The 130,771-nt window shown below is 33.4% G+C and overlaps 3 protein-coding genes across 3 annotated transcripts; 1 reads left to right on the forward strand and 2 right to left on the reverse strand.

Moving 5' to 3' along the window:
* Positions 1–42,657: 42,657 nt before the first annotated feature.
* On the reverse strand, positions 42,658–51,319 carry LOC136987941 (alpha-tocopherol transfer protein-like). Its single transcript, XM_067285709.1, has 5 exons — positions 51,180–51,319; positions 46,202–46,435; positions 45,905–46,098; positions 43,220–43,330; positions 42,658–43,026 (listed from the first exon to the last, which is right to left on the reverse strand). Exons 1-5 carry the CDS (start codon positions 51,268–51,270, stop codon positions 42,844–42,846), a joined length of 813 nt encoding a protein of 270 aa, XP_067141810.1. The 5' UTR covers positions 51,271–51,319; the 3' UTR covers positions 42,658–42,843.
* A 2,944-nt stretch (positions 51,320–54,263) lies between these two features.
* LOC136987963 (clavesin-1-like) lies at positions 54,264–104,895 on the reverse strand. The gene is made up of 5 exons (XM_067285730.1): positions 104,740–104,895; positions 98,688–98,921; positions 98,390–98,583; positions 65,779–65,889; positions 54,264–54,446 (listed from the first exon to the last, which is right to left on the reverse strand). Exons 1-5 carry the CDS (start codon positions 104,828–104,830, stop codon positions 54,264–54,266), a joined length of 813 nt encoding a protein of 270 aa, XP_067141831.1. The 5' UTR covers positions 104,831–104,895.
* A 2,790-nt stretch (positions 104,896–107,685) lies between these two features.
* On the forward strand, positions 107,686–119,206 carry LOC136987964 (clavesin-1-like). Its single transcript, XM_067285731.1, has 5 exons — positions 107,686–107,797; positions 116,268–116,501; positions 116,599–116,792; positions 118,237–118,347; positions 119,036–119,206. Exons 1-5 carry the CDS (start codon positions 107,686–107,688, stop codon positions 119,204–119,206), a joined length of 822 nt encoding a protein of 273 aa, XP_067141832.1.
* Positions 119,207–130,771: the final 11,565 nt, after the last annotated feature.

Consider the following 130,771-nt stretch of genomic DNA (forward strand, 5'->3'; position numbering starts at 1 on the left):
AGTATTCTGTAGTATTTGTTATTAACCCGTAGGTGTTATTTATTCATTCACTGGTTTTGAAATGAGTGATTATCATCTTGTATGTGAACGGTTTTTATTTCATGTTAACAAGAAAATATTCAGAGGACAATGTTGAAAATTTGCAATATTCCAGTTGTATATTTATGTAAAACTATTCATTTATCTTTTATCAGTAAACGTTGTAAAAAATGTGTTGTCAGCTTTTACGTCAATTTATGAAATTTTTTGTAAATAAAATGATGCAGAATACAATAAGAAATCATATCACAATGCATAAATTTATGTGAGAACCCGGAGATAATGGAAATTTTTTCAAGACCAAACATTTGTATATTTTAAGAGAATAACACTTAAATTTTTTATATAACACGAAAAAAATTATATTTTTTCCGAAATACTGAAGGATGTTATTGTATCTTTTCCTAGATTCACTTCCTTTCAAAGGTGACACTTCGAACGTGTCACCAGGAACCTAATGAAAAAGTCGTTTCTGGTCGTAAAACTTAACACACTTCAAAGATGAACATGAGAAAAAAGAGGGAGATTCCTGAAATAAAAAGAAAAATTGATGTCGACAAGGCAGATCGCCATCTCCAGAGTTCGTCTGTCATCGGGAACCGATCCGTCATTGAGAATTGGCTGAGCATCACGAGTTCGTTACTGTATCGTCTTGGGCCAAGGATTCCCCCGTGCTCCGACATTATCCAGTTCTGCGCCACCAATAACCACTACAGAGAACCGATTACCCGGGCTATTGTTTAATCTACCTAGTATCTACCTATTCTCCACTTGCTAGTGTCAAAGTCTATTCCAGTCGACGGTTACTCATCGAACAACAACAATATTTTACTTTTTGGGTCAAGAATCCGCTCATCGAACAACAACTCAATGAATCAAGGTATTTATCAGCACACCACCGAATGTAAACCCTCTCTCTCACGTCTAGAGACCAGTTAAGATAGTCCTAATAACTCTATATTGAAGTCCTAAATAACCTCTTATAGCCATAAATATATGTATAATCTTATGTAAATAAACGGGTATATGTTTACGATAAATCTATAATTGAGTGCATTTCTTTCGGACGCCCGTCTCTGGGATTTCCCACATCTGACTGCGTAATGGAGCGACCGCTTCACGTGAAACGAAACACAACCTCCACTGCGATTTATGTGTTTCTTAAGGTACAATGGTGTCAGACCTGACGTGGAATATTGATGTCGTGTGGACCCTGCGGCCACATTTATTACTGTTGATTGAATTCATTTCGTGAGTTAAATTAGTTTCATCTTTCATTAACAATACCGAATTTCGCATATATTGCTTTTTCAATACAATTTATTCAATTTTGTGCCTGTCGCGGAATGAAGATATATCGTCTCTTAAACTAAATGTCTCTAAATTTGCTTCACGTGTGAAGAAGTTGCATATTTAATCCGTCGCTTATTTTTCAAATAATTTTCGAAATTACTTTGGATTCAGACTACCATAGTCCGTGAATACCACTACCCTGATAAACCGGGAGTTGATGGTAGTAGTAAAAGATAAATCTAATATTCGGTAAAAATTGATAATAATTTCAAAGTTATCCATATTTAAAAAATAATAAAATTAATATTTTTGTACGTACTTCGGAAGATAAATCATGCAGAATAATGCTTTGTAGTAAGCTGAAAGGTTCTCCGTATGCTCTGCTGCATTCTTCGTGTTTCAGTGATTCACCTGAACGAGTTTTGTTACGTGGTTGCTTAGGTTGACTATTAATATGATTATCTAACTCTGCCCTAGTATTAAAATTCCTGCCGCAGTATCTGCATCGAAATGGCGGGTTCCTCAAACTTCGACACCAGTTCCCAATATTGTGCATATTGTTTTTCAAATTGGATCCACAAAGAATTAGTTTTCTTTGATAAAAATTAGAATTTTGTTTATCGATTTCGTTCAGGTTCTTCTGTCACACCAAATCGGACCTTTTCTGAATAAAGAACTACACGGTTGTTCTTAACAATTGCACAATTATTTTATTGTTTCTCTATAAAACTGAGAATTTATGAATTATTACTCAAGTATTATAATCACTGTATTGTTTTTACCAGCTATAAAATATTTGTTATTAAATACACGAATACAAAGATTTTTGTATTTAGGTGAAAACAGGACAAAATGAAATAATTAAGATATTGAGAGTTGTATGATAGTAAAGGATACGCAGACATTTGAAAATAAACAATTTATATTTTATTTTCTCGACATCATAACTTTTCCTTTACTACTACTAAAAATTAACAACAGTAATCGTTTATGATATAAGAACATTCTCTTTGGTATGTTCTTTTCCAGAGAGAACTATATACTATTATTTTTACTACTTAAAAAATACATTGTTTTTTTAGTTATTTTGCGTTATGTAAAGATTATTTATCAAAATTAGTGGTATTGCATCTGGAAGACTTGCATAAAAATAATTTAAAACAATAAATAAAATTTGGTTTACAATTAATGGAAAAATTTACAATCAGAATAGCAACTTCATCATCACTATCCATTGTAGCACGTGAATAATGAGTCTTTTTGAGGCAGTTCGCGCAATCGATAAACAGTTTACTGCATTCTTCGTAAAAGTTGTTTAAAAAGTTGTTATAAAGTAAATAATGACAACATAAATATATGAATCTACACTTAAAAGTGCAATATTAATGAAACAACAGTGCATACAAAACTTAACTTGAACTCGTTTACTTTATTAATAAGAATTACTGAAGTTACAATATCTTCCTACGAACACGAAATAGATTCTACTTCAATACGAAGTTTTAAACGCATGTTACACTTGATACGGGGCAAAGTATAATATGAAGTTTTTGATAATCTTACTAGGTTTTGCATGGAGTTCCATCTAGTCCTGGTTTACACCCATGGATAAATTGTAGATTAAACATTCGAATATTTATAAGTGTAGATAATCATAATTATTTTAATTGTGTCAGATTGTATGGAACACATACAAGACAATGGTTTCTTACGTTAAGATTGGAAACATTAATATGTTTTTATTTTTTCTTTCACAGACTCTGTTACATAGTGTAGAGTAAAACTGTATAGTAATAACTTCCGAATAGCTGATGGCAAAAAGGTAGAAAGTGGCGTTATGGGTTGTTCTTTTTCAGAAATGGTACGAAATTACAACAGGTATAAGAAGAAGGCAAAAAAAAACACTTATAACACTAAGAAACAGCAGCTAAGTTACTTCCTCAGCCGCATTTTATTTATTATGTTTTATCATTCTATAATTTAGGAACATGTAGTTTACCAATAGCACAGGAATTCTTCAATGTCAATAGAATGTGTCTTTTTAAATATACAGCAAAAACAAAATCGAAGAAATGACTAGGAAAGAGTGATAGAAAAAGACAAATATGATGATAAACTTTTAAGATGAAGAATTATGAAATTATGAAGTGAGAGTTTGAAAGATATTTTAAGGAATTTGCACTCCTAAGCTAAATCTTTCGCATTTGAGTTTGCATCAGCTAATAGTATCAAATTTAATGAGAGCTGGCAAGAGAAAATATCTGCAACCAAAGATTGATACATTAGTTTTGGAAAACATAAAAAAAGGTATAAACGAAAGTATTTGACTTTAAGCAGAAACACGTATCAACAGTCAAAATAACAACTGTTCGAAAATTTAAAAAATTGTTAGAAAAGTACAAATTCAAAGTCAGAGAAGAGCTTCAGACAGAAGAATAGACTAAGGATAAAAAATAGTAAAGACAGAGAAATATACGACTGTTAATAAATAAACAACTAACAGCAAAAAGACAAATACGAAAACTTCGCGCCAAATGACCAAGAAAATTTTACAGATATAAACCGTTTCGGTTTATATCTGTAAAATTTTCTTGGTCATTTGGCGCGAAGTTTTCGTATGCATTTCGAAGTTCGAAGTTCTGCATGGTGTATGTTAAACTGTAAAAAATTAAGTATATGAAGATTCAGTAATTAATCATGGCCGAACTATTGGAAAGTGACATGTTATCTGTTTGATACAATTTTCAAATGTATATATCACACGGAATGTATCTACTGTAAATCTCATATGTCTTTACGTGTAATTAGTTGCCTCTGTACACTACATCATGCTTTTCTTTTAAGAATATAGTCGTGCCGGTCATCTATCTAACGCAGGGGTGTCCAATCATTTTGTTTTTCTGGGCCACATTAAAAGGAGTCGTGGCGTTTTGGGCCACAAGTATCTTGTATATACTTGCGGCCCAATCCTTAAATATACAAGTATATTTAAGTATTAACATGTCTAGTTTATAGTAATAAGTGTTAAAACTTTATAAGGAAAAAGGATATTTTTAAAAATTACTTCTACAAACACTTTCAATTTTTATATAGAAATAGAAAAATTCACTTATTATAAAGGAGACAGACAAAAATTTATTTGAAAAACACAAATATTTGTTTTATTTGCGTCTCCAATTAATAAAAAAAAAACGAAATACCATTTCATTTTACTAACATATTTATAAATAATATGTACCCGAAAAAGTAGGCAACGTGCCAAATGATATTTTTCACGCGAAACGAAAAAAATGGGTAGAGAAATTTGGCTCAAATTAGCCAAATCTTGCAATGCTGGAAGGAATACAAAATAAAGCTGGCGTTGGAACTCAAATGATTATAGACCGAAATGCAAGGACATAAGATAAAGAAGTTAGGAAGGTTGAAAAATTAAGAGTCAATATTTTCATAACAGAAATTCTATTTAACCTTCCTCACTACTTTTTATCTTTTGGCCTTTCTCTTTATTCCCCCGAATTCGGGTCTATAATCCTTTTGAGCCACAACTCCAGCTTTATTTAGTATTCCTTCCTCATTCACACGTTTTCAAGTATTTGAAAACATTTTCTTTTCCACTCGAAAATAAAATATGTATAAATGTTTACGGCTCTGTGAAACTTCTTTTTGAGTTTATGCCGTTGAAATAAATAAATAAAAATAAAATGAAAAAATTTCGTCGGTTTTGTTTACACGTTCATTGGGCCTCATTAGAACTTGAGTTGGGCCGCGGGATCGACACCCCTGATCTAACTTCTTTCAGGAAAAAATTTTGAATTTATATAACGAAACCTTTAATTTGGTGAAAAAGTAAATTTTCGTTTATACTTTCGACGTTTAATTTTCTGTTTATGTAGTTAATCGGGGCCTTATATACCTGGGAATTAGAACACTCGTCTCGGCATTGATCTTCCTCATACCTTTCTCCAGATTTAGAAAGGACAGCACAGCAGACATTCAAACAGACAGCAGTGGGAATTAATAAGAGTACAATTTTTTTAAACAGAAGCCCAATATTATTTTGTAATTTGATTAAATGAGTAATATTAAAAATATTTTGTAAACTACTTCCTGGCATTTACTGCTTCGACCATTTTTTTACTGTTAATCTACACGTCAGAAACGCTATTACTCATTTTCCCAGATAAAAAAAAATGTTATTTTAAATTTAGAAAACCTGACTTTTAGCACGCAAACCTGTTTACCTGTATGGCCAATGGTGGTGTATTTACTAGAATATTTCACTTATCATAACCAATGTTCTTTTTAGTTTTGCGATACACAACGTAATTTTTTCATAATTTTCTTATGTTATTAAATTTGAAAAAGAGTGAACAAACTTGTGCTACACATACACACATATACAAGTACTATCTTCCATACGTACAGAAATTCCCCCAAATAGTTTTTTTTTCTTTGCATTTTTCAACGTTTTAGGATGTTTTAAGTTAAACTTTCTTCGTAACAACATCAGTCTATCATTTAACGTCATCAGTCTCATTTATTTTCTATAATTTATGTCGCAAAAGATAGAATTAAAAATTTTGTTCTGCATTATAAAAAATAAGGTTAATTAAAATTATTGATTTAGATTTAATTAAAATTTTTGTATAATTTTTAATTAAACAAATCAATTCTCGATAAAATAAAGTAAAAGTTCGTTGAAAACGAAGTGGCACTAGCAGCTTTATTGGGCTACAATTCGAAAACATTATATACCCATACATTCCTTCTGTCTGACTACTGTCCTTCCGTAAATTTCCAAAAGAGAGTTAGAGCGATTCAAGCCGGATCAGATAAGCAAATATTTGCGGCAAAATGCCAATATTAATTTTACATAAACTTTAGCTATATATCGGAAGTTACCTTATTTCAATTTAAAGTTTAACTCCTGAAAGAAGATAGATACATGATCGACACTACTCTTTCGCTAACAGATGAAGTATGATTTTCAAGGACGAGACATTACTAACTTCAGGTGAAAAGCATACGATTTAACTGAAATAAATTAAAAATATGATTAAAAATTGCCGCCTGGTATTGTGATAGCGTTAATATAGAATTGCTCGTTAACATAACATGTTTTGAGAAAAGCAATATCAGACAAAACTCTGTATTGTCCAACTTAATTAAATCAGCTTCTGTCAGGACAAGTAATTATATACAGTATATATTTGCGTCCAATATACACCAGCACAAGAATGAAGGCAGAAATATTTTGTACGTTAATGATAATTTACATTTTTGCAGTGTCAAAAGGTTGTATAGAAGAAGGTGAGTAAAATAGATTTATTTTCCGAAATATTTTTACTTGAAAATTATCGCATATAATGATGTTTATCTCTGAAATAAAGGTTTAACGCATATTTAACTGTAGTTCAGTGGTATTATATATATAAAATTTTTAAATAATTTTTAATATTATTCAAAATAAAAATGTTTATATAGTAAATCGCACCATTTAGGGTTTATTACTGTTAATTAAATAGACAATATTTTTATAAATGATAATATGAAAAGATTACTTACCTGTACCTCATACTTTTCCTGTTGGTAGTAGAGTTGTGCGGTCATCAATCTCTCTTTTTTCAAAGGAAAAATTTGAACTGAAATAACGTAACTTCTGCGATATAGCGAAAGTTCGTATATAGTTAAAAAGGGCTTTTTGCCGCGAATATTTCTATACTGTATATGGCTGTTATCTATCTAACTTCTTCTAGTGACCAAGAAAAAACAGATAGACAGACAACCAGACAGACAACAGAGGAAATTTATATGTATTTATTTTTCTCAAATAGCAATTCAATAAAGCTGCCAGTGCCATTTCGTTTTCAATGTATCTATATTTTGTATTTTAAGAACTGTGTTTTTTTTTTTTTTTAAATTAGAAAATTATTCCGGAACTTTAATTAATCGCGAATCAATAAATATAATTAAATTTAATTTATTATGATGCACAGCAATAATTTTTAATTCTATCTCGTGCGATATAAGGTATAAAAATAGATGTATTCAGTGTATACGGTAAAGTAATTTTTTGACCGATGGCCAATCTTTCCTCGTAACAAACAGCCGTAATACATTTATTTTTCATAACTTATGTCGCACGAAATACAACTAAAAATTTATGGTTGTACCTAACAATAAATTAAGTTTAATTAAAATTATCGATTTTAATTAAATCCTGGAAACTACGAAAAATACAGAAATGGCTTTTTGAATAAGGCGTAATTGTAATACGAGCAATTATGAAAATGTGACATTGTTACAATGCTAGGCTATAATTTATTATTATATTTTTAAATTTATTTAGTTTAAAATACATGCCGATCACCTAAAATTAGTGGTGACTTGTCCCTGTACATTATAATTTGTGCTGTTAGCAATACAGTTATGCTGGTCATGTATCTAACTCACTTCAGGGCCAATTTTGAATTGAAATAACGTGACTTCCGGTTTGTATGAAAAGTTCGTATATAGTTAATTGGGGTCTTTTGCCCTAATAATTTCATATCTTGTTTCCGATTTTATCACTCCCCTACAGATTAAGGAAAGACAGACAGTCAAATGGATGACAGGGGAATTTGTAATTCTACACGTTTAATAATTCATAATTTATAATACTAATTTATAAGTCTAACGTTCATTGAACTGCAATTTGAAAAATTGCAACCCAATGAACGTTACACAAAAGTAAAAGTTTATACACAACGAGATAGCATACAAATTTCTCGATATTAATTACACTAATCCATAAACTTTGTTTAATTTATATTTAAAATTGGATAAAATAAATTCAAGACAGAAACGATCAACAAAAAAAGAATAAAAACAAAATTCGGTACTAAAGTTTGTATGAAGGTACAAGATACAGCAACACGATATTAATTAATTTTGCAAGAATATATCAATTTATAAAATTTTTATTACTAAAGTAACGATACTTGACTTTTGTCGACATGGTACGATTTCAAAAGTAAAAACCCAGATACATGTGAATAACCCAAGAGTTGTATAACTCTAAAAAAGTGTATTTTTTATTAAAAATAAAATAAATGCTTTCATATTATTTTATATAGTAAAGTATACTATTTTCTTCTGTAGTTTCTTATATAGCTACTGGTATACAACTTATTACAGCATGATTTTTACAACAAGTGAAGAAAAGAAAAATTTGAAATGTACATATTGGACTTCAAGTTTATTATAAAGCAAATAGGAAAATGGCCATGTCACGGTTTTTAAAAACCTTTACGTTATAATTCGCATACTTAAAGGCAAATAAGTAGCTATTGAATATACTAGTATAAGAAAATAAAAAGAAAATAATACGAAAACAAAGACAAGAAGCTATTAAATAAGAAAGACTACTAATTCATTACGTCGTATTTAAAAACTCGTTAAATGTATTAAAAATTATTTTAAAATGTTACATGTGTGTTATTCAACTGAACAAGTGTTAAAAGTTAAAGTAATACGATCGTTAAATTCGTTATGAAAATATTCTCACGTACCAAAATTTATACCATCGTTTGCAATAGAAAATGAACCAGAAAAGAGTTGCTTAACATTCCCCGGCAACATTAAAAATTTTGGTGGAGCCATCTGTTGTCATATTTTATGAGAACACATCATATTTTTCACTATTATAAAATGGCAAAAAGCTTAATTTTGAGAGAAACAATGAGTTTTATAAAAATAAAAAATAAATAAAACTTGTAAATGCTAATAACGCAGTTTGCTTTGTTCTCCTTAATCGCCACTCATTACGTCAAACACTATATACTTGTTGTCATGTAAACACAAACGTCATAGTAGTCGATAGGAATATAGAAACATTTGAGTTCATTTCATACCAGAACAAGAATGAAGGCAGAAATATTCTGTACGTTAATGATAATTTACTATTTTTCAGTTATAAAAGGTAGAATTGAAGAAGGTAAGTAAAAAAGAATTTTTTCCGAAGTATTTTTAGGTGCAAATTATAGTATATAACGATGTTTATCTCTGAAATCAAGATTTAAACAAAAGTTACGCATATTTAACTGTTGTTCAGTAATATTATATATACGTAATTTTTTAAATAATTTCTAATATTATTCAAAATAAACATTTTTATATAGTAAATAGCACCATTTATGGTTTATTACTGTTAATTAAATAGACATGATTTTTATAAATGACGATATAAAAAGATTATTTACATTGTAATGTAAAATGCACAACGACGTTATTCTTTTAAATACATGTCTTGAAAGGGATTAGATCAGTTTTTCTCATTTTTTTTTTACCCATAGACCCCTTTTCTTCTTAAATATAATGCTATCACTTTTGTATCATATATTTATAATAAATTTAATATTTCTAAAGTTATTTATGATAAATTTACTACTTATCAAGTTTAAATTTACGTTATTTTGATTTCTTTTTTGGTTCTCTGCTTAAGAAAAATTACGATGATATGTAATAATTTATTCGCTGTTCGAGTAAAAGTTATTTAGTATATTTTAAAAAATCTGTAAATTTCATGGAACAGAAATAGAAAAATACATTTATTTTCTTTTAAAATATATTGTGTAAATTGTATATTATATTTAAAAATATAAATCTAATTGATGTGTAACTGTTAGTCATTATTGTTTTTCATTTTTATAGGTATTTTTATTTTTCTGTTCACATCACTGTACTGAAATTACTGTTAATATTTTATGATTTTTATTATAATTTCTTACATTTAACATCACGGGAATAAAATTAACTATTCTTTACTTTATAAAATTCAGAAGAATCTACCTATAATGAAAACAATTGCACTCAATATTAGTGTACTGGCGATATCAATATACTATTAAGTTCATGCTTAGTAATCCGATTTAGTTAATGTTGAAACTGAAAAATAACGTTTTAAAAATAATCTTGTAATGAATATCTCGAGATTTTTTCTGTGGTGAAACAGTAGTAGAATAACCAGAAAGTCGAAGAATGGAATGTGACATCCAAGACATCTCTGGGGTAGGGAGAGAAATCGGTAAAGTATTTAGAATTCTTTCAAATATGTATTAAATTTCAGACTAAGTGTAAGAAAGTCAATAAAGGCATTGCTACAACCTAATATAAACGAGAAAATATTTATTATGACATAGTCACAATGCCGGACTAAATTTTTATTAATATTTTAAATTAATTTAATTTAAAATACAAGGTGCGTCTGAAAACTTTAGAGAATGGTCCCATAGTTAAATAACCGTGCTGGTTAGGATGTTGCGCTCATGCAGACGTAGTGAGAGACTTGTCAACTAGTGCCCCCTAGCGTCGAAATCACAACATTTAAACAAAAGTGCACGCAGAAAACAATGCAACGCAATCAGTACGAGAAGGAGTGTGACTGCAAAATGGAGCAATGCGTAAACATTACAGCACTTCTTCGCTACACGCCAGACGACAGTAGTAGTAGTAGTCAATTGAGTAGCATGAATCACAAAATTCTAACAGGATAACATGTATGAGTAGCACGAATCACAATTCCCATTCGATATAATGTATGAGTAGCACTAATCACAAAAATTCTCATAGGATAACATGTATGAGTACCACGAATCACAAAATTGTCGAGTAAATAATTTTTAGACTTACCTTTTTTAATTTTTCAGATTATTTCGAATGTGAAGTAAATAATTATTTCGGTCACAACATTGTCGAGTAAATAATTTTTAGACTTACCTTTTATAATATTTCAGATTATGAGGATATTTTCGATTGTGAGTGGGACATAAATTATATATATCGCAGTTTTTTGAAGCATGGCAGCGATGTGGGTAAATTTTCGTATGATTGGGACATGGAACTTGGATTTTCAAAGATTTAAACACTCTCCAATTTTCCAAATTATAGTAGGGAATAATAACATTATACATTTTCGATGTTAAATTTAAATAATTCTTTTCAATATCTTTATTCTTATAATAAATAATTTTATATTTAGAAAACAAATCGTACAAAATTCGACATGAATTATTACTATTTTCCCAGTTTTTTAAATTTTGTTTCTTGTAAGCTAGATATAACTCGTGTAATTTATTCCCAAATGTTACGTGCCTTATATTATCAAAACTTAAATCATAAAAAATAATATCTTTATTATAAAAATTAATTTTCCCATATTCGTTCGTGTTACAAACCACAAACCCAAGCTGCCTGCATAAAGTATTAAACGGTATCCCCATATTGCAGATCCTGAACGCTTCAAAATTTATCAAAACTCTTTGTTCATTGTAGGAGTTGAAATCTATTTTATATTAATACGAATTAATTAAATAAATAAAGGTTAATGTTACCTTAGGATCCAAAAAGGCGGCCAAAGAAATTTTTCCCTACTTCAGAGACTACGACAGGGAAAAAATTTTTCCCTAGAGTCGCGACGTCAACGACGTGGGGAATTTTTCCCCGTTCGGTTTCTACCCTGCGTTTGACGTTGCCGAGTATCCTGTAACCTCGAAACGGAGACGGTAGTGTGTAAATTTGCGACGGTAGAGGGAGCCTCTTCGTGACGTCGTGCAAGAGTAACATCGGCAGAAAATTCGTAGGTGTGTTACGAACGAATATGCAAATGCATGATCTGCGACGTGATTTCTGGTCATTTCTAGGCAATTTTATGCAAATCGACTAGTTTCCAGTTCGAATCGTTTACTGCTGTGTTGCGACGAATTGCGTATTGGATTAATTGCTGTGTTTTTCTTTCGTAACGATATTTCATTCGCACACAAATTGCTATTGTTGAATATTTATTATTATTATTTCCTCTAGTATTAGTAAGTACTGTTATTTCTTTTATGACAATTTAATCCTAAAAGTTAGAAAACCAAGTAATCAGAAATTAAGGAAAAAGCGTGTTTTTTCCCTATCCTTACCTCCCCTCGTTTAGTTTATTGCCAATTGTTCGATAATGACTAGTTTTGCCGATTTGAGTTGCAACGACGAATTTTGGTCGAGATGCACTTCCCGTGATTTTCACAAGTTGATGGAAGACGACTTTTCGGAGCTAGGTTTGCCTCCCCGTATCGATAACGCATCGAATTTTGCTGTAAAATTAGGCATACAGCCGACCGAGTTCGTTTGCATTCATTGCGATGAAGATAAGAATTGCTTCATATGTCAGGTGAACGACAGATCAGAAAACACTGTGAATCGGATCGTTTATAAATACGTGAATTCCGGCAGTACGATAATAACGGACGAATGGAAAGGATATATGCATATTGACGACATAGAAGGAGTAGTGGTCGAACATAGAACTGTCAACGATTCGAAAAATTTCGTCAACCCCCAAACAGGAGATCATACTCAGAATATCGAACAATCGAAAAGTGAGTAAAAAACTCCTCTTTTTGTTGTTTTTTATTGTTTATTTCAGTGAAAAAATCCGCGGAGTCTGCAGAGAAATTCAAGATGGCGGCCGGAACCGCAGCCATCTTGAATGGAGGAAAAATTTTTTTTCTGTCGCAGTCTCCGAAGTAGGGAAAAATTTCCCTGGCCGTCATTTTGGATCTTAAGGTAACCTAATTAACCTAAATAAATATATACATTATGAAGAAGACTATGTTTGTTACTCACAATTTCAGTACGAAGTACCAGCATCTAAAAATATTTTCTATTTTAAATATATTATTAATTAAATAAAGATATACTAGGAAAAATATACTTAAAACTTTTTTTAAGAGAGTAATTAAATCTCTGCGGTAACGAAAGAGTTTATATACCGAGTAACTCAAGGTTGCAATATTAATTTTTCTCACACATGTAGGTCAAATTTAATTTAAACCGCTAAGTAATTTAAACAGGAGAATAAAAATTAAAAGTTATTTTATACAAATTTTATACAAACTTACGATGGTATGTTCATTGAGAAACTTTCACTAGAGGGGATGTTTATCTCCAGCCCTATCACTCTCATGCATCAGTCTCATCTCTTCTATTATAACAATGTCATCAAATGAGGACAAGAGGTGAGCATTTCTACTAGCAAAAGTTCCGGCCTGCCTTTGTCTTGCATTAGAAATCCCCCAATGCTGAAATAATCTTCAAATTCGCGTTGCATCGCAAGATGAAAACATTCATCTTGATGCATATGACAATTTTCTTCGGCCCATTATATTTCTATTTTTTTTGTTTTTCGCTTTCGAGGCTGCGTCCTAATTTTAAAGCTTCCTCCTAATTATGTATATAAATTATATTATTATTATTCAAATAATTCAGTATATAAGTTTTTAAAAAAAAAATAAATGTGTAACTATTTCTCCTTTACTGGCCGTCGAATTAACGAAGACAGCAGTATGCACCTCAAGTTGCAGTTTTCTAGGAACTGCAGCACTTTGGGGGATAACTAATAATTCCCGATAATTTGAATTGCTTATTCTTCTAGGGCATGTTGAAGAGCTTGCTTGTTAACATATCGAGTAGAACTCTGCATTATTTACAATAAGAATTAATTAAATTATAAAAATAAAATATATTATATAAAATGTCTACCATTACGAAGGTGAAAATCGAAGTTGTAAAACTTGCCAGCTTGCTCATTTATTTATACTCATTTTATTTTCCATTGGGCCAATTTTTATTGCGGTGTATATTAAACATTCTTCCTTGTACAATTTATCATTTTCAGACAAAGTTATTGAATTTTGTAAACTTACTTCCGTAAACAAGGTCTATTTAAATTTATGTCTCTTGCGGCTAAAAAAAACATTTCTAATTCCATTGTGTAAGACACATCAATGAAACTGCTAACTTACTAAATATAATTTTTTGTAACCTTGAGGTATTTATCGACCTGTTTATTTTAACTATATAAGAAAGTCATATTTATTTCTCGCAACATAGGTATTTAAATTGTGTGTGCTGTAATTAACCTTGACTACTTTCTTATTGAATACAATTTATTGCTATTTGTAATATTCATCAACCTGCTTATTTTTACTACAATACAAAGTCGGATATCTATTAAAATTTATGCCCCCTGAGTAAAATACAATAATTTCATTGCGTGTGCAACAATTTCCTGGTTTAATCCAGTCAAAAATAATTATTTTTCAAGCTAAATTGGGTAAATTCTGACATGTCAGACCTTGCATGTGTAGTATAAAAGACTGTGAGAATGGAGTGGAGGACACAACTTGTATTCTTCAAATAAGAATTTACCGACCAAGAAAAGTTATGTCTGCTAATGGTGAGTTTTTATTACTATTATTTTAAAATAACTTACTGCGCCAGGAGAGTGTACAATACAACAATCATGTTTTCCAAAAATGGCATGTATTATTTTATAATGTAATTATGTGCAAATATTTTAACAATAACCCAAAGTTTAATATCTAACTAATATTATTGCAAGTTAATATCTTTTAAATAATATTCATTTTAAAAGTATAAAAACTAAATGTTTTCTAAGTAAGTTTTCTGAATAAATAAGAGTATTTAAGTATAAAAACTGAATTAAATAAATGATTCTGGAACCTCCACTGTAACAAAAAATAATGTTTCCCTATCTCGAAAAAATGGTTTTGATGACTCCACATATTATTTTGTAATAGTAATGTTCTCAATTATTTTGTACTCAATTACTATATGTACTCAAATAATATTTTAATGAACTCAAATGTTATTAGATATATATTCAAATAAAAGAGCAAATAATATTTATTTGTAGATAAAGAACCACCCCCAATCGACTGGAAAATTTTCACATCTTCGTCTGTAAACGAAAACACAATAAAAAATTTTCAAGACCTTGTTTACTGGCACACAATTGGTCAACGACGCGATTTATCTCTCCAATTTATTTCAAATTATGCAAAAAAGTTAAATTGGATACACATATGGAAAAACGATAAATTTTCAACAACATTTATTTCAACCCATCTTGATTATGCAAAATGCGATTTAATTTGCCAATATCAACAATTAGATGACCTTTTCCTAACAAATTTTTCGAACCATCTTGATTGGAATAAAGTTGCTGAATTTCAAACTCTCTCGGATAATTTTATTATCCTCTTCATACATAAATTTAATATAAAAAAAACTATTAAAACACCAACAATTATAAACATCAACTACACGTAAAATAGAAGAGCACCTAAACTGGAATTTTGTTTGTCGTTATCAAAAACGTGGCCAGGACTTTATCGACACATTTCAAACTAAATGGTCTTGGTGCCACATTATAAAATATTAAAATTTAACCAGGGAATACATCGTTAGCAATCGCAAAAATTTATACCTGTACTTAATGTCAAAATATGTCTTAGTTTAAACAAACTGAGAGAAAAATACAATTATTAAATGTTTAATTATATACAATTTCTCTGTAATACAAAATAAAAATCTTTTAAAATAATTTCAGTATTATGTTATTTCAAATCACTTCATGATAATAAAACTTACTAGAAAAATTAATATAATTTACTTGACAATTTGTAAAATGATTTACTTAGTATACAAATGATTTTAAAAATTATTTAAGTTAAAATAAATTCTAACACAGTGAAAATTTAATTTATATCGACCAACTTATATATGTATTTATTTCACAAAATAATCTGAAAAATTAATTTACTTGACAATTAAAATAAATATAATTTACTTGGCAAACTATAAATTTTAAAACAACTTATATCATGTGAGAACGCCGAAGGTAGGACGAAGTCGTACCTCCTTTTTCTTCGGTGAACAGGTCGTCACGACCCACCCCACTGTCTAAGATAACTAAATTTATCGTACTATCCTGACTTGTCGAGATCGGTTAGTTAATTGTCAGGTCGAGTGGAGGAAGTGTGGGGTCGTCGATAAGAAAAAGGCAATATCCGTGGTAGCAGGACAACACAGATAGGATTTATTAGAATATAAAATCTATTACAATGAAGCGACACATTCTGTCCCTAATCGCAGAAGAGAGAAAGCTCACAATTGTTAGGGGATCCATACCTCTTGGTTATCAACTACAATTGAGAATGTTCTTCGGCTCGGGCGGCGGCTCTTCGGGTGTCTTTCCTGACGGTGTGGCAGGTGGGCGGCAGGATCGGCTTGTAGGCGGAGGCTCCGGCGTCTTGGAATGGCCTACGTACAAAACTCGGGTCAACAGGTCATTTCCTTTTCTCAAACTTCAGCCCTCTTCTTACATATCATCCCCCTTTATATACCCCCGGTCCCTTCCGTAACGATCACCAATCGCGATGGAGGGTGGTGACTTGAGTTCCATGACTCAGGTGGAATCCGGAGAGGAAGGGAAGCAGGTTTGAACGCGAAAGACTGTACAACCTTCGAAGCTGAATCGTTATCGCAAATCTCGATCGTTATCTCCCGAGGAGATTTGAAATAATAAAAATTTAAAATCGGACCGGCTCAATTCAGTCCTCACAATTAACTAACTTATAGAGTTACAGATAAGTTATAATAAATTTATATCAACCAACTTATAATTTATTTGACAATCGAAATAATCTGAAAAATTATAAAAGGTGAGTCTAAAAATTATTTACTTGACAATTTTGTGATAAAAATAATTATTTTCTTGACAATCGAAATAATCTGAAAAAATTATAAAAGGTGAGTCTAAAAATTATTTACTCGACAATTTTGTGATCGAAATATTTATTTACCTGACATTCGAAATAATCTGAAAAATTCAAATAGGTAAGTCTAAAAATTATTTACTCGACAATTTTGTGATCGAAATATTTATTTACCTGACATTCGAAATAATCTGAAAAATTCAAATAGGTAAGTCTAAAAATTATTTACTCGACAATTTTGTGATCGAAATATTTATTTACCTGACATTCGAAATAATCTGAAAAATTCAAATAGGTAAGTTTAAAAATTATTTACTCGACAATTTTGTGATTGAAATAATTATTTTCTTGACAATCGAAATGATCTGAAAAATTATGAAAGGTAAGTCTAAAAATTATTTACTCGACAATTTTGTGATTAGAAATAATTATTTTCTTGACAATCGAAATGATCTGAAAAATTATGAAAGGTAAATCTAAAAATTGTTTACTCGACAATTACGTTATCGAAACATTTATTTACTTGACATTCGAAATGATCTGAAAAATTTTTAGACTTACCTTTCATGGTAAGTCTAAAAATTATTTACTCGACAATTTTGTGATTAAAATAATTATTGATTGATTAAAATAATTTTCTTCTTGACAATCGAAATAATCTGAAAAAATTATAGAAGGTAAGTCTAAAAATTATTTACTCGACAATTTTGTGATCGAAATAATTATTTACTTGACATTCGAAATGATCTAAAAAATTATGAAAGGTAAGTCTAAAATTTATTTACTCGACAATTTTGTGATCGAAATATTTATTTACTTGACATTCGAAATGATCTAAAAAATTATGAAAGGTAAGTCTAAAAATTATTTACTCGACAATTTTGTGATGAAAATATTTATTTACTTCACATTCGAAATGATCTGAAAAATTATGAAAGGTAAGTCTAAAAATTATATACTTGATAATTTTGTGATCGAAATATTTATTTACTTGACATTCGAAATGATCTGAAAAATTCAAATAGGTAACTCTAAAAATTATTTACTTCACAATTTTGTGATTGGTGCTACTTATACATGTTATCCTATGAGAATTTCGTGATTTGTGCTACTCATTTGACTACTACTGACAGTTCTTCAACACACTCCATATTCTCCAGATCTGGAAACTGCAGATTTCTTCTTGTTCCCGCCTGAAAGGCTTACGCCTTCCTGACATTGCGCAGATTTAACGTGTGACAACGGTGCTTTGTGCATTATCGAAAGAAGTGTTTGCTCACAGCTTCCAGCAGCTGTACAACCGATGTCAAATTTGTGTTGTCACCAATGGCAATTATTTTGAATGCCAGTGAAAGTATTTTGTTTGTATCTCTTGTTCCCTTCATTTTATATGACCATTTACTGAACTTTTGAGACACACGTTGTATATGCTCTTTATTTTAAATTACTAATTTTTTATCTCAGTGTATTTATCTCTTTATCTTTGCAATGGAGACGTGCTGGTCATGTATATAATTCCTTTCAAAAACTAATTACAATTGAAATAACGTAACTTTCAGTGCAAACTGCAAGTTCATATACAGTCTGCCAGTTGCTAATGTCATCATCTTTATTAGTGAAAGAGAAAAAATTCCTGTTACAGGGGTAATATATATTAATAATTATAGTTTACAAGTTTAGTTTACAGAGATTTTGTAACAGATGCAAACCGATTACAGTCAACAGATCTGTACATTCATTTTATAGTAAATCTTATGTTGTAGCGATAAAGAAACAACATACAAGTTTAATAGGAATAGCTATATTGAACTACTCTATTTTGTAAAAGATTTTTTTTTTATATTTAGTTGGTAACATTGATTTAAGTTACTTGTATTTTTCCACAATTTTAAAGAGCGTTGATCTTTCTTTATGGATTGAGATATAGCTGAGTCCAATAAAAGCGTGTATGTATTTCCAAATTCTAAACAGCAGTCTAGTAATAAGTCTGATCAGATTGTGAGGTTAATAGTAGATTTACCAACATGTGTTAGACAAGTATACTGTGCAGGAATATCAGGTTTGATGCGTCTATTTAATATAAGCATTTTGTAATCCGTTATTATTTCTATCAATTTTTTTCTAACTTATTGACTTGTTTATCTTTAGACTAACGAGTGTTTTGGATGAGTGTTAGACTAATTTCAATTGAAATAACGTAACTTTCGGTGCAAACGACACATTTTCATACAGTTATCCAGACCTAGCGAGCTTATGGTTCCTACATATCGTCTCGACTTTTATCTATGTACGACCGTTCACGAAATTAAGAAAAGAGAGTTGGATGACAATAGGAATTTACAAGTTTACAATTTTTTATAATGCACTCCAATTAATAATGTCCTGTTATTAAGATAAGCAGAACGACTAAATTCCTGTTTAATGTTGCTAATATTAGGAAAGTAATACATAAATTGTGTAAATAATATTATATATAATTTTACACGGATATTAATAACCATATTTGCTACCATAATCGTTTAAAAACAATGTTTTGAAGTTCGAACAAATACATTTTTCTTTTATCGTTGTGTGTGTCAATGTTGGATCCAGAATTTTATATATTAAATGTTGTTCGATTGGCCTAATAAATAACAGTATATTTTCTAAATACATTATTTTAACATTTTTCTAGGAATAAAACAAGGTAATTTAGCTAAAAAATGTGAGCATCTGTGCTTTACAATTTTTTGATATTGTTTAATGAAACGTACAGCATAAAAATATAAGTACTACACTCTTATGAAAAAATCCTGTCTTCTTTGTCTTCTTTGAAGTCTGAACACTTATTGCTACGCAAACTATGTGAAAACGTTTAAGTGACTTGCGCTGTATGTTTATATATTTTTTATCTATATAGTACGTAATTTTCCTGTGTCTAACGAAAAAACTTTGAAATCATTTCTTACAAAATCGTATTGATGTGTTTGTATATTAGAAAATTGTCCAATGTAAGGTTTTATCAAATATTCACATAACTTGTCATAGCACATAGAGTTCTATAGCAATGTAACGAGGGTGGTAACGTACTAAAAGGTTACACATAGACCATATAAATTATCTTTAAAATACTTATCCCTTATGCTGTAGGCTGTTTTCAAAATGCTATCAACACTCAGATAGTTTGAACGGACAGCTCTATTAATAGGTACTATTTTAATAAGATCCCCGCAAGTCACAAACATTAAAGAGAAAAATTCCGAATACAGAAGAGCGCTCTCTTTATCAATTAAGCGCACAGGTCTATTTTAAGAGTTCTCTTTAAAAAAAATTTTTTCAAAAAACTTTATTATATTTATATTATTAAAATGAAATTCATTTTGTTTCTCGAAATAATAATAAAATAATAAAAATAAAATTTATTTTAGATGATGACAATAAAAAATCTTACGTGGTGAAGATAGCAGTGGTATGAAAAATCATGTTTTATAGATTTATTAATTTTACTTAATAGTTTTATACTAATTTATAAAGTTTTTTAGCAAGCAATGTTTAAAAATACTTCGCACGACAAAATTATTAAACAGTACAAACTTTTCCATATTATTCAGAAGAAATTAAAGTTTAGGTGAGTGAAAATTTATTCTTGAATTTTTTTCTACCAAAGAAATTTTGTTTCTATTATTTATCAATCTTTTATTTTTAATAAGTTTACGCTCCACTTTTGTTTTCTCTTCTACCTTTCATCTGCTCACTGATGAACTTTATGTAAAACAAGCTTCATTTTCAACAAACGAGTCTTTAGTTTTACTTCAGACATATTTATCTCATTTATGTAATAAAACACTTTATGTGTTATTCTGCTTAAGAATTCTTTCAATATTTTTATTTATTTGTTACTAAATCCTGCCATCTATTAGCATAAATAAGTATAATTGATTGCCTTTGCTGTTTGCTGTAGTAAAATAACGTTAATGTTTCGCCGTATTACCTTCAAACATAGGTTTTCAAAGATTCTTGAAACTCTGACTTTCTGACGTAATTGCGTTCTTAGACTTTACTCTAACTATTATGAGTCCGATAGAATATCACGACAGATCTGTCGAAACACATCTATTATGTTGTCGTTAAACAAGATAATAGAAATGATTCGACACAGAGCTGTTTATGATAATATAAAATGGCTGAGCTTCGAATTTTCCTTCATATTAGAAGTACAGTACACAGATCAAATTAAAACAATATTATTGTTTACAAACTAATTTAAAATATTACCAGTAGAGGGCGGTTATGAACGCAAGAAAGAATGGTGTGATTACTCGTTACTTGTGCTGTATCGATAGATGAAGGTATAGGCAACAACTTAATTCGTTCATCGAATAATTACTCCACGTAATTTTCGTATTTTTTTATTCTCGATGAAATTGGATGCATGATTTGTATCGTGGCTGACTAATTGAAGTCTTCAATCAGCATGAAGCTTGAAATGAGTAACGTTTTGGTTACAGTCATTTGAATATATAAAAATCGTAGACCCGAACTGGAAAACTTTTTGAGCCTTTATCTGTAAAGATAAGGACTCAAAAAGTTTTCTTGTGTAAATAACGATATTTTAAAAAAATTAACGAATATGCTTTAATTGGATTAATTGGATACCGTACAGAAGTTGATTGAGAAAAGAATAATTAGGAGAAAAACCGAAATATTTGATTAAAAAACCTAGTATTACCTTATCGTATGATCGTTACGCGCCAGATGATTTCTCCTAACCTACAATTTTTGGAACACGATTCATAGGTTCGCCACCCGTGCCGTACGCTTAATAATATAACAGATTTATATACAGAAGCCTGCATATAATATTGTAACTAAATGAACGATACATAAATACATGGACTATATTTCAGATGAGAGGTAGTTTGTACGTAATATACATGTTTGCATCCAACGATGGGTTTCAATGAATAGTTTAATACGTTGATATATTGTAATATAGATGTTTTAAATACATATAACTTTCGGAGAAACATGACAATATGTCTATTAATTATTGTTACTAAAACAGTTTTAAGCGTTTTCTTCGAAAATTTCTGATTTGCGAAGCAGGGAAACAGGCAAACACACATTTATGCTAAAAAAAAGTTGGTTAATGTTACTTTAGGTTCCGAGATGGGGTCGGTGGGAATTTTTCCCTATCTTGGCGACTGCGGCGGGGAAAAATTTTTCCCTAGAGTCGTGACGTCGACGCCGTTAAGAATTTTTCCCCGTTCGGTTTCAACCCTGAGATAGACGTTGCCGAGTATCCTGTAACCTCGAAACGGCGACGGTCGTGTGTAAATTTGCGACGGTAGAGGGAGCCTTTTCGTGACGTCGTGCAAGAGCAATATCGGCGAGAAATTCGTAGTTGTGTTACGAACGAATATGCAAATGCTCGATCTGTGACGTGATTTCTGTTCATTTCAATGCAATTTTATGCAAATCGACTAGTTTCTAGTTGGAATCGTTTACTGCAGTGTTGCGACGAATTGCGTATTGGAATATTTGCTGTTTATTTTTCTGGTTACGATATTTCATTTTTTTTCTTCACCACCTCCCCGCATTTAGTTTATTGCCAATTATTCGATAATGAGTAGTTTTGCCGATTTGAGTTTCAAAGACGAATTTCGGTCGAGTTGCACCACACGTGATTTCTACAAGTTAATAGAAGACGACTTCTTGGAGCTACGTTTGCCTCCCCGTATCGATAACGCATTGAGATATCCGAAATTTGCTGTAAAATTAGGCATACAGCCGACCGAGTTCGTTTGCATTCCGTGCGATTCTAAATGCAAATTATATCATTGGAGTAATAGAGAAAGCTGTTTCTTGCGAAGTAGTAAGTGCGGAACGAAGACTTCTGCCTTTGAAGGAACATTTAAAAGTAATTTTGGCCACACTTCTTGGGGTTGCATTCTGTCGTTTATATGGCCAAGTAGTAATGAATCGAACAGAGGGAAACGCCAATCGACCAATAAAAGAGCAGCCGAATCGAAAAGAACAGGAAAGAAAAAAGCCGTACCAAGAGAAAAGGAAAGTATCCAAGCTGGCAAAACCGAAGAAAGAATGGATCAGAAAGGAAAAAAAAGTAGAAAGAAGTAAGCAACCACCATCGAACAGTGAGTAAAAATATTTTTTTTTTTTGGTTATTTCGGTTAACGTCCGCGGAGTCTGCAGAGAAATTCAAGATGGCGGCCGGAAAGGCGGCCATCTTGAATCGAGGAAAAAACTTTTTCCCCGCCGCAGTCGCCAAGATAGAAAAAAATTTCCCCCTGTCGCCATCTCGGAACCTAGGGTAACATTAACCAAAAAGTTTTATACGAAGAATTGAAAAAATAAGTGTTATTAAAAATTACTGAACTCTAGAAGAAAAAAATTGGGTTAATGTTACCCTTGGTGGCAAGATGGCGACCAGAGGGATTTTTCCCTACATTCGAGACTGCTACGGGGATAATTTTTTCCCTGCGTTCGACGTGGCTAACGCGTTTTCGGTCGCCATCTTCCTCTTCTATGGAGACTGCGCGTTGCGCACTGTTTCGTAATAACGCAACCTAGTAACTCCTATACTATAATAAGCTACTGTAAACCCTATTTTAATAGAAAAAAAAACATTTTTTACTCACGTTGATTGCCTGTCATTTCCCTTTTTTACATTTCTTCCCGACTTTCGAACTTTGATCTTCGTTTATTATAGATCTTTTTCCCCCTCTTGTTTTGCGTCGGCTCTACTGTCGATGACTTCTTATTTCTTCTTTTTTTACTCGCGGTGGTTGACGTTTCCTTATCCCGACCCTTCTTTGATTTCTTCTTCTTATTATCGCCGTTTTGAACGGGTGCAGACAGAACTGTCTCGGGTTCTACTGTAGCTTTTCGAGATATCCCGGATACTAAAGCCGAAATCGTCGCACCACATTCTAGACATAGGTAGTGCCATATGAATGACAAGATACATCCCCAGGACAGACGACCACTTTTGCTTTTAAAAGTTCTTTTGTACACTGAATATTTAACTGCACATGAACTGCATTTAAGAAGACATTCATTTCTTTCGCTTCTTTAATATAATTTGCATGTCTTATCTCACGTAGAACACGTCGACTCTATCTGCTGTATACCTAATTTGACTGCAAATTTGAATGCATTATCAATCGCCGGGTTCACTGCCAATTCGAATAATCTGTTTCTATCATTTTATAAAACTTCCTGGTAGTACATTTGGCCCAGAATTTCTTCGAACTCAAATCAACGTCGCCCATGACGTGCACGAAATTTCAACAAAAAGAACGCAATTTCTTTTTGTTTTTACTCGTAAAAAATATAAATTACCTTTTTAGCAATTCGGAAAAAACAGATATTGTAAAAAAAAACTCGCTGCCAACAACGAACATGCAACACACCACTGTCTTCTACACTCCCTCCAAACGAAATTTGCATAATTTGACGATCTCGGCACCAACACATTACGTCACAACATTTCGAAAGAGCTCCCTCTCTCTCACATCACAAACGCGAAACCGCGCGTCTCCGGAAACACGGTCGCCACGTCGAACGCAGGGAAAAAAATTTTCCCCGTCGCCGTCTAGAATGAAGGGAAAAATTTCCCCGGCCGCCATCTTGTCACCACGGGTAACATTAACCAAAAATTGAATTGAATAGCTTTCAAAATAATAACACAGCTATAGCGAAAACCAGTGGAGTGTATAATATTAACAATAAACGAAAGTGCTTAGGATTCACTAACACGGGGCCTTAAACGAATCTTTTATAAAAAAGTTTTTCCTCTGAAGAAAAATGTCTAAAGTTAAAACATTGCATTTGGACCTGTAGTTAAAATTTTCTGGCACCCATGAAGCTATAGCAAGCCACAGGAAACATCTAACATCTAGCTGTTTCTAAGATTTCTACCAACTGCTACTTTGGATTATTAAGTCAAGAACTAGAACGTACTTAGATTTCAGATTATTCGTTCGTGGCAAAAACCCATAAAGTCTGTTAGGAGTATTTTTTAATACTAATGATAAAAATATGAATGGTTAATGACTTAACTTGTTGATTTATCTAAAATTGATACTTTTAAGCATCATTCTATACTTAACATGTAGGTGCATAGATAGGCACTGGGCATCTTTGACATCAATCTTTATTCAGGAATATGTTACACTGCGATTTAAACATATTATTATAGTTATTTAGATTTTACACATCTTGTAATCAATAGAATATAGTCATAATTTCGAGTATTAAATATTTGTCCAAATCAATATAATGACTTTTGACGTATAAAATTATGAATAGCATTATGGATTGTAAAACGTTATCAACCAGCGCTTTACTATGAAATGCTTAAAACGAGAATCTACTGCAAATTAAATGGCGAAAACGTTAGAAATCTATTTTCAAACTTTAAAAATATATACAAAAACCAGTAACGAGTTCAATAATTTATTTGAAAAAATTATGTAAAACATCGTTTAACGCCTATGTAATGTTATTTTATTTTAAAACTTTTTATACACTTAATTTATTATTTTATATTTAATTATAATTTTTAGTAAAATAATTTGTCAGTAGATATAAAATAGTAACACCAATGTTGGATTGGGCTGCAGTTTCCTATATAAATGGTTCATATATTGGAATTGTTGGACAATTGGCAAACAAGGTGAGAAATGATAAAATAATATATTTATATATAAAGTAACATATATTATAATTAATTTTTTGTTATACGTTATCGAAAAACTTAAGTTAATAACTGATTTAGACTGTTATAAGTAATTGAAATCTTATTTAACAGTTTATTTGTTTTTTATAGACAGCAGATATATGTCCTTATTATGTTTCAATACCACAGAACGACTATGAAGTTTTAGACTTCTCTTCTGTAATTGGAGTGTCTTCTATAAAGTTTCTTATTAAACGAATAGAAATAAAGCCAGGATGGAATGCAATTTTCGAATCTTTTTCAATTGAAGTTAGTGTTTTACTTATGTCAACTTTTTTGTAACATTATGTTCTATGTACATGAATGAGAAGGTTTGTTTTTGTGTGTTTATTTGCTTGTTTGTTTTCTATGCATTCCTATGCCGTTTGACAAATTGCTACGAAACATGGCAGTTACGTACTTATAACTTAGATCGGCGGTTCCCAACCTTTTTTCATTAGCTTACACCATGGCATTTCCAACTTCCCAACGAGTAACGCATGTGCAAATCTCGCACTGTTTTTCTGTGGAAAATGTCGCCATTTTAAATTTTATTTTGACTTGGTTCTCTGTCCCATGAATACCTACGCGTCTGGTTTTTATGTGCGCATGATTTGGGCACCTAATACTTTGTGCCAAATTGCAACTTCTGACATGTACTTCTTCATACCTATAAGCTGGTAACACAGCAGGCAGTACGATTTTATAAACAAGACATAGTCTTGTCAATAAAAAATTAATAAAAATACTGAATAAATAATGAAAAGAATACTGCTTGTAAAGAAAATCTGGAGAAATTAGCTATGTCCTTTTCCTTGCTATCAATAAAAAAAAAACTTTTTATAAACAAAAAAAACACTTTTCTCAAACAACAGGTGGGGATATTGTTCAGATCTAATAATAATAACTGTAACACACCACACCATCAAAAGTCTGTAGCATAATCATTAATCACGCATAATAGTATCTCCACTACCATTGACCGACTGCGCAACATTTATTGATCTGTTACATTGTACAATCGGCAGCATAAGTTTTTATTTCTAATTTTGCATTTTGAAATGTATAATAATTTTTGTAATTGTTGCAAGGAACAATTTTTACCAAATAATTGTTTAATACTATTAATTTGTGATACGTAATATATTATTTTTTCTGCCATAATAACTAACTTTTTTCTGTACCCCTAAACAACCTATCACGTACCGCTGGGGTACGCAATAGGTTGATCGCTGACTTAGATTATGTCTTACATCCCATCCCAACTTATCAATTGATTTTCTGTCTACTTTTGATTCCTAGCTTTACATGTCGTGCTGTCTATTAGAAAAAATTTAAGAAAATAGTTAAGTAGATATTATTCTTATATAAACAAATATAATTTTAAAAGATATATATTGTATTATGTTCATTGAATTATTCTGATAACGATATAGCGCGAAATAGATGCAGTATTACGCCATTACTTCAACAGATTGCACATAGCACTTGCCTGCCTGGAGTGTAGTAGTGTTTTGCTCCTGTACATTATACTTTTCCTGAGAGCAATAGAGTTGTGACAGTTATGTATTGTGCCAAGGTAATGTTTGAATTGAAATAACCTACCTACCGCTAAAATAATCTAACGTAAAGTTTTATCACATCGAGTGACCAATCTCACATATTTTTAAAATTTTCTTTCTCTAGAGTACACAATTTACAGAATTTTTAAAATGTGTTAGATTATCTTACGTGAGGCTTTAGCACACTTGGTGTGATAAAGCCTCACGTAAGATAACTAACTTTCGTGGTGATATATATTAAATAATCTAATATAATATAATAGAAGTGTTAGAATATAAAATAATATTAATAATATTAATGTTTGTAGTTATTTTTCCCAGGAAACACCAGGCTTATCTGCTAGTATTTCTTTATAAAACAAATTGTAGAAATACAATATAATTTGTTTTGTATTATTATAAAATATATTTTGTTCTGGATGTTTTAGTATATTTTTTCTATAATGCAAAATTTTATGGAACATATTTAAAATCATCGAAATTTAACCATATTTACATAAATATAAGCGAGGAAAGTAGCCTATAAATAAAGGTCATCTCCGCTAACGTGGATTATGTTCCTGCGATTGTGAAAGGAGGACAACATGTATACATTTATTCATACAAGTGTTTAGTATTTTGTATTGTTACAGATTTTTTTTATTAAAATATAATTTTTCCTGCACGTTTTAGAATTATTAGTTTTTAGTCTTTTTCCAATTACAAGATGTTAGTAACTGTGTTACATTATACATATTGACTTTTAACATTTTACCAGTTTTTGAACAGGTAAATAGAGAAATAGAAACAAACACTCAGAACTTTTTTAAATTCCTAAATAATTTTTTATTTGGTCACATTAAATGAAAAACAGATAATAATGCTCTTTCTGGATGATGTGAATAAATCATAAATGAAAACAAAACATTACTATAAATATTATAATAATCATTAAACGTATTTACACTATATTTCATTTAAGGTCTGGTTGGCAATAGCAACGACCATTATTTTGGTTACATTAATTCTTCCTTCCATAATGAATTACGAATTAAACGAAAGTGAAAATGAACGTCGCTGGACAATAAAAACAAGTTTTTGGTTTCTATTTTCTTCTTTGACTAATCAAGGTATAAATACTTTATAAAACTTTCACGCATAAATTTCAAACACCACATTCATGTGTTTATTTTCAGGTTCTGACATGAGCTACATAAATCGTCTATTTGCGAGAATTGCTGTTGGAACTTGTTTAGTGTCAATTCTAATATTAACATTCAGTTATAGCGGAACATTGACATCTCACTTGACTGCTCCAAGTGAAGAGCCCGTGCCCAAAACATTCACGGAATTAGTTGATTTTGTAAAGAAAGGAAAGTTCGATTGTGGTACTGATGATACCAGTGCTCTTTACTCACTAATAATGGTAAAGAAGTCTTTTTATTCTATTTGTCACTATAATCTTTTAGATAAAATGTAAAATTAGGAATATCGTTCAGTAATGTGAAATTTTAACATTATAATTTTATAGAATTCTGATAAAGGATTTGTTAAAGACATAAAAGATCACATTGTAGCAAACAAGAACTTTTTCAGTTTAAAGGATATGATATCTCGTGCAGAGAAAGGCCGATTTGCACTTATTTCATATGATTTTTTAATAAAAGTACTTACAAGTAGAAACGAAGAAAAATGGTTAACTTCTGACGATTCAATGACATTTATGCCATATGCATTTGGTATGAGAAAAGGATTTCCGTTAAAAAAACAAATTGATTACACGTAAGTGTGAATTTCTACTTATCTAAATTTTGTTATTTAGATAATTCATATGAATTTGTAATATAAAAATTGCTGCAACGACTTTCCTGGCGTCGTTTAATTAAAACTGCACTATCTTAAGATACTGCGAAATTAAACCTTTTTATATTATTAATTATAATGAATGGCAAAAATTTTAATTTGGAGAGTTGAGATGGGTTTCCTAAAAAATTTTAAATAAATATAACGTGTAAAATCGTTATTAAGTCCGACCATACAAGAAGTATGGCATAAGATTGCTTTTTACTCTTTTTTTCGACGTTTCATCGCCTTATACCTTTACGACTTTTAATCGCCAAAATTTAAGAGCATTAATACTTCTTATTAATTTCCCTAAGAAACAGTACTCCTTTCAAAATTTTCGACAAAAATCGCAACAGATATGAAGCCACAAAAAGAGTTTAAAAAGTCGTACCACACATGGTATCCACACGTAAAGAATTTCCCTCAAACATTTTTTTTTTCTTTTCACGACGTTTCAATGTCCCGTGAAACCAAAAATTTACCATCTTGGGGCATCATTTTTTGACTGATCGCCACACCTTTTCTCTGTTATGCATAAGAGTGCCGTGAAAGTAATAAAAAAAAAGAAAAAAAATGCAGTGTCTGAATTTTATGCATGAATAATTAAAATCAGCCATGTGTACACCGAAAATATGTGTTTATATTGTTATATGTGATTCATATGCTTAATTCTGTAGTTCCTGTTTATTATTTACATACAATTATTACTTTTAAGTTCATAAATGTAAATTGTTTCTATTCTATTTCTAGGGTTACTCGATTGTTTGAGTCCGGAATAACAAGTCGAGAGGATTCGAAAATAAGGGATATAAATGACAAAGTGAAAAGAAAATTTGAAGAAATAAATTTAAGAAACTTCTTTGGCGCCTTCTTTCTTCTTGTGTCAGGATATTTGTTAGCAATAATCATCTTTATTTTAGAATTACTTGTAGGAAAAATGGCTAGAGCTGTGCCTGATCAAGATGACAATGACAAATTATCAAAAGTTTGTTGCATTCGTATACTTAAATAAAAAAGTATAATCGCACACAATTGCGTTAAATGGAAGTATTAGGCTCAAAGACCAAAATCTCTCATTGAGCGAAAAACGAGCATAACGCGTTGTGGCTAATTCAAAACGACCACAAAGCGAAATTCGCGTCGTGGCTTTCATGATATGTGACCACCACGCGTTGTGGTGATTAAGAAAAGCCATAACGCTTTCTGAACGTTAGCTGATGCAATCACGATAGAGGGTGATACGACGAACAGTGGTTTTTAACTTTATGGGTTCTAGCCTCGAAACTTTTAATTACAAATTTTCAATGATGAACATTAGTTCTGCAAGTTTTTCTAGAAATTTAATTTTCATAGTTAAAACATTTCAAAGAAATGAAACGTACGGAGAAAATACATATTTCGTTTTTTTTTTTTTTTTTTTTTTGCTTAAAAGTGATAAAAGTCAATCTACATGTACAGGTACTAGTAGGTGCTTAATGTACACTACACGATGAATAAAAATCGGCTGCTAAAGTTAATAACCAATGTGCGACGGATTTATTATGCTTAAAAGCCACTACAATTTCTGGATGTTAACTAATAACGAGGTGATAATAAGAAAATAAAATTTTCTTTTTCATTATGATTTATTTATCTTCAATTATCTTATATAAGTAAGTGACAAAATTATCCATCACATACAGAAATGTAACTTGGTTACTTTTCAACAATATTTAATCATTCGTGAAAATCTGTTGCGGTTCTCGGGAGGTCAACATTTTCTAACGACTAATTTACTAAAAATAATTGCTTTGTCAGCAACTGTTATATTTTAATAAGTCAGTCTTCTTTATGAGCATCAAGAACGTTGCAAAGTTATTTATTTTTACAAGAACTATTACCTTGACATTTCGAGTTGCATGTTATGTACTTTGAGCGACGTTTGTGTTTTTTGTCAATACAGAATGTTTTACAGTGACACATTATAAACCCTTGCTTACTTCCATATATTAACATAGATGCTGAGCGAAGTGTTAATGAAGTTAAGGATATGTCCTGAATGTTAATAAATTTACTCTCGGAAATCGTAAATTCATTTCGAGCATAGAGTCGATCAAAGAGTCCTTCCTTGTTATGCTCATAACAACAGCTGAAACATTTCAGAAAGCTGCACGTTCCTTATGAACATCAGGCACCCTAAACAAAACATTCGAACCAATTTCAACTGCATGAAATTTGAGTTGGATAGTGAAATCATTTTATGTGTCTGTTTCACTAGGCCGGATTCGGCACATTCTTTCTTAGCATTAATGCTGTTCTTTCTTAAACAGAGCTTGCAAGTAACATCGGCACCAAATCCTTCATTCTCATTGCTTTCTCCGCAAATAACGTAAACATATTCATGACACACTGAAAACTTGTGAGCTCCTGAGATTTCATTTTCACACTCACTTAATATATCATAAAAATCTTTTTACTAGCCATAATTACAATCTGTCTGTCGTAGAATGGTTGCATCAGCTAACGTTCGGATCGCGTTATCACTTTTTATAATCACCGCAACGCCTTGTGGTCGTTTTTTTTCGCTCAATGAGAGATTTCGGTCTTTGAGCCTAACAGAAACACGAGCAATTTTTTGGAATAAATTTTTTTTTGTATATTTCTATAAACACATGTCAATCAGATTTATATACATTATTTCAACAGTTAAATAAGATTAGTATTAATCTAAAAAATGATAAAAGAAAATCAATCCACTTAAATAATTTTTATGTGTATATATTCGTAATATGAAATAATTGTAAGCAGATACAACAATTTTCTTTGAATTGAAAAATTACTATTTCCACTTTTCGACATTCATTTTAGTCATTGTCTGTCATAATCTACTAGTGCAAAATTCTATTGTTTATTACATAAACTGAGTGGTAAAATTAACGTAGGCGTTGCAAAAATTTGCGCAAAAGTTTGCCATCTTTGCAGTCACACTTTAGCAGTGTTTAGCTGTTGTGTTTTGACGCAGTGTTGGCTCAGTTCATTTCGAAATCTGAGATGTAGGTCGTATATGTCGTTTTTCTCATTTCCATTTTTATTAACTCTTTCAGTGTTTTCAGCACACCGCATCGATACGTCAATAAGTGATGTTCCTGTGTAATGAGAACAACAAACCCGTTGATATAATTATCTCATCATTAGTCGTAACTGTATCATAATATCTTAATTGACAATGTCACTCACTTGTCAGTCTGAACTCTGTTTTCAAAGAGAATCGTCTGTTGTTACTCCTTGCGAGTTCTATGAGAGTTTGATAATCTGGTGTATGAGTAATTATCAATACACTTCTTTAGTGCAACAAGAAATTAGCATTCAATTGTAATCATATTTAAAATTTTAAACAATATACGCCGACATTTATATGATATCTGTAAATATTTACAGTTGGTTTGTATGAATGTTATATTATAAAATTATTAACAGAAATCTTCACAAGTTTAATAATATCATCTATAAAAAAAATAAGATAAAATGTCGAACGTTGGTGTGTTGTATTAGTTTCTGGTCTAAAAAAATCGAAAATTATATACACCAAAATGGATATTACTTTATTGAATGAACTTTAGTGTTGTACTGTACATTTTTAAATGTGGAAAAAAGTTTTAACGTATTATTATACTCACTTTCCTTGCTATCAATGCCATAGTCATTACGAATAACACTCAAAATTCTTCACTTGACGTATGATTGTATCTTATGATAATAAACATTCCACATATTTGAATCAAACATCTCGTGCACGTATTGTGTTTTTTCATTGTTTACATTATATTTTATAATTTACCAACTAATTGGTAATTTACCAGTTAATCAAATTTCCCGAAATATTTGAACTCGGCCCTATCGAATACCAATTTGAAACATATATTGTGCTCGTCTGTAATCTTCTAGAATGCAATTTTTCTATTCGAATGCCACCTTACCGTTGGGTCCGATGGAAACAAGGAACTGTTGCAGATAGAGGCAGAAGTTAGGATAATTCGACCAAAAGAAGTAGTCGTCCTACACCCGGAAGAGAAGATGATCAACGACTACCACTTAATAGAGGTTTACTTTTAATTTTTTTAAAATTATCCATCTTGGATGAATTGTGATGGCTCCGCACGTGATCGATGTTGCTAACCTTAACATTTGAAAGACTATAAGACTTCTTTAATTTAAATTTAAAAAATCTTGTAAAAATACCAGAATAATTGCTACTGTGATTTCGTAGAACATATGGTGAAAGCAAATTAAAAAAATAAAGCTCAATAAAAACATCTAGGTAAAGGAAAATTTTCAAGTTGTGACATAAGCATAGTGGAAGTAGATTTGACAATAAGACTCAACATGTGAAAAAATTGCACATTACGCAGACTACAGGAAATTTTCAATGAAGCAACGTCACCATGATAATAAAGAGAAGAAATAAACATCGATACAAAAAAAAAAGTTTCAGCTCTGTTTTGTGGCTAAAAGACGTTGCAGGACATTAATTTGGCTTAACGTTAAGACATCTTTATACAGTATAAGTGAATGAAGTTTGGGGCAATGGGTTAGTAAGTTAATAATAGGAGATAAAATCGGACGAGAGGCAGAATGTTCAGATTTCCTGGTAGTTAGGCATGTCCTCGTAAATATTGCGTTTATAAGAAAATTATTAAAATTGATTGAATTTATTTGATTATGACAACGCGACATACGACCGATCTGTAAAATAGAATGCATCCCGGAAAAATTTTTCTGTAAAGCTGGCCCCAAAAATTGAAATCAATGTTACAAATTTAAAATTTTGATCAGGAAACTTTGGCAAGTTTTTGTCCTATACTGTGTTAGCACTGTATGGAACAAATAGAGGTGCTTGAGCCTGTTTAATCTGGAGCCAACCATCTCCTGCCAAGTCTGTATGTATATTTGAATGAATCTTAAAACATAATCAACCAGAGAGATTCAGACAACTTAGCAAGACCTTGAAAATGGCTAACACTACAGGCACAGAATATATCTGATTGCGCAAACAAGGTTTAAGGGAAATTAAAGCATCCTAAATTTGCTGTAATTGCACATAAGTGGTTATGCACTTGCGATAAGAACAAGTTGGTCTTCCTTACCAAGCCGCTGAAATGCAGGGTAATGGTTCAGATGTATATCTGTAGCATATCTTGCGTAAGTGTTTCTAACGCGAAGAAAACCCAAAAATCTTTACCTTGCCAGTCTGTTAGCCGTGCGCAAACCCACGACCGTCTACATGTGTTCGGTGGTGCAGTAGAGCGTCGAAAATTGGAGTCAATTGGGGACTGGGGTTGTTCCAATTAGTCATTTGTTCCGATTTCCGACTTTGTACGAAAAAATATATTAACCTGTCCGATTTCAAATTTTTCTCCGTTGCGTGTCGCTTCGTGTTGAATTTTTCTCCGTTGCGTGTCGCTTTGTGTTGAATTTTCGTCGATTTTAAGCCTAACGAAAATTTTTATAATAATAATCGAGGCTATCGTATCGTTAAAAATTATTTCTGCATTTTGTACAAACAAAATAAATATATCGAAGAATATAAAAAACATGAAAATTATACTTTAGAAGTAAATCTAGTATCAAAAACGTTCGATTCAGCACGACACAGTCCGATTGACAATCGTTCCGATTTCCGGCCATTTCGATTACCGACGTTCCGATTAACGACGCTCTACTGTATTATCAACTCGGTTACTGAAGCATACTTATTGGGCTGTAATTTAAAAAAAAATCGTAGACCTATACATTCTCACTGTGATCTGTCAGTCGCTGTCTTTTCTTAATCTTAAGAACGGAGTTAGGTAGATGAAACTCGGGACCAAGGATGGAAATCGTAAGACTAAGAGAATCAGATTAACAATTCTACAAATTTTTTTTTTTGGCTGCTGGGATTCGCTTTTATTTAGCAAATTTTTCTACCCAATCTAATTGGCCATCCTCAGGCTGCAATTTCTCTTGGAATATCTTAACTGTTAATTATTGTTGCGAAATGGAATACAATAAAAGAATAACGATTTTGAGAATCGGTTTGTTCCAGTTTCAAAAATCAATTTTGTAAAAATTATAGTTTTTTTTCGTGGTTTTGTGATGTTAGGTGTTTGTGAAAATGTGTTTTTGAAGTCTTAATCAACAAAACTACTCAAAATATATCGTTTTCATTTATTTATAAAATTGGTCCTGAATCTTTTTCGATTCCCTTTGTTCCATAAAGTTATACCCAACGCCCCCTAATTCATCAGTGGCTCCAACTTTTGCCTTTGGTCAAAAGTACCCTGCCACCAGCGCCCCCCCCTAGATTTACTCATCGCTCACAGGGTGGCGGTATAACCCACTTTGAGAACCCCTGATTTATAACGAAAACAAAAAAGGAGTACGTTTTAGGAATTTTCAAGAAAAAATCGTCACCTTTAGAAGTGTTTTTTACGAACTGTAAACATGCCTGTTGGTATCTAAGCTCTGTTTCGCTTTCTTCTATATCTTTTAACTGTTTCAACCAATAAATGTTTAGTCAGCACTCCTGAGCCATAAAAATTTCAGTATTTCCAAAATTACACCCCCGAAAATTCTACTGTAACTAGAGAAAAAAGGCAGATTATTGGCAGATAACATTGATAGTAAACTTCTTTTACACTGTAGCCTGTAGTAGGTTATTTCTTTGTCTGTTATTCGATCCATCTGTAAAACAATTGCGGGAAAAATTTCCGCGAAATGCCACGCCCCTACAGTCTACCACTTCGAATTATGTAAATAATCGCTATAAAATCGCGTGTTTGCATCGTTTTTTCAATTCTAATTTGCTAATGAAAAAATGTTTGACAGTATTTATTATAGACAAATAAACATGTTTTCAAAACCGTTTAGCAATAAATATTCCCAGAAAACTTTACCTTTCAAATCTTCAATGCTAAGTTTATGGGAGACCTTTTTACTGTTAATTGGCTTTGAAAATCCTGTTTATGTGCCTTCTATGCTCCAGTTGGTCAGTTCTATTATGACTGACCCGATATCAAGCAACAAGCGCTCTTTCAGAACCCTAATACCCTATTCGCACTGAGCATCTCAATCTAGATTGTGACCAAGGTCGGTGACTATGCCTTAATGCGACCTCCGTGGACTGTTTAAGTCGAAGTTGAAACGGTCGAGGGAGGTCGCACCAATCTAGATTGAAATGCTCGGTGCGTACGGGGTATTAGGCGCGTGATGTACCATGGTTACCCCTGAATTTCGGTGTGGCTTCCTGTAAAAATTTTTTTTCGTAGAAATTTGAAATTTTTTCAGTGCGATCTTCAATACTTTGAAGGAAGGTACTCAAAACATTATTTTTCAGCCTTTAATAGATTAACCTGACTTTAGGAGCGCGGGGGGATTTAACATGGTGAAGCGCACGGGGTGCGCCTGCACCTTATGCGACTAAAGTTGTTACTGAAAAAATCAAAATTTTTTCGTGGTTTGTTCGTTTTTTCCATTAGTGGGATTGTGTTTCTGATGTATTAATCAACAATACTACTTAAAATATATCATTTTTGTTCATTTATGACGAAAATAAAAAAGTATTAAGTTTTGGGAATTTTTCAGGAAAAAAATCGTCAACTTCAAAAGTCTATTTTTTAAACTGTAAACAAGTCTGTTGCTATCTAATCGTTGAATCGTCTTCCCGTATGTTTTTTTTAACTGTTCCAATTATTAAATGCTTTGTTACAAACCCCGGGCCAAAAATGTTTTAGTATTTTCAAAAATACACCCCCCCCGAAACTCTACAGCAACTAGAGATAAAAAGGCAGATTATTGGCAGATAACATCGATAGTTAGCTTCTTTTACACTGTAATTGGTTACTTTGTTTGTTTGTTATTAGATCCACCAGTAAAAACAATTGTCGGTAAAATTCCCGCGAAAAAATGCCACACCCCCACAGTCTACCACTTCGAATTATGTAAATAATCGCTATAAAATCGCGTGTTTTCATCGTTTTTTTCAATTCTAATTTGCTAATGAAAAAATGTTTGACAGTATTTATTATAGACGAATAAATATGTTTTCAAGACAATTTGAAAATAAATATTTCCAGAAAACTCCACCTTTCAAACTTTCAATGCTAAGTCTACAGGACTCTTTCTTTCTGTTAATTGGCCTTAAAAATCTTGTCTATACGCCTTCTATGCTCTCATTCGTCATTTCTATTATGACTGATTCGATATCAGGCAATGGTTGTCTTTTTAGTACACTAACTCAGCTCCACCCCTCCAGTGGTCGCGCTAATAAAACTTCCTCCGTTAGGCGCGGAGGGTGCAGGTGCACCCCATGCATTTTGCTGTCTTTTTTTTTATGAAAACTTTTTCTTTGCGGAATTTTTAACTTTTTCAGTGCGATCTTCAGTACTTTGAAGAAAGGTACTGAGGGCATCATTTTTAAGCATTCATTACATGAAAAAATACACGCATTTAAAAATGGTCACGATGCTCCTGCACCACGTGTGCCTAACGCATTTTCTTCTAGAAAACTTTGGTATTTTATTTTTATAATTTTCTAAACAACAGAACACAAAAACCAAGATATGTCTATCAGACGTTTTCTGAGGTAATACAAGTTTGTAAATTTGCATTTATTAAAACTTGTACGAAACGTATTTTTTCGTGTGTAATGCACACGTTTGTATTATACGTAAGTCGTACTAAATAACGATTCACCTGAAACAACAGCATCATTCACAGATTTGCACTATGTTTCGCATAAAGGGACCCATTTCTGTTACATTAACGAGTCTTTTTCCATGTTACGTTCAAAGCTTTCTGATCACGTATACTGTCTCTTAAGTAAATTCACACTTTAGATGAAAACATTCGTGTTTTATTATAATTAAAATACAGTAATACTTCGACTTACGCTACCCCGACTTACGCAAACCCGGAGTTACGTGATTTTCAAATCTCGTTGATTCGTCTTTTGTTTGAGCGCCACGCAATTCTTGATTACTCACTCACTCCCCCTCGCAATATTGTTCAGTTTACACGTTCGGACATGTCGCGCGGAATCGACGCATACCTACAATTTATTTTGTGTCATTTATTTCTGTGTTTGTTATATCTACGGAGACTTGAGAGACTCTACTATGTCATCCAAAGGAAGTAGAACCGATTCTTCTGCATCAAACAAGAAAAAAAAACTATCTTTGGATGTAAAGTTAACATTATTAAAGACTTCGATACAAAAATGAAAATTTGTGAATTGGCAAACAAGTTTGATCTACCGGAATCGACAGTCAGAACGATTATAAAAGGCAAAGAAAAAATACTCGAAGCTGTAAAAACTTGACAGAAGGCCTCAGTTCAATTGAAAAAAGGTTACAGATTTTAAAAAAATAGACTCCAATAAAGTGCGCATTTCTTCTACAAAAGAAAAAATAAAAAAATTATTAGCGTGCTACAGGGAAATTTTGCGGGAAAAGATAATCTTTGAGTCGTCAGACGAATTTATTAGATTTTATGAAGCCTTCTACATCAAAATAACTTCGGTTTACGATTTTAATAATACATATGTATTGAATTTTCCAAGGTATACAAACAAAAAGTTCGAGTCCTTTTTCCATTTTCTTCCTTTATTCCGGTCAGGAACCACTGTGCAGCTGGCGACTTGAAGTCAAAAAAACTTCTAAAATAACGAACAAAATACTCATTAGACGATTCACAACACAATTAAAAATGTTTTTGGCGCCGACCTGTTTCTGTAGGCTACGGCGCTTTTTAATTGTGTTGTGAATCGTCTAATGGTATTTTGTTCATTATTTTAGAAGTGTTTTTGACTTCAAGTCGCCAGCTGCACAGTGGTTCCTGACCGGAATAAAGGAAGAAAATGGAAAAAGGACTCGAACTTTTTGTTTGTATACCTTGGAAAATTCATTATTGAATTTAAACTTTAATTCCCGAGTTCTGTACAAATACATATGTATTATTAAAATGCATATGTAATACATACATTGTTATACATATGTATTATCTGGGATTTTATTAAACATTTTTTTCTAAATTATTATTTTCTTTAGTCTCAGGCCCCAATTAAAAATAATTTGTATGTATTTGTATGAGAAATTAAACCCCGACTTACGCAAATTCGATTTACGCGGTTATCGGTCGGTCCCACCTATCGGCGTAAGTTCGGGGTATTACTGTACAGACATTACTAATGCAATTTTGTTTTCAAGAAGAAACAGAAACTTTATTAGAAAATGTTCAGAGCGTGCAAAAGACAACAGTGTGACAGGAACACGTATCTACAAGCTAGTCTTGTCGACGACTCAACTAAAAGAGCCCTAAGGGGTGTGCAGGTTGGTTCGTGAAAGAGTTGAACTTATCGTAAAAGAGGAGAAACCGGATTTGGAAAAATTCACGAAAAAGTACATATTTTTAAATTGGAACATTTACAATACAAATGTTTTAAAATAATAATTAGACGGTACTTCAAGAAATTTAGGGGACGAGCCTAATCTTCCTAGTCTATTCTCAGTCTATTCTCTTAAAGGGCCACATTTTCCGTTACTTAAAAATAAAATTCATTTTTATTACTATGATTTGATTATGATGTAATATTGAAATTTAAATAATTAATTTTCTACAAACTAATATTTCTTTGTGGATATAAACATTTTCAAAGATTTATCTCACAATTATTCTTGAATCGCTTCGAAGTTCTCCGTATTAAAGTAAAATTAAACTGTCTAAGATATTTTTAAAGGAGTTAATTTCGTATTCTTTTCTGGATGGTCTTTTCTTCCAAAAATAAAGGAGGCGATTTTAAGGCAAAATCTGCTTTGAAACTCTGTACAATTAATTTAAAATGTATACTAATTTTAATGCCTTGTGAAATAAGATAGAAGAAACATGTACTAATGCCTTATAAACATGAACTCATATCTAAACTTTTACCCATTAAACAACAATATTATTGAAGTATTTTAATGCGTTAATTAAATACTAAGCAAACACTTTTTCTTCCATTTTTGGCTGATTTTATGAGCAGTTTACGGAGTTGAAATTAATGTGTAACCAGAAAATCTGCATATTTTAACACTCAATATGCAATCATTGCCATAAAAATTAACGCACCAAGAAGTAGTTGTCGGAATCGAACGAAACTATACATGTATGAGAGGAACGTTAATATAAGTAAGTAATTACAAAATGTAAGCAATCAGATCATTTATTGAAGAAGAAACTATAAATGAAAAAAGGTCGTATACTTTATTGAGCCACCTGTACCGTAAATGCATGATGTGATACATGGAGGCATTCAGGTGGTGTATGGTGTCTTGCGGCATCTCTATTTACATTTGCGGAAAACGGTCATCTAGTTCGGCCAAAATCCTAGACTGTCCAGCTTCGCATCTCAGACAATCCCAGACATGTTCGATCGATGAAAATTAGGAGACCGGGCAGCCAAGAATTTTGGCAATGTGGTATAGGCAGTTCTGTGACACCCATGCTGTTTGTGGTCGAGCATTGTCCTGAAAATTGCTCGTGGGAGTCATGTCACGTGAAGCAACACGTGGCTGCAGGATGTCACTAACATACCGCTGGGCTGTTATTGTCCCTTGGATCACTTTTATAAATGACCGGATGTCGTATGTGATTGCATCCGAGATCATCACACCAGCTGTGGGGACGGAATGTCAATCTAAAATATTGGCAAAAATAAGGTGTTTACCACGGGGTACAGACACGAACACGGTCATCGTCAACACTTAATCTGAATCTAGATTCTTCAACGTAGACGACTCAGTTCCATTTGTTTTTGGTCTAATACTGAAAGGAGCGACATCAGTCTATACGAAAGCGACATTGAATGATGATCTGCCTAGGGCATCCTGAGTGTGTGCAAGCGTTTCTCTCTTCTCCACTGGTTCCAACACTTCATTACAATGTTTTCAGAATGGCCTGGGTAGCGGCGAGATGATCATCCGAATTTTTTCAACCCGATGAACTTTTCCTCTGAAATTCTAATAGTTCTTCTTGTGGACAGAGATTTCTATATAAAGGTATCTTTAGTGATACAGCGTTTTTCTGAAACAGATAAACTGCAGACAAAATATCTTTGCACGCTTTTAACAGACCAAGGGTAGACGCAATTTAACACTCTCTGTTGACATTACGCCATGAGCCATCACTATAACTGTAATCATTTTCATCTTTGCTTAAGACCTATGACCATGTTAAGTTTCGCAGCGACACGACAATCTGGTCCGATAATTTTTATGACAGAATATTAACTTTTTCAATGATTTCTGGCAAAAATGATACAAAAATTAACAAACATTTCATTAATGCAATTTATTAAATTTACATTAATATTGTCTTAGAAATAAAAAAATCAAATTTCAAAGGCTTCAGTATAAATACTTGTAAAATACAGAAATATTAAGTTGTTATTTTATCATTTAATTAAAACATTAATTAGTTAATTACATAATAAAACATATACAAAACTTATACATAAATCCTCATAAATATGTAAAACTTGTTATTGTCAATGTAATACTGTACTGTACATAACATTATACTTACACAGTTTTAGTTAAAACTATCCAGATTGTAATTTTATATTGTAATATTGAAAGTTGACATTTTATATAACTATTGTAAATAAATTAATCAGCAACAACTATATGATTTTACGAAATAAATTGAGCATTACAATATCAGACTATGTATCTATAACGAGATCCATCTATTATACAAATAAATATGTTGCATTATGAATAAATTTTTTTTTTGTTTTTGTTTTCTCTCTATTGTATAGGCTATACCATAAAATTAATAAAAAATATATATTAATTAGAATAATTTATACCTTATAATATAGTTTATAATATTGTCCTATCATAACTGAAATACTTCATATATAAATTGAATAAATGCTCGTAGTTCTAGAAAGAATATAAAAATACAATAAATAAAATTATTCCAAATATATTTCGTGTATTAAATCTTTAGAAGTGTATAAAATGTCTTAATTAGTAATAAATAACTATGAGCTCGCTGGCCTTATTGTTATGATTACAGATTCATCATACACCTTTCAGAATTTTATTTATCAATGCATGATGTCCCGAATGCATTTCGTCTAATTCAACAACCAGGTTACATATATAAACTTTGACAACATAGTATTATAATTAAAAACATATAAAATAATCTAGTAAATACAAATACAATATATATATAAACCTACATCTATGTTACTATGTAACTATATGCGTACAATATTATAAGAAAACATTCATAAAAGTAATATTAAATTACTGAACATTAACCACACTCAAAGTTATTCTATACCTCCTATACACTACTGTGTGATATTCACTTCTTGACAGTTTATTTGTTTTGGAATATTTTTTATTTGGTATGTATTTTCATTTATTAGATTCTTTTATTTGTTTTTATTATAATATCATGTAGAAATGTATATATATAACCAACTGTACATGGCTATTGAATAAGCCGAAATGCATTCCGATAAATCATGAATTAATGAATAAAATCGGAAAGACGTATTATGAATCTGTTATCGTAACAATAAGGCCAGCGGGCTCATAGATATTTATTACTAATTAATAGGGAATAACAGATTATAAGCTTATATTGAATAAGTAAAGAACGCCTTAATTCATTTAAGTGTTATAAAATATATTTTATCATAATTGCATCTTTAAGAGATAATTTTATCCTGTTGATATGTAATGAAAAAAGTTCTTTCCTGGTCATAACTTTCCTAAAAACTTTCTTGCAAAATTTAATATTTTTTGTCATTATTCCAGTACTTCTCATTCTCTACAAAGAATTCTTCGTTATCTCTTATCAGCTGATTAGATTCAGACCAATCGAATGAGGTTAATTTTCCTCCGAATTCCGCTGGAAGATACTTCGGATCAATTACTTTGTGAAGCGCTTCCAAATTAGAACCATGGAAATGTATCTAAAAATGTCTTGGTTTAGTTTAATATTCTAAATTTTTGAATATTTTAAATACAAATCAAGAATAAATATTAAAATCAAACATTTTCCATTATTATATATATTGAAAATGGGATTTTATAAATCATGATGACATTTCAAAAAAACAGTATCTTACAATATAATCCTGAACAGATTTTTGAAGCAATACTTACTCTCTGTTTTATTTTTCTTGGAGCAAATGGAAATATAAGTGCTATAATAGTGAAGAGGTAGCTATTGACATTAGTAAAATGCAGACTATTATACGATACAGGCATGGATTTCTAGAAAAAGAAACATACTTAATTTACAAGTTAACTAAAATACATAATTTATTGAAAGAAAGTTTACTCTTATTGTTATTCTATTGTTATTTAATTTAATATACTGATCAATACTGTACCTTTCAGATGTTACATCTATAATAAATTGATATTAGAAACTATTATAATTTATAAAGACATTCTGTCTAAAGTTATGTGTAAATAACAAGTTATACCTGAGTTTAACGGAAGAAAATTTCGGTTTGTATGTCATAAGTAAATGCTTTTTTATATATAATTTAATGGCAGGTTATTAATTAACATTAGATTTGTGTCGGTCATCTACGTAACTCTCTTCAGGAAATATCTTTCAATTGAAATAACATGACTTTCGGTTTGTATCTGAAGTTCGTATATAGTTAATTGGGGTGTGGTGCTCTTATGGTTTCTACGTCTTGTTTCTTATTTATTCTGTATAGATTCATTTTCGAGATTAAGGAATGACGGACACAAGACGGAAAGACAAAAGAAAGATAGTGGGAATTAATAGGTTTACAGTTTTTTTTTAATTGCAGCCCCATGAATAGCAATATACATCAGTGGAAACGTTATAACTGGCAATAACTGATGCGTGGCACGAAATCACAGGTGAGAAGAAAAAAGTTCTTTTTTAAAACAATACCAGATCGATGTACCAAAAATCTTCTTGTCTGTATTATTTAATTACAGAAACTACTTAATAACCCATGACTAATGAACAGCTTTATGACACACCCAGCCTATTTAATTAATGCATTTTAGGATAAGTTAAGTATGCTTCGTGTGTAGTAAACCTGTTTACTAGTCATGTGTAACTTAGCCGGCCGGATGGCCGAGCGGTCAAGGTGGCAGCCTACCGCTCTGGGGGACCCGGGATCGAATCCGAACGGGTCGAGAAATCCCCAGGAATTTTTCGGGGGGTGGTCCGTTCGGATATGTCGGGCCCCGTCCCTCACCACTCGGTCGCCCCATTGTGGGCCTGGCCGAACCCATAATGGGCCTACTAAAAGAGGCCTACTAAAAGACGCCTTCTTAGTGCCCACAGGGCGGAAAGAGTTTTAAAAAAAAAGTCATGTGTAACTAAGTAGTTTTTGTAATACTAGAAAGCGTTTATGAAGTAGTTAATTAATAAAGTGGACAAATTGCTTATTTTTAAAAAATAAAACCACTTACGAGTTATATTTTCAAGTGGATCAAGTATATCCTAGGCAACATTGTCAAAATTAATTTATATTTTTATTTTATTACTGTTCATTGAATGTTATTATGTGATATCAGAATAAACAAATATTCAATATCCTTCTACTCTTTCGTAATGTGGGTTTTATTTCTTTACTAATGTCATCATATCACAGTTGCTCTATCATTTCGGAACGGACAAACTGGTACGCGTAACTTGTCATGGCCAATATCAAGACGGAATTTTGAAATTCCATCTATAGGCCGAGATATTTGAGGCAAAAATTTTCCATGTGAAATCCATGGTTCGAGTTCTAGTATGGACGTACTGTACGGTTTAAAAAAATTTAATAATAGGCCTATTTACCTAAAAATGTTTAAATAAAGTATACTAAATACGAAGATTAGTCTCTAGAAACAAAACACAGTGACAGTGTTAAAAGCTAAATAAAAGACAACGACACCTGATTGATAGGAAAGATAAAACACAAAAGAGGAAATTGCGTTTTATTATGTTGAACCTGAGGAAAAGCGCAATACAAATTTACAAGTTTAATATTCTAAAATCCGTGAGAAAATGACACGTATGTTTACTTGAAGAAAAATAAGAAATAACGGAACTTCCAATCAAAAATACAGTAGCGAAATGTTGTACGGAGGATTTCCTAAGTCCTTGAACAATGTTAGTTCAAAACTGTGTTGTAAAATACCGTATTCTACGAGAGATACCTGTATTATGTTAAAGTGGTACTCATCTTTCTCGATTTGCTGACGAGTTGCGATTCACCCCAAGGACTCATCACTATCATTTCAGCGGTGGTTGATCCACTGTGTTTTTTAAAACAAATTCCAAGCCAACTTTAATTATATAATAAGAAATGTACAGACTACATTATGGATATGTATAAGATTCGGTGTAGTGTACAATATTTTAGAAAATGTTTGGTTGTCTTTGATTATTCGAATTAGAGAGAGTCCGGATGAGAATCTTTTGTATTTTGATATAAAATGACGAGATATATGACATAAAATCGTTTGAACAAACAAACCAGTTGGGTGTTTAAATCTAAACTTTTTATTTCATAATTTCATTCCAAAAGCTTTAATTCATTTAAAGAAAAGTGGAATAATTTAAGTTGTTTAATTAAATTATTGAATATAAATAAACAGAACCATTATAAAAAAGAATACAAACTAAAGGATTAAACACAATATTTAAATATTTGTATATTATATGAATTATATTCTAAGAAATCGTTTTTAAAAAATTCTGCTAGCTTAAAAAGCGTTTATATAAACCTCTGCATCAAGTTTCAAGCAATAATGTTTATTTAATAATTAGCTTAAACGTGAATGAAATTGTTATAATGTACTCACATAAAAACATGTTATAAGAAGTTTCACTACTCTCGGAGTGAAGCAGATTACATGCTTCCATGATAACGTTTTAATATCCACAATTATGTGTACTCCATTTACTTGTACGCGATGATCATTTAAATTGAAATCGATATGCATTAATATGCCTTTTCCTAAATCTATCGCAGATATTTTTGATGGATCCCAGTGGCCTGTACATAAAAACACACATTTAATATGATTTATTGAATTATAAAATTATTAACATTCTTTTATCAAAGTAACGTATATCCGGTAGTACAGTGTTATACATACTTGCTCTACCGAATCCTAATCCCATACCACCTTCAACATACAAATGAGCCATGACGTTCGATTGTAAAACATGTTCCAGTGCTGACGGTCGAAGATTTTTAATTTCATTTACGCTTCTTCTAACTGAATAATAATTCTTGAGTAATTTCAAAGCGTTATCTTTATCGTATTTCCTCGACCTCAGAAAACTTAACAGAAACATATCGTCTGTCCTTGAGTTTAGTTTCTTTTCCTCTGTGAATACCAAAACTATTATGTAAAAATGTAAACTAGAAGTAGGTTAATGTTACCTATGGTTCCAAAATGGCGGCTCGTCTCTGATTCAAGGGGACAGAAGAAAGAAAACAGTGGGGACGCACGTTCTAATCTAACCTAACCTATTCTAATAATTTGGTTAATAAAAATTATGGTAATTTATTAGAATAGGTTAGGTTAGGTTAGAACGTGCGTCCCCACTGTTTTCTTCCTTCTGTTCCCTTGAATCAGAGACGAGCCGCCATTTTAAAACCGTAGGTAACATTAACCTAGAAGGAATAGTAAATATTCTAGAAACGATAGGTAAAATAAATTAATCTTAAAACCGAATATAAAGCTAATAAATCAAATATTATTTAGTAGGAATTTCTTTCCTTGTATTTATGGCAATTAATTATAAAATTGGAAATACCGTAAGCGACAAAATCCTCCCAATTAACGCAGGAGACTATTAAAGAACTGGAAACTGTATACTTATATCTTTACGTGTATATTTATAATACAATTTTCTGAACAACGTAATTATTTTATTAATAATAGTAACATACATGAACATGTGCATTCGGAGGATTTTGACGAGGACAAAAATCTATATAGTTCTTGTAGAAAAAGTACACTTCAATAATCAGTATAGTCTCTTTTGGCTTTAAAAGGTTCTTAATGGGATCAGGCATAGAATTAATAATACTACTGCAATCGTGCAATGTTATTTTGTTCCATTCATCTTGGTTACGTAGCCGTAATTGGTGAATGATTTTATGCGTGGCTGCATGATCAGACGAGCGATGTTTAACAAGGTGAGTCGAAATGAGGTGATTAAGACGGCCACTCCATATTTGCAATATTTTGATCCTGAAACTAATACATTGCTCTCATGGATGTATTTGTCGGATCGTTATCTCGCTGATAAATGAAAGAGCTCCTATCAATGTGATAATAATAAACAGATTGTAACAAACAATTGTCAAGTATGTCATTATAAATAACGATATCAATTCTGTTAGATACACAACATAGCATTCCAGGCCAGAAATAGGTAATACAACCCCAACCATTACACTGAAACCACCAAATTTCATTGTTGTTTGTACTTTCCGTTCAGTTATAGACTTCATCGATGTAGTCCATACTCGTTTTCGCCCATCTGAACCAACTCTATTAATTTCGGATTCATCTGACCATACAATTCTCCTTCTAATCTTCTAAGATTTTGTTTTTGTAGTGTTTGGCAGAGTTTAGGCGTTTCTGTTTATGTAATTTGGTAAGTTTAGGCCACTTGGGCTAACTCTTTCAAATTGTTACGTTTTAGGCATCTGAGAATATTCACTTTTATCCCTAAGTCATGTTTTAATTTCCTGTATACTCGTGTTAATGCATCGCAACGTCCACTCGTTATCAAACGTTTTTGTTTTGGCACTCAACGTTTCCTTCCTGTCAGGTCTTACATTTTCGTGATATGGTAGCTCACTATTTTTTATTCTGAAAACACTCTAACGCCCAACATCAACTTTTAACGCTGTTTTCTCAACAGAAATACTCTTCTTCAGTACGTGCACAATACGGAGTTTCTTCTCCCTGAAAAACTTCACGATAGTGCATATCAAGCAGCTGCTCAATTGCATATTTATACGCTAATATCTCGTTAATTTGCACGAAATTACATCGTTTAACATTGATGTTATAAGAAGTTAATTTATGCATAAAAATTCTATCAATGCGACATGCAGAATTTATGCACAAGAGATATTTTAAAAATGTGAAATATATTTTTACTTTTTGCTATTATTTAAATATTGTAATAATAATCTTACAGCTGATTTGTTTCCTTTTCTTTTTACTTTCGCCTTTCCAATAGTTCTGGCTATTTTTCTATAGTACGAGCAAACATTGGGAGGATTTTGACGCTTACTATGATTCCTACCAGTAACGGAACTTTCATTACTGTCGAAATGATACTTTATATAATAATATTTCCATACAGCAAAGTATTCTTTATATTTTGTTGTAACTTATAAAGTTTACAAAGATTTAAATTTTCTCCTTACAATGTTTTATATAAGACGAATAAGGAGATGAATAGTGCAGCGATAATCATAGACTTGTTATGAAAACAAAGATATATACGTTAGTAATGTAAGTGGTGTCGATTGTTTTCAGATAGAAATTGAACTTTGAAACTCTTTTATCTAATGGAGAACAAAGTTCAATTTGCATCAAAACATAAAATAGTAATATTATTATCTGGCTGTAAAAATTGGCAAAATAATATCACGGAAGATTTCCTCTTCTCATCTAGAAAGCAATCATTTATTTCTATTAAAACATACTTCTACTTCTGAAGTATAAATAATAATCAATAATAATGAAGAATGCAATTGAAAATAGTGGGTCAAATTATGAAGAGGAAATGATCAGAATGGATTTATTTTAAAGTTTCATTTGAAGCTGTTTTCATTATACAGTAATTAACTAATCAATGCAAGAGGCCAAATACAATTATTATTGAAAAAACTAAATACTTCGCTATAATAAATTTGGTTAAAACAAGATCGTCATTCGACAGGAGAAAGATTGCAATATCTTATCTTAAAAAGTGGATATATTGTTAATGGGTAGCAAATTTATTATTTTAAAAAAAAATATAATAAATGAGAGCTATCGCAAACTTACTAATTTTTCATATGTGTACTTTATTTTTTAACAATCATATGCCCAAAAAGACGAAACTTCTTGTTATTCTACCGAATTGCTAGAGCATAAAGTAGTATGCATAAAATAATTAAGAAAAAATGTGGATTGAACTTAGGATACGTAGAATTAATTTCTGTTATTTTTGTAGAATATATAATAAATCGAGTAGAGCAAGTTCTACTTTATCAGCGCTGAAAATTCGGTCCAACTGTACTCAATAGAAGTTTCGTACGATAACGTTTACTTCGTACACCTGATAATATAAGATTCGAAAAGTGATTACTTGCACATGAAAGTTTCAGAATATGTTTAAATATGAATTTTTACTATTAATTAATGTGCCTATGAGTTGTAAAATAAACTTAGATTTTAATACAATGTATGCTAAATATTTTACCTATATGTTTTATAAATGATTTATGAGAAAACATATTTTTGCAACAGACGATAACTCGAAAGAACCCAAACTCTTCACGTCGAATTAGTACTGTAGTTTCTTGCTCTTCTACATCATGCGATTTCTTTGACAGTAAAGTCGTGCTCTGGGAGGGGGAGTTTTAAATTGAAATATAGTGAATTTCAGTTTGCATGTGAAGTTCATATATAGTTACTCAAGGCCTCCTTCTTCTCCGAGTGTTCCAAAATCTCGTCTCATCTTTCATCTAACTAACCCTGTTCTCGAGGTTAACAGGCAGACTTAAACACGGACGACAGTGGAAATTGATGGTTTACAATTTTTTTTCAAATTGCAGCTCAATTATTTTATCTAGCGAAGCTGTGGGGACATCCGATTGTGCAAAACTACACGAACTGAGATGTTGTATAATATATGCAATATAACATGGTCTGTGTAAGAGAAGAATTCAATACTGTTATTCTCTTCTCTGTGGAAACCATTTCAGTAAATTTTCTCTGCTATTCATATAAATAATTCATTACATAACTTTATCTACCTATAAAAAATGTTATAGAATTATAATCTACGTTTTCTCGAGCAGCTCAAAGTGCTAAGTATAGTAGCTACATATATAAATATATTGATACAATAATAAACCATAGATAAAAATCTAATCAAATATTTAGCTACAGATAAGATATTTTTATGAAATAATGAATTAAAGTTAATACATCTGTAGTCAACTTGGGATAACAATCGTAAAAATTATTATCGAATTATTTAATACTTAAAATCATTATTAAATAAAGCACTAAATAAGTCATATAATTGAAAAAAAATACACATGAAACCGTGGGAAAGTCCTTTCATGCATCAGAATAGGTCGGTAATCAAACAATTTTAATTATTTCTTTACGTGTTTAATCTTTTTATACTGTTTAAATTGATAATAAGAAAGGTTTTTAACTATCAAAGTTTATTTTTTTTATAGTATTTTAACGTTTAAATAGAGTAATGTTCTCCTGAACATTTTTTAGAATAATTACGATGATATAATAGTTTTATAATATTTCAATACAAGCAGGTAGGCCCGGCGTTGCTCGGGCAAAAGTAACGATAGCGAAGAGTAAATTATTACATTATAGTCAACCTTACCCGTTTTCACAGAATGCAAGAATTGGGTCTACCTGTTTTCAGACTAATTAGAAAATTTTTAAATGGATCCAAAAATATGTTCGATTTCCTGCAAAAACGAAAAAAAACTGCATATGCGTCTTGCACATCGCTTTCTCTTAACACTTCCATTGTTGACACTTCCATTGTTGATTGAAGTGTTAAGCCTTAATCGTGTCCCTCTTCCCCGCGGGGAGGAATTTCGAAAAATCCCTTCTTAGTGTGCGTTCTCGTGACGTACCCTAACTGTGTACCAAATTTCAACTTTCAACTCCTAACCGTTTGGGCTCTGCGCTGATTATTATTATTATCAACTCGTCTCGATTATATATATAGATTATACAGGCATGTCGCAGTTTCGACTGCAATAAATACTTTTACATAAAATAGTATATATTCTAGAAATTTTAGCTTATGAATATCAGCAAATATAAAGTAAAACAAGATATATTAAATACGTACTTAGCACCATCTCCCGGAATTCATCCAATTCCTTTTCGTTCCATGGGTATTGTTCAGCTGTGTTTATATCCTCACTCTGAACGATATTCATAGCTGTACAATAATTGGAACTTTTTCTTCGTTAAGGTAGATAACAATTGAATTGCCAGTATTTATCTTTGCAACTAAAACCAATATTGAAATTAAACTTACTTACAAATCACTATTTATATAAACTTATTTAAGTGATTCAGTCAATATTGATAAGTTTATCGCTCTGTGTCTGTTATATCTACATTTAAGTTGATAATTATGATAAATATAGGTCAAAGTTTTTTAATGTTGGAAAATTTTAAATTTTTTAAACAGTTTTTACTATTTTATTTCACGTTTAACAAGAAAACAAATTAAATTTGATTAAAAAAAAGGATTAAACTTTCATATTCTGAATTCAATTGTTGTTTAAAAAAATATATGAATATTAATTAAACAGTTTAAGGTGAATGACTTCAAGCCAGAGAAAAAATAAATTGATAAAATTTGTTTATATTCGCAAAAGCCTCTAGATATAATTACACGTGTAGTAAACTATCGCTGTATACGAGGTTATGTCGTCAAACAGGAGATTTATCTAAATATCAACTGAAAATATTCCAATTATTCGATTACATAAAATCTAATAAATATTATTCAAATTTTAAAGTATATAAAGAAATAACACATTGCTCCCAGCAGGTAAATTTAATAATTACTTACACTTTCAGCTTAATATAGATCCTCTTCATGCTCTTTTCCGTTATCATAAAATGTCCTCATTCTAACTGCAGATTATATAAAGATGATGTGAATTAAATTAAAAGTTTTTATTGTTAAAAACTATAGATGTTGTAGCAAGGGGAATATCTCTCTGTGTGTGTATATAATAGCTTTATTATTGGCGCAGATAACTAAAAGTGTTATCGTTTTAAACTTGGATAAACATTCTGGTTTGATTCAAATTGTTTCTTTGATACTTTGTACTTAAAATATGCATTATTCTGCATTTTAATTTTGCATATCATTTAGGATGTGATTTTCTTCAACGTCATCATTTATATCTGATATTAGTATCAGCCAGTGTTTTTGTATTTGTCGAAGATTTACGCTTATAAATAAAAGTCAATTTTATTTGTTTTATTTTAATAATGCGTTAACTTAAACTACGAGGTAAAGTCATTAAATAATAAGAATTTTATAATAACTTTTTACAAGAATATTTAAACATTATTCTTTATACTTAAACAAAATCTGCTACATAATTTCCTACATTCCATATCATTATGCAAGTCATTGTATAGAGAGCCATCACTTTTGTGTTCATCACTGACAATTTTTCTTCCGTTTTAAAATCTCTTCACTTATTTATATTGTAATGTATGCTGAGATTTAAATTGTAATTAAAAGTTAAATTAAACTGTGATGTGCCGAGGTAGCAACACGGGTTGAAAGGCTTGTGGCAAGCAAACGAGCTATGTTGTAGCTCTGGGAGCCATAAATGTACAAGTGTTCCGCTCGTGTTTAATAAGGAGTTATCTGTGTTATCTGGTCAGTCGAAAATTTATAATATATTTATATTTATATACTTATATTTACAATAACTTTGACAAATAACTGACAACTTTCACACCTGGGAGTATATATTCTTCTTTAAGTTCTCAGCATCGAAAAAGCTGCTTTCCATTGATCCATTGACCACTCGGCCGTGTGTGTTACCGTTTTAATATCAGAAACGACGGCCGGGTATAAAGAAAACCCCAGGTATTTACGACAAAGCGCGAATTATTGTAAACTCTCTCACGACCACCTATGCATAGTCGGCTTATTTTGTTTCGTCATAAAATATATCATGTACTCTTTTTCTTTAAACGTAAAGGATTATTTCTTTGTTAAATCTAGTGTCTGAGTTTATTACTTCCGTCGCGCTGTCTCGCCGTCGTCCATCCGGAATCCGATAGCCCATACACGCGACCGTTCTCGTGACCTACTTTCAAAACCTAAACAACTTCCGGTCAAACGAGACACAAGGCAAAAAACAGGTTCAAACCCTCCGGTCACATAAATGCTTTATTAAACAGTGTTTAATTAATTTTTAAATTTATATTAAAATCAATTTTTAATAAGAAATATGTATTTGTCATTAAATAAATTTTATATTATTTAAATAATATATTTAACATTTAATACAACAGTTTTAAATATAATTTATTATGGATTTATTTATATAATGCATAAATAAGAAACAGCTAATTCAAAATACAGATAAATATATTTTTTAGTATTGAATTTATTAATACAGAATGATAATGAGGAAAAATAATGTTTTGTTGTATAATTAAGAATGTTTTCAATTGGTAAATTAAACATGATACATTTCAGAGGAAACGTTAGAAAAATAAAGTCTCATTTCGAAAAAAAGTGCCAAAGTTATTCAGTTTCAATGTGGGTGAACAAATCGGGAAACACACATACACACTATAATCCACACAGGCAGAAAATTCCTTCAAATTGGTTTTGCATTTCATGATATTTTTGTCTTTTGAGTGAAATGAAAAAATGAAAAAATTTTCAAAATGTCATTTTTTCGCAATACTTTCCCTCTGTTATATATAACAGCCAGAAAAGTAAAACTTATAATTTTACAAATATAATATTCAATATAAAAATAAAAAGAGCCGGTTTCGGTTATTAAACTGGTATGCCACAAAGTTTATAGAAATAGTTTATACGCCAGTGTATTCATAGACACACGCAACTTTTGGAGTGGTTATGCTTAAACCGCAAATTTGGCAACAATTGGCATTTTAGTAAATATAACCTTTTTCATTTCTGTTGACGGCTGTAAAATGATAAATGTAAAATATGGAAAAAAACAACTTAAAATTAAACAGAAGAAAAAAATTCAAAAACTCAAAAAAAGTAAAATATGATTCTTATGTATTAATTAAAGCAACAACTCCAAATGCTTTACAGAAAATATACCAAAATAAATGAGATCCATAAGGTTACATACAGAATTTCAAAGAATTCTTTGAAATTGTTATATTTCGTAACTATTCTAATTAAAAATTAATTTTTTTTCTCGTTATTCCAGTACTTTTCATTTTCTCTAAAGAATTCTTCATTATCTTTCATCAGCTGATTAGATTCAGACCAATCGAAAGACTCTGAAGTCCCTCCGAATTCCACGGGAAGATACTTTGGATCAATTTCTTTATGAAGCGCTTCCAAATTCGAACCATGCAAATGTATCTGGAAAAAAAATTAATTTACCTTTGTTATTTCAATTTCTTACCATAAATATAATACTTTATATAATAAAACCTATCGGAAAGAATCTGTAACAAAAAGGAAAGATTCGTCGGGAACAGGTCGAGTTTTTTACTTTAAAGTATGCCAGAAACCTGTAAAATACGTAAATCAATAAGATTTTCAGGTAGGGAATACTTAACATTACCTGAACAAAGCGGTAAAAAAAAGATGTGGCTTCAACAGAGATAATTAAAATCACATTGTATGACAAACTACTGTATTCCGTAAAGATTTCAATTCTTCGTTTTGTTATAACTTCGTTTTGGTTTTTCTAGTTCGTTGGCTCTAAGTAATCGCTTTATCATATTTCTCATCATTCGAGCCAGGTTCTTGACGATGAGTGATTCATGAGTCGAAAAATATATAAGCTAGATCATCCCTATGAATTACAGTATTAATTAAGAAATTGTTTCCTCGAAACGGCTGTCCAAATGTAACAGTACAGTTTTATCCTTTTCATAATAATCATTATATAAAAATGTTTTAAAAGTCTGACAGCCGTTAAGCAGCCGAAAGCAGAAACCAGGAAAACAGTGAACTGTACATAATCTGTTCTAATTAATTCTTTACAAGTTTAAATCTCTTGTTTACACAACTGCTTTGAAGCTGTTGTAAAGATTAAATGATCGAAATTAACGAAAAATAATTGAAATACGAAAGTAAACAGTAAAATACACAACAATGCCCGTAGCCACATGCAAATCGCAAAACCTGTAGAAATGACAGAGATACATAAGTGATTGACTTTTCGTACTCATCGTCTCACATGGTACACAGTTTCGATCTAGAAAGACCAGCAGTCTGCTCGGGCAACAAATACTCTCAGTGACGGTTTGCTACAGCAGAACGTACGAAAAAGAGTAGAAAATGTCTGAGACAACAGAGAGCTCAATATCACCAGTTAACTGCTATATCCTGGAGCTTTGCGATTTCGGTTTCTCCATGCACGTCGTGCCCATCATTATATAAAGAAACATAACCAATATCAAATAAATAAAGATAAGAATATAAAAAACTATTTTGTTATCCAACAGAAAAAGAAAAATAATAATGGAAAAGTGTTTTTTATATTTGTGTAGCGCTTCGCCGCTATTAACTATATGTATATATTTATGTATTTTTTTTGTTCGATTGTTCTATTTATATGTTTGTTTTTTCGTTTATGTCGCGTCGCGTATATGTTGTTGTATCGGGTTTTAGATGTGACGCACAGCCATTTTGTTGTGTACCGTACCGTCTGTTGTCGTCATTGCTGTGCCGTGGTTTTTGATTGGCTATTTGGAGGATCACGTGGGAGGAAAAGAAAAAGCTCCCGGATGGTGGGAGATATAAACGGGTGACTTCCACGTGTCGAGGCATTTTTCATTTTTCTCTTTCGTGGATCGGGGATCTGGAGCGGTGAAGAGACGAGAGAAAGGATTCGAAGCAGAGCAGCCGATCAGAAAAAAAAAACAAGAACCAGCGAGAAGAATCTCATTTCGTAACAACGTGTCCCACGAAATACGGCGACGGTATCTACCATCTTGTAAATGTTTGTATAGTTTTTTAAGGTTTAATCGCGTATTAGTTTTAGTCTCGCGATTAATTACTGTTGTAATCATAGTGTTATTGTCATCCTTAATTTTGTTAAGAACGCTGTTTGCCTGTTTAAATCAGGCGATCAATCCCCCTTTTTTTTGTGTGTAATTAATAAACCTTTGTTTGTTTATCTCTACGCTTCTACCGACTATTCATTTCCACTTCCTTTCATACCCGCAAACCACGTGCTTGCGGAGTCCACATTGGCGTCCGCGACAGGATAGTGAATAGTCGGTTTAGCGTTCATCCCCTCATTTCATTTTCGTTCAGTCCGTCGCACATTCCAGGCCCTACTATTTGTATAACGTATTCGTCGCTGCGCTGCACATCTTCGGTTTTGAAAATTTTTTTTCTTTCCTTATGGAAAGCCATACTGTAGTATCATCCGGATTGGCAATGGAGGGGATCAGTAACGTCCCTATTGTTACCGGGTTCATGGGGATGATCCCATGCTTTACGAATTCGCCAGGCGATGTTTTGGATATATGTCGCTTCTTTCAAACGGTGGAAAACGTGGCGTCTCTCGCAGGTTGGGAGGAGCAAGTCAAAGTAACCGTGGTTCAGGCCAGGCTTAAGGGTGAACCACTGTCGGTGTTTTTTGACCTAAGGGACCAAGGCATCACGAGTTACGACGAAATAAAGAGGGGTCTCATTAAATGCTTCGATCGGAGGGACAAAGAACAAGATCCTTTCAGTCAAGTCCTAAAAATAGCCCAAAAGAGAGGGGAGAAAGTCTGTGAGTACGGAATCCGCATAAGGTCTTTGTTCTCGCGCGCCGTGGCTCGTAACAGTAACTTGGCCACGCTCCGGGATAACGCTGTGAAAGAGTGTTTTTTGAGAGGGTTGGCCACTGACATCCGGAGGCAGGTAATGCAAAAACATCCGGACACCTTGGACCAAGCGATATGTAGGGCAGAGGAAGAGGAAGAGATTGAGGCGGCTTGCGGAAAAGGGAAAATAATGAGCGAAGTGTGCACGAATTCAGAACATAAGGTTTCGTCCTCTGAGAAAGAGGATGGCGTGAACAGCCGTATTGCAGAGCTCGAGGGTCAAATACGGGCATTGACGGAGTCGGTCGCATCGTTAACAGAATGTATGAAGGGAAATGGGAATCCCGATAGAAAGTGGAGCAATGAGAGAAGATGCTATGCTTGCGGGGAGAAGGGGCACCTGGCTAGACAGTGCAATAAGCGTAGGCATTTAAACTAATGGAGGGCCATTTGGGAGGTCAGACAGATGGCCAAAGCGTGAGATTGGAACTGACCACGAGGATCCAATTATCCAGACGCGGGTTACCGACAATCGAAGGTCTAATGTTAGGTACCATGGTTACTTGCCTAGTCGACACGGGCGCGGAAAGGACCGTTATTAGAGACGAGCTAGCTGAAAATATAAGAAAACAGAATAGAAACTGGGTTGTGTTTAATGATTCCTGTATAAGCGGAATGTCAGGTGCTCTCCTGAGAAGTGATGAGGCTGTAATTATCGATTGTAGATTCGAGAACGGGTGTAGGGTATGTGCTAAGGCTCCTAGTTTGAGTTTTCCAAAGGGGACGGACTATGACTTAATTTTCGGCATGGATGTTATTTGCCAACACCCAGAGCTGCTGACTGGCATCAGGGAAGTTGTGAATAGTACGAACCTGAGGGGAAGTGGGGATTTCTCCATTAATATAAACACTGAGCTAGGTGATAAGACGGGGTTATGGAAGTTGGATCACCTTGAGGAGAAGGTTAAGGAGAGGGTGATCGATGTGTTAAAAAGGTATCCAAACGCTATGGCTAACGAAGTTTCAGAGTTATCGGGGACCAAAGATCACGTGCACTCCCTTGAATTGACGTCTGAGTGTCCGATAAAAGTTAAGCAATACCGTATCCCATACAGCTACTTGCCTGCCCTCAAAAGACAAATTAATGACCTCCTGAAGGCGGGAATTTGCGAGGAGAGCACGTCAGAGTGGAACTCCCCGATACACGTCGTTCCGAAGGACTCTGGCGAGCTCCGCGTCACTCTGGATCTGAGGAAGGTAAACGAAATAACGAAAACGCAGGTTTTTCCGATGGCTAGGATCGATGACATATTGTCTCAGCTTAATGGAAATAAATATTTTTCGGTTCTAGACCTTAAGGCGGGTTATTTTCAGATCCCCTTGGATCCCAGGGTGAGGCATGTTTTCGCGTTCTCCACACCTTGGGGCAAATACCAACTTTGCCGGATGCCTCAAGGGGGTAAGAACAGTGGGAGATTTTTTCAATATGTCATGACGAAAATCCTGGCTAAGTTCGTAGGGAACTCTTGCTTCGTCTTTCAAGACGACATCGTTTTGTTTTCCCAAACATTAGAGGACCACCTTGATTTGTTCGATCGCGTCATCAGCACCCTGAATAGCGAAGGCCTTAAACTTAACCCAAAAAAATGCCAGATATTAGCTGAAGAAGTAAGTTATCTAGGGCACATAATTAGTAGGGAGGGAGTACGTCCGGACCCAAGTAACATCGAATCCATAAGAATGGTGAGGGCGCCCCAGAGCGTGAAAGGTGTCCGCAGTTTCCTTGGCGCGGTAGGGTTTTTTCGAAATTTTATACCATCCTTTGCTGACCTTGCCGCACCGCTTACCGAGTTAACAAAGAAGGGAAAAAAATTTGTGTGGGGTCTGGAGTGCCAACAAGGGTTCGAAAAGTTGAAGGAAGCCATCGCCACACCGCCATTATTAGCACACCCTAATTTTAATGAACCCTTTTTCTTACACACCGATGCTTCTAAGATAGCGGCTGCTGCAGTGCTAGAGCAACGCAGAGAGGGGGGCTTAGTACCGATCGGCTACTTCAGTAAGAGGTTTCAGGGAGCTGAACTTAATTACTCGACCATAGAAAAGGAGTGTTTGGCCATAATCATGGCCCTGAGGCATTTTAAGTTTTTAATCTTGGGGCAAAGGACAATAATTCTCTCCGATCACAAGCCTTTGGTCTTTCTTAGTAACATCAAAAACGGAAGCAATCGCTTAATCAGATGGGTGATGGAGCTCATGGATTATGACATCGAGGTGCAGCACGTTAAGGGCGTGAATAATAATGTGGCGGACTTTTTGTCAAGGAACGTTAATGGGGTATATCACGTTGAGGTAGGGGCCACGAATTTTGCTATTCCTGATAGGTACGAAATACGTTTGTCGCAAGACAGAGACGAATTTTTTGGACCTATTAAACGGGATTTAATGAGAACTCCTGATGGTAACGGCATAAGGAGTAAGATGCCACAGTATATAGTAGTGGACGAATGCCTATATAGGCAAAGTTATTTCAGGGCGCGCGATCAGTATTACAGCCAGGTCTGCGTGGGGGAAGACATTTCCAAGGAGTTAATCAAGGCTATTCATAATAATAATCTGTCGGGGCATTGGGGAGTACGGAAGACGATGATGAGCATCGAAAAGCATTATTATGTCAGAAACCTAAAGGATAAAGTAGAGGAAGTGGTTAGGACCTGTGAAAAGTGTCAGAGGCACAATATTCATAAGGGAAAGGCCCCATTTCAGGAGAATGAGGTGGCTAATGCCCCTTTTCAGAAGATCGCCGTCGACATCATAGGTCCCCTTAATACGACGAGTCAAGGGAATAGCTTTATCCTTGTGATGATCGATATTTTCACGAGATTTGTAGAGATTCACCCCTTAAGAGATCAAACTGCGTGGTCGGTTAGCAATGCTATCTTTAACTCAATAATCTGTCGTTATGGTGCACCCGAAACTATTATCTCAGATAGGGGGACGAATTTTCTTTCGTCCCTGTTCTCCGATTGTTGTAAGTGGCTTGGGATCAAGAGAAACATTACTACAGCCTACAGACCGTGTTCAAACGGGTTATGTGAAAGAGTTAACAAGTCGCTAATAGAGATGATATCAAAGTCCTCGGAAAGAGGAGGGGCGGAATGGGATGAAATGATTTATCCGGCCTGCTTCGCTTATAATAATTCGCACCACTTGGCAATTGGCGAGTCGCCTGCATTCCTGTTATATGGAATAGATCCCCGCATTCCAAATTTCGAACAACACGTCGATGAAAGCACGACTGACGAGCGTAGGACGTTTCTCATCACAAAACTTCGTGCTCTAAGGGAGTCGGCAGGGAAACGCGCTACCAAATTTAACGAGAAAAGAAGAGAATACGGGAGTAAGGGGCGAAAATTGGAGAAGTTTTTAGTAGGACAAAAGGTCTGGGTGAGAAAGAAGGGGGGAAAGAAAAATAAATTCGCGGATAAATACAAAGGGCCCTTCCGCATCATTAGAGTTGTGAACCCGACTACGTATTGCGTAGAAGGGTGTAACTTCAAAGACAGGGAGACTGTCCATGTTGACCGTATAAAGATGTGCTACGGAGAACCGGTAGAAAAAACTAGGCGTGGGGAGAGAAAAAGGGGAGGAAAAAGGCAACCTAGCGATCATGAAATAGAGGATGAAGAGGAGGGTCAAGATGGGAGATGGAACAGGAGATTGAGGAGCAGTGATGTTAGGGTAAAGGGTGTTGGCAACGACGTTCCGCAGGGGAATAGCGCTGACGAAGGCATAAGCAAGCGACCGTACAACCTAAGGCATCGTGAGATTGACTTCCGTAGGCTACACTACGGTAGTTAATCGTCTCCGAGGGGAGATATGTAGCGCTTCGCCGCTATTAACTATATGTATATATTTATGTATTTTTTTTTGTTCGATTGTTCTATTTATATGTTTGTTTTTTCGTTTATGTCGCGTCGCGTATATGTTGTTGTATCGGGTTTTAGATGTGACGCACAGCCATTTTGTTGTGTACCGTACCGTCTGTTGTCGTCATTGCTGTGCCGTGGTTTTTGATTGGCTATTTGGAGGATCACGTGGGAGGAAAAGAAAAAGCTCCCGGATGGTGGGAGATATAAACGGGTGACTTCCACGTGTCGAGGCATTTTTCATTTTTCTCTTTCGTGGATCGGGGATCTGGAGCGGTGAAGAGACGAGAGAAAGGATTCGAAGCAGAGCAGCCGATCAGGAAAAAAAAAAACAAGAACCAGCGAGAAGAATCTCATTTCGTAACAACGTGTCCCACGAAATACGGCGACGGTATCTACCATCTTGTAAATGTTTGTATAGTTTTTTAAGGTTTAATCGCGTATTAGTTTTAGTCTCGCGATTAATTACTGTTGTAATCATAGTGTTATTGTCATCCTTAATTTTGTTAAGAACGCTGTTTGCCTGTTTAAATCAGGCGATCAATCCCCCTTTTTTTTGTGTGTAATTAATAAACCTTTGTTTGTTTATCTATACGCTTCTACCGACTATTCATTTCCACTTCCTTTCATACCCGCAAACCACGTGCTTGCGGAGTCCACATTTGATTAAATTAAATGATTATGGTTGTTGATTATGATTATACCTGTTTCCATAGTTAGGGGCTGTCCAGTAATTACGAAAGGACAATTTCGGCCATTCTAGACCCCCTCCCACCCCTGTGTAAGAAACCGTAATATTTTCTTTGATCCCCCTTCCCCTTCCCCTTCCCTATATTACGTAATATTTAGGCATGACTTTACAGAAAGATTTTAACAAAAAATTTTTTTTATGAAACCCTAAAAACCTTAGGTCTAAAATATATAATTATTAATTAGTTAATTAATATGTACTATTATTTATAAAAGACTTTATGTGAACAAATTTAAATATATAAAAATTTAATGAATTCGAATGAACAATTTATTTTAAGAATATTATTTTTTAATTATTAAAAATCTTTTTATTATTATTATCATTAATCAACGTCATAATCTTCATTTTTATATTAATTTTAATTTTCACAAAAGGATGCAAAAAACTTTGACAAATCGACCAGCTAATGCACGTGTAAACAGAAACGTCATACAAAATAAAACGAGAGAATAGAGAGAAACCACATCTCATTCCATATTGATTACATCTTGACTAAGGCCAAGAAAATAAACTACAGTACATGCTGCTAAAATGTGCTAGGTGCACCGGAGGACTAAATTATAAAGCTGTAAAACTCTATATAATGGGGCAATACAACCAATGCTACTTTGCGCGGCCTCTAGCTGGGGTCATGTAACTAGTGTGGGTTCACCGGGAGGTCGGACGGAGTCGGACCTCGTTTTTCTCGGTCAACAGGTCAGTAAAACCTGCCCACGGTCAAGGATGGCTGTCCAGTCTGGAACTAATTGCTTGTCAGGTCGAGTGGAGGAGGAGAGTGAGCTCGTTGATAAGACAGAGGCGAGATTCGAATAAATGACACCAGTTAAAATAACGAACAGAATTTATTACGAGACAATAAAGAACAGCTACACAGGATAACAGCGACAGAGATAGTACGTACTAAATTAGGAATTTACGAACCCGAGAGAGAGTTTACAAAGAATTGGTCGTCATACCTCGTCAAAGAATCGTCGGTGAAATGGAAGGAGTCCGTTCGCATCAAATCGTCGACGGCGGAGAGGTGTTGGTGGGCCTTGCAGGGTTCGAGCTCGGATGGAGGCGGGAACGACGAACGACCTCTCTGTCCTCGCTCCACTCCTTTTTATTTCGTCCCCTCTTTAATTTTCTCGCCAATTAGCGAATTTTGTCTTTAGTTCCGTTCTGACTCAGTTTCGTGTTTCGAGGGGAGGGGAAATACAGTCATTCCCCTAAGACAGGTCGGCTTTTGGTTTGGAATTTGGTTGTTGATGTCGAAAGAAAGACTAATAGAAATTTAAATTTATATTTTGCCGCTAAATTCAGATTTTCACACTAGTAAAAATTCAGTAGCAAGTAAATTACTCTCTCTTCAAAGACAGTTTGCCATCAGAATTTCAAACTGCTGCAGAACTGCTTCTACTAATGCCTCTCTGATACTAGCAGCCTTCCTTTGCCACTATGCATTGTAGAAAAGGTTCTAAACTACTACATCAGAACTACAAAAATCAAGGCTCAACAACAGTCTCTACTCTTATCTACAGTTGTTCATATGCTACCACATTGCAATTACCCTATCACCCTGTAAACAAGGTTATCCTCAGGGTACATTTGATGTCATCTGCTTCCTCCATGGATAACCATGCAGACATTAATATCTACACAGATGGGTCCAAAAGCCCCCTTCACGTCGGCACAAGTATATGTACCTTCCTCCAAACTGACATATTTTGCCCAAAATATGTTAAAACATACGGATACCCCACACATACCTCCATCTACCAAGCTGAAGATGCTGTCTACCAAGTTGTTCAGTGGGCCACTTCACTACCAAACAAAACTCTGTTTATCAACATTTACAGCGATTCTCAGTCTCTCCTAAAAGCTCTATTAAATCCCAATTGCAGTAGCAATAAAATCCCATATATCCAGCACCATATTAAAAATCTTGTAAATAAGATAACTTTTATATTTGTTCCTGGCCATACTGGCATACTAGGAAATGAAAAAGCCAACTTTGAAGCTAAGTCAGCTGCAGAGGACACTGATTCACATCCCTCTCTCACGTAGCAGCCACAAAAATTATATTTGTGAGAACGCTATGCAAAAGTGGAATCAACAATGGTTGAGCAATAAAACTGTTAGAATAACAAGACTTTATTTTTGTAGTGTTGAATGCAGGTTCTCATCACCACTTAGATATAACGTTTGCTATTGCTCAACTACTTACTGAGCATTGTAATTTTAGAAGCTACCTGGCGATGTATAACCGGGCAGAAACTGCCTCTTGCTTTTGCTCTACAGAAAATTTAGACACCGTCGACCATATGATCTATCATTGTGCAATTTACGATCAAGAGAGACTTATTCTGAAATTAGAAAACTTTACACTTGGTTTCATGTGGCCGTGTCTACTCGATAAGCTTGTTCAGAAGCCACTGTTTGATGCTTTTTACAATTACGTTCAAAAAATATGGAAGAAAAGAATATTTATAATTTATAATTTCTTATTTTACATTTTAGTTTTCACTAAAAGCCGAATATTAATTTTTTGTTTACTTTGTATCATGTATTTTGGTTTATATATTTTTAGTATTATACACCCATAGGAGTGGTGCACTTATTTTAATAATAAAAAAAAAACGAGAGAAAAACCACCACACAGCCTTTCTCCCATGATAAAAAATGTGTAGAGAGTGAGTCTTCTAGTGTTATTATTCTATCACGTTACACGAGATGGCGTTAGTACAACGACCGTTCTTAATAGAAACCGCCAAATTGAGGCCAAATTCAAAACTCCACCACTCAACGAAATCAAAAATAAAAATAAGAATATTACGTAAGACGAGATCTATTACCCCCTACCCCTGAGTAAGAAATCTTGACCCCCACCTACCCCAAAATACCTTACGTAATTTATGGACGCCCCCTTACTAAATTTAGTTATTTCTTTAAGAAATTAAATATATATATATATATAATTTTTTTCTTAGTAAGTGATTTCTGTTTTATATTATTTAACTTGCCGCGTTACCTGTCTCTGACAGGAGGTATTTATTTCGTAAAATTATATTTGCGTACCTAAAGCGTATCTGCAGAGAATTGTGTTACAGATTCCTTCTAAATGTACAGAATATTTTCTAGATAAACTTATTGAATAACCTCCCGATATATAACATTTCGTGTTTTATCTTCAGGAGCACAGACGAACAGATTTGCAGCTAACATGTGAGCAGTCAACAGAGAATTGGCCATGTGAAAAGCAACGGCATCCCAGGTCAAGTCCCAGAACTCTCTTGAGACTTGTTAATGGTCATTGCAAAGCATAGAATGACTGGAAATTGTAGGCGTTTACATTCGAATAAGTAGTTTGTTGGGATTAATGTTTATACTATTAAATGATATATCTGTCCTTCAATTTTGAATGTTAGCATAAAATTTCTTTAAAGTATTTCAGTATTTCAAGGCACCAAAACTTGTCATTTAGAAGGTCCTATTGTGCTTTAGAAAATGTTTATCAAGATGAGTTCCATTTAATAGTGATAGAAAAAGTTCGGGTGGCAAGTACAACATGCAGTTTAACTTTGCCAGAAGAGCAGCAAATCCCCTGAGATTCGTTCTTCCACATAAGAGCACTGCAATACCCACATACTTTGTCTATAGACCCAATATTACCTGATGATGAATAGTCTATGTGTCATAAATGAAATCACCAGAGTTTCTTGCGCCAAAGATTTGTTGTTTTTGAGTAGGCATAATCTTCGCTCACACAAATAAATAGAACTCAGGCAAATACAGCTACTCCTAACGAATCACGAACACAATTCGTAACGATTCGAAAACTCGCGATATGTACAGTACAAGTACTGTCATCTAGTATGATGACATCACTTATTGAATGCCTCGAAGATTTTGCTAATTAACTAATTATAATTTAATCTCAGTTTTTGAAATATAATAGTAAACTTCAATAATTCACTTTTCTTATAGATAATGCCTTGACAGGAAGTACTAATTCAATGTGTCGCCATCGTCATCTAGTAAAGAGAGAGACAAAGAGACAGACAGAAATCAGTTGCAGTTTTATTTAATTAATAAAAAATCTGTAGGTTTCATTAGTGGTAAACATTCCGAGGATCATATAGATATAAATTATTAGTGGTAACGATTGGTTTAATAGTTTTCGCGGTTAGTTGAAACAAACGAAAAATTCCTTGTCTCTATAGTAGTACAGATATAAATAAAGGATTAGAAAAGATACTTACCCTATCTCTCAATTTCTTCGGGAAGAAAGGCCATAGTAATGTCAGAATAACGAAAATATATCTGTTCACATTAATTAAATGAGCACTTTTATATGACACAGGTAGAGTTTTCTATAATAAAATAAAAACAGAAACAAATTAATCTGAACCATTTTTTTATTAAAGTCAAATTTAAAATTGACTACTTTAAATTCTTAACAATAAATGAAGGACTAAATGTTCATTTTGAAAGCGTCTATGGCATTACTTATATTATACTGTCTTTTTATTATGTTTTGTTGTGTCATATAAAATTTTCAGCGCACAGAATTCTAAAATTACCAAATAATCGGCGATTTTTGTATTTCAGGAACTATAATAATGTGAAATCGGGGGTTCCTAAAAGGACGCCACCCCTTCGATTGTCACCAATGTGTGAGATCTCGGGGAGGTAAGAGGGAGTCGTACCTCTTTTTCCCGTGACTCACTTGTCAAGGATGGCTGTTACGTCGACGGCGCGTTACGCGTTACGCGAGTGGAGGAGGAGGAAGGATGGGGTCGACGATAAGGCGAAGCCGACAGTCAAGAAAGACACCATTTTATAACAAAAACAAGATTTAATACAAGCTAAACGAACTAAAGTACACTTCTACCCTCGTATACAAAAAGGGGCCGGAGAGAGAGAGTTTACAATTATTTTTCATACCTCTTAACAAGTCCGTAATAGACGGAATCAGAAGTGACGATAAAGTTTGGCTGATGGAGAATCCGGTAATGGGCTGATGGCACGTAGAACTTGTTTTCGTAGGCAGGGCAGTGGCACTTAAAGAACTTAGAAACTTTTTGAGAGTCCGGCGGATGGCGTAGTGCACGTCGTAAAAGCGAGACGAAGGAGCCCTTTAGGGGGGGAAGGAAGCGTCTTTTATAAGTTTTGGATGGGAAAACTTGTCACGTGATCGAAAACGAATCGCTATTAGGGCCATAGGTGTTCCCAGGATATTAAATAAACGACTAGTTCGGACGCTAACTATAAACCATCGTGCAAGATGATCTACCTGCTCCGAAGGAATAACGGTTTGTTGATAGTTAGGGGACAATCGTTGCCATTCGAGGGTCAATAATTTCCCGGGTATGGAATGTTGTTGATTAAGTTGTTTATAACTGGAGTGAACAAATTCAGAAATTTCTAGGTTTTTAACTTCCAGATTTCACAATAAGCTTTAGTTCGAATGAAGCGATTTCCTGGGTGACTACTCTTGTGTGAGTGATATTATTTTACAGTTATGTTTACTGTCGGTATTTATTATTCATAATTATGTTTAATCTTTTACATTTTAACTCTGTATTTATATATGTTATGGACAAAATGATTAATTCGGCATTATTCGTAATGCCCGATCATTATGAATAATGACCAAAAATGGTGCGCAGTGCGATAAATATTGATTAGTTTATCAAATTGACCGGTCATTATGAATACTGCTATCACCTAGTCGGGCAAAGTGATAATAATACGTTGAGAAGTGATCATTGGAAACACGCAAGCCAATCGGTACTCTGAATTGCCGATTGTATCACGTTACGTATCGCGTTTAGTACCAAATTTTAAATTGTGCGACATTAATTAATTTGATTAAAAAGCTCCACTTATTTCATTTAGAAATATTTAATTTTGCGAATAATTTCAATTTTTTTTTTTTAAAAACATGTAATCTTTTAAAACTAAGATTAATTATATTAATTAAATGGTATAATTTTACCTATGTGCACCATTATGGCAGTTGCCGCAACTGTTTGTTCTCCCGACAGATTTCTCCTGGAGGGGAGCCGCCGGCAGGCCGCCGATTGTTTAACGCCACTAGATATTGATACGTACTGGTTATTGATACTTGTGTTCAAAAAGTACCGTGAGTAAATAACTAATGACGTTAAACAATCGACGGCCTGCCGGCGGCTCCCCTCCAGCAGGAATCCTCTGAGAGCACAAACAGTTTCGACCGCCACAAATTCGATACTAAATGCAATACGCACGCGCAACTCACATAGTAGTGCTGATTGGCTCTAAACAGAAAACTTCAAAAATCAAATATATGGTTCAATTCTGATTTAAAGCATGCTGGATACTCTGTCCGGTACTGTACTGTACATGTAAATTAGAATGGTTCTTTTTCGATAAAATTTGGTTACTTTCTACTTGTAAATATAGTGACTATTGTCTGAAAACCCACATTTTGTAACAATGTTGTACATAGTATTATTTACTGTTAAAACAGAAATTATACGAAAGTGCAGACGTTAGCAGTCAAGTGTTGATACGTCACTTAATACATGATATCAGATATTTTGAAACACTCTCTCATATAGATTGTTTCAGAAACATTCGAACAGACTGTAGACTCTAGAAATTGCCCAAACGTTTTATAATATTCTGGAGCATTAAAAAATATTGAGAAAAAGTGTACTGCAAGAGCTGTTGCAAGCAATAAAAGAGAAGTAATCAGTTTTATTGTTAAACAAGTGGACCGTCCAATGGTCTAGTGGATGAAACGACTGAAGGCTGCTAGTTAGTTAATCGTGGGTTCGCGCCTCTAACGGCCTGACTACGAGCAGTTTGTATTTTGCTTAAAATAAACAAAGTACTACCTTCAGAGTACCTTGAGATCAGATTCACCGAATTTGTCTTTTATTCATCAAATAACTGTAGAATTGTTATCGGTTTCAACTCCAGGTATTTGCTAATGCAAGTCAAAGAAATAGTTTATATCGTTTTTGTTTTCAAGAATTAGAAGCTAAATACATCACTTAGTATGGCTGGGATGAATTTGACTTCATATTGAAATTACATTGAATCTACAAAGATTAGTATTTTATCTGAGACATGATCCAAGATTGAAGTGTTTAGGAAAAAATGCCAACTTATTCACTAGCCTGAAATTATTTAGAAGCTGTTGACAATCAACGTGACATTGCTAAGGACTGTTTTTGCAAGAACTGAACCCAGTTGATTGTAAAACTTGCAACACAAAAATTGACTCATTAACCTCGAAATCTTGTTACTTCAAAAACGTAATCCTCGTGAGTACAGTCCATTTTAATTTGAAATGTGATGAAACGAATAAAGAAAAGAAGCCAAAGATCATTACAGATTTCAATGCTTCAAAATAATTTTTCACTTAATGGATCAAAAGACAATATTCTAATCCACGAAACAGATGACTAGAAGATGGACAGTTGTTCTATTCCACAATATGATAGATGTGTCTGTGTAAATGCATTTATCGTTTGAATCAAATCTTAATCCAGAAGGGAATAAGCAGATAAGTTATCACTGACGAGTTTTCTTTCTTTAACGGGGATAATCTTTCGCAAGAAAAAGAACGCAGAGAAATATTTGTGATACAGAAACAAAAGAGGTGAGGTTTCTGAGACAGTCAGTCAGTCAAAATAATCTTTATTGTCTGGCACGGCTGAGCACAGCCAGGTAGAAATACAGAAAAATTCGTAGTAGATACATGCTGCTAGTCGTACAAGGATACAATAATATAACGGCTGAGAAAAGTAAAGTAAAATAAAATAAATGAATTAAAATAAATGGAAATAATAATAAAAATCAAATAAAAGTAAGCTATAACTAAAGAAACATTGTTGTAGATGAATGCTGTTATAGCAGAGCAAGGCATGCATATACATTGGCACCAAGGTTACAGTGATTCAAATAACTAGAGCAGGTCAACGGATCCCACATCTATTAGAGTGAAACAAATTCTTTTAACAAGTTAAATTTGCTGTTGCTTTGTAAGAAAAAATCAGGCTTTACTAACCAGTCTATATTTTTCATATTGGCATGCTGCATGCACTGATGCCTGATGTCATCCAGCATAGGACAGTTGTATAAATAGTGCATGACACCGTCCAGTACCCCACAGAGCTGACAGCAGTCAGAATTAGAGTGGTGAAACTTTTTCATGTAAACATGAAAGAGGTCATGTTCTGTCAAAAATTGGACTAAATCTGAAAAAGGAAAAATATGTGAAAAAAAGACTAAAATCTGCGAAAATGTAATGACCATATTTGCAAACAACATTATGTGGAGATTTTTAACGACTGAGCAACTTAAAAAGAAAAACATAACATTAACGTATTCTTAAAAACAGAATGCTTTTGAGTTTTGTTGTTACAGCACTCGTTTTCGACGTTATATTACGTTATATTAATAACTTCACTGTATCATTTACAGCATTTATATTTGTCTTTGCATGCCTGTCGATGAGAACACTTCTTACAGTTTTAAATAAAATCTACAGTTAAAATACAATAGTGACAGTTGTAATTTCTTACATTCAGAAGTTATATGTGTTGTATAAGTTTAAAAAATTTACAAAAAGTATGTATGGTTGTCTATCGAAAGATAAATAATTCCAAAATGCATTCAAATACATTTTCTACAGCAATATCTAATAAATTGTCACGGAGTGTCCATAGTCTGTTCTCTCTTCTATACATGAAAAATTTTAAGTCTGCACATTTTACAAAGGTTTTAATAATTACGTTTGATTAGAAATTACTTTTGTCAATTTTGTTAATGTTCACAAAATAAGTTTGAAACTTTAAAATATGCTCGTATGATTATTTGATAGCGTTTACAAGTTTAAATAAAATATTTTAAAAATATACTCACAACAAAACATGCTATTAAAAGTTTCACTGCTTTTGGAGTAAAGCAGATTAGGTGGTTCCATGAGAGACCTTTGATATCGATTAATATTGAAAGTCCATTTACTTGAAGACGATGATCATTTAAATAGTAATCCAAAAGCAGAATTACGTTTTTCGCTACATCTATTCCAGTAATTTTTGTTGCATCCCAATGACCTGTAAATTAAACAATAAATACATTTCCTATAGTCTTTTCGGATTAATGTTTGATGATATTTTATAAAAGAGTTAAATTCCAGGAAATTATAATGTGACCTTACTTGCTCTACCGAATCCTAGCAGTCTTCCACTCTCCATAAATACAGCAGACATGATATTTGCTTTTAGAACATGCTCTAATGCCAATGGTCTCAGATTTTTAAATTCAGTGACGTTTCTTCTAAGTGAATAATAATTCTTGAGTAATTCCAGAGCACGTTGTTTGTTGTATTTTCTTGATTTCATAAAACTTAAAAGGAATATATCATCTGTCCGAGAATTCAAGTCTTCTTCCTCTGTGAATAACATGAAAAAATACGTAAAATACGTAATACGTTTTATGTAAATTTAATGTATCTATTATAGCAGATTCTCCCATATTTGGCCCTCTCATATTCGGACTCCTTCTTATCCTGATCGATCAAAGGTACTTCTAGACGATATTGTACTGTACACTACACCGAATTTTTCATTTCTGAGTTCTGTAGCGCCCACGATTCCCCCTCCCAAAATTTGTTGTTATTGTTTTTATATACATTACAGATTATTTACATTATCTGTATAATTTTAATCACTTTATTCTCATTCTTTAGTTAATAATGTATTCTGATTAATCAGTTGAAAATTTTTTTGTATTTAACCTCGATATGTATTTTATATCCCTTTTTTTGTTCTGTCTGAAGCAATTGTTAACTACTAGAGAAAACACCCACATCTCGGAGATTTATGTAAACGCGACATTGAAATTGTTTATCTATCAACCAACGTTGTAAAAAAATTTCACCTATTTTCCGATTTTAAAGACCCCTTTCTCAAATTTTTAGTAATTTGAAAAAAGTTATCAATTAATTGTTATAAATCTCACAACATGCAAAAGAAAAGACGAAGGGGATGACCGTTGTTTCCCCCTTTTCCGATGGTGTTGGATGACCGATGGTGTGCTATCACTGTGACATGCATGCATATCGTACTTCAATGAAAAAAGTAAAGGAGAAAGGACCACTAGGTGACCAATCGTAACTTTTACAAATTACTTCAGCTTCCCCCGGAACAAGAGCATAATTGAACAAATGAGAACAAAATAGAAAGAAGTGACGAAATTAGGAGACTGGACACACTGGACTGAGAAGCTGACTGACTTACCGAACAGGAGAACACAGACCGAGTGACTTAGCAACGAACAGGGAAGTCAACATATAGGCCAGAGCAACCCAGTGAGAGACAGACTGAGTGAGGGACCGAGTAAAAGAGAAAGAAGACGAAAAAGTGAAGCCAACAGGAAAAGAAAGTGAAGAAAAAAAAGAGAACTTTTCCTGGTATGTTGTGAGTCGTGCAGTTCGTATACCTCCCGCTAGGTACTCTCACCGTTTTATAGATAAAAGCAGGTCAACTTCCTAAATCGGATTTTATAACTTATTTTTAAAATTTTATTTTTCGATAATACCCTCTCTTTGTTATTTGTACTTCACTTTGTATTCATTTTCGTTAGAGGCTCATTGCCGAACATCGAGCGATCTCGCGCCTTAACTATTTGTTATTTTGTCTAACTCACAGAAATGTCTTATAAAACACACCAGGTTGTAAAAGGACCCTAACCAGGTTGTAAAAGAGCCCGATATCGGATAGTCGGGGGCATTTAATACTTGATTTTGCTGTCCTTGGAAATTGGGTAGAATATGTAAACATTGCCCAAGAATTTTTTATGGTTTGTGTGTCTGGACAGGTCGGTCCTATCACACATCATTCCACTATGCTCACCAACATATGATCAGATTAAGTATAGCAGTGTCTAAGGCGTGAAGAAATAGCTATTTTTGAAATAATTATATAATAAGTTATTTATAAATAATATACTAAAGCTTTTATTAACTGTACTTGTTCATTTAAAAGTGTATTTTATTTTACTTATTTTTGTTAAAAAGTATAACTAAAGAAAAATATTAGATTTATTATATTATAACTAAATGATAAAAATGCTTTAACAGTGGAGTAAAAATTCACTTTACTAAACGTTTTCCAGCTCTATCGATCAGCCCTTGTCATGTAAATACTGTTCGAATTTCAAAAACAACTTAACATCAAACATTTCTTTAAAAAATTTTTTAAATGGAATTAACACCAAGTAAAAGACAGGAACACAGTTAACGAATTTTTAACAAATTTTTACATTACATTATATATCGCAATTACTATAATAAGAATAAATCATTCTAAAACAATTAATACAATAACATAACTGTAAAAAATTTGTTAAAACTTTGTTAACTGTATTCCCGTCTTTTTAAAAAATTTTTGAATAAATGTTTGATGATAAGTTGTTTCGAATTCGAACAGTATTTAACTGACAATGGCTGATCGACAGATCGAAAAACGTATAGTAAAGTGATTTAACTATCCCACTATGTTTTTATTTATATAAAAACACAAGCTAGGTATTAATAGACTGTATGTTTATTGTATCGAATTCTAACCGACGAACACTTAAATCTTTATGAATATCCCTGTTAAAAGTAATTTTATGAAATACGCTTTTAATGATAGATATATTAAGCTTTCATTTGCAGAACGTAAATCTTGACTTGAGAATAATATAAAAATATAGCCTAAATATTTTACAGACTTTACATTTATGGTATTATTAAAAAAATATCAATAATAAAAATAAAAGTAAAAAAAAGATACTTACTTAAGACCATTTCTCTAAATTCTTCTAGATCCTTTTCGTTCCATGGAAATTGTTTAGTTGCTTTGATATTCTCAATCTGAGCAATATTCATCGTTTCTTATGAAAGTTTATTGTTGACTTTTAAGAGAAAAAAATCTACTAAACTAAATTTTTCATAAAAATTGACAAAGAGTAAAATTTAAAACAGATTCGAAAGGACACCCTACTCTCAACACATATTTTATCAATAGTATATATATTATTCTGTTAGCAATAATAATTTAATCTCTTATATTTATCAAATATACATGTATGTCGCCAGTAGTGATAATATAGTCTGAAGTTCTGCTTATATCAACAAATTTTAACTCCATCATCTGTGTTTTTAAATTAAATTACAATTTAAAAAAATGATTACATATACGTTTGAAATCAATAAATTGTTTGATAGGGTGGGGTAAACACCGCTTCATTATTTTTTAATTCATTTGAAGAATATAAGTTTGATCTGATACTACAGTACAGCAGACTAAGGAGTAGTTCTAGCAAAAGTAAAGAAACAGAACTTATGTAAAATATAACTTTAATTTTACTTTTATTTAATTTTTTTTCTTACCTAATGTAAAATCAACAATTCTCTTTGCATAAACGGTTTTAATTTAGATATCTACATACATCTTTAAAAATCAATATAAATACTGTATTATCGTATTATAGAACTAGCAGATAAGTCCGGCGTTGCTCGGGCAAAAGTAACGATAGCGAAGATTAAGTTTATTACGTTATTGTCAACCTTACCCATTTCACACAATGAAAAAATTGGGACCCCCTTCTCCAAACTAATTAGAGAATTTTTAGATGGGTCTAATAATATGTTCGATTTTCCGCATCTGCGGAAATCGTGACGGAAAAAAAACTGCATCTGCGTCTTGCACGTCGCTTTCTCTTAACACTTACATACGTAAAACTTCCATTGTTGACACTTCCATTGTCACTTAACACTTCCATTGTTAATAAAAGTGTTAAGACTTAATCCTGTCCCTATCCCCCGTAAGAAGAGATTTCGAAAAATCCCTTCTTAGTGAGCAATCTCGTGACGTACCCTAACTATGTACCAAATTTCCACTTATAACTCTTAACCATTTGGGCTCTACGCTGATTATTATTATTAATATTATTATGTTAGATTAAGTGAGATATACTCGGTTACCACCGATGGCTGTGTACTATGCCGGACCAAAGTCAAGGCATAGTAACCAAAACAGAAATTAAAAAAGTGTATCAGTGTGTGTGTCTGTATTCAGCAATTTTCTCACAATATGACATGTATTCAATATAGTGGCCTTCTGTAGTGTGATGTATGTGTTTATATTCAATTGTATTGTGCCCAGGCTTCTGTGTAGTATGTGTGGTATGACACCTGTAGAGGAGAGAACAACAGGTACAATAAGCACCCTATACATTCTCCACAGATGCCATATTTCCCGGGCAAGTTCTGTATACTTGCTAATTTTTTCAGTGCATGCGTTTTGTATATTGTGAGTGTTTAGAATGAATATGTCTATAATGTATGTGATTTTATTGTGTTTGTCAAAGAGTGTGATGTCTGGTCTGTTGTGGTAAATTGTTTTATCTGTGATTATGACTCTGTCGTAGTACATTTCGTGCGTGTTGTTTTCCAATACTGTCTGTGCAATGTATTTGTAGTATAGTTCGTAGATGTCTACTAATTTCTGTTTCTTTGCAAGCTCTTGGTGTATTATATTTGCTACTTGATTATGTCTGTGTAAATGATCTGTTTGCGCGAAGAGCTTGCAACCGGAAAAGATGTGTTGTATAGTTTCTGGCATGACGTGTCATTTTCTGCATGTGTCATTTGTGAGTATTGCATCTTTGAGTATGTGTTTTCTGTAGTTTTTACGTATTTATGACCTGATCCTGTATGACGATCATAAATCCTTCCGACTCTCCAAAGAGGCATCCCTGAGCTAACCAGCTGTTTGACGCAGTTTTGTCAACAAAATCCTGGGCCAGATCATAAGGATGCCTGCCATGGAGTGCCTTTCGAGCCCACGATTGCTTAATGGTGTCTATGCTTTTTATATGTTGTGTTGTGTCCATATTATGTGAGTGTAAGTTTAATGGTGTGTTATTTGAGTCTGCTAGAGTTACTGCTTTATGTAATTGTGATGTTTCTTGTTTTTTGTAGAAAAACTCTCGCAGTGACTGTATTTGTTTGTAGTGAAGGTTAACTATGTCAATCAGGCCACGTCCGCCATCTTTACGTGGAAAGGTTAATCTTTCTGTGGCGGATTTAGGATGATGTTGTTTAAGCTTAGTAAGTGTTGTTGTTGTTTTCCTTTGGAGTTGCTCGAGATCTGTGTGACGCCAATGTATAACTCCAAAAGAATATGTAAGTTCTGGAATGACATATGTGTTTATTGCTTTAACTGTGTATTTTGCATTTAACTGTGTTCTGAGAATAGCATTTAACCTACTTTGGTATTCTTTAATTAATCTTTGCTTTATTTGTGTATGATCTGTTAGTTTGGCCTGTTGGAATCCTAAATACTTGTAGAACTCGCCCTCTTCCATGGATTCAATAACGTTTCCATTTCCAAGTGCAAAATCTTCTTTCTTCAGGATTCCTTTTTCTATGTGAAGTGTTTTGCATTTATCTAGGCCAAATTCCATTTGTATGTCCTTGGTGTATGAATGTGTGATTTGTAGGAGTTGATGAAGTTGTTTTTGTGTGGATGCATAAAGTTTTATATCATCCATGTACTGTACATGAGATGTGACACTGTAAACTGTGGTGTTTTTAAATGTCTGATATTGTAACCATATTGCATGTTGTTTAACATGTTGGATAATGGGTTCAGGGCTAAGCAGAACCAGAGAAGACTCAAGAAATCTCCTTGAAAAATTCCTCGCCTAATAAAAATTTGCTTTGTTTGTATGGAAGTGTTACAAACTCTGAGATGTAGTGTTGTTCTCAAGTGCCGCATAGTGTTTTGAAAGAATGCAATGAGTGATGGATGTATTTTGTACATGTGTAGAATATGTAGCAGCCAACTGTGTGGAACACTGTCGAATGCTTTTCTGTAGTCTATATATATGCCATGTGTATGTTTCTGTGTTGTTTGTGTGCTTGCTGTAGAATGACTGAATCTATGAGTAACTGTTCTTTGCATCCTCTGTGGTTTCTACGACAGCCTTTTTGTTGTTTTGTTAAAATGTCGTGTTTTTCAACATGTTTGTATATTTTGTTTGCGATACAGGATGTCAATAATTTGTAGAGTGTTGGAAGACATGTAATTGATCTGTATTATGTGGGGTCTGTGGTATTGTTGTTTTTAAATTTCATGTAGGTGATGCCCCGAGTATGAAAATTTGGCATGTCTTGTGGATTGATAATGAAGTGTGTTAAGTGTTTAGCTAGTTCCTGGTGCAGTGATGTAAACTTTTTGTACCAGAAATTGTGAATGTTGTCTGCACTAGGTGTCTTCCAGTTGTGTTCTGTTAACAGTGTATTGGAAATCATGTATGCTTATTTCAGCACAGGGCATAGTTGGTATGTTGTGCAAGTTTCTGATCTCCTCCTCGATCCAGCCTGCATCAGCATTGTGCGTGACAGCAGTGGACCAAAGAGAAGACCAATATGTTGTGAGTTCTTCTTCTGTTGGTGTGCCACTGTGCTGTGTATCAGTGTTTGCTTTGTTATTAATTTGTCTGTAAAAGAGTTTTTCATTGTTTGTAAATAATTTATTTTGTTGTTTTCGTACTGAACATGTTTTGTATCGTTTGAGTCTACGTGCTTTGGCAGCAAGTTTTTGTTTTAGTGTATCAATGTATTCTGTAACGCGTGTGTTGTGATGTTCATGTTTTGTGCGTGTTTTTATTTTCTTGAAAATGTTTTTGAGCTGTTTCCTTAATTTGGGTGTTATGTTGTTTTTAGTGTATTGTGTCAGCCTACCTAATTGCTGTCTAATGTCATTTATTCGTGTTTCCATTCTTCTCTGCCAGGCAGGCTTGTGATAGAATTGTGTTTTCTGTGTATTTGTCTGTGATTGTACTTTCAGTCCATGGTGTGTCACTACTGTGACTGCGCCAGCATAAACTAATGTATGAATGTCTGAGAGTGTAGAAATTGAATGAATGTAGTGTGGTAGTAAGTGAGTGTTTACATAATTTAGTGTTTTTCCTACTTCCTTTGACATGTTGATTTTTGGTATTCGTGGTCTTTGTGTGGGATCTGTGCCTGTATATTTAGTGAGTGTTTCCTGAAATATAACTGAGAGCGTATTAACTAAATCCATGTCTATGTTATCAGTGATGGATGAATAAGTGTCTGTAGTATCATTAGTAGTAATTGTTGTATGTGTGTTATTATCAATGCTTGTTGCTGGATTATCCTGACAGGTTACATGAACTTCATTAATGTTAGATGTTTCTGTCTGTTGATGTATTTGATCAGCAACCTGTTGTTTGATAAGTTCAAGTGTTGTTTATGTAATAAGGTTGTTGTGTATAACTGTTCTTTTTTGATCAACAACCCTTTGTTCGGTGACAGTGTGAGAGATACTGTTGTGAAATGAGAAAACTATGGTGTAGTTGTTGTCTGTATGCTTGTCACGTTTGTTTCGAGTTTTGTGATCGTGTAGTAAGTGCGGATAATAAACTCGTTCATTTCTACCTGTCCATTTCATCCGTTGGCGTGGTTTTCCAGCCTTTATGGTCTGTGGATGCATTGCTACAGAAACACCAAGGCTGGGTTGGTTCCTCACATCTGTTTAGGGCATTGCAGTAGCCATGCTTTTGCCACCTGTGCTGCTTTCGCCACCGGTAACCAAGAGGAGACTGTGGCCTATTTTTCGATCATGAGCCTCTGCCTAACCCACGAACGCGGACCTTGTTAACCTGGGCGACGACTGAGCCGGTATCACACTTTGATTTGGTTATTATTATAATAAATATCTCCACAGAATGTGGGTGTGGCACTCTTAGCATCATTTCTCCCCATAGACCTTACTGGCATGGGTGTCCGTACAAGGAGCTTATGCTCCAGCCTACATTGCTCTATGGATCAGTAAAATTACTAGGCTCTCTCACCACGACCAGGTGGTGACCATGGGAGAGTTATTATTATTATGTTGGGTTAAGTGAGATATACTCGGTTAACACCGGTGGCTGTGTACTATGCCGGACCAAAGTCAAGGCATAGTAACCAAAACAGAAATTAAAGAAGTGTATCAGTGTGTGTGTCTGTATTCAGGAATTTTCTCACAATATGACATGTATTCAATATAGTGGCCTTCTGTAGTGTGATGTATGTGTTTCTATTCAATTGTAATGTGCCCAGGCTTTTGTGTAGTGTGTGTGGTATGACACCTGTAGAGGAGAGAACAACAGGTACAATAAGCACCCTATCCATCCTCCACAGATGCCTTATTTCCTGGGCGAGTTCTGTGTACTTGCTAATTTTTTCAGTGCATGCGTTTTGTATATTGTGAGTGTTTGGAATGGATATGTCTATAATGTATGTGATTTTATTGTGTTTGTCAATGAGTGTGATGTCTGGTCTGTTGTGGTAAATTGTTTTATCTGTGATTACGGCTCTGTCGTAGTACATTTTGTGCGTGTTGTTTTCCAATACTGTCTGTGGAATGTATTTGTAATATGGTTCGTGGATGTCTACTAATTTGTGTTTCTTTGCAAGCTCTTGGTGTATTATATTTGCTACTTGATTATGTCTGTGTAAATAATCTGTTTGTGCCAAGAGCTTGCAACCAGACGTGATGTGTTGTATAGTTTCTGGCATGATGTGACATTTACTGCATGTGTCATTTGTGAGTGTTGCATCTTTGAGTATGTGTTTTCTGTAGTTTTTACTATTTATGACCTGATCCTGAATGGCAATCATGAATCCTTCCGTCTCCCCAAAGAGGCATCCCCGAGCTAACCAGCTGTTTGACGCAGTTTTGTCAACAAAATCATGGGCCAGATCATAAGGATGCCTGCCATGGAGTGCCTTTCGAGCCCACGATTGCTTAATGGTGTCTATGCTTTTTATATGTTGTGTTGTGTCCATATGATGTGAGTGTAAGTTTAATGGTGTGTTATTTGAGTCTGCTAGAGTTACTGCTTTATGTAATTGTGATGTTTCTTGTTTTTTGTAGAAAAACTCTCGCAGTGACTGTATTTGTTTGTAGTGAAGGTTAACTATGTCAATCAGGCCACGTCCGCCATCTTTACGTGGAAGGGTTAATCTTTCTGTGGCAGATTTAGGATGATGTTGTTTATGCTTAGTAAGTGTTGTTCTTGTTTTCCTTTGGAGTTGCTCGAGATCTGTGTGAGTCCAATGTATAACTCCAAAAGAATATGTGAGTACTGGGATGACATATGTGTTTATTGCTTTAACTGTGTGTTTTGCATTTAACTGTGTTCTGAGAATAGCATTTAACCTACTTTGGTATTCTTTAATTAATCTTTGCTTTATTTGTGTATGTTCTGTTAGTTTGGCCTGTTGGAATCCTAAATACTTGTAGAACTCGCCCTCTTCCATGGATTCAATAACGTCTCCATTTCCAAGTGCAAAATCTTCTTTCTTCAGGATTCCTTTTTCTATGTGAACTGTTTTGCATTTATCTAGGCCAAATTCCATTTGTATGTCCTTGGTGTATGAATGTGTGATTTGTAGGAGTTGATGAAGTTGTTTTTGTGTGGATGCATAAAGTTTTATGTCATCCATGTACATGAGATGTGACAGTGTAAACTGTGTTGTTTTTTTGTGTCTGATATTGTAACCATATTGCGTGTTGTTTAACATGTTGGATAATGGGTTCAAGGCTAGGCAGAACCAGAGAGGACTCAAGGAATCTCCTTGAAAAATTCCTCGCCTAATAAAAATTTGGTTTGTTTGTATGGAAGTGTTATGAACTCTGAGATGTAGTGTTGTTCTCCAGTGCTGCATAGTGTTTTGAAAGAATGCACTGAGTGATGGATGTATTTTGTACATGTGTAGGATATGTAGCAGCCAACTGTGTGGAACACTGTCGAATGCTTTTCTGTAGTCTATATATGCCATGTGTATGTTTCTGTGTTGTCTGTGTGCTTGCCGTAGAATGACTGAATCTATGAGTAACTGTTCTTTGCATCCCCTGTGGTTTCTACGACAACCTTTTTGTTGTTCTGTTAGAATGTCGTGTTCTTCAACATGTTTGTATATTTTGTTTGCAATACAGGATGTCAATAATTTGTACAGTGTTGGAAGACATGTAATTGGTCTGTATTGTGTGGGGTCTGTGGTATTGTTGTTTTTAGGTTTCATGTAGGTGATGCCCTGAGTAAGAAAATTTGGCATGTCTTGTGGATTGATGATGATGTGTGTTAGGTGTTTAGCTAGTTCCTGGTGCAGTGATGTGAACTTTTTGTACCAGAAATTGTGAATGTTGTCTACACCAGGTGTCTTCCAGTTGTGTGTTCTGTTAACAGTGTATTGGAAATCATGTATGTTTATTTCAGCACAGGGCATAGTTGGTATGTTGTGCAAGTTTCTGTTCTCCTCCTCGATCCAGCCTGCATCGGCATTGTGCGTGACAGCACTGGACCAAAGAGAAGACCAATATGTTGTGAGTTCTTCTTCTGTTGGTGTGCCACTGTGCTGTGTATCAGTGTTTGCTTTGTTATTAATTTGTCTGTAAAAGAGTTTTTCATTGTTTGTAAATAATTTATTTTGTTGTTTTCGTAGTGTACATGTTTTGTATCGTTTGAGTCTACGTGCTTTGGCAGCAAGTTTTTGTTTTAGTGTATCAATGTATTCTGTAATGCGTGTGTTGTGATGTTCGTGTTTTGTGTGTGTTTTTATTTTCTTGAAAATGTTTTTGAGCTGTTTCCTTAATTTGGGTGTTATGTTGTTTTTAGTGTATTGTGTCAGCCTGCCTAATTGCTGTCTAATGTCATTTATTTGTGTTTCTATTCTTCTCTGCCAGGCAGGTTTGTGATAGAATTGTGTTTTCTGTGTATTTGTCTGTGATTGTACTTTCAGTCCATGTTGTGTCACTACTGTGACTGCCCCAGCATAAACTAATGTATGAATGTCTGAGAGTGTAGAAATTGAATGAATGTAGTGTGGTAGTAAGTGAGTGTTTACATAATTTAGTGTTTTTCCTACTTTCTTTGACGTGTTGATTTTTGGTATTCGTGGTCGTTGTGTGGGATCTGTACCTGTATATTTAGTGAGTGTTTCCTGAAATATAAGTGAGAGCGTATTAACTAAATCCAAGTCTATGTTATCAGTGATGGATGAGGAAGTGTCTGTAGTATCATTAGTGGTAATTGTTGTATGTGTGTTATTATCAATGCTTGTTGCTGGATTATCCTGACAGGTTACATGATCTTCATTAATGTTAGATGTTTCTGTCTGTTGATGTATTTGATCAGCAACCTGTTGTTTGATAAGTTCAAGTGTTGTTTGTGGAATAAGGTTGTTGTGTATAATTGTTCTTTTTTGATCAACAACCCTTTGTTCGGTGACAGTGAGATGAGGATACTGTTGTGTGAATCTATGGTGTAGTTGTTGTCTGTATGCTGTCATGTTTGTTTCGAGTTTTGTGATGGTGTAATAAGTACGGATGATAAACTCGTTCATTTCTACTGTCCATTTCATCCGTTGGCGTGGTTTTTCAGCCTTTGTGGTCTGTGGATGCATTGCCACAGAAACACCAAGGCTGGGTTGGTTCCTCACATCTGTTGAGGGCATTGCAGTAGCCTTGCTTGGGCCGGTGCTGCTTTCGCCACCGGTAACCAAGGGAGACTGTGACCTATTTTTCGAACGTGAGCCTCTGCCTAACCCACGAACGCGGACCTTGTTAACCCGGGCGACGTCCGAGCCGGTATCACACTTTGATCTAGTTATTACCATGATGAATATCTCCACAGAATGTGGGCGTGGTCACTCTTAGCTTCATTTCTCCCCATAGACCTTACTGGCATGGGTGTCCCTACCAGGAGCTTATGCTCCAGCCTGCATTGCCCTATGGATCAGTAAAATTACTGGGCTCTCCCACCACGACCAGGTGGTGACCACGGGAGAGTTATTATTATTATTATTATTATTATCATTAACTCGTCTCGATTATATATATAACATAGATAAAACACCGCACTCATATAATGCAATAATTTATGATTTTTCATAAACATTCATAAAATGCAAAGGATAAAATTAATTCTAAACGAGACATTATTTATGTGTTTAATGAATAAAAATTTTATCATTCTCTTAACTTTGATAATTTTAACTTTTCGCATTAACGTTGTGAAGAAAGATAAAAATAATAGTTTAAAATGTCTTAGACGTTACACACTGAAATTTTACAAATAAAACTAAAATTTTTCCAAATTTATAGCTGAATTGATAACGTTTTTGTTCTGTTGCACTTAAACTCAAATACTTTGATATTAATAATTATTCAAATGTTTATGTTATACACTAATGTAAAATATGTTATTGTACATAGAAAAAATAATGTGTGTATAATATGCTGTTTAATACAAGTTTACTTAATTTAAACTTTTTAGAATTTCGAGATCTTCGGCCTTCGACCTGTAATATGTTTAATCTCTAGGTTTATGACCTTCCTGTCTACATATATTTTACTGCAGCATAACTTGCGATTTTAAATAGACAACATCGATAGTATATTGAATATACATATTATTACAAAAAAGTTTATTATTCATATTATAATATATATAACATGATGTTTTTCCCGCTGTGGCTTCTGAAAGTCCGAAATCCGCGCTGGTGCCTGATATCGCTTTTAATATAGCTTATATATAAAACAAAACAAAATACACTGTTTGCATCTTAATCTGTGTAATCCAGAGTAAAGATTTCGTAATGTAATCTAAGTTCTGATCCGTTTCAAAATACATACTCAAATTATTTGAAAAAACAAATATTTTATTTAAAGCACATAAAGAAAACTTTTGTTCTAGATTTTCGTCGTCAAAATCAAACAAAGAGTAACTTTCACATTCTACAACGAAAAAACGTTTCTTTTTTCTTTTTTCAAATCGGTCTAACGTCTTACGAAATTATTGAAGTATTCGAAGCTGTCAAGCTCCTCAAATCAGATAATTTATTAAACTTTTCCTTAGATAGACACATTTTTCATGTAAACTCAAGCACAAATATTATTATAAAAATACAGCAATGGTTTGTGTCCGAAGAAATAAAGCCTCAATTTACCACTTTGGATATAATCATGATTGAACTTCATCGATAATTATTAATTATTTTAATGTGCAGTCTTCTTCCAATACGTCGGATTCTAATATTTACCATTAAGTTTCTCTGAATTTGCACCTGGCAGAACTCGTGATAGGCATAGAAGTAAGGCCCTTTTGGTTACTGTTTTGCGATGAGTTCAAAATGTCGTGTAATAAATCAAATGTTTTAAAATATTTACGAGAGTCCTAAAATTAGTTAAAATTTATTTATTTCACTCTTAATATTGTGCAGGTGATTTTATAATTGTTATGGTACTGTACTTATTTAAAGTGAATTAATAAAATTTATATTTTAAAAATTTTTAATCTAAAAAAATAAAATTAAATTATTATTTCATGTCTGTAGATTTATCGTTTTATAGAAAATAATAGAGATGGCATTTAATATAAATACAAAATACAGAGACACCGTTAATTTTTACGTGAAAATAAATGAATATTTAAGTAAAACGTTATCAAATAAAGTTTTTACACAACGCATATTTTTGTAAAATGCTATTTTAAGTTTTTAAAGTCAGATAATGAAGTTGTCAATATTTAAATCATTACAGAACATTGAACTGTTTTTATCATTATTAATGACATGAAACAAGTTGATAAGAAAGCCACGTGTGGAATCGGTGTTATCCTTTCCTGTAAACAAATTTTTATAAAAGATTCAGTTTGATACAATATTTTTGTTCATTAATCCAAAATAAAAGTTATGGAGCTCACTGAATAAACGGCATATATCACATTGGGATGTTATAGACAAAAAGGACTAAGTTATTTGATGTTTCAATTCACCAGCGCTTAGTTACGTAATGTTTTCTTAATACGTATATGTATATATAAAATCCGAAAAGACAAGCAACTAAACCCTAAATTTTTTATACAAGATAGATCAAAGATATAGAAATTCAAATTTGTTAAATTTTTATTTACGTTATGGACAGGCAGATTTTCCATAAAGTCTTTCCATGTTATTGTCAAAACTTTTTTATATCCTACTCTAATCAGAGTGTTGAATGTATTTCTTATTTAATATATGTGTTTTACTGACGTTTAGTCTTAATTACTGTTCACATCATTTTCTGAAAGTAGGAGACAAGCTCGTGGTTGCTCGGGAAAAAATAATGGTAACAAAAATTATTTGATTATAGCCGATTTTACCCGTTTTCACCACGCGCAAGAACTAAGTTCCCCCCTTTTTCGCGGCTAATTAAAAAATTTTTATATAGGTCTTAAAACGTTTGATATTCCGAAAAAACTCAAAAAAATCGCATTTAATATAGTACAGTAGAAGCCGAGTTCTTAAGAATAATCCTAAAGCTTCTTCTTTTCCCAGCGTGTAGAAATTCTAAAAATCCCATCTTAGTGTGCATTCTCATGAAATATCCTAACTTATACCAAATTTCAACTTTTACCTCCACCAATTAGGCGCTGTTTTTATTATTATTATTATTATCAACCTATCTCGATTATATTATAAGATTCAAAATTTTAATGAAATTAATTTTATTAGAAATTGTGACTGTATACAATCAGTAGATCAGAGTTTAAAGGATAAACACAAAAGTTATTTATTTTAGATTACATAAACTGAACTTTTGACTTCTTTGTTTTAAAATTTTATTTTTAACATCATATCTCTACATATAAATTTATTCTAGTTGATGCTAAGAATCAGCTCTATGATCTGCTACGACATCCGATGCTGTAAGCCCTTTTTCGCGGCTAATTAAAAAATTTTTATATAGGTCTTAAAACGTTTGATATTCCGAAAAAACTCAAAAAAATCGCATTTAATATAGTACAGTAGAAGCCGAGTTCTTAAGAATAATCCTAAAGCTTCTTCTTTTCCCAGCGTGTAGAAATTCTAAAAATCCCATCTTAGTGTGCATTCTCATGAAATATCCTAACTTATACCAAATTTCAACTTTTACCTCCACCAATTAGGCGCTGTTTTTATTATTATTATTATTATCAACCTATCTCGATTATATTATAAGATTCAAAATTTTAATGAAATTAATTTTATTAGAAATTGTGACTGTATACAATCAGTAGATCAGAGTTTAAAGGATAAACACAAAAGTTATTTATTTTAGATTACATAAACTGAACTTTTGACTTCTTTGTTTTAAAATTTTATTTTTTATTTACTAATATATTTGGCGTAATTCAAAAATAACGCTAAACAATTTAATATTTTTGTAAATTGAATATTGCATTGAAAAGTAATTAACCCGTGCATTCACGTGTCTACTCCACCTCATGGAAAACTGCGCAAAGTTTTATGAAAAAACTTTAGGATTGATCTAGAACTTCACTCAGACTGCTTACACCACTTCCTCATATAATCTAAATATCTCTTTTGTATTGATTCTTACAGACTACAACATACGATAGTTGTAGTGATTTTCCGTTGTAATAATTTACGCTAGAAACCACACAAATTTACATTATTTACTTCACAAATTGAAAAGAATGGTCACTTCTGTTTATGTTGTTTTAATTAACGGAAAAATTTACAAAGGAGAATAGAGTATTCGTCGCCTAAATCCACACTATCACACGATCTTGTTGCATGTGAAATAGTTCTGATAAAATAGTTCTACGTTTTGAAAATATTTTCTCCCAAACCAGATATTATGTTTGAAACGAAATAATCACAATTAGCTCTATTTTGCCCTGGTTTACCCTGTATACAGTAGAATTCCTTCATAAACAAAAATTCAGGCGAATATGACAGTCAGTGTTGTCAAATTGGATATGAAATACAATCATTTTCTAAGAGTGCGTGTCTATCTGAACAGTCAGGTGGAATAAATTATTTTATTACACAGTTTTAACATTTATAGTGCAAATAGAAAACTAATGGAAAAATATAGTTAAGAAATAGACCATTTCCCAACTACATTACATTTCTTGCATAATTAAAATTTGATTAATAATTGTTAACGATGTTCTATTACTTTTATAAAGAAAAATATTCTAAATCAATTAAACCTAAGAATGAACAGATTATTTTATAAAAACACTTTTAAACTATAATATTTTCCTATTGCTTTATTTATTTTAATAGTAGTTAATCAGTATTTGATATTATTTATTATTGAAGTAAACAATTACCAATTAAACCTGAGATACTCTTAAATGTTTTTATTATGCTGATTCATAGGTAAATTAGCAGAATTTTCTGATTATGATTTTAATATTATTTATACTATCGAAGTTTTATAATAATTACATTTCCATGTAATATTTTAAACTGTTCTGATGTCAAAGACATTTAAAAAAACTCATTTATCTTTCGAAAGAGAAGCGTCATTTATTATCGTAGTTCAATGTTTGGTACGGAAATAATCGAGTTGAATCGAATGAGTGCAGGTCAGAAACTAATCCAACATCATAGAATTTACAAAAAATTAAAAATATATATATTTAAATTAAATGTAAAAGTTGTCTATCATTTTTATATTTTAAGGAGCTTTGAAGTATTTTTAATATCACGTTTTATGAAAGTCGAAGATCATTGTAAATGTTCAAATTTCATATTTCACACATTCATCGCTCTTTCTGTTCTAATTAGGTTTCTCATTTCTTGATCTTTTGTTTGTCCTGGGATTTCGGGAAAAAAGTGAACTGTTTCCCGGGACATAATTAATTATTTGATTTTAAGATATACAAAATATCTTCAAATCAAATGATATAATTATTTTTATTTTTTAAAGTAATTTAGCACGTTCTGCAACCTCCAATATCATATTAATAATTTTGTGTAAGACAAAGGTAATTTTTAATATATTATATTAAAATTTACCTTTGAATTATGTAGAAATTTTCACAAATTAGAAAACATTTATTAAAGTTTGCTGGAAACTACATACAGCAACATCAACAACAACGACGACGACAACAACAAAAATGCTTCCAATTGAGTTAAAAATTTAAAAAATAGACTAAGATCAAACTTCTAACTTAAAAGGTAATTTACGTTTTAAAAAAAACAATACAAAATATTATTGTAGATTTTTATAATAAGATTTTAAAAAGCAAAGGTGGTCAATACTCCAATAACTCAATCTGATTCTTAATTTAGTTATGAAAAGTCCTGCTATCGAGAATGCCCTCTTCGATTCAATTGATGTGAGTGGAATCGTGTTAAATGCATTTAAGAGAAGACATATGTTAAGTGTTTTTTACTTGTAGCCTGGAGAATTTCTAGTTCGTTTTGGAGATTGTAGTACTTCTTTTGCTCTGTAGTATCCTTCATTTGTCCACCTCGTTTGCTTTAATAGAAAACATCAAGCTTATAGCCCGATAATTCGGCCGTTCATTTGACTTTAATAATAATGTTTTTTAAAGAAAAACCTCATTCTAGCAAACTTCATACTCGTTTGTATCCTTGCCCAATTTGCACAACCTGCCGTTACGCAGTTATTGAAGCTATTGTGCATGGTTAAAAATTAAAACAGTATTAGCACAATTATTCCAGATATTACAGGTTCTGACAAGTAAAGAATTTTCTGAGTCCTGTCACAAATAAGCTACGTATTATTATTAACTATTTGTGACGTGCCATACCGAGCAAAAATTTAAAAAAACTAATAAGCATGTTTAAAATTAATAAATACAAATGTATTCTGACAATTCATGAGTTAATTATACTTTATATTTGCAACATGTTCTCAACCTTAACAGAAAATAAGAAAAATGTGAATTTTTAAGAAATTTGCGTGATTTCCCGGGATGAGAAGAATTTTCCGAGTTATAAAAACAAACGGAATCCCGCGACCCCGTTTCAGAAACTTTAGTTTTAAGAGTTTAATCTAAGTTGATGACACAACAGAAATATCAAAATTATATTTCATTCTAATTTACGGTTTTAGTAAACAAAATAACCTTTTACGTGAAAGCCGTGAAAATTATAAACATGGGTCTATACAACCACCAAAGCACGAATTATCGGGCTAGAGTCGGCAATAATAAATAAATAATTAATAAGACAATTAGGCACTAGAGCTTGGCGTTAGGCGCCATCTCTTACTAAATTTAATAATTATAATTTAATTAAATTAAAGAATTTAATAATTTGGAACAGGGGTAAAAGAAATCGACCCGTTATACAGGGGGACTCGAATCCGTTGCGGGTTCGCGTCCCCTGTATAACAAGTTAGTTGTTATTTATTTATATATACATGGATGATATTAATGTAACTAAACAGTTTACTGCACATGGAACGAGAAGGAACTACAAGAATTTAGAGATATAGTTCTAAGTAATTATTTTTTTATTCTTATAATATAATATAGAATTTAAGTAACTGTGTATAGCAAATTAATAACCTTAAACTAAATTTATTATATTATTATTAATAGATTTGGCATTTCAATGTATAGCAGTTTTTTAAGGGCCTCCAACTTTTACTTCCTTTCACCTCCAAACAGACACTATTTTTTCAACTGACTCTTTTAATATTTTTGATATTTTGCACCATTTTTCGTGATATATCAAGGAAAGTATTAAATCAGTTAATGAATTTCACGCGTAATTTATTATTATTATTATTATTATTATAGTTTCTTGAAAAATTAGAATAAGTATCTGATTTTGTCATCGACTTATATCAAAATTTTATTGACCACCAAGTATCTGTATCGACACCGTTAAAAAACTTGTATTGTTTAGCTTAAATGATTAAGTCGTAAGCTTGTTGCTCTATTGTATTAAGAATTGATTTCAACATGCAAACTTCGAATTTTCTATGGCAGATGTTTCTGCTTTTCACCGAATTGTTGGGTTTAGCCGAACCGAAGATTATTATTCATTTCAATGAGTATGGATGAAAGAAGTTCTCTTCTTGTGTCCACAGGTTGGAAATAATAGTAGTCAAGTGACTTAACTCTAGTTATAACTGTATACATATAATCGAGATGTGTTGATAAAAATAATAATAAACGTAGAGCCCAAACTGTTAAAAGTTGAAAGTTGAAATTTTGTACATAGTTTGGGTACGTCGTGCAAACGCATCAATAAGGGATTTTTCGAAATTCCCTTCACAGGGGAGTGGGAAGGGTTTAAAGATGGATGTAAAATATAGAGAAAAATAACGTAAAATTAAACAGAAGAAAAATATTCATAAACAAGGAAAATGTGATATTGATGAAAATATTAATTATATATTAATAAAAGCAGAAACTTCAAATTCTTTACAGAAAATACACCAAAATAGATAATATTCATAAGATTACATAAGAAATTTTCAAGAATTTTTTAAAATTATTATCTTTCGTAACTATTCTAATTAAAATTTAATTGTTTTTTCTCGTTATTCCAGTACTTTTCATTTTCTCTAAAGAATTCTTCATTATCTTTCATCAGCTGATTAGATTCAGACCAATCGAAAGACTCTGAAGTCCCTCCGAATTCCACGGGAAGATACTTTGGATCAATTTCTTTATGAAGCGCTTCCAAATTCGAACAATGCAAATGTATCTGGAAAAAAAATTAATTTACCTTTGTTATTTCAATTTCTTACCATAAATATAAATACTTTATATAACAAAACCTATCGGAAAGAAAGTGTAATTAAAAGGAAAGATTCGTCGGAACAGGTCGAGTATTTTACCTTAAATTATATTGTAAGCAAGAAACCTGTAATATACGGAAATCAATAAGTTCTTCGGGTAGGAAAAACGTAACATAACTTGAACAAAGCAGTAAAGAAACATTTGACTTCAACACAAAAAAGTAAAACCACATCGTATGTCAAACTGCTGTATTCCGTGAAGATTTTAATTTTCCTGAAAGAATAAATATAACGTGGCAAAATAATACGCAGTTAAAAGATCTCTGTTATGCAGTATTAATATTAATTGAAACTAACTCGGTGTAAAATAGAATGAATCTTACGAAAACCAAGTCCTTGAAAACAAAAAATAAATGTAATACATTAAAACAACCGGAGTAAGCAGAAACACGGTGCTACCGTTTTCTTATTCAAATTAAATACTAAGTAATGGAAAACATGTTGATTACCACTTTGATAATTACAAAGATCGAAGTTAAGTAAAGCATGAAAATTTCTGTCGAGAAGACAGATCACAGAATTATTTCTTCGTAGTACGGAATAGTTGTCATTTGCATTTAAATACTCTTCTTTATTTTGAATCATTTGGAGTAGTTTTCATTAAACTTAATAATTAAAGTTTTTACGTAATTAGAAAGAAATGCTCTTACTATATAAGCAAATGTAACTACCTGACAATTATCTGGTTAGTTTCAAGATTTAAAAAGTGAATGGAAAGTCCTGTTCAATGCGCAAATCTGCCAATAGAGAAAAAATTATTTCTAACAGTTTGGTTCAGTTCACACAGGATTTACAGCATTAAAGCATGTAAACAGTATCTGTAAGATTGTAATAATCAATTAGTTTCAAATTACATTTCGTTACTTAAATTAAAAATAAAAATATTTTCGTGCGTTTTGTAGTACGCTAGAAATCACTTTGAACTTTTCAAAGTTGAATGTTTCTATTTAATTTTATTTGGTATTTTAATTCGAAAAATTGTGTTGTCAAATATTAAAAATTTGATAAAAATCCAATATTTACGTTTTGTTTAAACATTTTGGGTTAACGTTACCTTAGGTAGCCAAGATGGCGGCTCGTCTCTAATTCCAGCAAGGGAACAGTGAAACGCACATTCTACGCAGATTACCCCAATTCTAATAATTTGGTTGCTAATAAGTATGGTAGTCTATTAGGATAGGTTAGGTTAGGTTAGAATGTGCGTTTCACTGTTCCCTTGATGGAATTAGAGACGAGCCGCAATCTTGGCTACATAAGGTAACATTAACCAAATTTTGAATTAAATTTAATTAATTTTGTTTTGATTTACTCAGTTCGTGTGCAGTAAGTATGCCTTTTATCATATATTCTTATCATTTGGGCCAGGTTCATGCCAATGAGTGATAGATTAGAGTATGAGTCCCAAGATATTTAAGCTACATCATCCCTAAGAATTACAGTATCAATTAAGAAATTGCTCCCTCGAGTCGATCTCGGCTGTTTCAATGTGGCAGTTTTATCCTTTTTATAATTGTCATTATACCAAAATGTTTCGAATGTCTGATAGCCGTTCAGCAGCCGAAAGTAGAAACAAAAAAGGCAGTAAACTGAACATAATTTGTATAATTAATTTTTTGAATCTGTTTTTTCTAATTTACTCTTTCTCGTATATGACTTTTACTATTGAACCGGCAGTCACAAAGTTCCTGGAATAAGTTCTTCTTTCAATAAGAACATAAAGTACAGTACAAAATATGTGTTCTGCGTGTTAATTGCTGTTTTTCAATAAATGGTTCAAGCGCTCTGGGTTCTCATCTTAATACTGTCCCCTATTTCATCACCTTATCTTCACCTCTCTCTCTTCATTCATCACCTTTAGACTTCCAGGTCATACCTTTGAGTGGTACCTGGAGGTAGCCTATTCTTTCAACTTTAAATCTGTTTAAATCTGTTTTTAATTTAATCAATACGAATTACAGCAAAAGGTATGCTTAAATCACAAGTTTTTGAATGTAAGAAAAATTTATGTAAGTTATATCCGTTTCGAAAGTTACCAAGTTTAGTTGTATCTCTAAGAAATTAAAAAAACATATGCTTTCTTGGTATGTGATTTTTCTTCTATATTAATTAATAAAAAATTCGAAGAAATACTTACTCTGTCTCTCAATTTCTTCGGGATGAACGGCCATAGTAATGTTAAAATTACGATAACATATCTGTTCACATTAACTAAGTGAATACTTTTATGTGACACAGGTAGAGCTGTCTATAATAGAATAAAAACGAAAATAAATTAACTAAAACCATATTTCTATTGAAGTCAAATTTAAAATTAAATATTTTAAATTCTTAACAACAAATGACATACTGAATATTAATTTTGAGGATCTCTGTTACGTTATTTATATTAACGCTGTCTTAAACTATCTTTATGTATTTATATTTTTTTGTGGCGGACCAAATTTACAGCATGCAGAATTACAGAATTACCAGAAAATCGGCGATATTTGAATTTTGTAAACTACAGTCAAGCTCTATTTTGAATTAGGCAATTTTCCTGTGTAAGTGTTGTATGAGTGATATTATCTTACAGTTATGTTTACTGTCGGTATTTATTATTTATAGCCACATCTAAACAATATCTAAACTGTCTTTTACGTCTGTATTTTAGGTAGGTAATATAGTTTGCCTGTAAACAGAATACTTCAAAATACATCTGGATAAATTCTGATTTAATGCATGCTAGATATTTCGTCCGGTACTGTTCAGTACATGTAAATTAGAATTGTTCTTTTCGATAAAATTTGGTTACTTTCTACTTCTAAATATAAGTAGTATTGTCTGAAAAACCACAATTTGTAACAATGTTGTGCATAGGATCAATTACTGTTAAAACAGAAATTTTATAGTGAAGTTTAAAACGTAGAATGTGTAAACGATTGGCGACCAATTTGGTGCGCCAATAACATTAGATAAAGTTCTGAAGCTTCAACTAGAAGTAACCACTGATCAGGTTCGTCAGAAAGACACCTTGCGATGATTTAGATGGTTAATGGCTGGTAGCTATCTTTCGATGCTGAACAAACAGAGCGCTGGGTCCCGTCTCACTTCTGGCTTTGATGCGTTGACTGACATCCCAGACGAATTCGATGCTGGTAACAAACTTTAGAGATAGTGTAACGTCCCCAGGGCGAACTTCTCCTTGACAATCAATTCTAGGTAGCAGCCAAGTGTTGATATGTCATCTACTATAATAGATGATATCGGAGTTTTTAAAACAGTATACATTCGAGTCTGTTTCAGAAAAATTCGGACAGGTTGTAGAGTCTAGAATCTGTCAGGATGTTTTATAAAATTCTAGAGCATTATAATATCTTGAGGAAAAATGTATTGTGAAAGCTGTTTTTGCCAGGAATAAAAGAGAAGTAATCAGTTTTATCGTTAAACAAGTGGAACTTCCAATGGTCGAGTGGATGAAACCACTGGCTACTGCTAGCCAATCGTAGGTTCGCACCTTTAACAAGGTCGATTACATGCAGTTTTTCACAGTTTCTTCACGTTAATAAAATATAAATAGTAAACAGGTTTTTATAAACAGTCCTTCGAATATTTACTTTTCGAAAGATCGTCCACGTATTATGATACCGTAACCAAACAATCCAAATGATTGAACAACTAACAACTGAACATAAAGAATCCCACGAAGATTACTGGAAACTATAAATTTTCATAATTTTTTTTTATAGTGAACCTGAATACGAAACTATGTTTCATTAATATTGTGTAATATATGAAGTTCAAAAAACGATGTCATTTATGCAATTAAAATATTGAAGTTATATCGGCTACACATTGAAGAAAGAATAGGAGTCTGGAACACCAGATAAAAAACATTTATTCATGTGTTCGATTTATATCTGTGGTTTGAAGCTTCACATTTTACTGACAATCTTTTTTAAATATTGTTCTGTTGAAGAATTTCTAACAGTACGACCGTAGTTGCCAATGCTGCTTTGAAAAAGCTTGCTGGTCTATAAAACCTCAGTAAACAGTTATTGTCTTTCGATTTTTCACAAGAGACTTCCAATACGCGAAAAAAACCAAGATGATTTGATATGTCAAAATGAAGGTAAAGGGCCGTCTATAAATTACGTAAGAACGATTTTGGTCATTCTAAACCCTCATCCACCTCTGTGTAAGAAACCGTAATATTCTTTGCTCCCCCTCTCCTTCCCCTTCCCCTTCCCCTTCCCCCTTTCCCTTCCCCTTCCCTATCTTACGTAATATTTAGGCATGATTTTATACAAAGATTTTAACAAAAAAAAACACAAATTCTTTTATGAAACCCTAGAAACGTTAGGTCCAAAATATATAATTATTAATTAGTTAATTAATATGCACTATTATTTATAAAAGACTTTATGTGAACAAATTTAAAAATATAAAAATTTAATGAATTCGAATGAACAATTTATTTTAAGAACTTTATTTTTTAATTATTAACAATATTTTTATTATTATCATCATTAATCAACATAATAATATTCATTTTTATATTAATTATAATTTTCACAAAAGGACGCAAAAAACTTTGACAGAACGACTAGCTAACAAATAAACAGAAACCTCATACAAAATAAAACAAAAGACAATAGAGAAAAACCATATTTCGTTGCCACATTGATTACATCTTGGCTAAGGCCAAGAAAAGAACTAATGCTGCTAAAATGTGCTAGGTGTACCTGGGGACTGAATCATAAAGCTTGTAAAACTCTATATAATGGGGCAATACGACCAATGCTACTTTAGGCAGCCTCTAGCTTGGGTCATGTAGCTAGTAAAAATTCAGTAGCAAGTAAATTACTCTCTCTTCAAAGACAGTTTGCCATCAGAATTTCAAAGTGCTGCAGAACTGTTTCTACTAATGTTCTCTGATACTAGCAGAGCTCTTTCCTTTGCCACTATGTATTGTAGAAAAGGTTCTAAACTATTACATCAGAACTATAAACATCAAGGCTCAACAACAGTCTCTACTCCTATCTACAGTTGTTCATATGCTACCACATCGCAATGACTCTATCTCTGATCACCACCTTATAAACAAGGTTATCCCCAGGGTATATTTGATGTCAACTGTTCCCTCCATGAATAACCATGCAGACATTAATACCTACACAGATGGGTCCAAAAGCCCCCTTCATGTGGGCTCATGTATCTGCATCTTCCTCGAAACTGACATATTTTGCCCAAAGTATGTTAGAAGGTACAGATACTCCCACATACCTTCATCTATCAAGCTGAAGAAGATGCTGTCTACCAAGCTGTTTAGTGGGCCACTTCACCACCAACCAAAACTCTGTCTATCATCATTTACTGTGATTCTTAGTTTGTCCTAAAATCTCTATTAAATCCCAATTGCAGTAGCAATAAACTCGCATATATCCAGCACTATATTAAAAATCTTGTAAAAAAGATAACTTTTATATATGTTCCTGGCCATAGTAGCATACTAGGAAATGAAAAAGACGACTTTGAGGCTAAGTCAGCTGCAAAGGACTCTGACATGGACTATACTCTCATTCCTCTCTCACGTAGCAGCCTTAAAAATTATATTCATGTCGACGCTATGCAGATGTGGAACCAGCAATGATTGAGCAGTAAAACTGGTAGAATAACAAGACTTTATTTTTGTAGTGTTGAATGCAGGTTCTCATCACCACTTAGAGATTTAACGTTTGCTACTGCAAAAATCTTACTGAGCATGATATTTTTAGAAGCTACCTGGCGATGTATAACCGGGCAGGAACTGCCTCTTGCTTTTGATCTACAGAAAACCTAGACACCGTCAACCATATGATCTTTCATTGTCCAATTTACGATCAAGATAGACTTATTCTAAAATTATAAATCTTTACGCTAGGTTTCAGGTAGTCATGTCCACTTGATAAGCTTATTCAGAAGCCACTGTTTGAAGCTTTTTACAATTATGTTCAAAAAGTATGGAAGAAAAGAACTATAATTTCTAATTTATAGTTTTACATTCTAGTTTTGACTAAAAGCCGAATACTAATTTTATGTTTACTATATATCATGTATTTTGGTTTATGTATTCTTAGTGTTATACACCCCATAGGAGTGGTGCACTTATTCTAATATTAAAAAGAGAGAGAAACCACTACACGGCCTTTCTCCCATGATAAAAAATATGTAGAGCGTTATTCTGCTAGCGTTATTATTCTATCACGTCACACGAGATGGCATTTGTACAACGAGAGTTCTTAATAGAAACCGCCAAATTCAAAACTGGTTGTTTTGAATTTGGCGGTTGAGTGGTTAACTCAACGAGTTCAAAAAATAAGGATATTACGTAAGACGAGGTCTATTACCTCCTACCCCTGAGTTAGAAATTGTAAGAAATCCTTGATCCCCACCCACCCCAAAATACCTTACATAATTTATGGATGGGCCCTAAGGAAAACATTTCAAATTGAGTGCCAGTAGATCCGTATCTTAGTTTGGAAAAACAACTTGAACTATTATAATACAACACCTTAATTTTGCTGAGAATTAGATATTTTAATCACAAACGCTTTCAACCTGATTAACAGGCCATCTTCAGGTCTAAAAAACGATAATCTAGATTATCGTTTAGACCTGAAGATGGCCTGTTAATCAGGTTGAAAGCGTTTGTGATTAAAATATCTAATTCTCGCAAAATTAAGGTGTTGTATTATAGTGGTTTACTTGCTGAGCACTTTTACTGTTACAACTTGAACTATTTTGAAACAGCTGTTATTTTTTAGTCTTTCCGACAGACTTGATGTTGACATAAAATTTTAGATTTAAAATTTCGATCTTCCGATGTGAACTAAATTGCTACAGAATTGCCCTTGAAATATATCAACTTCATTAAACATAATGCGTAGGAGGGTTGCGTTAAACTCTACTCCTCATAAACCAAATGTGAGAACGGTGTCTGTTCAATCCGTACTTTGTGTCACCAAATCTGAATTAGGTGGATTGTTCTGGTCTATTCCGTCCACTATTAGGATGGAATAAAATTAAGATTGAGAGGAAGATTAGCAAAATGTCTTTCTTTCAGGCTCCTGACACCAATTGTTCTAAGCGAGAGGATTAAGGAGAATTACATTAAATCTACAAAGATGAATGAGCCGTCTCAGACATGATCCAAGATTGGAACGTTCAGAAAAAAATGTCAACTTATTCACTAGTTTGCAATTATTTAGATGTCTGTTGACAATCATTGCTAGAGACTACGTGCAAGAAACGAATGCAGTTGCCTGTAGAACTTGAAACACAAAAATCAAGTCAGTAACCTCGATTTCTTTTTACTCCAAAAAGTAGTCTGCATTTGTACAAAACAATCGAATTTGGAATAGGACGAAACGAACAAAGAAACCAAATATCATTTCAGATTACAATTTTTTTTACTTAATGGATGAAAAGACAATATGCTATTCCACAAACATATGAACAGAAAATGGATAGTTGTTTCATTTTACAATATGAAAAATCGGTCTGAATGCATTCATCGTTTGAATCAAGTCTGAATCCAGAATAGAATAAGCAGAAAAAACTATCGCCGACAAGTTTTCTTTCTTGAAATGTTATAATCGTAATATTTCAAATTTTAATACCTACATGTAAACATTAAATCCAGGTATTAAAAATATGACTTTTTTGATATTGGAACAAGTTGAAGAGATATGCAAATTATAACTATTTTCTTTAGCTCAAGAAATTTTAAAACAGACCATTTACGTTTACTGTAATACAGAATATCCGAAGGAACTTTTTAAGCCATTTCTGCTCAGTTGTAATTTCTTACATTCAGAAGTAATATACGTGTTGTATAAGATTTAAAAAAATGTACATATAGTGTATATGGTTGTCTACCAAAAAATAAAAATCTCCAAAATACATGGAAGTGCATTTAATACAGTAATATTTGATATACTCTCACAAAGTGTCTATAGTCTATTTTCTGTTCTATACATTACAAAGTGTATTTAAAATATTAATCTGCGCATTTGACATAGATTTTAATAATTACGTTTGATTGGAAATTATTTTTTATAATTTTGATAATTTTCAGAGAATAAGTGTCAAGTTTTAATAACAAACCAATGATTATTTATAAGCGTTTACAAGTTTAAATGAAATATTCTCAATATACACTTACCATGAAACAAGTTATATGAAGTTTCACTATTCTTGGAGTAAAACAGATTACATGTTTCCATGAGAGACCTTTGAGATCGAGTATATATGAAAGTCCGTTTACTTGAAGACGATGATCATTTAAATAGTAATCCAAGTGAAGCAATACGGATTTGCCTAAATCTATTGCAGAAATCTTTGTTGTGTCCCAATGGCCTATAAATAAAATAATAAATACATTTCCTAACAACTTTTTGAATTAAATTTTGATAATATTTCATAAAAGAGTTAAAGACCAGTAACATATGATGTAGCCTTACTTGCTCTACCGAATATTAGCAGTCTTCCATTGTCAATAAATACAGAGGATGTGACATCTGCTTGTAAAACATGTTCTATTGCCGATGGTCTGTGACTTTTTAATTCAGCTACGTTTCTTCTAACTGAATAATAATTCCTGAGTAATTCCAGAGCACGTTGTTTGTTGTATTTTCTTGATCTCAGAAAACTTAAAAGGAATATATCATCAGTCCTAGAATTCAAGTCTTCTTCCTCTGTAAATAATATAAAAAAGTGTTTTATGAAAATTTAACTCTCCCTGATGTGATAATAATGAAGCATTGGAGTGCTGTAGCAGTTTGTCAGCTCTCAATTGGCATGCTCGATTTTCCACAAGAAATCGATATAATTATAACAAACAACTTCAACGTAATACTTCGAAAATTATTTGTAATTTTAATTGTCAAAAATAAGCACTAAAGTCAAAACAAACATTTATATATACTAATATATACAATAAACATGTATGTTAAAGTTTAATTTAAAAGTTTACACACTCTTATTCAGATTTTTATAATATCCGAATATTTTTCTGCCTTATAAACTGCGATATAAAAGACTCTGCTGTATTACATGCTTCTGTTTCAATAAATTCATATATTTTACATAAAAACTAAAAAAATATAATTAACTATATTGTGTTATAATTATGATAAACTTTATTTGATTTTTTAATATAGAATAAACTTCTTTAAGTATAATTATTTTATGATATAATTGAGATGGGTTGATGATGATGATGATGATAATAATAATAATAATAGTAATAATAATAATAACAATACTCATAGATTCAGTCATTCTATGGCAAGCACACAAACAACACAGAAACATACACGTGTCATATATAGACTACAGAAAAGCATTCAAAAGTGTTCCACACAGTTTGCTGCTACATATTCTACACATGTACAAAATACATCCATCACTCATTGCATTCTTTCAAACCACTATGCAGCACTGGAGAACAACACTACATCTCAGGGTTAGTAACACTTTCATACAAACAAAGCAAATTTTTATTAGGCGAGGAATTTTTCAAAAAAATTCCTTAAGTCCTCTCCGGTTCTGCCAAGCCCTGAACCCATTATCCAACATATTAAACAACACGCAATATGGTTACAATATCAGACATGAAAAAACAACACAGTTTACACTGTCACATTTTATGTACAGTACATGGATGGCATAAAAAATTATGCATCCATACAAAAACAACTTTATCAACTCCTACAAATTACACATTCATACACCAAGGACGTACAAATGGAATTTGGCCTACATAAATGCAAAACACTTCACATAGAAAAAGGCATCCTGAAGAAAGAAGATTTTGCACTTGAAAATGGAGACGTTATTGAATCCATGGAAGAGGGCGAGTTCTACAAGTATTTAAGATTCCAACAGGTCAAACTAACAGAACATACACAAATAAACCAAATATTAATTTAAAAATATCAAAGTAGGTTAACTGCTATTCTCAGAACACAGTTAAATGCAAAATATACAGTTAAAGCAATAAACACATATGTCATTCCAGTACTTACATATTCTTTTGGAGTTATGCATTAAACTCACACAGATCTTGAGCAACTCCAAAGGAAAACAAGAACAACACTTACTAAGCATAAACAATATCATCTTAAATCCGCCACAGAGCGACTAACCCTTCCACGAAAAGATGGCAGACGTGGCTTGATTGACATAGTTATCCTTCACTACAAACAAATACAGTCACTGCGAGAGTTTTTCTACAAAAAACAAGAAACATCACAATTACATAAAGCAGTAACTCTAGCAGACTGAAATAACACACCAATAAACTTACACTCACATCATATGGACACAACACAACATATAAAAAGCATAGACACCATTAAGCAATCGTGGGCTCGAAATGCATTCTATGGCAGGCATCCTTATGATCTGGCCCAGGATTTTGTTGATAAAACTGCGTCAAACAGCTGGTTAGCTCGGGGATGCCTCTTTGGGGAGACGGAAGAATTCATAATCGCCATACAGGATCAGGTCATAAATACTAAAAACTACAGAAAACACATACTCAAAGATGCAACACTGACAAATGACACATGCAGAAAATGTCACGTCATGCCAGAAACTATACAACACATCTCTTCTGATTGCAAGCTCTTGGCACAGACAGATTATTTTCACAGACATAATCAAGTAGCAAATATAATACACCAAGATCTTGTAGAGAAACACAAATTAATAGACATCCACGAACCATACTACAAATACATTCCACAGACAGTATTGGAAAACCACACGTACGAAATGTACTACGACAGAGCCATAATCACAGATAAAACAATTTACCACAACAGACCAGACATCACACTCTTTCACAAACAATAAAATCACATACATTATAGACATATCCATTCCGAACACTCCCAATATACAGAACGCATGCACTGAAAAAATTAGCAATTACACAGAATTCGCCCAGGAAATAAGACATCTGTGGAGGATGGATAGGGTGCTTATTGTACCTGTTTTTCTCTTTTCTACAGGTGTCATACCACACACACTACACAAAAGCCTGGGCACATTACAATTGAATACAAACACATACATCACACTACAGAAGGTCACTACATTGAATACATGTCATATTGTGAGAAAATTCTTGAATACAGACAGACACACTGATACACTTCTTTAATTTCTGTTTTGGTACCATGCCGGACCTTTGACATAGTAGTCAAAGGTCCGGCATGGTACACAGCCATCGGTGTTTACCGAGTATATCTCACTTAACCGAACCTATTATAATAATAATAGAAAGGTTGCAGCCGAAACGTCTCGAATAAGCGCAAAGCCGTAACGGTTAAGAGTTGGTTGTTGAAATTTAGTACTTAGTTAGGGTTTGTCATGGCAATGTACACTAAGAAGGGATTTTTCGAAATCTTCCCCTCACGCGGGTGCTTACCCTAAGCATTATTAAAAATTAATGCTAAGGGTAATCGATCACATTTTTAGACCTATAAAAAAATTGTCTAATTTGTTTCGAAAGAGGGTGAACTTAATTCTTGCATCCGGTGAAAACGAGAAGACGGCTACAATCTAATAATCTTAGTCTTTGCTATTGTTACTTTCTACCCGAGCAATGCCGGGCTCATCTGCTAGTGTGCATTATATTTAAACAATCCTATCTACATATTGATAATAGTTAAATTGGCAATAGTATAGTCGGGAATTCTAATACTTGATTTTGAAGTCCTTAAAAATTGGGTCGAATATCTGTGTACTGCACGAGAATTTTTTATGGTATGTCTGTCTGGACAGGTTGGTCCTATCACACATCATTCGACGAAGCTCACAACATATGATCAAATTAAGTATAGCAGTGTCTAAGGCGTCGGTGAAGAAATTTAATATAATTATTTCAAAAATAACTTAGCTATTTTTACAGTTAATAAAAACTGTAGTTGTTCATTTAAAAGTGCATTTTATTTTTTTAATTTTTTTTAAGTATAACAAAAGAAAAATATTAGGCCTACTAAGTTATCACTAAATGCGAACAATGCCTTAACACTGGGGTAGAAATTCATTTTATTAAACGCTTTTCTGTTCTATCGATCAGCTTTCGTCATGTAAATACTGTTCGAATTTGGAACAACTTAACATCAAACATTTCTTCAAAAATTCTTAAAAATAGGATGAACACCAAGTAAAAGACAGAAACACATTTAACGGATTTTTAAGAAATTTTTACATTAAATAAAAATCGCAATTACTATAATAACAATAAATTATTCTAAAACAATTAATGCAATAACATAACTGTGAAAAGTTGTTAAATATTCGTTTTCTTGTCTTTTACTTGATGTTAATTCTATTTTAAAAAACTTTTTAAGAAATGTTTGGTGATAAGTTTTTTAGAATTCGAACAGTATTTACTTGAAAATGGCTGATCCATATAGCGAAAAACGTTTAGTAAAGTGATTTAACTACCCCAGAGTTAAGGTGTTGTTTGTATGTACATGAAAGTAGAAGCTGGGGAATAATGCATTGTAGCATTATTGTATCAAATTCTACTCGACACACATCTAAAACTTTATGAATATTCTGTTAAATGTAGTTCTTTGAAATAGGCTTCTAATAATACATGGAGTATATATTAAGTTTTTGGGGTTACTATAGATTACTAGCTATGGAATTTCGGGAGTTTGATAAGTAGGATAGCGTTGAACTCGTCTCGGTCCCCTGAGTTCAAATATATACTCAAATTCGCGAAATTCCATAGCTAGTAATCTATAGTACACCCAAGTTTTTAAAGAGCATAATTGTTCGAAATAATACACTTCTGACCATTAAAATTGCAACACCAAGAAGGAAAGCAAATAAAAAATACATATTTTTGTACAAGACTCAAAAATTAAAGTTTAAATTCAAATTGAATTACAAAGGTTATACAAACAAAAGTTCGAGTCCTTATTTCTTTATTTTCTCCCTTTATTTCCGAGGAATAAAGGGAGAAAATAAAGAAATAAGGACTCGAACTTTTGTTTGTATAACCTTTGTAATTCAATTTGAATTTAAATAAAAAATATATATTTATTGTATGTAAACAGTGTGGCATGAAGATAAGATGTTTAAATTTGCAAGCAGTTTGGTGGTTTACAGGGGTGCGAAATTAGTAGAAACAGTTTCCACCCCTGGCAGCTAGAACAGCCCTTATCTGGTTAGGCATAGAGTCAAAGTGGGCTTGGATGACAGAAACAGGCAACTCATTCCATGCTGTTACAAGTCTATGCCACACTTCATCAACCATATTAGCTGGAGAAGTGACAGGCCAGTCTCTCAGCAACCCATGACCAGATGTTTTCAATTTGTGAGAGATCTGGAGACAGTGCAGGCCATGGCAACAATTGAATACCCTCTGTATCGAGGAAGGTCAGAACACGACAGGCAACATGTAGTTGTGCATTATCTTGTTGGAAGATGATGTTTCTCAGACCTCGAAGATAGGGCACAACCACTGGACGTAAGATGTCAGAAATGTACCGATCTCTATTGAAATTACTGTCGATCCGAACTAGAGATGTGCGTGTCGTGTACCCAATGGCTGCCCATACCATCACACCAGGTGCAGAGCCCCTATGCCGATATCGAATGCAAGCAGGCGATGAGCAGTCTCCTCGGAGCCTCCAACACGTATACAACTATCAGAATGCTGCATGCAGAACCAGAACTCGTCTGAAAAGACAACATTGTGCCACTCCTGTATCCAGTATTGTTGTTGGGTGCGCCAGACTCGCTGTCTTTCTCTATGCTGCATTCTCAAGGGAAGCCGAAGTAATGGTCGTGGTGCTGACAGTTCATGCTGCTGCAAACGCATGGACTGTCAGCACCGTATAAGCGGATACTGGACGTGCTGCAAACAAGCCCATTTCCTGACTAATGGTCCGTGATGTGGTTGTACGGTTTTGCATGGCCAACCACACAATATGTCTGTCCTCACGGGCGTTAGTCATGGGAGGGCGTTGAGATCCTGCATGCCATTCAGTATGACCCTCAGCAACCCATCGATTCCATATTCGCATGACGGTGATTAGATTTCGACCAGTGCGAGTGGCAATATCACGGAACGCTAATCCACACTCTCGATAGGCAACGATCCTGCCTCTATCGAATTCTGACACTTGCTGGTAAACATTTCTTCTTCTTACTCGAAACATAACATGATATTCTGATGGAAACCCGACCTTACAAAGCGATTTCTGAATGAGAAATCCACTGCACAACTTTTCTTTTATGCAGTGCTTCAGATGTCTTTTGTCTCTCCTGCATCGTCTAAATGAGTTGAAATACTAATCATTTGCATATCCCAACTTCTTCTTCCTTTCATATGATTTTAATGTTCATACGATCATTCCTTCCTGATGTTGCAATTTTAATGGCCAGCAGTGTATAATAATATAGCCAAAATATTTTACAAATTTTACATTTATGGTATTATAAAGAAAATAGCTATAATAAAAATAAAAGTGAAAAAATTCTTACTTAGGACCATTTCTCTAAATTCTTCTAGATCCTCTTCGTTCCATGGATATTGTTTAGCTGCTGTAATATTTTCAATCTGAGCAATATTCATCGCTTGCTTACCAAACTTTATTGTTCTCCTTTAAGAGAAAAAAATCTACTAAACTAAATTTTTCATAAAAATCGATAAAGAGTAAAACGTAGAAATGATTCTAAAGTAATCCATACTATGAGCTTATTTTTAATCAATAATATATATATTATTCTGTTTGCTATAATAATTTTATCTCTTATGTCTATCAAATGTACAGTACAATACATGTAAGTCGCTAATAGTGATAATATTGTTCAAAGATCTGCATATATCAACATATCTTATTTGTATCTTTGGTTTTCTAAATCAGAGTAAAATTACCCTCTTATTTTATACATTAAAATTTTACAATAAAAATTAAAATTTCTCAAATTTTATTGCTGAATTGATAACGTTTTGTTTTATTGCACTTAAACTCTAATACTTTATAGGAAATAATTATAAAAATGTTTATGTTTTATATTAATGTAAAATATATCTTATTGTACGTAGAAAATATAATGTGTTATAATATACTATGTAATGTAAGTTTTACTAAATTTAAAGTTTTTCGAAATTCGAGAACTTCGGACTTCAACCAGTCATAAGTCTAGTGACCTTCATATCTGCATATACTTTACTACAGCATATCTTACGATTTTAAATAGACAACATCAATAACAGATAACATTTACATATTATTAATATTATAAGATATACAATATAATGTTTTACCTACTTTGACTCCTGGAATGCCAAAATCCGCCCTGGTGCCTGAAGCTGCCCCAATATAGGTTATATAAAACAAACCTTTGAATACTCTGTTTACTTTTTAATACTTGTAGTTCAGAGTACAGATTTCGTAATGTAAACTAAGTTCAGATCTGTTTCAGAGTTGATAAGATAGCCACATGTGGAATGCGTGTTATCCCTTCCTCTACATCAATTTTTATAAAAGATTTAATTTGATATAATTTGTTTAAACCGAAATAAAAGTTCTGGAGCTTAATGCATAAACGGCATATTCCACGTTGGGATGTTATAGACAAAAAGGACTAAGTAATTTGTTTCAATTCACCAGCATTTAATTATCCAGTGTTTTGTTAATATGTATATATATAAAAACCCGAGGAGGCATGCAACTGAAAGTTTTATTTTATAGAAAATGAATTATTTTAAGGGGAGGAAGATTTTATCAAAAGTCCTTCAATGTAATTGTCAAAATTCCTTCATATCCTATTTTGATCAGGGTGTTGAATGTATTTCTTATTTAATATATATGTTTCGCTACGTTTACTCTTAACTACGTTCAGTTTATATTCTGAAATTCAAAATTTTAATAAAATTAATTTTATTAGAAATTATGACAATGTGTTCAATCAGCATATCAAAGTTTAAATGATAAACACATAGTTATTTTTTTTAGATAACTTAAATTGAACTTTTAACTTTTTTGTTTTAAAATATTATCTGTTATCATGTAATGTATTTGGTGTAATTCAAAAATAACATTAAACAGTTTAACATTTTTGAAAATTTAATAGTACATCTAAAAGTAATTGCTTTGTGCATTTACGTATTTACATCACCTAATAGGAAGATTGTGCACTGCTTTATGTGTAGACCTTAGAATTGATCTAAAACTGCTGTCAGACTCTTTTCACAGCACTACCTTATTTAACATCGATTTTTTTTTGTATCGTGTTCGTTTTTAGGAATTACAACATACCAGAGTTGTGTCGATTTTCCATCGTAAGAATTTACACTAAAAACTACACAAATTTGTATCATTCACTTCACAAATTGGAAAGAATGGTCACTTTTATATATGTTGTTAGAATAAACGAAATGATTTACGAATGAGAATGGAGTATTTGTCGCCAGAATCTACACTTGCACACGACATTGTGGCATTCGAAATAGCTCTAATGAAATATCTACTTATTGAAGATATCCTATTCCAGATTAGATATTTTGCTTCAATGTTGAAACAAAAATATCCTAAATAAATTTAACCTTGGAATGATCAGATTATTTATAAAAAAACACACTTTTAAACTATAATTTTTTTCTGTTGGTTTATTTATTTTTATAGCAGTTAATCAGTATTTGAAATATATTATTATAGAAGTAAACAATTACCGATCAACGCTAAGATACTGTTTAATGTTTCTATTATGCTGATTCATAGGTAAATTCATGAATTAGCAGAATTTTCTGATTATAATTTTAATATTATTTATACTATCGACGTTTTATAATATTTACATTTGCAAGTGATATTTTAAATTGTTCTTACGTTAAAGACATTTAGAAAAATTATTTATCTTTCGAAAGAGAGATAAATAATTTTTCTAAATGTCTTTAACGTAAGAACAGTTTAAAATATCACTTGCAAATGTAAATATTATAAAACGTCGATAGTATAAATAATATTAAAATCATAATCAGAAAATTCTGCTAATTCATGAATTTATTTATGAATCAGCATAATAGAAACATTAAACAGTATCTTAGCGTTGATCGGTAATTGTTTACTTTTATCGCGTCATTTAATATCGTAGTTCAATATCTAGTACTAAAATAATCAAGTTGAATCGAATGTGTACAGGTCAGATACTAGTGCAACATCATAGAATTTACAAAAAATTAAAAAATATATGATAAAATGTAAACGTTTTCTATCAGTTTTATATTTTAAATTGCTTTGAAGTATTTTTAATATCACGATTTATAAAAATCGATGAGTTATGGTAAATGATCAAATTTTTATTTCATATCTACCATTATCGGAGTAACCATCGCTCTCTGTTCTAACAGTTTAATCTAAGTTGATGACGCAACAGGAATATCAAAATTATATTCTATTTTAACTTTCGGTTTTAGTAAACAAAATGACCTCTAACGTGAAAGCCATGAAAATTATAACTAGGGATGATATTGATGTAACTAAACAATGTACATGGAAGGAAAAGGAACTAGAGGAATTTAGAGATATGGTTCTAAGTAATTCTTTTTTTATTCTTATAATATAATATAGAATTCAATATCTGTGAATAGTAAATTAATAATCAAACTATATTTATTATAATATTATTAATGTATTTAGCATTTCTATGTATAGCAGTTTATTATTAAAGGAGTTTCCAAGTTTTTTAATTTTTTTTGCCCGCATACAGAAGCTGTGCTTTTAATTGACTCCTTAAAATTATTTTCTATTTTGAAATACTATTCGTAATATATGAAGCAAATTATTGAATGAGTTAAGGAATTTTCCACGTGATTTTTTATTATTGTATTTTTTCAAGAAACTATAATGATAAGTGTCTGATTTTTCCATCTCTCACTTTAATAATTTTAATTATCTCCAAGGTTTCTGTATCGATTCCGTTGGGAAACGTATTACGTATTTTGCTTTAGCTTAAGCCGTCAGCTTGTTGGTGTGGGGTTTCAAAATTAAATCCGAGAAAGCAACCTTCGAATTTTCTATGGGCGATCTTCTCGGCTTTTCTCTACTTTATTATTGTAATTTGAGACTTAGCAGAACCAAAATTTTTTCCCATACCCACGAATATGGATGGAAAAAATCTTTCTTGTGTCCACAGGTCGGGAAATAATAGTATTTCCGGACCTGTGTAATAATAGTAATAATTAGTATTAAAGTGACTTAACGCTAGAATTAATTATAAATATAAAATAATAGTAATATGAATTATGTGAATATTCTAGGTTAATTATTTTCTGAAAGTTTATCATACATCATTGAGGAAAATAAGAATAATATTTAATTATTAATTTTAAATTTAATACATTAATTTTCAAAAAATATCGGCGCTATTGGCGTTTTCGTGTCGGTACCCAACCCTCTGTAGCTAAAGTGGTACGAAAGTGCATTAATTGATGAAAGTGAGGCATGTTTAATGCTACATGCTAAAAGAAAGTTATGCTAATTATGGGTGAATCGCATGATAAATCATGAAGTTTCGGAATATATTCCAATCCATATCATTCACGAAAGTATAAACCTTGTTTTTGAATCAATTTTCAGTAGTATTGTATGTAGAAATTACAAAACTGCATAATTAATTAAACGTTCAGTTACTGGTTTTGTTGTAAATTTTAAAGAATTATAAGCTAGTGGCTTTTTTAGTAACATACCATGGAAGGAGCATTTTTAGATATAGGTTTTATCGGAGGAAATACATATCGGGTTTTAATGAGCCTCTTCCGTCCGTATACTTTACAAAAGGACGATAGAGAAGGATTTCTTCATACATAATAATACATATAATATTTTTTAAAAATTTATAACTTACATGATTGATTATTGGTTCCAAATTGACAATAAAGAAAATATTGGGTAATTGACTGGATAGAATCTATTTACAACAGTTGCTGTAAAAGTTAAAATAAAGAGGGATACTTAAAACAGTTATAAAGTATATAAGGCTTAAAAAAAGGAATATAATTACACTTTTATCTGCTGTAGCCATACACTGCAATAGTGAAGGTTGCGTAATTTCATTAATAATCTAAAAATACTCAGGAAAAAATACTATAAAAAGGAAATTATTTGAACATTTCGAAATTATTAAAATAATGACACAAAATGAAGTTAAACGACAGTCTAACTAATAGTGACATTTTCGAACCTCTCCCTCTTAACAGGTGGTAGTCACAAGTAATCCACCCCACCCTACCTCTCCAAGATGATCCCCCATCTGGTAAAGTTATTTTACTTTTTTATATACATACAACTGCATTCTGCAAGTGCAGCCGTAAACATAAACACGATCCAAATTGTGTCCGCCGCTACCTTATGTAACATTAAATAATTATTTCGTTTACTGTCACGACTAGGTGCATAGACAGACACCGGGCATTTCTGACAACAATCAATATTCAGGAATATCCTGTTGGCCGAGATGCGATTCGGGCATTAGCCCCTTTCTGTCAGCTATATAATAAAACATAAACATGAATTTCACATAGTACAAAATTGTTTTATATTATAATAGGTTACAACGTACCATTTCTTTTGTAATATCTTGTAGAGAGGTGTTAAGTAGAATATATCTTGCTTAAAATTACTTATTTACAGTTAAGAATATTTTCACAGTTAAAATTTCTTGGCTTTACTCTAATCAGCACCTAGCTCATACATGTGACGTCCATGTTAACAAGATTCAGCTTAATCTCGTTTGCATATTAAATATTTTTAAAGAACATTTATATAATAAAATAATTTTTCATTTTTGTTATTTCTGTTATTATTACTATTATTATTTTGGGCTATGTGATATATATACTCAGTTAACACCGGTGGCTGTGTACTTTGCCGGACCAAAGTCAAGGCATAGTAACCAAAACAAAAATTAAAAATGTGTATCAGTGTGTGTGTCGGTATTCAGGAATTTCCTCACAATATGACATGTATTCAATATAGTGACCTTATGTAGTGTGATATATGCGTTTTTATTCAATTGTAATGTAATCAGGCTTCTGTGTAGTGTGTGTAGTATTACACCTGTAGTGGAAAGAATGACAGGTACAATAATTTAATCTTATCTTGAGGAAACCGTGTTTTATGTTTTGTTTCTTGCGAAGACACAATGCAGTGACAGTTGATTTAAAACACTGGGCAAATTTTCATCCTTTATTCGGTTGGATGCTTTTAACATCGCGCGTTTCAGGCCGATGTCCCTCTTCAGCCAACTGAAAAACAAAAGATGTTTTTTACATAAGAAAAGGATACAAACAGATATTTAAATTAAACAATGCAACAGCATGCAAGGGAGGTATACTACACAAATATAAACACAACACTCCATAAAACGTACTTTAAAATTGTCTGTACATGTTACAAATACAATTGTACAAACAGCACAGCATTTATTCGGGGTTGTTACCTTCTGAATGTTGGTGTTAAAAGCTTGTATACGGGAATTAATGATAAATATACATTTATATAATCAACTAAAAAGGTGAGTTTTTTTTATTAAAAGTTCAAAATAACAGTACCCATTAAAGAATGGATCGCACCTCACTCGAAAAAGTTTAGACAGAGTACGAGTAGTCCAACAGCATGAATCTTTGTAAAATTTTTCAATATTAATCTATCGAAATGTATCAAATTATTCTCTACAGATCGTATTCCAGAGTATCTTAATATTTTAAGATTGATGTAGGAAGTTCTTCTACATAGAAGAAACAAAACGAAAACTTAAGAGTAAAAGAACATATAGCCGACTTAACGTACAATAGACTAAATTCAGTATTCCACGATCATTTTGTATTAAATAATTGTAAAATCGGTGATAATAAAATAAGTATTCTACGTAGAGAAAAGAAGACATATAACAGAAAATTCAAAGAAAGTGTAGAAATTATTAAAATAAAAACAAAAACAAGAATTGTATAAATACTAATTTAAGTATAAAAATCAGCGAAATTGGATAAAAATGTTATAAAATATAAGAAACGGTTTCAAGATTCGATATTACGTCATTTGCATAGTGATAGGTATTAAAATCCAAAAATGAAATAAAAAATTGGCAATAGGCACCTGTTGTATATTAATAAACTCTAAAAAATGTCGTTAAGTTCTGGAATAATTTTATTGGAAGGAAAAATTCCTTAGAAGTAATACCTGCCCTATCCGTACTTAGCCAAATGTATGCAAATTAAAAAACCAAATTATGCAGTTGAAGCGGCGGCGTGTGAGATTTGTATACTGAAACAACTCTAGTTACTATGCAAGGGAACTCCCAGATAACATGTCGGTAGACGAATTAAATGTATATTTTTTGTAAATACGATCTGTGGAGAATAATTTGATACATTTCGATAGATTGATATTGAAAAATTTTACAAAGATTCATGCTGTTGGACTACTCGTACTCTGTCTAAACTTTTTCGAGCGAGGTGCGATCCATTCTTTAATGGGTACTGTTATTTTGAACTTTTAATAAAAAAAACTCACCTTTTCAGTTGATTATATAAATATATATTTATCATTAATACCAGTATACAAGCTCTTAACTCCTTCTTCACCATGTTAATTTAATTTAATTGAAATTAATGATTAAGAATAATTAAAAATAATTAAAAAATAATAAAAACGAAAAAAACGAAAGAAATGTGTTAATTTTGAAGAAAAAGATTCAAAGTACAATGTCCTTTGTCTCGCCTTTCCACGAAATCTGACACTGATGAGTCATTGTTTACACAGCTGGATGACCTTAAGAACAGCTGGTTTCCTCTTTTGCAGGACATTCTCATTAATCTCTCAGGAGGAGAAGGGTAAAAAGTAGGGTGAATACTAGATGGCGGTATATTTCTAAATATTTTTTTAAAATTACGATTTTAATTGAAATTTCCGACCTTCCTGACTTAATTAAACGTATATATATAAAAAATCTATTCATTAAACAAATTAAAAAACTATTGGATGTTGTTTTTGACATCAGAAAATAGCTTTAAATAACTTTACCGAAGTAAAATCGACGCACTAGAACTTCAGAACGATGAATGAAGTTCCATAAAAAAATCCCATAAAAAAAACAATTAAGCGTTAATCGCGCGTCATTAAAGGTTCATTAAAATCGCAATAAAATTTTTTGCGCGGGTAAAAGTTTTTCAAAAAATTTGGAGACAGAAAACATTCCAAAGTTTAAAAAAAATTTTTTTCGGGTTCCAAAGTACCGTTTTTTTGTAATGCTATGTAATTTGCCCGAGTTATCTCGGGTCTGGACGTCTATGCGCGTCAATGGGCAGGAAGAATAACACCAACATTCAGAAGGTAACAACCCCCAATAAATGCTGTGCTGTTTGTACAAATGTATTTGTAACACGTACAGACAATTTTAAGGTACGTTTTATGGAGTTTTGTGTTTATATTTGTGTAGTATACCTCCCTTGTATGCTGCTGTATTATTTAATTTAAGTATCTGTTTGTACTCTTTTCTTACGTAAAAAACATTTTTTCTTGTTTATTTGGTTGAAGAGAGACATCAGCCCAAAACGCGCGATGTAAAAAGCGTACCAACCAAAAAAAGGATGAAAATTTGCCCAGTATTTTAAATCAACTGTCACTGCATTGTGTCTTTGCAAGAAAGGTACAATAATCATATCTTCGAAAGATGCTTTATTTCTTCGGCGTGTCCTGTGTAAATGCTGCTTTTTACAGTTCATATATTTTGTACATTGTGAGAGTTTGGAAAGGATATGTCTATAATGTATGTAATTTTATTGTGTTTGAAAATGAAAGAGATGTGTATCTGTTGTGATAAATTGTTTTATCTGTGATAATGGCTGTTGAAGTATATTTTGAGTGTGTAGTTTTCCATTACTGTCTGTGGAATGTATTTGTAGTATGGTTCATGGATGTCTAATAATTTGTTTCTTTGCAAGTTCTTGGTGTATTATATTTGCTACTTGATTATATCTATGTAAAGTGCCAAGAGCCCTGTGCCAAGAGCTTGCAACAGGGAGTGATGTGTTGTATAGTTTCTGGCATGATGTGACATTTTCTTCCAAGTGTCATTTGTTAGTGTTGTATCTTTGAGTATGTTTTCTGTAGATTTTATTATTTATGACCTGATCCTGTATGGCAATCATGAATTCTTCTTACTCTCCAAAGAGGCATCCTTGAGCTAACCAGATGTTTGACACAGTTTTGTCAACAAAATTTTGAGCCAGGTCGTAAGGAAGCCCACCATAAAGTGCCTTTTGAACCCAGAATTGCTTAATGGTGTCTATACTTTCTATATGCTGTGAGTGTAAATTTAATGGTGTGCTGTTCGGGTCTGCTAGAGTTACTGTATTATGTAACTGTGATGTTTCTTGCCTTTTGTCGAAAAAACTCTTGCAGTGTCTGTATTTGTTTGTAGTGAAGATTAACTATGTCAATCAGGCCACATGCACCATCCTTACATGGAAGGGTTAGTCTTTCTATGGTGGATTTAGGATGACGTTGTTTATGCTAGTAAGTGTTATTCTTGTTTTTGTTTGGCATTCCACAAGATCTGTGTGAGTCCAATGTATAACTCCAAAAGAATACTGGGATGACATGTGTTTATTTTTTTAACTGTGTGTTTTGCCTTTCACTCAGTTCTGAGAATAGCATTTAACCTACTTTGGTATAATTTAATTAATCTTTGCTATATTCGTTTATGTTCTGTTCGTTTGTCCTGTTGGAATCTTAAATAATTGTAGAACTCGAGCTCTTTGGATTCAATAACGTCCCAATTTCCAACTGCAAAATCTTTCTCCAGGACTCCTTTCCTATGCGAAGCGTTTTGCATTTGTCTAGGCCAAACTTCATTTTTATGTTTTTTGAAGAATGCAATCAGTGATTGTTGTATTTTGTAGATGTGTATAATATGTAATAGCCAACTGTGTGGAACGCTGTCGAATGAGTTTCTGTAATCTATATATGCCACGTGTATGATTCGTTGTTGTTTGTGTGTTTGCCGTAGAATGACGGAATCTATGAGTTACTGTTCTTTGCATCCCCTGTGATTTCTACGGCAACCTTTTTGTTGTTCCATAAGAATATCGTGTTCTTCAACATGTTCGTATATTTCGTTTGCGATACAGAATGTCAATAATCTGTAGTGTTGGGAGATATGTAACCGGTCTGTATTGTTTGGGGTCTATGGTATTGTTGTTTTTAGATTTCATGTAGGTGATACCCTGGAGAAGAAATTTTGGCGTGTCTTGTGGATTGTTGATGTGTGTTAGTTGTTTAGCTAGTTCCTGGTGCACTGATGTAAACTTTTTGTACCAGAAATTGTGAATGTTGTCTACACCAGAAGTCTTCCATTGTGTAGTAAGTACAGATGATAAACTCGTTCGTTTCTATTGTCCATTTCATCCGTTGGCATGGTTTTCCAGCCTATGTGGTCTGTGGGTGCATTGCTACAGAAACACAAGTGCTACATTGGTTCCTCACTTCTGTCCAGGGCTTTGCAGTAGCCATGCTTGGGCCGGTGCTGCTCTCGCCACCAGTGACCAAGAGAGACTGTGGCCTATTTTTCGAACGTGTGCCTCTGTCTAACCCACGAATGCGGACCTTGTTAACCCGGGAAACGTCCGAGCCGGTGTCACACTTTAATCAAGTTACTACTATGATAAATATCTCCACAGAATATGGGTGTATGGTCACTCTTAGCTTCCCTTCTCCCCATACTCGTTACTGGGAAGGGTGTCCCTACCAGGAGCTTGTGCTCCAGCCTGCATTGCTCTATGGATCAGTAAAATTACTGCGTTCTCCTACCACGACCAGGTGGTGATGGGAGAGTCATTATTATTATTATATTTTTAAACAATTGTTGTGAATTTTTATGCTTAAATTTTTATTTGGCTTTTTATAATTTGAAAACTTTCTTTGAATTTTCTGTCATACCATTTTTTCCTTTTGTGTACGATTTTCATATTTCTTTGTTAATATTACAATTATTTATTATGCAATGTCTGTTAAAATTGAATTTATTCTTGTATATTTCAAATCGGCGATATGTTCTTTTAGTGTTACTCATACTTTCCTTTTCGACTATGAAATTTTTCGGGTTCTCACAGGTGCATAGTATGTAATAGACTGAATTCGTTGTGCTTTATGTATCTTCGATCTTATATCTCTGTTTAGGCTAGATATTTTATATAACTTTTCGTATTTTTCGTAAGATAAGGATAATTTTATATTTACATTGTGAAGGTCTTTATTTTATTGCTTCAAAAAAGCCTTGGATATGAAGGAAAGCTGTCCAGTGTCTGTCTATGCTTCTACTTGTGACAGTAAAAGCAGATAAAAAAGACGCGGTTTCAGAATACGCAATTAAATAATTACATTACTCTTTTGATATTTAAAAACACCACCCATTTAATATTTTCTACTCATCTACAGGTAATAACAATCGATACCATTTTATAATGTAACATTCTTCAAGTTCATTTACCTTATAACTGTTTTACTTATGCTTCTTTATTTTACCTTATACAGGAACCCTTGTAAACAGATTCCATCCAGTCAATTACCCAATATTTTCGATTTGTAACAAATAATTACTCATAAATCTTTTAAATTTATATGTATTATTATGTATGATGAAATCCTTATCTATATTCCTTTTGTAAAGTATACGAACTAAAAGGGGTAATAAAGACTCGATATGCATTTCATCCGATAAAATATATATAAACAAATGCTCCTTGTATAATATGTTATTGAAAAAAGCCACTAGCTTTTAATTCTTTAAAATTACGTATGCTCATTCTATTTAATATTTTGTAGTGATTTGTTGTACAAAAACAATTATAAAGTATGTCTTAATTGATTGTAAAAGCCTTAATGTCCTTAATTCTAATATTATTGTTAATTGATTGAAATTATAAAAACAAACAGAAATGACTCTTTTGAATGCATTTGTTGTTTTTCATTAAAAATATTTAATTCATACTTTTGATTGCGTTGTAGAAGACACAGAACTGAATTCCAGAACCGATGATATTTTTTTACTCGGATTTTTAAGATCAAGGAAATATAACAAAGAAGATGCGTTACAATTACTAAGAAATTATTATTCAATCAGAAGACGTGTGAAAGAATTAAAAAATCTCACACCATCGGCTTTAGAACACGTTTTACAAGAAAACGTCATGGCATATTTATGCGTAGATGGTGAAAAGTTCTTGGGATTTGGAAGAGCTAGTAAGATATTAATGTGTCATTTATATTTAATCTGAAATATGTTGTAGAAAATTATATATTAACTTATACTGGAATTTTTATTTTCTTTTTGATATAGGTCACTGGGATGTGACAAAAATATCTGCAATAGACCTAGGAAGATGCATAATGCTTTACATTGATCTTGCATTAAATATTCATTCCTTTCAAGTAAATGGAGTTTCAATAATTGTAGATGTTAAAACTGTATCGTGGAAGCACGTCCTTCAATTAACACCTGGAGTAATTAAACTACTACTATTATGCTTTTACGTGAGTACATAAAATATCTGTGATATCATTATTTCAATTATTTAGTGTCGATATGAGAAAAAAGATATTTTTTATTAGTAGTAGTAATTCGATGGAAACATTAAAAATCATGAACAATGTTTAAACAATTATCGACTCCTTGTATAAGCCGAAAAATTTTTATTCCAAAAAAAGGCCTTATACTCAATCAATGATCATTATATCTAGTCGTAAAACATTTGTTATTTCGAAAATTTCTTCATCCAATCTACGAGTAAATGTGTTAAGAAATATTGCAAATTCGTTTTGGATAAAAAAAAAATACTCATTGCACAGACTTTTTTTTATTTTGGTCAAATAAACCTTACTAACCGTTGTAAAAATATACAGTATAAACTCGATGTAACATTCTGTAATTTTAATACCTTTCATCATTGGTTCCTTCAAACCTTAATAAATCGAATAATCGATGTTACTTTATTAAGAGTATTTCGAAAATGCAAATTCGAAATTTAACGTATACAGATAAAATTTTAGCTCATATAATAGTTCTTAAAAAAATCAAATAAATTGTATTTCATGTTTACACCATATTGACAAAAAATATGATTTTTTGTTTCAAACATGGAAACTGCTGTGATAAAAACATTTAAATACTCAACAAAAAAGAAACAAGTATCCTTGATTACTTTCAAAAGATAGCTTTAACAGTTTCTTATATTTGTGTAGGACATGTACAGTGGTGCCCACTAGATATGTTTTATACAGATTGATTGTACAGTTCATTCTGTACATAGTTGTACAGATCAATGAACAGTACGTTGTGTTGTATAAAACTACACAAATTTCGTTTTCATTTTATACACAGACTAACAATTGAGTCGAAGCGCTGAAAAATCAGTTATTTTGTTTCAGTATTCGTGCATGATGACCACTTGCTACTACTACGGCCACTGGCATAAAAAAGTAGAAAAAATTTCCATGCATTGTCACTTTGATCTCCTCCCTGTATCTCGAAAATAATCAAGCATCTTCATTTTTATTGCATCTTGGATTCCACATAGTAAATAATGTAAAATGGCGAAGTTTTGTGAAAATCGACTGATCAAGAGTTGACAATGATCTTAATTCTGATAGACATACAGAAAAAGTTTTCATAACGTTCTGTTTGAAAATGGATTTAAGAAAGTTTATATTGGAAATTTATATTTTTCTTCGTTTTGTCTATTAAATGTACAGAACATGCATGTGGATAACTACATGTAATTCGGCATGGGTTTTGAACATGTTTAAAATTTATGTATTCCGCGATTAAACGTATATTTCATCGGTTCCTTGGAAAAAGTAACATCATGTTGCTACTGTATTTTTTATTTTTTTACTCAGGTTTGCAATCTCAATTTCAAAAGTTTAAACACTTAATATTATAAAATCAGTTATTTAATACTTATTTTTGAAAATTTAGAAAACTCTTCCGGTATCATACAAGAGCATTCATTTTGTTAATATAAATGATTATCTTCTTGGCATCTATGCATTGACTCGACCTCTAATCCCGACGAAAATAAAGCAGAGGGTAATTATAATTTTTAAATATTAATATATTTAATATTTTTACTTTATATTAGAAAAGGGAGAATCAGAAGTCTTTAACACAAGATATAAAAAATAATTTAAAGCAAATTTTCGTTTATATTAAACAATTCATTATTGAAAGTTTCATTACTACCAAATGATATAAGTAACAAATAAAAATAAACGTATTGACATTTAACAATAACGATTATAATTTACATATAATAACGTATGAGAATTAGTCTTAAATAATAACAGGAATAGAGTAACGGGTGATGACAATAATTCAGATATTATTAATTTAAGGACCGTTAACAGCCATTAAACGAAAGAATGGTGTTTAATTTTGGAAGCTTTCTTTTCATGTTACGCCATATTTCATGTCGAGTAAAACACTATCTTTGATTTAATATTTTAAATATATTTCTTCATGTATAAAACGCATACCATTTGTATTTGCACTTTGTTTACTATATTGAATCTTACTCAACCAAATCAGTTTTGTACAGTAATTGAAAAATTCATTTTCTATTTTAAAATATAAATAAAATTTAGCAAATTTTCATGATATTTATTACAAGTATTAATTTTAAAATGGAAACTTTTGGAAGTTCATAGAATAGCATAAAATAAATTGTCATGTTTGTAAACTTTTTAGAATAGTTTTAATTACCTGATCGTTTTCTTAGATACATTTTCATGGTTCGAACATGGAAGCACTTCATAAAGAAATCGATCCGAAGTACCTTCCTGTGGAATTTGGAGGAACTTTACATTCTTTCGATTGGTCCAGTCCGAATCAACTGATAATGGAAAACGAAGAATTTTATGTAGAAAATGAAAAATACTGGAATAATTAAAAACGCAAGTCAAACAGGAATATAAAAAATTCTATTGTATATTTATTATTATATCCAATATATATTTTTAAATCATGCACTTGATGTTTACTATTATATTTATTTACGATTCTATAAATTATATAAAATTAATTAAATTGCTTTTATTTTTATATTTTTAATGGTATTCGCTTTTACTTAATTAAATTAACAGCATATTGATCGAGTTATGAAGTTAGAGGGATATTAATTTTTTTCAGATTTTTAAAAAAATATTTAATATAAAAAAATGTTAACTAAAGATATGTGAGACTCACGTAGGGTTAATTATGGAGTATTAAAATAATATATCTTACCTTTTCTGCTGACAGCTTTTATCCATTTTAAACGTAAATTCTCTTCCACGGGATATTCGTGAAAACTTGTTCCATCTTTTTTTTCGATTTGTTTGATGTACAAAATGGCACAGAGCAATGAACCATTTTAAATCAAACCTTTTAAAAATTCACTAGTATCTTGATATAAAGTATTTTCGAAATTTCAATTTTTTAAATCTATCATAAGCACGTCTTTGACACAAAATTAGCATTGATCTCTTTGATCGAATAGTCCGGCATCAGCGCTCCTAGTGAGGACTATGTGCAAACCGCCTCAGGAATCGACACACGTGTTCAGAGCAAATGACTAGGCTGTTCTTATTGTAGGCTGTGGTAATACGAGCCTCCTTTAACGTGTTATAGAGCTAGTGGAACTGAGTTGAGCGCCACCTGTACGCAGGCAAAGAAAACTGCTTCGGGAAAACACGTGCGTCTTTGGGTTGGATACGTAATAAAACGCGGTGCTTGTTTTCTACCTGTGATAATGAACCACAGCTTTCTGCCACACGAAACTTCGAAAAATAACCGTTGTGTGGTCGGTTGTAGTGTTACCTATATTTACCTATATTACTGCGCTGCCAGGTACAAAGTTTTATTCGTTCCCGAATGAACAATACCCTGGAAGGAAAGAGAAATGGCTGGCTGCAATTTAATTCCTGAGGTTAATTATATAATGATGTGTTGCATTCTAAGCAATCTTCTGTTATAAAACCTTAGTTGGCTCTATTTTAAATTTTGTTCTCTAATGTAACCTTTAGTAATTTTCTTTTCTTTTATATTATTTTGTTAATCTGACAGATACTAATTGTCATATGATGTGATATTTGAATTTAAGAGATATGTAGAAAAAGAGTAGGAAGCAAAATTAGTATTTTGAGGAAATGAAGGTAAAAGTTCTCCCTGTTAATATTCACGATGTGTGCGATTTAAAGGGTAGTGTGGAAGAAGCAAACTATATATCCATTGCATGGTAAATAATGAAATTTATAACTAACCATATATATAGAGGTTCTTCAATAAAGACCATAGCAGTAGCTAATAGTATTATATTAACAGGGAGAACTTTTATATTCATTTCCTCAAAATACTAATTATCACATTAAAAAATTACTGGTAAGATCATCATCAATAGAATCTTCCTCACTAGAATGTTTTTGTATGGTTGAAGGAGATGATGGTTTCCAAGTGTAACGTTTTATCGTTGGTGCTTTTAAGTAGCTCCTTTGTTAACAACAGTGCTTCACAAGAATCGGTAAGAACTCGATTTTGTAGTTTAGTTTTTATTAAATTTAATTGCAAAAAATACGTTCAACTGCTGATTGCGGAAGCAATAAAAGCATCTATTTACTGCCGAAGTAAAGTAAAAAATATAGAAATATAGAATAAAAACGAATGTTTTGAAAGGAAAGGTATTAGGATTTCGTAAATAGTACTAAGAAAATGGTGTTGAGTATCTTGATACTGGAACAAGTAAAAAGGTACTAGATTAGACAAAAGTATTAGGGGGAACAACACTGGTGCTGGCTTTGTAGCCCCGATTCTGTTACCCGGCGTCGCCGCTAGAGGCGCCTCGATCTAGTTTTTGTCGTTCCTTCCATTATGTGAAAGTTCGAACCCACCGGAATTAAGCCGGTAATGATACATCCCTTTCCGCGCGAGTAGAAGGAAAAGGGATATGAGTCAAAAGAAAGAAAAAATGAATCAGGAGGAACAAGAGTCGAAAAACGCGGGTTGGCGAAACTGGAACTCGTGACCGAGAGAATAAAAGGGCGACGACAGAGAAAAGGGGGGTCGGTTACGTTTGTCTTTTAGACTGTGCGTGTGCGGACAAAATCGAGGGGAACCGCCGAAATCAACGGAATCGTGTCGACTACGAGGACCGACCCGGATCACGAGGTATGACCCGAATTTATGTAAACTCTCCCTCCGCGAATCCAGAAAGAGGCGACCGTCGCGCGCCCCTTTTGTAATATCCTGCTAGCTTAAATAAATTCTTGTTGTTGTTATTATCCGTTGGCTATGTCTTTTATTCGAATATTATCATCCGCCGCTCTACCGTCGACCCCATTCACTTCCTCCACTCGCGTAACGCGTAACGCGTAACTCATCCGAACCGCCATCTTGACGTGGGCAGGCCTCACGGACCTGTTAGCCGACAAAAAGGAGGAACGAGACATCGGCCGCCTCCCGGCACCCACAAATTGGTTTTTCAGGAGTGGGGTTCGACTCCTTCGAAATATCGATAGAGCGGAAAGGATCATATTCGAATAAAAAGGGACCATTCCAGTCGAAGTAGGGACCTAGATCATAGGAAGAAAGATTAGGAATAGTATCGGAGAGTAGTCCTTATTAGGAAAAATGGAGGGCAATCCGCAACCCGCAGTAGGACCAGCTCACGCGAATCCGAATCCAAACCCCTCACCCTAGGAGGGTTGGGCGGAATTATTCCACTCCTGCCCGTATTTTCCGGAGAAACGGGAGGTCTCCGAGTTACGGATTTTTTTGACTCGTTAGCGGACGTAACGAAAGTCGCGGCATGGTCAAAGGCCCAAATGTTGGCCGTAGCCAAACTCAAACTCACCGGAATAGCTCGGGAATTCGTCCGAAAAGATCGACGAATCAAAGAGGTCGACGAGTTTGACGAGTTCAAGCGCTTAATGATCGCGCGGTTCGAACGGGAACCTTATTCGTTTAGGCTTAGTAAATTTTATACCTGCGTACAAAAACGGGACGAGGACGTGCAAGCGTACGCCGCCCGGCTCCAAGCGCTTGCGATGGAAATCGAGATCACGCCGGAGCCCGGAGCCGACGCCGCGGAAGCCGCTATTATTCAGCGCATTCAAAGAAAGGAGTTAGATGAACGGTTAAAGGCGCAATTTCTTAACGGAATAGATATAAGGATCCGCCAGCGAGTAATGAGTCGCCAGGCTGAAACCTTTGATGAGGCGCTCAACGCAGCGATCAGTGAGGAGACGATCGAACAGCTCACCTCTCATCCTCGGGGAATAGTGCGAACAGTCAGAGATAGCGAGCGGGTGACAGACTCCCCTCACAGGACGAGATAGCTCAATTAATGTCGGCTATGCAGGAACTTACAGCCAGAGTGGAAAGACTAACCCGAACCTCATCGACAAATAATGCTAGAACCCCTCCAGGGAGGCGAAATAATCGAGGGAATCAGAATGATCCGCCTTTCCAGCGAGGAGGATACCACCCAGTTAATACTAGCCGTAGACCTGACCGACCAAATAATCAAAACTATAGGAACCGGAACCCCCGCGATCGCAGAGATACTAATAGTAACGCCTCTCCTACGCGTCAGCGAAATGAACCTCCAAGGAGACGCGAAAGCGAAATCGATCAAAATAACTCTCAACCTATGGAAGAAAATCAAAACGGATGGACAGGTATTATTCGAAGCATCCAAGATCAGCGACCTCAATATAATTACTCTACTAGATCCCCTTTTCCTGTATCTAAGCAACAGCTACACTATATCGAAACGAGTAGAAACCTTTTTCTACCCCAAACAGATTCGTCTGAGAAAAGTGAGACAAGGTGGAAAGGCAGGATAGGAATAAGTAAAACTATCTCAAGGCAGGAACCTATCATATTAGTTTATATTAACAATATTCCAGTAAAAATGCAAGTTAATACCAGCGCAGAATGTACGCTCATATCAAACGATTTAGCGAATAAATTGAAAGGGAAAGCTCCCATAAAATTCGGACGCCGACAAAAGTTAAGAATTGGCTTAGGGGAGCCGATTACCACTATAGGCTCAGCGACACCTACATTTAAATTACGGGGAAAGAAACATGCCATGCCATGTGCCATCGTATGAGCCGAGATCACAAACCCGTGTGAAGGAATCTTGGGCCGAGACCTCATCCAAACCGCTCAGATAATTTTAGATTTTGCTCATGATCAAGTCATCCTACCAAATGGAAACACGATACATTTTTGCACACCTAGGCAGCCGCGCAGAGAAAGAACGCGATGTAAGACCCGCAATAAAACAGAGGGATTCCTGTCGGACATCCCCCGCGAAGAACGAATACCTCCCCCTGAAGGGAAGGAGAGATGAAATGTACGAATCCGGAGCGCGAGAAGGGCCGCTGCTCATCGGAAGGCTAAGTGACCCCGAATACAACCGGATAACACAGACCCAAACATTCAGCCCCTTGTTGCATCACCCGGCAAAGACATACTAAGAGCCACGCCACCACCAAGCGACCTACCCGACCCTTGGAGTGAGGCTATTCTGGCCTCCGTACTCCCTTTACTACCGGATGAACCGACGAAATCAAAAAGGGAATGCGAAGAAGCAGGATCCGAGCTCGAAGGTGAAGTTGCCAAACCAGAACCGGAAGGAGAAAAGGAGATTACACCTCCATACGCACTTCGAAGCCTAGACCCAGCCGCAGTAGTAAATCAACCTTGGGTTATGCCGCCGCCCACTAGCAATCGTAGCCAGATACCTCAGTTTAATTTTCCCATTGCTGGTCGGACCTCTTCCTCTTAAGCTCCGGCCGCCAAACAAATGAGGGCACCAACAGGAAGGTACCCCAGTAGGTGGATGAAGATAGCTTATTGAACAAATTTAGCGTTAATCTAAGTAATCACGACACGCTGATACATATTATCCCTTTCGCCATCTGTTCATTGAATATTCCTCAATGAAGCCGAGGAACCAGAGAGTACGCCTCCATACGCACTACGCAGCCGTGGCCAGGTCCCCGAACAACTCACAGCATCACCAAGGTAAACATTTATAGTGACAGTAGGGTGGCCCTACTTCAACTAAAAAATTTAAACATCAAGCTCAGAATCATACTCGACAGCACAAGTCTTATCATGACCCATAAAGACAACATTTTCTTCAGATTTATTTGGGTGAAAGGCCACTCAAACATAATGGGGAACGAGAAGGCCGACCAGCTAGCCCAGACTGCTTGTGCTAGAGCCTCGAACTGCTCTTTCGAGAACACCCCGCTCACCTGGCTCAAAAAGGAAATTAGGTCATACACCTGGAGATTTTGGCAGGAGAGGTGGGATAAAAGTACCACGGGTAGACTCACCTACCACTTCTTTCCCGACGTACAGCTTCGCAGTGCTAACAGCTTCTTGACTCCAACATTCCAGACGACCCAACTTCTGACCGGGCATGGAAACTTTAGAAGCTATCTCAACCGGTTTCTTCAAAAATCGGACGGGAAATGTACATGCAACCCAAACGAAGCTGAGGACCCCGAACATGTGATTTTTCGCTGCCCGAACTTCGCTCCACAAAGAAAAAAGTTAATTGACTCTGTACGCGAAGCCAACGAACTTTGGCCGTGCCACCTAAAGACCTTTGTAAAAAATAAAAAGTTATACAAAGCCTTCTGTAACTTCGCCTTAACCATCAAGGTGTTGGACTAGGGTTCTCCAGTGTTGTGTCGGGCTCAGCCTACAGCCGTCGTTATCTACAAAGGTTTTCCGATTGTATGTCCCTTTCTCTTGTAATGTACTGTATCATTTATTCTCTCATGCATTGTATCATATTATCAATAATAATTATTTGGGTCTGTATTCCTATATTTTAATTTTGTATTCTTAAAAATTTTATTTTTGTAATCCTAAAAATTTTTGACTGTAATCTCACCATTTCGTTTTATTCATGTTTTGTAATTCATTGTATTATTGCTATGTCTAAATTAATTTTGTACTGTATATATTCACGCATTGTATCTTACCTCATCCATTGTAGCTTAGTAATCGATGTATTTATTTTGTATTCTTTTGTATTTGTAAATGTTTTGTCTTTTAATAAATGCAATGCGGGCGCCCGTTGGATCCCACGAACCTACCTTCCCTTTTTACTTTCCTATATCACTTTCTTTTCACCTTCATCTGAAACTCTTCCCAAAACTTTTACTTCTTCTTTCATCTTCTTGTTCTAGGGCTATACCAATGAGTGCGGCCCTTACACGTTTCAAAAGTAAAGGTCCCCGAACAACCATGGGTAATGCCCCAGCCAAGCCAAAATCGTAGTCGCATCCCGCGGTTCGTTTTTCGCCCACGACCAGCCAACCGTCATCCCCTGAGCGCAGGGAATAAACTAATGAAGGTTAGCCATACCCAATTACTAGCCTACCCTCGTCTTTCCTTCGTTCGTCATTAACTCTTTCCCTATCCTTCCAGGAAAATGACATCTACGGAATCAGACCAAGCATACGCTTCCTTTGTGACGTGCCCCATCTGTTACGAGCTCGCGCAGGCGCCGGTGTACCAATGTACCAATGGGCATCTCGTATGCGCAAGATGTTGGCCCAGAATCTCCAACTGTCATACTTGCTGCGAGGCTCTCGGAAATATCCGGAGTCGCATGGCGGAACAAATAGTTGCCACAATGCTGGTGCCCTGCGTAAATCAACGTTTCGGCTGCCGGGAACTGTTCTCCGAGGCGGACCGGGAAGTTCATACGCCACTTTGCGCGTTTGCGCCATTATCTTGTCTTATTTTCGACTTCAACTGTCCTTGGGAGGGAGTTCGAGCAGACATTACAGCCCATCTGCGGGACGCTCACCCACAAATCCCTTTCCTCCCAAAATCCTCCCTCCTTATTCTTGGGATTCATACAGACCAGCCCAGCTCTCAGGTTTGGGGTGCCATATTAGAATGCCATAAACAGCGGTTCCTCCTAAAAATTGAGAGAACATCCCAAGACCCACCTATTTTCCCTATCAAGCTGTATCTTCTATCCGACCCTCCGACTTCTACTTGTCTCTATACCATTACCCTCAAAAAGGGGCCACACACTCTCCTATGGACCTCGACCCACATTCCGCGGTACGGCCATGGGGATACATATGACTTCTATGCTCCCCTGGAGCTCTGCGCGGAATCTTTTAGGGCATTCGGGGCCTTTAATAATTTCAAATTTAGTATAGACATTAAGGCCGAGTCAGTCTAAACCCTAACTACAACCCTTTTCCAGACATGGACCAAGAAGGGGAATGGTGGGAAACACCGGTCTCCACCCCGGTCTCGCCTCCCGAAGAGCCAGAAGTCAACACTGTCTCACTGCAGGCAGCGCTGAGCTTTAATCGCTCTCAGCACCGACACCATCGTATTCCCGCCACCCTGCTCCTCCCGGTTAACCACCGATGCCCCCCGGAGTTAGAGGCGGACTTTTGGGACAAAGTAGCCCAGGTGGAGGAGTATTACCAGGGAGGCAGGGGACAAAGACAGGTGGCCGAGGGCGCCGCTCAAGTACCTGGCCCAGCCTCGCGAGCTCCCCAGACGGCGGCCACACCAGAACCCAACACTGGCTCATCCTCTTCTCGCCGTCGCCCTACCGACAGAAGCTGAGGCCGAACGGCCACTTAATAAGCACTCCCGTTTGTCTGGATACTTCCGGATCCTACATTGTAGTCAGAAGACATTTTCTTTGTACATTATATTACTTTATATTACTTTACTTATATTACATTATTTCGTACATATCTATATTATGATTATTTACCTGTACATATAGTGCTTAATAAATAGTACCTTATATTAATCCACCCCTTAGTTCCGTGTTCATTATTTATCTAAAGGAGGGGACGACACAAGGAAGAGGGGCCTCGCCCCTAACTGGAATAATTAGTTAAAGGTTTTGTAACCTACTATGATTTAGTTTTCCTACTCTTTGCAGAAGCCAATCTAAAAAGGTACAATGCTATTCCTGCCACTAGGCCTTCTTATCCTAAGTAGCAGCTATACGGCGCTACATTCTCCCTCGGACCCGAAGGAATTTACCAAAGACATCATTTTCTTACATCGAGGCAACTTCCTCATCACAACAAGCCATTGGACCTTGGTCACCGATATCACGTTTAAACCGTTAGAGCGACAACTACAATTTGTCTCTGAATCGGTAGAATATCTGAAGGCCTGGATTCAACAACAAGAACAGCAAGCACCAAATCAAACCGGAACTGAATGGAAACTTCCCACTCAGGGCCTCGAATTAATACAGGCCTCCTTCCGGAACTATCAGCGAGAATATCAAAAACTCCTTACGTTAATCACACTTCGACCCACTCCCCAAAGGAAAAGAGAACTCATAGACTTCGGAGAAAAAGCACTTAAATTCCTCTTCGGAACGGCCACCTCCGACGAAGTCGAAACATTAAATACAGAAATCGAAACTATCAAACGGCGGACCGAATGAATCGTTCACCTAGTACGATCACAAACTACCCTAATACAAGACACGTTAAACATAAGTAAGCAAAATAGACACCAAATTTACGTTCTGTTTAAACGAGTAGAAAGCTTCGGCGAGTTAATCAACCTATACCGCTTCAATCTCGCCTATGAAATTATCTTAAGAACTGTAGAATCATCCATTCAAGAGTAACACTTCCAGCTGTTAGAACTACGCGAAGCGATAGATATCCTAGAACAGCAGCAACTGAACACTTATTTTGTTTCTCGCAAAGTTCTCTTACGTACTCTCCGAGATATACAAACGAAGCTTCCTGACAGTTACGCCATGATCAAACCAATAACACCAGATACGCTATTCAAGTACTACCAATGAATTACTACCATTGCTGTGGCATTGCCAGGAAAACTAAGAATTTTCGCCAAGATACCTTTAATCACTCCTAATGGGTACTTCGACATGTACGAAATTGTGCCGTTTCCTACCTACATCCCTGCGATAAAAACTTTTATCCAATTCCATACTACGTACCCCGTCATTGCGTTATCTATGGATCGACAGTCCTACATGCTGCTACAGCTGCACGAATTAAGCACCTGTACAACTGCCCACTTCGCCGTTTGCTCCGTGGATCTTCCCATCCTCAGGGCTCCCCAACAAAGTTGTGAATACGCCCTCTTCAGCGGGATCGAACTACAGGTCAAAGACCTCTGCAAGCGACAAATCATCCTTAAATATGTGCCAATTTTTAAGAAATTAGATCAACCTGGAGCGTGGGTATACTCCACTTTTGAGCCTCTCACCTTAACTATTAGATGCCCTAATAGGCATCAAAAGACCCCTTTTTCCTCTACAACTCAAAAATTAAATAACACCGGAATCATCAGTCTCCCAAATGCTTGTACTGGCTACTTGCTCGGAGTTATCCTCACCTCACATTTCCAAGGCCAGTCAACTATATCACTACAGTGGACCCACCAATTGGTCATTCCACACATCGACCAGGTTATCAATCAAACGGAGATGCAACTCCTATTAAACCATTTTAAGAACCCCGCAATGCAGGAGAAACTACCATCCACGACGGACTATGATATCCAGATAGCAGAACGATCTCTCTCTAACGTCAAATATGATCTCAATCATTTGTTACGAATGACGTCAAACCCCGCACCAGCCTCTTACGTACATCCATTCACTATACTTGCTAGTTGCCTTGGTACTGCAATAATTCTTATTAGCCTTATCTATATTTTCCAATCGGTCATACGCCGCCGACAACAACTTCCGGCGGGCCAACACAATCGCAAGATACTCGACCCGAAGAAATCCGTCTTCAAGAAAGGGAAACTAACTCGCTTCCAGGAAGCGACACACCCTTACAGGAAGCACCCTGAAGCGATCCCACCCGCCTTCACCAACGAGCCATTGTTCAAACCTATTAACACCGCCATTTTTAGATCCTTTGTTCAACCTTTTCTTTTAAAGTTTTGTCCTTATTATAATCCATTATAATATATCACTATATATCACATGTTAAACTATATTATTACTTACTATTACTCACATATTATATTACTTGTTATTCAAATTTTATTTAACCATTTTAACCAACGTTTTGAATTAGACCAACGTGTTAGCTTATTCCATTTAGATTTAAGTTAGGATTTTATCATCTTAGCGACCTGAGGGAGAGTAACCCCATTTATAACTTTTTGTAATGTGTACCTTGATCCGAGAACAAATAGACTTTTCATTTCAAATGACTATTTGTAATTGACTTTTGTGAGTACCAATAGGACGACACCCTCGCCACCACAGACTAAGACTATGACGACCCTCCACCAAAATTAACCACCGCACCGAATTCCACGCACGACGACACCACTACACTACAACAAACTACATCAAGACACCACTCACCGGAATCCTTCAGCCCTCAAGTTCCTGTTTAAATTCTATCTTCAGCGAACACGCCAACAAGGTAGTACAAGTCAACGAACTCCCATCAACAAGAGGACATAACGAACACTCAAGACCTTGAACTTTACTCTCATACCCAAGTGACAAAAGGAAACTACGTCTGCACCACGTGCCAGCTAGGAAACAACCCTACTTTCGGGAACACCGTTGTTGTTTACCAAACCCACCATGGTTGGTTTAACATAACAACTTATTGTAACGCACGCCCGATTAATCTTTGATTGTCGCGAAATCAATAAATTGTTAATGTCGCCAGGTAAATCGTGTAAAAATTCGCCATATAAATCATTGTCGCGACTAATTAACGACGCCTATAAATCACCAATCAGGGAGAGACAGCACACTTAAAATAGCCATTCTCCCCAAAAGAAAACAAATCGAACCTGCCCTTCAGGGACAGCTTCGATTTTAGAAAGCCCAAGGTGGTGTGAAAGTTCGAACTCACCGGAATTAAGCCGGTAATGATACATCCCTTTCCGCGCGAGTAGAAGGAAAAGGAATATGAGTAAAAAAAAAAAAAAATGAATCAGGAGGAACAAGAGTCGAAAAACGCGGGTTGGCGAAACTGGAACTCGTGACCGAGAGAATAAAAGGGCGACGACAGAGAAAAGGGGGGTCGGTTACGTTTGTCTTTTAACTGTGCGTGTGCAAACAAAATTGAGGGGAACCGCCGATAATTGACGAAATATTGTCGACTACGAAGACCGACCCGGATCACGAGGTATGACCCGAATTTATGTAAACTCTCCCTCCGCGAATCCAGAAAGAGGCGACCGTCGCGCACCCCCTTTTGTAATAATCCTGCTAGCTTAAATAAATTCTTGTTGTTGTTATTATCCATTGGCTATGTCTTTTATTCGAATATTATCATCTGTTGCTCTACTGTCGACCCCATTCACTTCCTCCACTCGCGTAACGCTTAACGCGTAACTCATTCGAACCGCCATCTTGATGTGGGCAGGCATCACGGACCTGTTAGCCGACAAAAAGGAGGAGCGAGACACCAACCGTTTCCCGGCACCCACA

Source organism: Centruroides vittatus, unplaced genomic scaffold (assembly GCF_030686945.1).
Source record: "Centruroides vittatus isolate TY-2023 unplaced genomic scaffold, ASM3068694v2 scaffold_2931, whole genome shotgun sequence".
NCBI classification, from domain to species: domain Eukaryota; kingdom Metazoa; phylum Arthropoda; class Arachnida; order Scorpiones; family Buthidae; genus Centruroides; species Centruroides vittatus.

Bases quoted from the DNA above. Each gene is read 5' to 3' on its own strand.
- LOC136987964 (XM_067285731.1), top strand. From the start codon at position 107,686: ATGACCTCTAACGTGAAAGCCATGAAAATTATAACTAGGGATGATATT. The intron at 107,798-116,267 runs GTAATTCTTTTT...ATTGCGTTGTAG, and splicing joins ATTTAGAGATATGGTTCTAA to AAGACACAGAACTGAATTCC. The intron at 116,502-116,598 runs GTAAGATATTAA...TTTTTGATATAG, and splicing joins CTTGGGATTTGGAAGAGCTA to GTCACTGGGATGTGACAAAA.
- LOC136987963 (XM_067285730.1), bottom strand. From the start codon at position 104,830: ATGAATATTGCTCAGATTGAAAATATTACAGCAGCTAAACAATATCCA. The intron at 98,922-104,739 runs GTAAGAATTTTT...TATTATTTACAG, and splicing joins ATTTAGAGAAATGGTCCTAA to AGGAAGAAGACTTGAATTCT. The intron at 98,584-98,687 runs GTAAGGCTACAT...TTTTATTTATAG, and splicing joins GCTAATATTCGGTAGAGCAA to GCCATTGGGACACAACAAAG.
- LOC136987941 (XM_067285709.1), bottom strand. From the start codon at position 51,270: ATGAATATCGTTCAGAGTGAGGATATAAACACAGCTGAACAATACCCA. The intron at 46,436-51,179 runs GTACGTATTTAA...TGGTATTCACAG, and splicing joins ATTCCGGGAGATGGTGCTAA to AGGAAAAGAAACTAAACTCA. The intron at 43,027-43,219 runs GTAAGTATTGCT...AGACATTTTTAG, and splicing joins CAAGAAAAATAAAACAGAGA to ATACATTTCCATGGTTCTAA.